At 47.7% G+C, this 142,650-nt stretch overlaps 3 protein-coding genes across 4 annotated transcripts; 2 read left to right on the forward strand and 1 right to left on the reverse strand.

Annotated features, from left to right (window-relative positions):
* Window positions 1-1,691: 1,691 nt before the first annotated feature.
* On the reverse strand, window positions 1,692-20,070 carry SCNN1D (sodium channel epithelial 1 delta subunit). The gene is made up of 13 exons (XM_029579226.1): window positions 19,872-20,070; window positions 15,910-16,238; window positions 13,945-14,206; window positions 11,797-11,987; window positions 9,946-10,049; window positions 9,403-9,563; window positions 8,753-8,851; window positions 7,786-7,903; window positions 6,948-7,026; window positions 6,388-6,445; window positions 5,554-5,612; window positions 4,167-4,242; window positions 1,692-3,563 (listed from the first exon to the last, which is right to left on the reverse strand). Exons 2-13 carry the CDS (start codon window positions 16,218-16,220, stop codon window positions 3,213-3,215), a joined length of 1,869 nt encoding a protein of 622 aa, XP_029435086.1. The 5' UTR covers window positions 16,221-16,238; window positions 19,872-20,070; the 3' UTR covers window positions 1,692-3,212.
* An 8,337-nt stretch (window positions 20,071-28,407) lies between these two features.
* UBE2J2 (ubiquitin conjugating enzyme E2 J2) lies at window positions 28,408-45,254 on the forward strand. 2 transcript variants are annotated; one of them, XM_029578418.1, is made up of 7 exons: window positions 28,408-28,645; window positions 30,419-30,549; window positions 31,610-31,650; window positions 32,620-32,722; window positions 33,135-33,273; window positions 34,180-34,260; window positions 41,862-45,254. In XM_029578418.1, exons 2-7 carry the CDS (start codon window positions 30,419-30,421, stop codon window positions 42,144-42,146), a joined length of 780 nt encoding a protein of 259 aa, XP_029434278.1. In that variant the 5' UTR covers window positions 28,408-28,645; the 3' UTR covers window positions 42,147-45,254. The 2 variants fall into 2 exon arrangements, with proteins under 2 accessions (XP_029434278.1, XP_029434279.1); XM_029578419.1 differs by lacking the exon at window positions 28,408-28,645 and adding an exon at window positions 31,296-31,416 and having other exon boundaries at window positions 30,417-30,549.
* Window positions 45,255-51,796: 6,542 nt separating this feature from the next.
* Window positions 51,797-72,578, forward strand: C1QTNF12 (C1q and TNF related 12). Its single transcript, XM_029578685.1, has 8 exons — window positions 51,797-52,482; window positions 61,852-61,971; window positions 62,998-63,109; window positions 64,880-65,049; window positions 66,267-66,375; window positions 67,638-67,728; window positions 70,510-70,588; window positions 70,668-72,578. Exons 1-8 carry the CDS (start codon window positions 52,318-52,320, stop codon window positions 70,764-70,766), a joined length of 945 nt encoding a protein of 314 aa, XP_029434545.1. The 5' UTR covers window positions 51,797-52,317; the 3' UTR covers window positions 70,767-72,578.
* Window positions 72,579-142,650: the final 70,072 nt, after the last annotated feature.

The raw sequence follows: 142,650 nt of genomic DNA on the forward strand, positions 1-142,650 counted from the left end.
ACATTTGTTTCCTAAAGGCTTGGGATGGGCCACACTCAAAAGCAGGCCCTAGCCCCTCCTCAGTCAGACGCCCACAGGGCCTGCAGTCTGGCTACTTCTCCTAAGTGACAGATCACAACTTCAGAACATGGATTGATCGTTTTTAGGGGAAAAGGCCAATTTTTAGTCACTCTTCCAACAGTTGTGTTTTGGAGTGAAGTGTGATTCTCCTGTCGAGGTGATTAAGGGACACTTGAGACTGTCCCCAAGGTTTCATCCCTCCTGGGGGGATCCACTGCCTTCTCCTAATGTTATTTAATGCTTTGATATTAAAATAAGAAAACTGGGTGAGATCATGCCTCTTCTCCCCGGCACTGCCGATCCCTGCATGTGAATGTTCAGCCCATGCAGAAATCAGATTGGGTGCAGGCCCTCTGCCGTGTCTGGCACATTCACCTTCAATGCATGAGCTGCCAGCATTGGACAAGGGTAAACAAAATAAAGACAGAGGCATTTCTCAGCATCACAGCAGTCAATGGAGGTGCCTTCCCAGGAAGGGCTCCCGAAACACACGTGTAAAGTTCTTCACTAGAGTAAGAACATAAGAACCTGCCATGCTGGGTCAGACCGAGGGTTCATCAAGCCCAGCATCCTGTTTCCAACAGAGGCCAATCCAGGCCACAAGAACCTGGCAATTACCCAAACACTAAGAAGAACCCATGCTACTGATGCAATTAATAGCAGTGGCTATTCCCTAAGTCAACTTGATTAATAGCCATTAATGGACTTCTCCTCCAAGAACTTATCCAATCCTTTTTTAAACCCAGCTACACTAACTGCACTAACCACATCCTCTGGCAACAAATTCCAGAGCTTAATTGTGCGTTGAGTGAAAAAGAATTTTCTCTAATTAGTCTTAAATGTGCCCCATGCTAACTTCATGGAGTGCCCCCTAGTCCTTCTATTATCTGAAAGTGTAAATAACCGATTCACATCTACTCGTTCAAGACCTCTCATGATCTTAAAGAGTGTGTGTGAAATTTCAAAAGAGCGCAAAGGATTAGGAGCCTCGGTTCTGAAAGTAAGGACCTCTAAGGCTCCAGGTCATAGGGAGAGGTTTTGTCCAGTCCTGCTTTTCACGTCACCTTTTCCATATTTTCATTGCCCAGTTTTGGAGGACACAAGGTAAAGGCAAGCAAATGTTAAAAGCCGAGCTCCCCCACTAACGGTCAGTAAATGGTTACCTGGTGCCTGCCTAATGCATGGGGTCATCTGCAAGCAGTAAGGGAGACTTCTGCTCCCTGCCCCCTCAGCACATCTGGCCCACTGCATCTTAAGCATCAAAATTACCATCTTCTGCGTGAAAATAAAAGCTAACACAGTTTTATTGGACTAAATACCTTTGTGAGCAGCTTATGAGAGCTGTGATTTCGTCATGGGGTCGAGGCAGGATGACCTAAGGATGATGTTACCTGCATTCCCTTAAGCTCTCCCTTGGCTTTCTCGCCCATTATCAGATATAGGTCCCTTCAGCTGCACAGTGTAACTGCCCCTTCCCTTTACTCGCTGACTGACCCAGCGTCACCGCGCTCCTTCTTCAGGAGCTGATGAAGAGGGGGACGCCCTTCAAAGCCCATCACAGATGTACAGAGTCAGCCCAATAAAGAGCTCTCACCTACAGCTCCTCTGTGGCCCTTTAATTCCACATTTTACAAAGATGACACTGGGGAGGAGTCTGGGAAGCAGAGCAGAGCTGCAGGGTTATCTGAAGATACGGGGAAGAGGGCGAGCCACAAACTCTAAGCTGACCTGACAACCTCATCATGACCGGGACCTAAGCGTCCATTCGCCAATCAGAATATTTATTTTCATTTATTTTCCCGGTTTTATATACCGTCAATTAGATAAAATCCATCGCACAACGGTTTACACAATATTCAAAAATCAATAAAAGTCCATATAAAAGAGAAAGAATACAATAAATACATAATAAAAATACACTGTAATTACAATATTACTTCATAAAAAATGTTTGGAAATAATAGAAATGTGTAATATAAAACAGAAATAAATGTAAAAATACTCACATGCATTACTTAAAACTAAAATAAAAAATTAAATAGATGAGAGTACGATTAAAAATGAATTCATATTAACTCTGCTATTCATTTGTTGCTGGCTTTGTTCTTGCTCGCTGTTGTGCGTTATGTTGTGAAAAAGCCATGTTTTAAGGTCTTTTTTAAAATCTGGTATATTTTGTTGGAGTCTTAGCTTTTCAGGTAATTCTCTCGTGCGTCAGACGTGCTGTTTGTATCCCTGGGATAGTGAGCAGGGCCTTATTACTAGATCGCAAGTCTCTTTGTGGAGTGTGTAATCTAATTGAGGCATTGAGCTGTATAAAGCTGCCACACATTGAAATAGGAGTTCAATTACATAAAGGGCTTATTCAGTAAATGAAAGCTCATCTGAAGTCTCCAGGGGATTCTTAGGTGCTGAGTAGTCTGTGATTTGTCTCCCACTCCGTGTCCTTGAAAGCTCAGGCGATACCGTGTTGTATCTCTGAAAACTAAGAGATCCATAAAACCAGAATTTGCCCCAGGATAATCCATGCTCAGGTTAGTTCTCATGATCCCTGCTCACCCAGAGAGGAGGACAGGGCGCTGTAAGTGATGCAATGTTAGCAGAGAGTACATCTGCTCATAAATATCTCCCAGGTATTTAAAATTAGGTTCTGGTTAACTTTTAACTCCACTAAAAGAACACAAAACTCTGTGGACCAATCCAGCAGTTTCAGGGAATGTCTGGCCCATTCCAGTTCAGCAAATGGCAATCAAAGGCATTTTATAGGGACTGGAGAGCATTCAAGCCCTCTCTGACATAAGGTATATATCTCTGCTAAATGCAATTTAACAAAAGTACACTACTGTGAGCCCTGAAAAGAGATGCAACAAAGTACTTCCCACAGCTGAAGAGCTGAAGAAAGAGGACCAGGATGAGAACTACGACACCTCCTCTCAAGGGAGAGCTGAACACATTCTGTACCCACAGGACAGTTTGCAGGAGCCCAAGAAAAACAGCTTATTAAACTGCCTTCTCACACAGTGCCCACTGCATTCCCAGGCTCCTGAAAGCAAGTCCGCAGGAAACGTCATCAGAGCATGAAATCCAGAGGCATCAGTGAGCTTCTTCCCATCTCATGTCTGAAAGCTTTCGGGGGTCTGTAAAGCCGTCCATTAGCTGCACTTCTCTCTCTGTGACGTGATGTCCAGGCCGATCCTCCTGCCGGATGCAGGGCTTGGTGCTAGCTCATAGTTCCTGCTCAGCTCTTTTGCATGCTTTATCCCATCCCAGGTCTGGCTGGTTCTCCGGCTGCTGGCTGCTGAGTCCTCCAGACTTCCACTCATTGTCCTGACAGCGCTCGGCTCCTCTATGTCCACTCTGGGAGTCTGAAACCGTCTGTAGGTGAAGGTGAGCAGCAGGATAATGCAGTCCAAGAGCAGCTCGCCGAGTTCAACCACCGACAGCACTGAGCTGCCAAACCACCAGCTCCACTGGTTCCCCATATTGGACAGCATCATACTGACCTATAGCAGGGACAGAGGAATACCAGGTCAGCAAGGTGCATCTCCATGTCCGTACCTTATATATTACCCCAAAGCCTTCTGAACTCTGCGGGAATCACCTGACTGGCTAATGGAGACCAGTATCATCCAGTTATTGTCCGCACTGGGCCATTCTTATTCTAATCACTTAATAATTGCTAAAATGAACGTAGCGACTGCATAAGAGCTGCAAGGATTATTTAACTTTAAGGCCCTGGCAATTTAATCAGGCCTTTCCTACAGGCTGATAGGTTTCAGAGCTGGCTTCTTCTCTGCATTTTGTTGATTTTATAATGGATTATTTATTAGTCACCCCATTGATTTTACTCCAGTAACAACAGTCATTGCTATTGTGTCCTTCTGTATTATTTTATTTGCATTTATTATTGTGAAGTGCTTTGATATAAAATGGAAAGGCAGTGTATTAAGATTAATAAACTAAACTAAAGGTCTCAGTGCGTGCCCAGAAATCTCCATGCTGCCTGGTCTTCCTGACATGTAGGACTGGCGATCATGCTAAGCATGTTACCTGTACCATGTGTTACTCTGTCTGCCCTAACAAGTAGAAACATTACAGGGACTTACTGAAATGTCAGGGTTCTCATCGATCGTTCGATAGCTGAGCTCCTGGTAGTACACATTGATCTTGGATACATCTTTCCTGGGAAGGGAAAAATGACAGAGAATTAACAGAGGGTGTACTCAGGAGAGGGGGGTAGCCTCTCCACCAGCCTCGAGCCTCGCTGCTTGGCTTCTCTCAGTGAGCTAACAAGGCCTTCAGATACCTGGGCCTGATCCATCCCTTGCAAACGTTTTCTAAAGTGGTGAGGAAGAGGTTTCAGAAATTGTGCCGGAGATCTGCAGATTTTGCTGGAGGTGTCAATGCTCTCAGATCCTGACAATACCAGGGACGCCATTAAAATGCAGACAGCAGAGGCTGAAGATGCTGACGCAGGGTCTGTACGAGGGCATTAAGCACCCTGGGGGAGCCATCGGTCTTATGCCTCACCCCCCAAGATCTTCATAAATAGACCCAGCAATTGTGATGATCCCCATCGTCCCTCCCAGAACACATAATTGGACATCACATAAAAAATAAAGCCGTGGTGGAAATACTCAGTGTGGACCCAAAGAAGTGAAGAGAAAGTGGTGGAAAGCTGCTGGCTCTGTGAGTGGCTGTGCTTGCTGTGACTGCTGCCCCCCACTCCCAGACGCTGATGTCCTAGGCCATCGCCTCGTCTGCCTGCTGGTTACGGCCAGCCCTGTACTGAAGGGTTAGGGGCTACTCGTCCCATTCCACGTCTTTATTCTGCCAAGACTCCAGAATGAAAATCTTCTGGCCACTGCTCCCCCAGCCCCGAGGAGCGTCCCTCCTATGAACCCCCCACCTCTTCCTTGATGGTTCTGATTGACCTGTCTCATCCCACAAGGTCAATGAGAGTCAAAAGCAAAATCGCAGGAATTCTGGGGAAATCACTGAAAGTTTGCTTGAGCGTGAGATAATAAAAGTTTGTGGTAAGCTTAAATGATTTTCAGTCAAATTGTAATTAACTACCTGGAACCCGAAAGGGGACATTAGACCAGAAACTATGATGCAAAAAGCTGCCTCAGCCCCAGGCATCCATGCAGAAAAATGGCTCGCATGTGATGCATCAAGGAATGCAGCTTACGAAAGAAAGGGCCTCGTTCCCCGAGGTGACCATCCTGAAGCTGGAGGTGCACGGAGCCCATTCTCTAAGCCAGTGGTTCCCAGCCCGGTCCTGGGGGCCCCTGAGCCAGTCATGGTCTCAGGACGTGCACAATGCATGGGAGAACATTTGCATGCACTGCCTCCATAGCATGCACACTTTCTCTCGTGCACATTCATTGTGGACGTCCTGAGAGCATGACTGGCTCGGGGGGGGTCCCCAGGACAGGGCTGGGAACCACTGCTCTAAGCCACGCCCAGGACCCTGCTCCCTACCCGACTCACCTGGTATTGTTGATTGCTTTGTATCCTTGGCTCTTAGCCACAGGCGGAAGACCCCACCACTGCAAGAGAAGGAAAGCTTTCTGTCAAAAGCCTTGCCAGGACCCAAAGCCAGGTTCCATCCCCTCCCCTCCACCCCCCATACAGGATGAGCACTGGAGATGGGAGAGGAGGCTGCATTCGCTTATTGCATTCATTCCCCTGAGATGTCTTTCGAATGAGGGCTGGGCACTTCTGCTGGAAGTGGCACCCACAGGAACCCCATTCCCCGACTCTGGAGGAAGGGAAAAGGACTCCACTTCCTGTCTGATGCCTCCCTTCACACCTCACTGCCCCTGCAGAAATCAGATCTCACTATTCATTGTATCTCTGCCTAAATCAATCTTTCCAGTTCCAGATTTTCTGCCGTCTTTGAAGTCATAAAACTTTGGCAGAATCAGAGCTTGCCTTATCTGAGGTGACCCTCTCGGTTTAGGACAGACGCTCCCCTTTCCATATCATTTACCTTCTCAGGCCTTACAGGCATCGCCCTGCTTAATATGAGGTTGCGCTGAGCAGTAACAACTCTTTCACAGCGGGAAGGGAGCGGGTCGTGAGGAAACTCCGCTGGAGTGACGCTCTCCTGACCCCTCAGGGAGCGGGGACAAGCCCGGCCGTCGGGGCCCCCACCAGCGCACGTTGGGCCTGGATTCGGAAGAGCACGTTCACAGCGCCACCTCTTCCAGGACAAATTATCCCCCGCACCCCACTGCTCTCCAAACGTAAGGCGCCTGCATTGGTATCGTGGCAATCCCGATCCCTGCTGCTTCTCCTGCAGCGCTGACAGAGCCGTCTTACCTCCATCACAGAGGAAGAATATTTTGCAGTCCCCACAGTCAGCTTGTACCAGTTTTCCCTGCCAAGACACAAGGGGGGGGGGGGGGGGGGTTATTGCATTGCGGTCGGCACAGCCATTCAGGTGAAGGAGCGCAGTGGGCAGCGCTTCCCTGTGTGATCTGGGTTAGCAGCAGGAAGAACAGGGTCACCTTGCTGCCCCTTGCCCATCCATCTGCCCTGCTCCCTCTTCCTGGCACTTCCCGTTAATGGGGCTCCTGGGAGCAGCTTCCCTTTTCTCAGGGCCGGTGCTTCCCTTGCACTAACCAGGCAGTCACCTAGGGTGCCAACATTGCAGGGCTAGCAAACTGCAGGCAGCGTGTGCTGGGGAGGAGGGGGGGCACCGGGCCTGACCCTTCCAGGCAGGGACTTATTCTTTTGCATCCTCGATTCTTCTCCCTCGGTGAACCCTAATAATGAGGTAAGGCAGCCTGAGAGCTTGAGCACTGGCACTTAGGGGATTCCACAATTAGGCAAAACACTGCGAGCGGACTCAATGCCCCAGGGCACGGAGATGGACTTACTGGCAGGGATTCTGACACTTGCGCAAGCAGCTGAAACTTTGATCCATCAGACTCTGAAACAGCCTGTAGTAGCAGTGCCCTGTGAAAAGAGTAATCAGGAAATAAGAAAACAGCTTTTCAGCTAATCTAGCGCACACCTAGCATTAACTGCTTCCTTCACCTCCTCGCTCTCAATCCAGAAGCACCCGATCCTCCGGGACCCCTGGACATTTCAGTCCATTTATTCACCCCCAATACAGTGTCCAGGGCCGATTCTGCTTTCCAACCCACATAATGTCTCGAGTTACTGAGCCTGTGTCTCCCCAGCAGCAGAGAATGTGACCCAGTGCTTTGCACTGTGGGACGCACTGGAAACAGGGTCTGCTGACTGCAGGGGCTGCTGATTTGGCTGTGGGCTGGGGAGAGCCATAGTCTTCTGACAAGTGGTCTAATTGTTACAATTTGTCCTGAGCCACAAATGGAGAAACTAGCGGATAAAATAAGTGTCTGGCTTCCAGTTGCTCAGGGACAGAAATCAGGACTGGACAGTAATTGGTACTGAGGGTCTGTTACTGCCTAGGCATATGGCAGGCGCCCTCTGGTGGTGGAAAGGGGAATTTATTCTCTGTCTTATCCTGTCCTTGGTAACTGGGGGTGCAATGCACTTTCCTTCTCAGGGGCTGCCGCTCAGAGAAGGAGGCAGCCTGCAGGGTTGGCTGCGGGTTTTCTTCTGCCCTAGGCAGAGAAAATATTTGATAGCCACCCACAGCCTTGGCCTTCTGACTTAGCTCAGAGGCCACCCAGGCCTCCTGCCCTGCCCTGCGCCGGGTCAGAGGGCGTTGGAGGGTGAGCTCCTTACCCCAGCCTGGATGCTTGTTGTAATCGCAGTACTCTGCTCCTGGAGGCAGAGGGTACACGTAGTGGGCACATCCACACTGCCCAACCATTTTGTCCTGGAAGCAGGAATTTAGACAGGCCTGTAACAAAGAACAAGGGGCAAGGTCACGGTGACGGCTTTCGTGTGACTATAAATGTCTGACAGCAGCCAGGGATGTCCCCTGACTGCATCACCCTGAGATGCCCCTGATTAGAGAGCCTTGACCACTATCTGAAATCACAGCTCCATAACTTGGTTATTCTTTTTACTGGGTCCTTTAATTGCCATGCGGTAGGATCATAGATATTAATAAAATAAAATAAAATAAAACAAGGTCATAGATACAATAAAACAAGGATCATAGATATTAATGTTAGCAACTTACTGAGTGACTCAATAGAAACATAGAAATAACAGCAGAAAAAGGACCAAATGGTCCATCCAGCCTGCCCAGCAAGCTTATGGTAGCACCAGCTGCTCCATACAGGTCTCCCCCATAATGGTAGCACCAGGGAGTGGCATCTGCCGTGACGTACAAGTCACCCCCATACTTAGTTTCCCAAGATGTCAAAGTCAGGACCCTTGTTGTTTGCTGTCTGAGTCCAATTCCCCATTACCTCTTCCCAGTGAAGCAGAGAGCAGTGATGGAGTTGTATCACAAGATTAAGGCTTATTGGTTAAGGACAGTAACCACCACACCAGCAAGTTACCCCCATGCTTATCTGTTTTCCCAGACCGTAAAATTCAATGTCCTTGTTGGTTACAGATTGAATCTAATTCCCCTTTTCCCACTGCCGTTAAAGCAGAGAGCAGTGATGGAGTTGCATGAACAGTAGGAAGGCTTATTGGTTAAGGACAGCTCTGCCACCCTTATGTCCTCCCTGTGCCTGGGCCTTTCCTGGCAGAGAAAGGGTTTTGCAGATGGCTGTGCAGGACGCCTAGCGCTCACCTGTCGAGAGTACGATGTGTTGTACAGGAGTGCAACCCCCACGTCACTTCCAGTGGTGGTGCAGTGCCCATAGCTTCCTCCTAGGCGGTTTATCTGATCCTGAGAGAAGAGGAACATCCTTAGCATCATGCCAGCGAGACACAACTGTGCGAATGCTACAGATGGAGTATGCATCTGAGGTGTGCTACAGAAAATTATGTCTGCTATTATGTCTTGAAGGTTTTCCTAGTTCATATATTTCAGTTAAGTGATGCAGGTTTTAAAACTTCGATCTAACCGTAAGGTGCAAGCATGAACTCGGGATGCTCTCCCTTTTGTGCCTTATGGCTGAGACTGGGAACTTGCACGAAATAGTGGGGGGTTAATGTCCTGCCATCCAACCCCCTGGGGAAATGAAGATGTAATAATCATTGCCAAAGTGTGTGAGTGTGTGTGTATATGTGTGTGTGTGTATGTGTATATGTGTATATATGTGTGTGTGTGTGTGTGTGTATGTGTATATGTGTGTGTGTGTGTGTATGTGTGTGTATGTGTCTCTGTGTGTGTGTGTGTGTGTGTATGTGTGTATGTGTGTGCGTGTGTATGTGTGTGTATGTGTGTGTGTGTGAGAGAACGCTGGACCTATGGGTGGTTTAGAGGTGAATACACACCTGTCTGATCCCAATCGAAGTCTCTCTTCCTGCGTTGGCATACAGCGCCTCCTGCTCCATAAAAAATGGCTGGTTAGGGTTGTGGATCATCACGCGGACACTTGCGGTGCTTAGCAGCTGAGGTGTGTAGTTCTGCTCTGCTTTCACAATCAGGGACAGGCCTGCAAGGAAGCAGAAAATCTCAGACCCAGGGCCGGATTTAAAATGTTGACGCTCATAGGCAAAACTAGAGGCTGAGGGCAGGGGTCCCCCTGACTATTGGAAAAGCAGAGAAAAGGGAGGTGGGCCAGAATGGCACCACGGTGTCTCTTTGAAGTGGCAGAAGTATGTGGGAGAAGGCCCCTGCCTCAATCCTGCAGTGACGCTGCTCCTCGGGGGAGGGATTACGTAAGGAAGCGGGCGGAGCAAAGGCTAGGATAAGCTCAGAGGATCTTTGGAGGCGGGACATGAGGGTAACACCAGAGGTCAGGGAGGGGAAATGGGCAGGGGAGAGGGAGAGGGAGCTGCAGGTCTGTATCTTCTCCTCCTCTCTCAGGAACTCACCATATTGTACCCCGGGTTTCGTTGCTGTCCAGAAGCTTCCTTTCCCCTCACTATTAAATGTGTAGCATCTTCCGTAGACTGAGTGATGAAACTCAAGGTATTCACTGGAAGACAAAGAAGAGAAAGACCGTTAACATCCAGGAAGCACAAAGCCCTCTTTCCAAGGCCTGGAAGAGTAGTGCTAGGGGCAGCGGCCCCTCTCTGCCATGGGCGTCGCCTACAGCCTGAAGGGAGCACAGGGCCTTTCTCAGCCTGACCTGGAGTGCAGGCTCTCTACATCCCTCGCCTGACCCAGAGTGCAGGCTCTCTACGTCCCTCGCCTGACCCAGAGTGCAGGCTCTCTACGTCCCTCGCCTGACCCAGAGTGCAGGCTCTCTACGTCCCTCGCCTGACCCGGAGTGCAGGCTCTCTACATCCCTCGCATCTTCCTGTGCTCAAAACCGACCCCAGGGGCTCAGATGCAACTAAGGCCAAAGGCAAGATTTCAGCTTCAGGTGTAAGAAGAGTTTGTCCAAGGATTTCACCTCCTGCAAGCTCTAGATGGGGCAAAAGATCCACAGAAAAGTCTTGTCAGGTAGAAACGTCTATAAAGAGCCAGCTGAAGGATTTGCACCTGGCTCTTAAAGACATCGTGCTCAGGACGTTCTCTTCCTGAAGTCGCCAGCAATCATCGTTTGGCCACAAGCAATTACATCCTTGGGTCAAAAGACGCATCACTTCAGAACCAGGGCTACGAGGCCTAAATCTGGCTCTGACCTCTAGGGGTCTTTTCTGCAAAACCTACGGGGGGGATCTTTGTTAAAACAAAAAAAACCATCAAAATCTCTGTCTCTCTCCTGTAAATAAACAAAGACATCTTTTTAAATAAAGCCGTAAACATGGACTTCCTAGGGAAGCTGAACCGTGAGGAGAGCCATAGTCTGCGCCCAGCTGCAACCCTGCCCAGCGCATGCAGCTCCCTGGACTGGGACAAACTGGCAGCCCAGATTCAAAAGGGGATCCCGACTCCTTAAACTGCATCTCACATCCCACTCACTGCTCGGCTGAGCTGCTCCCATGACCGGACGCTGCTCCGGCACCAGCCCGGACTTTCTTGGGTTCCCAGCATCAGGTCTGGATGGACTGAGGGTGCAAGGGGACCTGCCACCTCTCACCTCCTAAGGCAAAGCGATTATCTCGGCGACAGACGGGGCACACGAGCAGGAAACGCACAGCCAGTTTGGCAAGCTTGTGAATTAGATGCAGTCTCTTCAGTACAGGATGTTCTAGCTTCGCTATGCTTCATCAATAAACCCAAACCTGTCTTTTTATGGCTGACTTGTTTACAGAGTCCTTTTGGCCTGGTGCTGAACTGCAGATTATGAGAGTGATTAGGTCCTGGGCTCCCAGGGATAGCTGAGAATTTGCATCTCTTCCCCTAGGGTGCTCGTGCAGCCTGCCTTTGGAAGGACACTTGGGCATTTAGGTTAGTACGACTGGCCAGCACGGTTCCTTCAGTCCAGCCCACCTCGGTGACATGGCCTCCCTCTCCAGCCTCTGCGCTGAGTGCTGGATTGCAGGACCCGAAAGCTTGCAAGCAGGTGGGTGGGAGCAGGTGGGCACAGGGCATGGCTGGCGTGCTGCGGCAGAGGAAAGAGTACATGGGGATATGCCAGGTTTTCCCTCTGGGACTCACAGGAAAAACATTGCTTCAGAATCCGACACCAAGCCCATCCTTAAATTTGTAAATACTGTGCTGGGAGTTTGGCTTCTCGCCCACCCCCAGCCTGCCTGGGACCTCCACTCTCACTGCTGCTGGGGCTTAAGCCTGGAGAGGAGTCGAGCTGGAGGATCCGGCTGAAATGCCCTTACCTTCTCTGGCAGCCTTTCCCGTTGTATTTGCAGCTGTAGATGAAGCTGTCCACCCGCTCGTTGCTGGTGATGTTCAGGATGACGGGTATCCGAGACATGATGTTCAGATAGTGATACATGTACCACTTGCTCAGAGCGTCCACCCCGGACCAGTAGGACAAGTAGAAGCAGTCCGCACCTGTGCCATTGCACTGGGAGGAAACCAAGCCCATCGCATTTTATTTTTTTTATTTTAGACATATGCTGTATATATTTACCTTTTATTCTGAGCAGAAGTTGAGTTGTAATCTAAGGGAGTCATTTACTAAAGGTTTTCTCCCATCTACAGGAAAAACACTTACTAAACACAGTCCTAGGTGTGCACCTGAGGCAATGGAGCGGCAGCGGGATTTGAACTCCGGCTTCCCTGGTTCTCAGCCTGCTGCTCCGGCCACCGGGCTACATTTCCACAGGCAAGGAGGCACTCACGGCACAAAATGATGCTCCGGGCAAGGGCTGCTTTTGCTGGCCCCTTCCCTTTCAGGAATCAGTAAGCCATCATCTCCCAGCTCCAGATTTCTTTGCCGTGTGGGTGATGCCAGAGAGAGAGAGAGAGAGAGAGAGGAGGTCTCAGTGCAGGACAGTGTCCCGTCTTGTGAGGGACCCAGGCATTCAGGACCATCAGAGGAGGTGGGCAAGAAAGGCCACTGCCCAGGGCACTGAGCCAGGAGGCACCGCGCCACCCTGTGGTCTGGGAACAAATGAGCCTGAAAGGGAAGGAAGCACCCAAAGCAACCCTTGCCCAGAGCTCCGTTTTGCCCGATGACTGCGCTGCAGGTGGTCTGCAGATTCTGTCCTTCCATGCTTTGTGCAATCCAGAAAACCTGGCTGGGATGTGGCCCTGGAGGACAGAGCTCAGGGACCCCCTGGATTCTGTATCCAGGTGACTCCAGCCCTCCCGGGACATTGCATTCATTCAGTTTATATTCTGCATTTCCACCATCGTGCACAGTGCGGATTACAATAAATAGAACATATGCATAGTCATTGTGGAAGTCCTGAAAACTCAACTGGAGGACAGATAAAGAAACAGATAAAGCAAAAATATCCAGTTCAGACTTACTGCTAAAGCTCAGAATAACAGGGGGAGGGGGAGAAAACGTAACTGTACCCCTGGCACAAAAGTATAAACCCAGACCCTTCCATCTGCTACAACAGAGGGACTTTAGGTTCCAATCACAGCAACGTGAAGCAAATACCAGCACCACAGCGGTGTCTAAATCTTCAGGTCCTCGGTGCCACATTATAAGAGCCCCCCTCACATCCCAAAAATCTGGAGAGCTAGCGTGAAAAGGCAAGAAGTGGGGTTCCTTTTGCCTGTTTGTATCTTGTTTTCCTGCTGCATTGGACTGGGGAAATCAGAGATACACTTTACCCTTGCTACGTCGGCTCTGGAATAGCTTTGCACAAGCTACTATGGTCAAGACCTGGGCGCGGTGCCTTACTTTAAGGAGGAAAGTAGAAAAGCTTTCAACAGCAAGGTAGAACTCGTCATATCTGGTTGAGGGAAAGCATCTAGATAGGAACGTAGAAGTCTGCCCTGTTACCAAGAAACTGTAATCTTTAAAGCTGTGTTTCAGTATGACCAGCCCAGTCTAACGTCAACTATGTTGAAATGCTCAGGCATGGGGTCAGCAATATCGCACAGTGAGGTACGATAGCCACACATAAGGATAACCTTTTGTGAGATTATTTCTCCATAGGTCCAAGGAGGGTTCTAGCTGGTCTACGCCTAGAACCAAGGGGGAAGCCCTAGCAGAGAGAAGTGGAAAATGCCCAATATTAAACAGCTCCCAGTGCCCCCACATATAGGACAAGAGGGTGGGCGTAATGTGGCACATGCAAAACCTCAGCAAGGGTAAAGTTAATTTAGAATGAAAGGAAGGGGGCATCGCAGGATGGCTGATAAGTCTCTGGAGTGCTCTAGAACCAATGTGCATGGCGACATTCAAGGAAGGGGCTGAAGGAGAGGTCTTCACTGCTACAACCAGGAATGACCATAGCAAACAGCAAGGGGATCGCTGACACTCTACAGAAGCCTCCTGGTGATAGGGAAATGCCCTTCTTCGGTCTGGGTTACTGGGAGAGGACTGGATGAAATCTACTTACCAACTGAAAACCCACTTTGGAGCTCTTCATACCAGGGGGAGCTGGCCCTGAGTCGTCATCCTTCAATTTCACCAGCTGGATTTTCAGGTCCAGGTGGAAGCTGGCATTGAATTCCCTGTGGCCCCCTTCTAGCAGGTCTTCCAGTTCGGTGACACGCCGGTCAGCCCTAAGACCTCCAGAGGAGTTGTAGCCATAGAGTGAAAAGAGAGTTTCTTGTGTCATCCGGTCCAGTTGGTCCAGGTCCTCCTTGACCAGATCAAACCTAGGAAGAGGTGGAAAAGATTCATTGTATCATCCCATAAAGGGATGGGATTACCCATGGAGCACTAAGTGGGTGCTTTTCACTTGCTAAAGTGCTTGTGTACTTTTGTAACCACAGACCAACAAAATTACCCACAGTCCTTTCACCTGCAATATCTGTGGGGCAAATATGCTGGGGAAAATAATCTATGCATGTGCTCTCCCTCCGCACCTGGAATCGTCCCTTCTTGCTGTGCTTAGATTGAGGGGTGAGAAGCACAATCTTCACCCTGCTGGGGGATGTAAGTAAGGGTTCCAGTTACATCCTCAAGATGCACAATGATGAAGCTAAAAGGCAGCTGTCCCCTCTCCCAATGGGAAGCATGAAACACGCTCTGCCTAAGCACAAGCATTTATTTCCCTGTTCCATCATCAAATGTTGGACTCAGGGCCAGCTCCCCCTGCTATGAAGCGCTCCAAAGTAGATTCCATCCAGTCCCCTCCCAGTAACCCAGACCGAAGAAGGGCATTTCCCTATCACAAGGAGGCTTCTCTAGAGTGTCAGCGATATTCTCATGTGCAAAGCAAGGGTAAAGCCAGAACTGCAAGGTTAACATGGGTGGGAGCTGTGCTAGCACTGGACCCGCCCCATCCCTTCTGCCATCCTATGTGGGTCTTCACAACACTGGCCACATCACCCTTTTAATTCCTACCAATAGTCTGTATCTCCTGTCTCCTCACTGCCTCCCTGGCCTGTCTCTGCTTTTTCTCATTCTCTCTCTGTGCTTAATGCAAGGATTAGTCTCTAAGGCTGCCCAAGAGCAAATATGTAAATAAGCTTCCACCCAGCACAGGCAAAGGGGTTGAGAGGAGGAGGACTAGAAATAATAATCTGCCAAAAGTGAAGCAAGACTTTGATGGCCTCAGACTTGTCCATCCCTAACCCAAGTTAGCCTCCTTAAAGACACCGAAGATCATGGACTGGCAGTGATTTCAGTGCCTTCAGGCCCACTAACTGCTGCACCTTTAAGGAGCTGACTCCGATGGGACCTGACCCTGCTGCTAGGGATGGGAAGGGGCCTGAGCCAAAAGTATAGAGGTGCAGGGTCCCTCCCCTCATGCATGGGGGAGAATCTGATTGGTTCATGCAGCCAGTATGATGTCACTAGTGACATCACAGTCAGCAGGAGCTCCGGCACGCTCTGACGCTGGAAGGCAATTTACAGGCAGATGGAACTTTTAGGAACCCCATAATAAACCAACAATTCCTGGGGGCCGCGTTAAGTATACTAATTAAATACTGAACAATACACTAAAGGAGTAGTTTGCTTTTCAGGAAATGATGCTAGGCTGTAGGTAGCTTTCATTGATTTATTCTTCATCTTTCTGTGGCTACAGTTTATGGAAAAATCGAACAAACAAGGTGCACTAGGATATTTGATGAGGGACCCAAGCTCTCTTAGTGTATTGTTAGTCTCCATATCACCCGTCCCTGTGTATCTCCATTATGAATTAATAGGAACCCAGAGGCACCAGCAAGGAAAGCTGAATGAATTTAAAGTGACCCCCCCGCCCCTGCCACTCTGGAAATGGTGCCAATGTCCTGGAACACAGATCACAGGCCCCATGTCTGAAGGAAACTGCTTACTGCAAACAAACCCCAATCAATTCAACCAAGTCAACGTTGCTGAAAAGCTGACATGTGCTTTGAACATTTCTTGTCACCTGTAAGGGTCCATATTGCAGATGGTAACAGCTGGGAATGCCTTGGGATTGGATTGCACGCTGATGGACACGCTGACCGGGTAGCTCCAGTATTGGCCTGTCAGGAGCCCAAACTGCCAGTACAACAAGCCCAGGCTGGCCAGGAAGAGCACAGTCCAGAAGGCCGTTTTCATCCTGTTCCTGCTGGAGCACACCAGGCGGATGGTCCCGTGGATGGTGGTGTTGTTACAGAAGAACTGGAACAAGTCCTGCAAGGAGTCGAACCACTCAATCAGGCCTTCTTCTTTCTCGCCCGGCGCCTTTGGGTCCATCGTGTAAGTCTGCCTGTGCTGTACAGAAGAAACAAACATCACCAAGCTGACCTGAAGCTTGGCCGCTCTAGTGGTGCCAGTTCTGCTGGGGCTCAGCTTTCCTCTGCCCTCTGCTCGGGTTTCCGGGTCTTGGCTACGATTTTACATTATCGCTGCTTCCCCTCTCTCTTGGTTGCCCTCTGTCATGCGCTCCCCTACTAAAGTATTTAATTTGCCTGCAGAACCTTTGAGTCCATGACAACAAATGAACAATTTTGCTTTTCCTGTTTGCCTTTTATGAAAAATAAGAACCACATTACCAAATACATAGGGGCCTATGTACTAAAAGGATTTCCCAATTTGTGTCTATAGGAAAAAGCTTAGTATAGCTGGACCTATAAACGCAGGGAAATATTTTAAATACAAAAAGGGTAACAGAGAGAGCCAGCCGGCTATGTAAAATGTATCTGGCTAATTTACAGGGGATATTCAGAGGCAGGGGAAGCCACCAGGAAAGGATCAAAGTTAAAATAATCCAGAGGAGGAGATGAGGGATGAGGAAAGCCCTGGTGAATGCTCTCGGTCTAGTTTGATCCTCTTCATGGCTGAGCCGGTCAGGGTGACCCTGAGTGACAGGGCACACACCATCCCCTCCATTTACTTCTATTACTTTGACTTGCAGCCCGCTGCATCGTAAAAAAATAATCCCAGCAGGGCACAGCAAGACGATTTACAATAATCAGCTAATACTTCCAAATCCTATGTAAAGCCAGCATCTCCATACTCCTAATCTTCCAAAGCAGCGGGTTATACCCAGGAGTAAGCACAGGAGCGGGTTATGCCTAGGAGTAAGCACAGGAGCGGGTTATACCCAGGAGTAAGCACAGGAGTAAGCACAGGAGCGGGTTATACCCAGGAGTAAGCACAGGAGTAAGCACAGGAGTAAGCACAGGAGCGGGTTATACCCAGGAGAAAGCACAGGAGCGGGTTATACCCAGGAGTAAGCACAGGAGTAAGCACAGGAGCGGGTTATACCCAGGAGTAAGCACAGGAGTAAGCACAGGAGTAAGCACAGGAGCGGGTTATACCCAGGAGAAAGCACAGGAGCGGGTTATACCCAGGAGTAAGCACAGGAGTAAGCACAGGAGCGGGTTATACCCAGGAGTAAGCACAGGAGTAAGCACAGGAGTAAGCACAGGAGCGGGTTATACCCAGGAGAAAGCACAGGAGCGGGTTATACCCAGGAGAAAGCACAGGAGCGGGTTATACCCAGGAGTAAGCACAGGAGTAAGCACAGGAGCGGGTTATACCCAGGAGAAAGCACAGGAGTGGGTTATACCCAGGAGTAAGCACAGGAGTAAGCACAGGAGCGGGTTATACCCAGGAGTAAGCACAGGAGTAAGCACAGAAGCGGGTTATACCCAGGAGTAAGCACAGGAGTAAGCACAGGAGTAAGCACAGGAGCGGGTTATACCCAGGAGAAAGCACAGGAGCGGGTTATACCCAGGAGTAAGCACAGGAGTAAGCACAGGAGCGGGTTATACCCAGGAGTAAGCACAGGAGTAAGCACAGGAGTAAGCACAGAAGCGGGTTATACCCAGGAGAAAGCACAGGAGCGGGTTATACCCAGGAGTAAGCACAGGAGTAAGCACAGGAGTAAGCACAGAAGCAGGTTATACCCAGGAGTAAGCACAGGAGTAAGCACAGGAGTAAGCACAGAAGCGGGTTATACCCAGGAGAAAGCACAGGAGTGGGTTATACCCAGGAGTAAGCACAGGAGCGGGTTATGCCTAGGAATAAGCACAGGAGTAAGCACAGGAGCGGGTTATACCCAGGAGTAAGCACAGGAGTAAGCACAGGAGCGGGTTATACCCAGGAGAAAGCACAGGAGCGGGTTATACCCAGGAGTAAGCACAGGAGCGGGTTATGCCTAGGAGTAAGCACAGGAGTAAGCACAGGAGCGGGTTATACCCAGGAGTAAGCACAGGAGTAAGCACAGGAGAAAGCACAGGAGCGAGTTATACCCAGGAGTAAGCACAGGAGTAAGCACAGGAGCGGGTTATACCCAGGACTAAGCACAGGAGTAAGCACAGGAGCGGGTTATACCCAGGAGTAAGCACAGGAGTAAGCACAGGAGCGGGTTATAAACAGGAGTAAGCACAGGAGTAAGCACAGGAGCGGGTTATACCCAGGAGTAAGCACAGGAGTAAGCACAGAAGCGGGTTATACCCAGGAGTAAGCACAGGAGTAAGCACAGGAGTAAGCACAGAAGCGGGTTATACCCAGGAGTAAGCACAGGAGTGGGTTATACCCAGGAGAAGCACAGGAGTAAGCACAGGAGTAAGCACAGGAGCGGGTTATACCCAGGAGTAAGCAAACAGGGAAGGGGGGAGGTCAGAAATCCGAGGGAAAAGATGCGGGCGAGATGATGAGGGACGTATGCGCCTGATAGGGGGCACGTGCTGGAGATGCGGGAGATATAAGAGGTGGGAGAGATGCGGGAGTGGAGGAGATGCGGAAGATATGTGAAGGAGATAGGAGAGATACATGAGTGCATGCGGGGATATGCGGGAGAAGCAGGTGACACAGGAGATGCAGGAGATATAAGAGGTGGAGGAGATAGGAGAGATACAGGAGATGCAAAGATATGCGGGAGAAGCAGGAGATGCGGGAGATATGAGAAGTGGGAGAGAGAGGGGGAGGGAGAGAGGAGAGATGCGGGAGGTGGAAGAGAGGGGAGAGGTGCGGGAGGGGGAGAGATTCGGGATGTGGAAGAGAGGGGAGAGGTGCGGGAGGGGGAGAGATGCGGGATGTGGAAGAGAGGGGAGAGATGCGGGAGGTGTGAGAGATGCGGGAGGTGGAAGAGAGGGGAGAGATGCGGGAGGTGTGAGAGATGCAGGAGGTGGAAGAGAGGGGAGAAATGCGGGAGATATAAGAGGTGGGAGGGAGAGAGGGGCGATGCGGGAGGTGGAAGAGAGGGAGAGATGCGGGAGGTGGAAGAGAGGGGGGAGAGATGCGGGAGGTGGGAGAGATGCGGGAGGTGGGAGAGAGGGGGGAGAGATGCGGGAGGTGTGAGAGATGCGGGAGGTGGGAGAGAGAGGGGAGAGATGCGGGAGGTGGGAGAGATGCGGGAGGTGGGAGAGAGGGGGAGAGATGCGGGTGGTGTGAGAGATGCGGGAGGTGGGAGAGAGAGGGGAGAGATGCGGGAGGTGGAAGAGAGGGGAGAGATGCGGGAGGTGGGAGAGAGGGGGGAGAGATGCGGGAGGTGGAAGAGAGAGGGGAGAGATGCGGGAGCAATCACTCCCCCCTCCCCCCCGTCAGTGGAAGCCGCTTAGTAGGAGCGAACAATGCTGGTCACTAATTTCCCCGTCAGCCCTGGACATGATGAGCGGTCACTACAGGCAGTGGTCACTTTGGGGTTCCTTCCTCCCACAGAGTTCAAACCCATCCCTCAGGGATCTGCAGGCGGCTTTTCCCTCCCTTGTAAACTTCTCTCACCTACACTTGCATTTCTCAAATTTTATCAATCAAGTGATTCATTGATTTATTTTAATGGCTTTTTTTGCAGTAAGGGTTCCAAATGTGCTGAACCCCCTTTTGCTGTAATTCTGCCCTACAAAGACAAGTCCCCCGTTCCCCCCCCTTGAGGCTCTCCTCAGGGACCCCTCTTACCTGGCTGGAAGCTTTAATCCCTTTGTGCTCTTGGAAGTTGCAGGTCTCGCTCTCCTTGCCTGCCCTTTCTCCCGCCCTGGTCTTCTTCTTCTCCGAGGTCTGCACAGTCTCCCCTTCTACTCCAGATGCAAAGCTTGTATCCTCCCAGCCCTGGATCCGGGTTTGGGCTTTTGATCTCTGGATGTTGCAGACTGCGCTGCTTCTCTAATGGAAAGGTCAGTGAAACCCCCGAAGCATTAATCTGGCCAGCACCAAGTCCCCGTCTGCATCTTTGCCCTGAGTGGTTGCAAAAGCCACAGTGGTGTGCAGTACTGCACATGTCCTTTATATGCAAACAGAAGCTGGATGCAGTTCAAGAGATAAAGAGGTCATGATATCTGGGAAGGGGCAGAGGGCTGTCACTCACATTCACAAGCAGCACTGTCACCTGGAAAAAAGCTGAACAGCTTCCCAAAGAAATGGTAATTAGCAGCCTGGCTCAGAAAGCACTGAGAGTGCCCTGTGTCCCTTCCCGCAATTAAACCTCACTATTCACCCACCTTTGACACTTTACATCGGGATCCGTTCCTCTTCAGACCTGCTAGCTTTAAATGTTAATGGAGTATAGGATTAAAGCTTCTTGGAAAAGATGTACCACACCTACTTATACCACTGGCTTTTTTTTTTTTTTAAAGCCTCATTCCCTGCCATTCTACTCAATTATTCCCCACTATAATGGACCCAGTTCATTTTTTCCCCAGTCATGCCCTGCCCCCTCTTCCCAGTAACCCAAAGCTTCCAATCTGCTTTTCATTTCCATTGCATGTCTTATTTGTCCATCTTGACTAGACTGTAAGCTCCAAGGAGTAGGGACTGTCTCTGTACAGTGCTGCGTACATCTGGTATTTATTTATTTGAGTGTTTTATATACCATCATTCCATGTGAGAATCACTAGATCACAACGGTGTACAGGTTTAACACTCACAGACAAAAGATGACTTACAAAGGCAGGCTTACTTACAGGTAAATGAATTTTATTATTTATGTACTTAAATTATGTGAACCGGTATGATGCCCCACGAATATCAGTATATAAATCTAAATAAATAAATAAGGGTGTACTTCACAGACAGACATACGAGAGGTGCATTTATAATCGTTATAGGGGGGTGAGAGTATGGGGTAATGTGCAGGGCATAGTTGGTTATCAGAGAGAGGGGGAATTGCTTATAGCAGTCAGAGAGTAGGCATTATTGAATAGCCAAGTTTTCAGTTTTTTCTTAAATTCCTTAATGTCGGTTGTTATTCGAAGATTCTCTGGCATTGAGTTCCATAGAATTGGCCCTGCAGTTGATATCGCTCTGTCTCTCGTTTGTGTTAGATGAGATACAAATGATTAATATTTATAATAATAATAATCATAATAATATATGTGCATGTGGGCTTGCACTAAACATCTGGTTAAAATATTTAAAACGAGTATAAAAAAATAGATTAAGATTTCACAAACTACCGAGGTGATGTTATTAACGTGCCGCGGTATATAAAAAATCACTAAATAAATAAATAAATAAAATAGTCAATATTCCTTAAAAGTGGACAAAAGAGCTGGTGAATATGGTCCATGAACCCAAGAGAAAAATCCAGGGAGATGGGTTGCCCAGTGGCCACCTGATCTGGCAGAGGTGGAACTGTCAGGCAGAAAGACATGTCCTGTAGTGTCTCAGGGAAGGATCTAGGCTCTTGCCAGCACTCAGTAACTAATACAGGACAAGATTCAGCAATGTGGATATTGGCAACCTATTTTTCAAGCATCTCTGAATTTCAAGAATGTGCCAGATTTTAACAATTCTTTCCTGTTGCAAAATCTGCAGGACTCCCACAGGAACCTGGATTTCATTTCCTGTTTTCAGCAGAGGGAGTGAGGAATACCATTATTCTAATTTACAGGTGGATCAGGTGAGGTTTGCAGTCATTGTCCAAAGCCAGAATTAGAACTTCCTAACCCCTAGCCTTGCGCTCCAACCATTAGGCCGCACTAGTTCCCCATGGAGAGGATATGAGTGGAACGAGATGGAAGGAGAACGTATTTATAGAACAGTCACTGGCCACGGGTGAAGAGAAAGGCACATGAGCAGCCTATTCCATTCTCAGAAGGACAGCGGCACGAAGAGGCTCTGCCACCACTCATTGCATAGCATAGGGTCAGTCATGCTGCTTCCCTGTGCTTATCAGTGCAGCTGAGACTCTTCTCTTGTGTGAGTCTTCCTGCAGAGCTCTAACTTGATAGGGTGCCCTATAAATAATAAGGAGCATGCTGGGAATAAAGAAGTCCCTATAAGTCTTTCCCTAGGAAAGAATCTGAAAGCAGATGTTCTTATAACTGGGGACTTGACTTTTCAGAATATTTTGTGATGGAAGTGTGTGGGCCTGATATAGCAGCTCATGGCGAGACATAAAATCTTGATTAAGATGGAGGGGATCTGCCTCACGTGCACAGCCTCCCATCCTAACTGCACCCAAAGCACTGGACAAGCAGTGGCCTTTATTGGCGTGCACTCTAGATTATTTCCCTGACTGGCTCTGGCCACGCTCAGCTCTGCTCGTTCATCCCATCTCAATCGGCTTCATCCTCTTTTACAAAAGGCATTCGAAATTAAAAACAAGAATTATCATCTCACGTGCCAAGAATACTTAGCAATGACGTAAGTAAAAAATGAGCCTTAATCGACTGCGCTAAACGCTTGCTGGAAAAGAAAGATTTGTAGATGGTTTTTTTAAAAGGTTCGTGACTTTCAATCAGCTGAATATTTTCTGGAGAGTGTTCTGAAAAGTGGGACCTGCCGGTGAAAGTGCCCTCCCTTTAGCCTCACAGTTTCAGGGAAGGGATCTCCAATGTCCCTCGACTACTAGTGTACGGTGCACGACGGTCAATAATGCACTAGAGAGGCATAAAGGTGCCTGATTATTCCAAGCTTTGTGCACAATAGTGACAGTGAAGGGACTTCAGCACTGGAGTTATGGAATTACGTAGCCGAGCCCAGGCTGCCACATTGTGCTCCACCTGCCAAGCCCCGAGTGCATTAGCAGGGAGACCCACAAAAACCATAAGGAAAAAAAAGGTCCTCCCCGTACAACCCCCAGTCTTTAGGAGACGTGAGCCCCAGTCTCTCCTGCCCTGTCTCATCTCATGCCCTGTCTCCTCTCATGCCCTGTCTCCTCTCATGCCCTGTCTCATCTCCTGCCCTGTCTCATCTCCTGCCCTGTCTCCTCTCATGCCCTGTCTCCTCTCCTGCAATTGTAGGAGATGGTGCCAGTTGACCCAAGGCTGCTGCCAGTATGGATAATTACCATACAATTGCCTCGGGTTAGCAGCTGCCTTTTCATATAGGACATCACATCTGTAATGACAGCCTGGGGCTGTCCAGTTCCACTTTCTACAATTACATCAGTGGGGTAAGAGGTGGGCCAGGGGCGATGTGGGGAGCACCTGTGGTGGGGAGAGGAGCGGCTGGGCCTGACATGGTTTGTTTTATTTACAAAAACAAACCAAAACATAAAATGCCTTTGAGCGCTCCTAAAAATGTACATATGCAGCCCAAAACCCTCTTCCCTATGTTCTTCACCTAACCTCTGAACCTCCTCCCCCCACCATCTCAAGCAAGCCCAAAATCCACTGCAATACATTTGTGACTAATTACCAAGAGCAACGTTCCTTCACCGGGTCCGTGCAGAATGAGCTACGCTCTGGTACGCATGAACCTGTCATTTATATCCGGGCAATGACCTCCGTAGCTCATCCTGACAAAAGGGGCTGAACCTGCACAGCCTTTAGAAACACTCCGACTAATTTGTATTATTATCCAGTTTAACCTGCCCTAAATTTGCTATTTACTTAAATCAGCATAATTAAATACATGAAAGAATGAATTGGCATTTGCAACATGCAGGCTTATCTCTCTAGGCCAAATGTGCCCATTGACTAAGCTCGCTTAGTATTGTAAAGCATCACAGAGCAAGCAGCAAGGCATGCATTGCAACACCCTGCCAAGTCATGACACCAGCATTTAGGAAATTCCTAGGAGTAACTGGGATGTTGTAGCTTCTCGGAGGAAGTGAGAATTCTTGGTCCTTCTGCTGGTCCCATGAAACAAACAGAAAGAAAGCTGAGGAGCCATCGGGCACCAGGCGCTTTGCTACACTGAGCTCTCAGTTTGGTGGAGCTGGAGAGGGAGCCTAAGCACTCGCCCTGTGTTGTGGCTGCATTTGGATCCTAGGAGGATACGGCTGATGTCACATAGCTTGGGCACTCCCAGTTAGTTCTGCATTCGAAAATGTTTAAGGGGTAGCAATACACTGTTATCTGAAACTAGTAAAAGTTCCCATATTTTCTTTCCATTTTCTTATTAAGCAACATTTAGTGGGAAAAATCTGTGTTCTGATGGAAGCAGGGCTGAACCCAGGTTAACCTAAAAGGCTGATCCAGTCCTGGTTTTGCCCCATCACGTATGAATTTCTAATTCATATTGTCCCGATGATTTCCATACGAATATCTCTGAGGTGGTGAGAAATCCCCAAACGCTGCTTCCAGTCTGTCGGGCGGAGATCTTCCTGATGGAAATCATTTTAGAATGAGTTCCTTGTGGGTATTCAGAGGGATGCAGGGCCTATTGGTTGTACTCATGGCAGCAGCTGCCTTAACAGGCCTTGGCCACATTTTCCTTAAGGTTGCCTGTCTCTTTTCCCATCTCCATCCCCCTCTTCCTTTCAGCTGCCTCTGATTATTGCTGCACAACCATTTGACAATTGAGGCTCAAACAGTGCCCTCTTTCTTATCTGGTTCTCAAACGGGTTTTCCCCATTCCGTGAAAGAAAAATTCTGAAAACATCATATTGCACTGGACTTCGTACGGACATCTCAGCCAGCTGTGTAGAGTGTATGGAGACCCCAGGCCTGACAGGCTGTCAGGATGCGGATCTTTGCGCACAGAAACCATGTTGGTTAAGAAGCGCTGCACGCAGTGTCGGGCCTTTTGGTTCATCTCAGTGCCGGCTCACCAAAGTGACTCCATGGTCAAAGAAGCTCCGCGGCACTTCAGAAAGATAAGTTGTTTTTTTGCATTTTAAAAAACTATACACTCAGGCGCTCACTCTAGATGTCAATTTTTTGATATGGTGAATGGTCAGGGCCCTACCACAATATGATGTTTTAGCCCTTAACTAAAACTATATCATTCAGCAGTTATTAGAGTGGATTTCTATTTGTCAGTATATGCACTTTCTATTCTAGAGGTTTTACTTTATCTACTATTGTTACCTTAGGGTGTACTTATATCTCGACAAACATTGTTCCTTAATTATTTTAATTAAAGATCAAATACAATAAAAAGTATTTGCTCATGGGATGCAAAAACTGAAAATTCCTACGTTTCATGGAGTTACAAATGTGTTTATGCACGTAAAATGGTTTTGATCATTACCCACTGTCTGTGTGTGTAAAAGTACAGGCATTGATACCCACCGGAGGAACTGTGTGCACTGGAGAAAGTCCACGTGCGATATTTCAGCCTTTGAGGAAAGATACATGCCTGGGCGTGGGGGAAGTTGGCTGAGAGAATACACACATTCGTGTCTTTAAAAAGCGAGTGAATGGCATTTCTCTTAGCTTCTAACTGGACCTGTCTTTGCTTCTTTTACTCACTTTTACATTAGTTTAATGTCAGAGTTCAACGTGGACTGCAGTACAAATATAGGATGGAGGCCTGATTCTGACTGATTTAGCAACCTCCAGTTGTTAAGACCCTCACAGGACCCTGCAGGTTTCCTTTGCTAATACAATGCATGAACTTTGACTAGAAACCAGAAAAAGAGCAGCTTCTAAGGACTTGTTTTTCAAAACAAGTAGAAAACCAGAGAAGTCACAGGGCTTGATTCCCTGTAGTTTGCAATACCAAAATAAGAAATATTCAAAGATCTGGTAGCATATGAGATTTCAAGACTACAGAGGCCCTTTCCTCAGGTACAAGAGATTATTTAGTGACATCCTATTCCCTCCCACCAGAACTTAACCATGTTCTTATTTTTCATGGAATTAATTCTCACAGTATTTAGCCTTGTAACCTGCCAAGAATTCACAGTGTTCTGACCTTATCGCTGGCTTCCAAAACAAATAGATATCTACATATGTACGCATAACGTATGTTGTTCATGTGATTGACAGTCTGTGCTTCTCACTCTGTGGTCGTTTGTTTCTGATAAGGCCATTCAGTGTAGAACAAAGATTGCGGCTCAGCCAGCTCCCTTTACTCACAGAAATCTAGAAGCTGACGACATATAAGCACCTCAAGTTCCATGTAGCCTGCCCGGCTCCTTTCCTGCCCCAGCAGATCCTCTGTCAGATGGGACTGAGAAACAGTTTCATCACTTCAGTGCAATGGGTTTGGAAGCTTTTTTCCTCCTTGTGAGAGAAAGGGCTGTAGGCCCAGGCTTTGCTCCTGGGTTATGAATTATGTATTATAATTTTGAATTGCTGTTGCTTGAATGTTTATATCATATTTTATATTCATTGTATTGAGGGAGGACCCCTCTATGAGAGACAAGGGTTGGTAAAAGTTAGGAAAGAGAATATTTATGGGTTATCCTGTGTTAATTCTAATCATTTTATAGTAGTTTTGCTTTATATTGCATTTTACCATTTTGTAAGCCACTTGGAGTCAAAGTAATAAAGTAACCTAGGAAATTATGTCAGATAAAAGGGCAAAATGGCCTATCTAGTTTGCCCAGAAAGGCATTAGGATTGTAACTGTGGCTCCATGCAGGTCACCCCCTTGCCTTCTGTTTAGAGTTAACTGATGCTCCCGTTCAGTAAAGTTACCACAGGAGTCCTGTTCTGAAAAAAGTAAGGGGTACAAATATTTATTATCATTCGATATTCCATTATTTTCCTAAAGGTAGGCCAGAGACAAATTACGTAAAGTAACAGGGCCTTGAATACATAAATAATAGATACATATAAACATGAGGTAAAAGGGTACATTAGTTAGCAATAAGAAAGTGGGTAGAATGGGTATAAATTGCATATAATTAAGAAGTAAGTTAAACACCAGCGGTGTGAGACATAATCGAAATACTTAGTCTGTTTCCTCCCGTATAAACAACTCAGACCACAGAATGGCTTCAGTACCTGCTCTTCATTCATCCAGTGCACCCACTCTCCCGACAATCACCCAGGCCACTCTCCAGGGCGTGCGATTCTGTATGCAAATGAGGGCCTGCGCTAATAAGGAGGCACTAGGGACACTACGGCGTCTCTAACGCCTCCTTATTGGCAGAAGCAGCTGCTGTCAGCGGGTTTGACAGCCGACGCTCAATTTTACCGACGTTGGTTGTCAAACCAGCTGACAGCCACAGGTTTGGAAAACGGATGCTGGCAAAATTGAGCATCTGTTTTCCAACCCGCGGGCTGCGGGCAGATTTTTTTTTTTTTTTTTTGGGGGGGGCAGGAGTTAATTTCTGAGAGTAAAATGTGCGGCTTGGCTGCACATTTTACTTTCTGTATTGCGCGAGACTAACTAATAGGTTCATCAACATATATTTCATGTTGAGGGCGCTATTAGTTTCGGGAAGGTTGGATGCGCGTTTTCCACGCGCTATTATTACCCCTTATACAGTAAGGGGTAATAATAGCGCGTTGGAAAACGGATGCTCAATTTTGCCAGCGTCCGTTTTCCAAACCTGTGGTTGTCAGCGGGTTCGACAACCGACATTGGTAAAATTGAGCGTCGGCTGTCAAACCCACTGACAGCCGCTGCTTCTGCCAATAAGGAGACGCTAGAGACGCCGTAGTGTCCCTAGCGCCTCCTTATTAGCGTTGGCCCTCATTTGCATACAGAATTGCACGCCCTGGAGAATGGCCTGGGTGCGGGTCGGGAGAGCGGGTGCTCGCCTCGGAGCACCGGCTCTCCCGCGCATTTTACTGAATTGGCCCGATTATTTGTTGGCCAACCAAGGAACATCTCTTAATTAACTCTGTGGTGTCTAGAAATATGAAGTAAAGTGGAGTCTTAGAAAAGACCTGGCTTGGCCACTGTTGGACACAGGATGCTGGGCTTGAAGGACCCTTGGTCTAACCCAGTATGGCAAGCCTTATGTTCTTAATAGATGTCTGGATTTTATGGTTGGATATTTTATGAGGCATGGGGAGGTTTCTCTTTTCTGTTGCTGCACTGCATACAGTGCTTGTGGTGGTACCAATGTTTAAAGCTTGGGACACTGGAGGTTTTCACAACGGAAAGGGGCCCCAGACAGAGCCTGAGAGGGACAGAAAGTGTTTCCATTGTATTTTGGGTACCGGGGGAGAGAATAAACAATACAAATTAAGCCTTGAAAGAAAACAAAACCGATCCAGGAGAGGGCAGCACAGCAACTACTCGCACTGGTAGAGAAAGAACGAGGGAGGGCGGAAATAGCACAAGGGATCACGTGACAACGCCGCGCGCTCCGGCTCATGGTCTCTGCTACCCCGGAAGTGGATAGTAAACCGGAAGTAGATACCTCTCCATTTTCCTTTCCCCGCCCTCCGCTAGCCGCCATATTGAATACCGAGGGTCCTGTGAAGAGGGGAATTCCGTGCCCACAGGGAGCCGTCCCCCTGGCCCGGAGCCCCGCAGGACCAGCACGTAGCCCCGGTCCGAAACGAGCCGCTGCAGGCCCCGCTCACCCCGGTGGGAGACGGAGCGAGCCGAGCAGGGGAAGGAGCGGCCCAGCGGTGACCCGGAGACCGACCCCGAGAGAGGTAACCGGAAAGAGTCCCGGCAGGGTCTGCGAGCCGCAGCCCTCGGAGCCCTTCCTTCTCTGCCCCCCCCCCCCCCCGGGGACCGGCCTCTTTCCTTCGTCCCCCGTCGCTGCCCGTGCTGTAGGAACCGACGGGGCTCGGCTTCCCCTTGCCAGAGGCTGAAGGGCTGCGGTGGGATGGGGGCAGCGCTCTCCGTGTGACTGTCGGGGCGCCGCAGGGCCCAGAGCTCCCCCCGGGAGGACGGAGGCGAGGGCGGGGTAGCCTACGTTCACTCCTCCTCTCTCTCTCTTGATCAGAAAGTAAAGGTCTAGAGGAGCGGGTGAGAACTACAGGATCCCCATCCTTTTTAGAGCCTGGAGCATCTCCAGTCAGGTGAATTGCGACCCTGGGAGAGGCAGCAGGCGATAATGAGGGACCCGCCCCCCCCCCCTTTTTTTTTTTAAATGAACATGAGGTTGTTCTGATGCTGTTTTTCGCTATATTGAGGGCTCTAATATCGCTTAAGATTTTTTTTTTTAATGAAAGGATCTGCGACTTTGCTTTATCCAACTGGCAGTGAAGCCCAGGGTTGAAGTAGGCAACTACGGTCTACTCTTGGGCGATTGACAAATGGACTAAACAATTAAACAGATCTGGTTTTTAGGCATTTTGGCTATTATCCCAAATGTATGCAGTACATTTGCTGATAAATAGTCAGTGTGGCTTATATGGAAAATCAGATCTGTTTGACGTGAAGACTGGACTTGTGTGGCGCTGTCCTAGTGGTTTCTGTCCCTGTTATAATAATCAGGCTGTTCTGTGGAGGACCATGACCTGGAATAACTGTGGCCACGTGGAGCAAGCACTCGGTTCTGCTAATGTAAATAAAGTATAGTCCATGTTTAGCCCAATAAAATGCAGCCCTTTGCCCTACCATAACATCTACTGACATTTATTTTATTAGGTCATGTAATCTTTTAAAATGTTTAATATAATTTCACAATTTAAATCAAAACGTTTGATAAACAGTAATATAGGAAATCTAAACAATAGAAGTAAATATCACATTAGATGCTGCAAAACTAACCCAAAAAAGGAGAGAAGGGTCCCGGGAAACAAAATTATAGAATAGATAAAAAATCTAGCAGCATATTTCATATTATTGAATGCCATTTTCATTTGCAGACCTTCTCTGGGTTTAAACACTGATGGTAACTTGTCACTTGATTGTGCTATTTCTGCACAATAGCTGTAAAGCATTGGTGTGGAAGAATAGCCTAGTGGCTACAGTAGCAGGTCAAAATCCAGGGAAGTCCGGTTTCAAATCCCACTGATGCTCCCTGTGACTTTGGATAAGTGACTTCACCTTCCACTGACTGAAGCAGAAACTTAAGGACCTATGTACTAAAGGTTTTCTCTCATTTTGTGTCTATAGGAAAAATGCTTAGTAAATCTGGCCTTTAGATTGTAAGCCCTCTGTGGACTTGATTTACCCTACAGTATCTGAATGTAATTTGCCTTGGTTTACCAATGATAAGGTGTGAACTAAATACAAATTGTAGTACAGCTTCAGATTGATTGCCTTGCTTTTGAAAATGTGCTGAAGTGCCTTAAGATGAAGAACACATTCAGGGATGGCAGGAAGAGGGAAGAGCCAGCCCCACCCACTACTCTTGCAGCACATTTTGTCCCTTTAAACTGGAGGAGCAGAGCTCAGGGTTGGTCAGTGAGAGTTGGGTAAGCAGTGGGACCACTGAGGTTGCAGCTCTAAATGTCTATTCATGTTTTAACTAGATGAGCAGCAACAGTAATAAGAGAGCACCAACAACAGCAACACAGAGATTAAAACAAGACTACCTGCGAATTAAGAAGGATCCTGTACCATATATATGTGCTGAACCTCTTCCCTCAAATATCCTTGAATGGTAAGCACAGTGCATGCTGTTCTTCAGTTTCACCGCTGACCACCTGCAATTTCATAAGAAAGGGATTATTCAGAAACTGGGAAACTGTTGTTTGTTTTTCATCTTATGATATTACAAGTTATCCTCTAGCTGCTCTCATTATTTTTCTAGTGTTTTGAAAACCATTTTAGCACTGGTTAGACTGGAGTTGCAGCCCATTTTACTCTTCACTGAGAGTACAAAGAAGCAAGTTATGGACTGGTGTATTACATCACCGGTACAGTAGCCCTGATACTGGAGGCAGGTGCAAGGGCTTCCTGGCTGTATTCTGCTGATTGAATATTCTTGCTGGTTTTTACATCATAATGTGCTGTAAGAAGTTTCCAGCCACTGAAGTCCTTGAAATGCTTTTGGCAGTATCTGGCAAGTTCACTGTCACATGTCTTCTGCATGGTGGTTTTCTGACACTAATGCTTCAAGTTCTGTCCACTGTGTAGCTGGTAGATGTCAAGAAAATAACTCTGTATTGCTAATCTAAAACAGGTTTTTTGGGAAACACATAACATTTTTACGTGTTTTTCTCATTGTGTTAGCCTTCTTGATAGTGGGTTTTGTTGCCAGTACGTTTTCCATCTCCAGCTGAAGTTGTTGGCTGATTATCAGGCTAGTGATGAAGCCTGCTTTTACTGACAGTATTGCATAGCCAAGCTCATTGCTTTCCCATTGTGGGCTCATCTTGTTGCTCCTTTTTCTGTCACCCTTTGCAGGTGCTGATACCTTTTCTTGCACCAGCATAAGAATTTATCTCAACATATGATGTACATGAGCTTTGAGATCACATCTGAAGAAGGGACCTGTGAGCTCTGGAAAACTTATGAACATCTTTGTGTAATCTCAGTTTGGTTCAATTAAGGGGTATCACAGCCTGCAGAGAATTCAGTTACTAATACAGCAGGAGCTTTCACCAGAGAGTGTGAAATCTGTCTTCATGCAGACAGGAGAACTATGAGCATGCACAGCAGCTTTTGAGGAGATTCTTTAATGCAGTTCATGCGATGATTGACACTTTTTTTTCTTTCAGGCATTATGTTGTACGAGGCCCTGAAACAACTCCTTATGAAGGTAAAGATTACCTTATAGGAAATTGTTCTGATTGTATTCACTTAATTTTACAGCAAGTGGAAAACATTTAGATTTTTATTACGGATCAGCTTGCCTGAATGGGTATATTGTCAGTAAATGGATTCTATCTCAAATATATTTCAATAGTACCTTATTCCTTTATTACATTTATTCCCAAACCTTTTCATTCAGAATTTTTTGCAGAATAAAATCATAGGATTCACCACAAAATAATCAGCACTGGGCATCCAGCAATGCATGCCTGAGTGAAAAGCATAATTGCATCCTAGGCTACTGAAAACTACTGGAGAAGTTTGTTGCTATAACCTGTGAAAATAAAAAATTAGTAATTTTCAAAGACTTCCTCCATGCTGCATCAGTTTTTCCTGAAAAGACTTGTGATGACTCTCTCCCATCTAGCACACAAGTTTTGTTTAAAAATTAATTTGTCCAGATGTCTGTCCGTGAAAGAACAGTGTTTTCACTGGCTACAAGGTGAAGGAATTTGAGCCAGCTTAAGTACATAAGAAATTGCCAAGCTGGGTCAGACCAAGGGTCCATCAAGCCCAGCATCTTGTTTCCAACAGAGGCCAAACCAGGCCACAAGAACCTGGCAATTACCCAAACACCAAGAAGATCCCATGCTACTGATGCAATTAATAGCAGTGGCTATTCCCTAACTAAACTTGATTAATAAGCTATCCGAAATGAATATTGCAAGAAATAAATCTGCAAACACTAGGCCTCTGGTTTATGCAAATTTATCTCATGCATATTAATTATGGATACTTTTAAAACCGGACTGGGTCAGACTAGGTTGGGGAGTTGCTATACTAAGACCCATCCACCCATGTAGTCATATCAAAGCTTAGCTTTATGGTTAGTGTGGATTAAAGTCCTGGAGAATTTCTTTAGTTTGTCTCTCTCTCTTGGGACACATTTTCATCTCTTCATATTTCTGTGTTACAGGTGGTTATTATCACGGAAAACTAAATTTCCCCCGCGAGTTCCCTTTTAAACCACCCAGCATTTACATGATCACCCCTAATGGAAGATTTAAGTGTAACACTAGGTAAGGATATGCTTGTTTTTCTAATCTAGACTTTAGCAGTCAGGATTAGCTTTGTCAACTCGGCCAGAATTACTAGAACTAGCCTGTACAAGATTCTTCATCGTCTCCCTAATTAATGTTGTAAAATCTCACACTAAACAAGATTTGATGCACCCTGTTCCTAGTATGCTGTTGGGGTGTGTAGCTGGTCAATCTGTAGAAGTAGAGTGTTGTTCCTGGAAATAGTTTGAAGTTAATAAAATATTTATTCCAAATTAAAACCCATTTGTTTTTACTATGCATTGCTTGAGTTTGATGCCCTGATTCAGTACCTTAAGGTATTATTAGCATGTTCAGTAAAATCTCTGAGTATTTGGGTGCTTTCCAGATAACCAATTATGTTTCTTAATTTCTTCTTTCTCCTTTTTCCCAGATTATGCCTTTCCATCACAGATTTCCACCCTGACACATGGAATCCAGCCTGGTCTGTTTCCACGATTCTGACAGGTCTGCTCAGTTTTATGGTGGAGAAGGGGCCTACGCTTGGCAGCATAGAGACATCTGATTTCACAGTAAGCGCTTACAAAAACTACTGTACAAAAGACATTGCTTTTAAAAAAGATGTACCTTCATTTGAGCCTATATCTTAAACAGAATATTTAAAGACTTAAATCATGGAATGCTACAGAAAAGCAGAGAAGTTTTGGGGGGTGTAAAATGGAAGGCAGACACCTTGCTCTATGTTTGAATAGCACAGGTGGCCTCGGGTTAGGCTTGAACTGCTGCTGCTCTTCTCTTTTCTCGTGAAGCAGGCCATGGGGGGCTCTCTAATGCACTGATTTTGCAGCACTGCAGAGTGACCAGTGGTACCGATCACCTCTGCAGAGCAGTATAATTCCTGCGGCATGTGCGTACGTCCGAGAGGCTGTGCTGCATCTTGCCTCTATACCTGTTACTGTCTGCAGACAGCAGCTGACAGTAGAAGCCTAGTCACAAGGCGGCATTGGTTGTTAATAGCATCTGGTAATATGGACCCTCTATTTTTTCCCTTTAAAAAGAAAAGTGAATGGAGGCCCAGAGAACAGTTAAGTATTAATCCGAAGGTTTGGGGGTTACTTCTATTTAATCATATTTATATTCTGCCACTTCCATATCATGTACAGGGTGACTTACAAATGTAACATTCATAATGTAAAAAGAATAAAACATTACTTCTGTATTTTTTAGAGTCGCCATGTGCTTGGCTGTGCTGTTGCCTGTAAATGTTAATAGACCTCCTCCCCACCATGTGAAAGTTATGCCTGGGCCAAAACTGGTCCCACCATATTATATGGAGTGATCTTGTCTCTGTGGAAGCATAATACTCATATTTAATGAAATTCAGAGCTTTAAGAATTTGTGGCTTTCACTTGCATTTTCTCGTTTTTAATGTTTTACTTTTCTCTACTTCATATTGTCTGTCTCGTTTGTCTCACCAGAAGAGACAGTTGGCAGCACAGAGTTTAGCCTTCAATTTGAAAGACAAAGTTTTCTGTGAGCTGTTTCCAGAAGTAGTGGAGGTAAGTGGTTCCTTTCTATGAACACCTTTGAATTGCTGCAGACGACAAACAAAGTTAGGAATGATCAGAAAAGGAAAACGGAAAATATCATTGCCTCTGTATTGATCAATAGTGCAACCGCATCTTGAGTATTGTGTGCAGTTCTGGTCATCCCCATCTCAACAACTTAGCAGAACTAGAAAAGGTGCAGAGGAGGGCAACAATGAGAGGCTGAGCAGGCTAGGGCTCTTCAGCTTGGAAAAGAGACAGATGAGCGGGACAGGTAAATAGGGGGCAGTTACTAAAACAAGGGAACACTCTGTAAAACTAACCGCCTGCAGGTTTAACTCAAATCATAGAAGGCCAGACATTCAGCTGGCAGATAGCTGAATAAGTAAGACTTAAGTTCAGTGGCAGTAGATAGCCAGACAAGTCACTTATCTGGCTTTTTTTTAACTGGAGAATTTTGTGGTTGGGGTAGTGCTACTTAGCCGGATATTGATATGTAGCTGGATAAGTTGTCCATCTAAGTTGGACCTGCTCAATAGCAGATCTAAACTTAAGACTGATGTAACTTATCCAGCTAAGTTGCAATATATATGCAGGCATTTGGCAGCATAGCCTTGTAACTTAGCTGGCTAGGATTTGATTATTGACCCCAGAAAGTATCTCTTCACTCGATGCTCAATCGACCAAGACACTTTATTATCCAGGTAGACTAAAGAAAGCCATTGCTAACGCTGAGAATAAGAATCAAGAAATAGATTTACTTTTTGGGATTTGCTGGGAACTTCCAGGCAACCTGGACTGGCCACTGTTGGAGGCAGGATGCAGGGCTCGATGGACCTTGGTCTGACTCAGGGTGGCACTTGCAGTCTCAGAAGATCAAATACTAATTGTGTTTATTATCAAAGCTAGAACTAAGCCTTAAAGTCTGTTGAAAGGACAGGAACCTCTCATCAGTGCAAGGCCAACCCCTCCTCTTTTTTTTGTTTTTAAATTCTCCTAGTAGTACCTTCCTGGGATTGATTCTGGTCTCTGCTACCCCAGGGCCCTTTGGCTCAGTAGGTCCAGCTTTGTTTAGGGTGCTGTTTTCTTGCGTTTTGTGTGGCCCTGGGTATATTTTATGAAGCCCTCTTATATAAGGGTGTGGGTGCTTGCCATCAAGCTCCAGCTGAAACAGCTCTGATCTTGGGTAATGACATGGTGATGCAGAGCTTTATGCTTTCGGAAGGCCATGCTGTGAAAAATTCCTCAGTTTACTTGACCAAACTACTCACCCACACTTTGCCACACCCTAAATCTTTTCTCTTACACAGCAGTGCTGCACATTCCAGTGACGCAGCCCTTGAGCCACAAACCAGTCAGGTTGTCGGGATAGCCAAAATGAAAATGTATGTGATCTGTTTGAATATAGTGGAGGCAGTGCATGCAGATAGATTTCATGCACATTCTTTGTGGAAGCTTAAAAATAATAAAAAAAAAAAAATTACACAGCTGGGTTGTAATCCTCAAGGATGGTTTGGGGACCCCCCCTTTCTAGAGCAGTGCTTTCCAAATAATCACTGCCTTGCGCCTACGTCTCTTCTGTCTTGGCTCTGGGCTTGATTTTGGTAGCCTGCATGCTGTAAACCAGTATTTTAGGAAAGCACCAGTACATCCAGTTAACCTGTCCCAGCTGCCAGCCTCAGAGCATGATTGCTTGTTTCCCTGTACGTACCCGGATCAGTCCAGACTCCTGGGTGTTGCCTCCCTGCCAGCAGATGGAGACAGAGAGTCTCACTGACACTGTACATAACCCAGTGTGCCACCCGCAGTTCCTCAGTATTTCTCTGTCTCCAGCAGTTTCCTGTATGTACCCGGATCAGTCCAGACTCCTGGGTGTTGCCTCCCTGCCAGCAGATGGAGACAGAGAGTCTCACTGACACTGTACATAACCCAGTGTGCCACCCGCAGTCCCTCAGTATTTCTCTCTCTCCAGCAGTTCCCTGTATGTACCCGGATCAGTCCAGACTCCTGGGTGTTGCCTCCCTGCCAGCAGATGGAGACAGAGAGTCTCACTGACACTGTACATAACCCAGTGTGCCACCCGCAGTCCCTCAGTATTTCTCTCTCTCCAGCAGTTCCCTGTATGTATCCGGATCAGTCCAGACTCCTGGGTGTTGCCTCCCTGCCAGCAGATGGAGACAGAGAGTCTCACTGACACTGTACATAACCCAGTGTGCCACTCGCAGTCCCTCAGTATTTCTCTCTCTCCAGCAGTTCCCTGTATGTATCCGGATCAGTCCAGACTCCTGGGTGTTGCCTCCCTGCCAGCAGATGGAGACAGAGAGTCTCACTGACACTGTACATAACCCAGTGTGCCACCCGCAGTCCCTCAGAATTTCTCTCTCTCCAACAGATGATGCAAACCTGCAGTTCTGAAACCGAGACAATTTTTGTTTTTTCCTTACGAACTGGGGTTGTTTTTTTTTTAAATTCTGAATCCTGTTGGATTCTCCCTGTCCAGTTGAGGCGGGCTGGGGGTTGGTGACCCTTGTGTGGGCCTGGCCAGTGGGGTGTAAATCTGGTGGTCCAGATCCCTCCCCTTTGTGAGGCCACTTAGTGACTAGAGGCTGTAGGTACCTTTTTTTTGTCTGAGACAGCCTATATAATTTTTTATGTGGTAGGCTCTATCTCAGGTGATGGTACTTTATATTAAAGTTTGGGAAAAATAAAAAGCAGCAGTGTTTGTCCTGGCTGAGCGGCAACCTTCCTCCTCTCTCTTAGTAGTGCGGTAGGTTTGGTTACTTTTTTATTTTTCTGCCGGTCTCTTTTCTGTGCTCATTGGCAGTGGGCACTGATGGGCTGGGGGTCAGCCTGCCGTGCGTGAGGCACAGCTCATTCGCGACTCAGCCGACTCTGTCTCTGTGCCATGTGTACTGAGAGGAGGGGGGCCCTCTGACCATTTGCCTGCCATGAAACAGCGTCTGGGATCCTCCGCTAACACCTCGGCATCGCTTCCCGATCAGTGCAGGAATGGTGGCCATCTTGGATTTATATTCGGCCGTTCCCGTGCTATCGAGGAGGGGAGGGAGCTCCTCCTCACTTGTCACTGGCCCGTTCCGTCTCCGCCCACGATCAGGGAGACTGTGGTGGCTCTGAGGATACTGTCCTGCCGCCCCTTAGTTCCTTGCCAGAGATGGCTGGAACTTTCAGACCTTTCTCTGCTGACTTTGTGCTGCTGCTGTTGCACGATGCTTATCTGGCCAAGCAGCAGGCAGCTTCTGCAACCAGGGAGCACGTTCTTTACCAGCCCAGCCAGCGGGTGGCATATTCCTGACTCAATAGGGTTCCTCTAGCACAGGGCCCAATCGGGTCTCCCTTTGGCTGGTCAAGGAGGGGGTAACTCGGATGATTCGGTCGAGGCTCCTGTAGTGTCGGAGGAGTCTCAGATGCTGGGGGTTCCAGTGGACCCGGGAGACCTGGTCTCTGGAGAGCCGGGTCCAGGGGATGCTCTTGTCAGTCCTGCTGCCTGAGGGCGATGACCCAAAGATGGTGCGTCTTTTTCAGAAAGAAGAGCTCAACGCCTTACTGCCGCTGGCTTTTCAGGTGCCTGGGGGTTAAAATCCCGCAGGTGGACTCTGGTTTGGATGGAGCAGATCTGGTCGTTGATGGGATAAGGGGTCCTCCCACGGCTTTTCCAAATCATAAGTCAGTACAGAAACTAGTAGAAGTGGAATGGCCCCTCCCAATTCTGGTTTAAAGGTGAGCAGAGCCATGGCGCATCTTTATCCGTTACACGAACAGACATTGGAACCTTTTGCTCTTCTAAGGTTCCTTGCTAATGTCTTGGCCGTTACGAAAAGGACTATCCCCGTGGAAGGTTCTGCAGTGGTGAAAGATGTTCAAGATCGTAAGTTAGAGGTCCATCTCAAAAGGATTTTCGAGGTCTCAGCCCTGGGCTTGCGTGCAGCTATTAGTACTAGTTTTATGCAAAGAACATGTCTCCAATGGGTACAACAGTCCCAAGAGAACCTCCCCACCTCCAGCGAGGAGGCAGACAGGGCCGAGACAATTGAAGCGGCAGTGGCTTATGGAGCGGATGCTTTATAATTTGGTTCGTACCTAGTCTTACATTATGGCGCCTGCGGTTTCTACCAGAAGGTTGCTCTGGCTGCGAAATTGGGTGGTGGATGTTTCCTCCAAGGCGTATTTGAGTTTGCTACCCTTTAAAGGTCGTCTTTTATTTGGCGAAGATCTGGAACAATTGATGCAGTCTCTTGGGGACAATAAAATCCTCAGATTACCAGAGGAAAAGCCTAAGGGCAAATTATATTTTTCAGTCACGTTCACAGTTTTGGCTTGATAGGGAGGTCTCCGCTATCCAGACCCGTGTCTGGCCTCCAAAGGCAGTTCTCCTTTTGGGGCCAGTCCAGAGGCTAGTTCTTTCAAAGGGGCTTGAAGGCCTTTCCACAGAGCCGCTGTGGGGGTTACTTCTGGTGTTAAATCCCCGCAGTGAGGCGAGGCTGGTCCACTCCGTCTTTCCCACTATAGGAGGTCACCTAGCGATGTTTTACGAGGAGTGGACCAGTATCAATCAGGATCAATGGGTTCTCAATGACGGTTGCGTGTTAGAATTTGCTTGTCCCTTCCGTGATTTGTTCCTAATCTCCCCGTGCTGGCTCATTAGAGAAACGTGTAGCAGACTGAGATACGTTAAATCGCCTACGTCTCCTAGTGGTGGTGGTTCTGGTTCCCCACAAGGAGCTTTGCAAGGGACGGTATTCCATTTACTTTGTGGTCCCAAAGAAGGAGGGGACTTTTTGTCCAATTTAAGATCTGAAAAAGGTGAAAGCTGCACTCATCCCGCATTCAGAATGGTAACCATGAGGTCCATGATGGCGGCAATTCACAAAGGGGAGTTTCTGGCCTCCCTGGATTTGATGAAGGCCTATCTGCACATCCCCATTCATCAAGCCTTGCAGCTTTTTCTGCATTTTATGCTTCTCGGGAAGCATTTTCAGTTTCAGGCCCGCCCTTTCGTGTTAGCCACAGCACCACGCATCTTCACCAAGGTGGTGTGGTAGTGGTGGCACTCCGGAGGGAGAGGATTCTGGTGCATCCCTCTCTGGATGACTGGCTTATCAGGGTGAAGTCTGAGGTACTTTGTTGCCAGTTGGTTCAAAGGGTTCTCAATCTACTACAGTTGCTTGGTTGGGTGGTAAATGTAGCAAAGAGTCGTCTGGCACCAACGCAGTTCCTGGAGTAACTGGGGGCTCAATTTGACACCATAGTCAGGGTTGCTAGTCCAGGAAAGAGTCTGTTTGGTCTTTCAACCAACTAGAGACCAGAGCGGTCCACTTGGCCTTGCAGGAATTTCTTCCATTGGTGAGAGGCCGGTCGGTGACAGTTCTCTCTGACAATGGTGGCTTCTATCAATCGTCAGGACAGAACCAAGAGTCAAGGCCTAGCCCGGGAGGCACAGAAGTTGATTCATTGGGCAGAACACCTGGAGCATATAAAGGCCTCCCACATTGCCGGGGTCGATAACGTTCAAGCAGACTTGAGTCTGATGGTATTAAATCCAGGCACGTGTGAGTTGCCGGAGTCGGTGATGCGTCTCATTTGTGAACGCTGGGGCTTCCCTCGTGTAGACCTAATGGCATCTCATTGGAATGCCAAGCACCTTGGTTTTTCATTTGGAGGCGAGAGCACGGAGTGGAGGGGGTCGATACCCTGGAACTTGGCTGAGAGAAGTACTCTTGTTTTTCCTCCCTGGCTGCTCGTGGGAAAGGTGTTGTGTCACATAGAAAAACTTCAGGGAGAAGTGATCTTGGTGGCAGGGAGTGGCAACCGCGTCCGTGGTTTGCGGATTTGATTAATTTGACTGTAGTCGGACCGATTTTGCTTGGGTCATCTGAAGGGACTTCTCTGGCAGGGACCCATATTTTCCGATCAGGCTGCTTGCTTTTGAGAGGTGACTGTTAAGACGTATGTGTTATCCAGAGGGGGTTATTGCAAGCCAGGAGAAAGTCTACTAATCTTTCATATGTATAGGTCTGGAAGGTTTTCGAATTCTGGTGCATTGCCAACGAAGTTTGCCGTCTCAGGTCATCAGTCGCTGACACTTTATCTTTTCTGCAGGAGGGTTTCGCCAATGGATTGGCTCTTAGCTCTCTTAACCTGAAGTCATAACTTGTACTTTATCTTCGTGGCTAGATTGATGGGGAATCTATTTTGGCACATCCGGATGTCCTTTGCTTTCTGCGAGGGGTGAAGAATTTGTCCTTCCTGGAATCTTAATCTGGGGCTTGTGAGGCTCCTTTGGAACCACTCCGGAGTGACTCTAAAGATGGTTTTTCTGGTGGTCATATGTTCTGCTAGAAGGATTTCTGAATTACAGGCGTCATGTCAAGATCCATTCCTTCAGATTTCGCAGTCAGGAGTCTGTTTGAGAACCGTCCCTTCCTTTTACCAAAAGTGGTTTCCGGGTTCCATGTGAATCAGACTGTAGAACTTCTGGCTTTTCCCGGGCTGGAGCCCTCTACTCCGCATGCGAGAGAACTCAGGTTGTTAGATGTCAGAAGAGCTTTGTTGATTTACCTCAAGGTAACGACGCTTTAGGAGGTCAGATCACCTGTGGAGCGGTCTGAAGAGGGGCTTGTCAGACTTCTAAGGCTACTATTGTTTGTTGGCTTAAGGAGGCTTTTGGTTCCGCTTACAGTATCGTGGTCGTCCGGTTCCGGAAGGATTTCGTGCATTCTCAGATGGCCTCATGGGTGGAGGTTCAACTCGTTTCCCCACTGGAGATTTGCAGAGCAGCGACTTGGAAGTCGCTACATACTTTTGCTAGACACTATCATCTGGATGTGGGAGATACGGGTTCCCCATCTTTTGGTGAAGGTGTTCTGCGAGCAGGACTCTCCAGGTCCCATCCTGAGTGGGGAGCTTTGGTGCATCCCAGGAGTCTGGACTGAGCCAGGTATCTACAGAGAAAGGAAAATGTGGTTCTTACCTGCTAATTTTTGTCCTACTAGTACCACTGATCAGTCCAGAACCTGCCCAGTCTGTTGAGGGGGGGGGAGAGTTGTCTGCTCATTCAGGGTTTTTGTTTGTTTTATTTTTTTTAAAGCAGAAAATATTTTAATGTTCTCTAATCTTTTAGAAGTTGAGATGTTTTTCAATTTTGTGGTGTTTGACTTAGATATAGATAAATATTGAGGGACTGCAGGTGGCACCTCAGGTTATGTGGCAGTGTCAGTGAAACTTTCTCTGTCTCCATCTGCTGGAAGGGAGGCAAAACCCAGGAGTCTGGACTTATCTGTGGTACTACAGGAATGAAAATTAGCAGGTAAGAACCAATTTTCCTATTTTACTGTTCCAGTTGTCAAGTATTCCACCCTTTCACTTGCTCTACAGAAGAATTAAGTAGCCCCATGCTGTAGCTCCTGAGGTCTATCACATTCTGAATTTGCATTTTATATATTTTATTTTAAAATAGATATGATAATTGGGGCTAATGAACTATTGCAGAGGCATCTTAAGTACTAGGTTTCCGTTTGGGGAAGAAAAATCTAGTTCACTTTCCATTGATTCTTAAGTAAAGTCATTGTGCTGTTTTTTTCACATCCCCTCTATAGGAGATCAAACAAAAGCAAAGAGCACAAGAAGAAATCAACAACAGACCTCAAACTCTTCCCCTTCCAGATGTGGTGCCTGACACAGAGGCCCACCATGGCCAGAATGGTGTGGTACTGCTCAATGGGCACATACCGCTAGCAGCAGCCAATCACCCGGGCCTCCAGCAGGCCAATCGCAACCATGGACTCTTAGGAGGGGCTCTAGCGAACTTGTTTGTCATAGTCGGATTTGCAGCCTTTGCCTACACTGTCAAGTACGTGCTGAGAAGCATAGCACAAGAATGAGAAGCATCCACAGGCAAATTCCCAGCAAAAATCAGAGACCAAAATTAGCTTTAGTTACAAGAAAGGAAAACCGGAGAAGCAAACAGGACTCTCTGCTCTGGGGTTCTGACCGGTCTGTGCTGCTTTGGTGCAGCATTTAAATATTGGCTGGCTCGTGAGTTAATTTTTAAGGGTAAAAATGTTTAATTGAGAGAGTAGGCAACCAGTTTGGGTTTTGGTAGGGAGCAGGTAAGCATCCTTTCCAGGCACCCGTGGTAAACAATCTGCAATAGTCGGGAGAATGACATGCAAGATGTGACATGGAATTCCCCACCCGAGGCATTTAAGCTTCCCCTTCTGGTGGGAGGGGTGGAGAGGAGCACTTAACGTTTTAAGTAAACAAACTTTTACAAAAAAAAAAGATCAGGAAGTTTTTAAAATACAAAACTTGAAGAATCATTATCCAGATATTTTGCATAAATTTTACTTAGAAAGATGTCTTGCTTTGCATTGACTTGGCCAGGTGAAGGTGCTGAGTAAAGGTGAGATCCCTTGGAGCTGGGAGTCCTGCCCTGCCTTTGTATGTGCTTCAAGCAGCGCTTCTCCTGTAAGCACACGGCTTGCTCGTATCCACACTTGTCGTTCCTTGTTGAAGAAGCCAGCAGTGTGTTTCTGGGGTTTGTTTATTCTGGCTAATGGGGGATATCTGCCCAACGTGCAGTCCAGTGTTGTGGTACCTGGGTGATAAGTCTCCACTCAAACCTCTGTCTGCAACAAACTGAGACGGAGACAGGAGTCCTTCTCTGCACCGTGATCGTCAGAGCACTGCCAAAGACAGTAACGAAGCATGGGCCAAATTCACCTGTCTCTGCTTGTGTGCCATTGGGTTGAACTGAGACTCTGCATCCCCAAGGCCAGTCTTGTGTGAAGGACCAGCAAACTGACCCCTGCGTATGAGAGGCGACAGGGTCTCATCATTTGTGCTTGTTGAAAAGTGACTTACTGTCTGTAGTTCATGTGGGGCACCTGTCAGCCGTGAACGTTTTGGTGGCAGCTGACAGTTGCCAGTGGTGGTTGATGCCAGCACGTCATGTCTCTGGATTTTTTTGTTTCTTTTAAATAAATTCCATAGTCCTACACTAGAATAATAAATTCATTTCCGCTCAGATGGAGATGGTTGTGAGTGGGGCAAACGTGCTGTTCTGTTGCCTGACCACAGTGTGTCACTGTTGTACAGCTTGCTGCAATAATAATAATTAAACAAAGACTGGTGTGTTTGTCCAACCTGGAATCTGTCAGGATATTGTGGTTTGATTTCAAAGTGCAGAATGTGATTTTGGCATAGAGGGAATCCCGAGGTGGAGAGAAAAGTAGTAAATCCCCCCTCTGTCTCTGTCAGTGTCTGAGCAGACAGTTGATGGCTTGGACCAGAATGCATCTGCCTCTGGCGTTTGCAGTAAATGTTGTACCCTTTGACATTACATGGATGGCTCTTGTTTTATGTTTGATCTGCTCAAACTGTGCTTCTCAAAACAGCCAGAGAGCTTAATTTTCTCTTGGAAGATGAGGGTCTGCCTGCTTGCCCTCAGACATGAGCAGGCCTGGTCAGACTGAATAGCCTCCTGCAAAAAATAAGAGCAGAGTCTGCACAGGGGCCGGGTTGCAGCCGCTCTCGCACGTGGCTGCCGTGGTACTTGGGCAGAGGTCTTGTGCCTCTTATAGTCTTAGGAATTGTATTTGTGCCGCTGCCCCCCTAAAACCAAAAACATGACTAGCATGTTGATTTCCTCCCTCCCTCACTGAGATTGTCCTTCTGGAACTGGTAGGACTTAGAGTAGAAGTGAACTGTAGACCCATGCATAAAACCACTAGCTAGAAGCTGTATCTTCATTTGTGTACTCATTGTCTGTGGGCACAGTTTGGTGCAGAAATGGTTCTGTGACTCAGCCATGAGTCCTGGGTGTGGTTCTCTAGCGTAGGCAAACCCTTTCCATTGCATTATAGAAGAGTCTTAGCCAGGGAAGGTATTCATTCCGGTATGTGACACAGTAGGACTAGCTGCTGCTTCCATTTTTTTTTGTCTGCATCGTGCTAAGCCAGTGCTGGTTTTACCCTGCTGGCTCTATGGCGTTCCCTAAGAAAAGCAGGGCTTGCATGCAGGGCGTAAACCAGAACTGGATCATCCTGGCAGGGAAGCATGGAGCCCGTACAACTCCCGCAGCTCTCCTCCTTTTTTTTTTCTTTCATGTCTGATCCTTAATAACAGGCTTGCATGCACAGCGATGTGCAACAGGCTGCTGAGATGTTCCACGCTTGAGCTCGCTCAGGTTGGGGGTCATTCTGGAAGGATACAGGAATTCACCGAAGGGTGTGGCATTCCAACCCGTCATGAGGCGCAGGCAATCACGATGAAATTGTAAGATCCTGTTTCACCTCGGCTACCTCCTAGCATGTGCGTCTCTAACCATCACTTACCCTGGTCCTTTTTCAGTTGGGTCAAATTATTTTGTTTTTCCTTAGGATTTTGCTTTTTCTCACAAATTCAGCTGCAAGCTGCCAAAAGTCATTTTGGGGGTTTTTTTGTAATGTGGGTAAACTTGCAGTGAGTTGGATGCCAAAAGGGTTGAAATGCTTTTGCACAGGTTATGAAGAAAACCAATTTCCTCCTCACTCTTGTGACTTAACTTTCAGTTGAAAACATTTCTTCTCAAGTTCTACTGCATTTGCTATTTACTGTTTGAAAGTATCCTTGAGGGCACGCTACCACCGATAGCCCTTAAAGCGGATGCATTTGGTGCCTATGTCCAATCGACTTAAATCAGAACATTTTATATTACAGTGATGGGTTGTGGCAAAGCCTTTGACAGGCCTGCATCCCCCCCCTTATTAAGGATTCTGGATTTATAATGCCGCTATTCATTAAAATTCCCAGAGCCGTAATGCTGGGGAGAGAACCCTGCTCGGACCTCATGCATGTAGGAATGTAATAGTGAATAGCAGCGCACTTATTACTGTACATGTATTTATCCTTTGGTTTATGTCTGTAAACATTTTTGTTTTTGATGGAGTTTCACACATTCCCTTGCTCTCTAATACGAAAGAAATAAAATACAGCAACTGGAATCTTCAGCTTGTGCTTTGAGGTTTTTGGCCACATCCTTTTGTGTCTGAATTGGCCGTGAGCTGTCCAGAATCTTTGGTGCTGTGGATTAGGCAAGCTGAGCTGCCTCCTCCGATGTTAAACATAATCAGTATTGGCTGGGAAGGATGCGAGAAAATGTATTTATAAACTTTTTGTTTGTTTTTAATGTAGATTGCTCTTTAATTTGTGAGGAGTACCAGCTTTCTCCTCTGCTCTCTGGAAAGAGGGCCTGAGATTGTACATTTGTTTTGCTTGAAAATGGTTATGTTTTGTGTCTTTGAAAACAGTTATGACATTTATAGGGGGTCAGCTGGTTGGTGGGATGGATTTGACAGCAGAGACTGGGCAGGAGGAAGGGGCTCGCAGCTAAGCCTGAATTGGATGGCAGCAGTGCTCCAAGAAGTGCCGTCTCTACAGTCTCCTAGCCAGAGCAGCTTATGAGGCCTTTTTCTCCAGCTTCCTCCAGGGTGTGACTCATGGACAGTGAGTGATATTTCTGTTTTCTATCAGTAACCAGGGTGCATTAGCCATGATGTGTAGGTGATGTCATCCAATGGCACCAAAGGAGTTCGGCTCTACTGAGCATGTGTGGGAATTCCAATGTTCAGATTGCCTCATGTACCACCTCACACTTTTTTTTTGTCTTGGCACAGCGTGGACATGTAGTCCTGAATTTTTCTTCATATGTTTAGTAAATTCTTATGATTGTTTTTATTCAACGTTACCTTACTGTCTCCAGCAGCACCCTGCACAGCACTTTTCAGGGTTACTGAAAAATATAGATATATAAAGTACTTGTCTTCTCAAAAAGAAAGTCATTATTGCTTGGTGGGTACTTTTATTGTTGCCTGGGACTGGACCATGACCATGCCAACTTTTGTAATTGTAGCAGGGTATCCCAAAGTACTCAATGCACCAGTGCTTATAAAATGCAGGAACTGTGTAAATCTTTTAGAAGTCGCAGTCTTATCTGCCTCTCTGGAAAGAGGAGGAGCAGCTCCACAACAATTGCCCCTTGGGCTGGAGTAGGTTAGGCCACTCTGCCTCAAAGAAACAGTAGTGGCAACGAGCACAGAGTAAGTACCGAGCCTCCTTGTCCACTCCAAAGCATTGAGCATCGTCACCCAGCCCATCGAGGCAGGGAACAGTGGGGCTCTTGACTTAATCCCTGATGCACTTAAAGCACAGTAAGCTGCTGCTCTTAAAGCCTAAGGCATTGGTATAGCCAAAACGTGCATGAAACTATGGCCAGAATAAAAGTTGCATCTTTATTGTGTAAAAACAAACAAACTGCAAAACAGAAAAAAGAAGTAGAAATAAAATCTAAAAAAAAAAAGAGCAAGAGTGCCAAGAAGTTGGCAAGTTCCTATACTGAGGGGATGAGCTAGCACTGCCTCTAATTTAAAATGGGTTAAAAGGAAAAAAAAATGTTTTTGGGTAACCAAAATGAGGCCCCACCCTTCCCAAAGCGCTGCCCCCTTCCTGCTCTTTATGGGAAGGCAGAGTTCGAGGTTGGCGCTGGCCACAGGGAGCCGCTGTAGTACTGGCCCAGACTGGAGAGCATTGGGGAATGACTTCATGTAATAAATGAGGGAAGATAAAGAGCAATGTGATCAGGGGTGCAACTGCTTCCACCTTCCTGCAGGTTACCCCCTGGCTTAAGGTTGTAACTGCCGCTCCGTGCAGGTAACCCACATTGAAGAAAAGTTACCGCAGGTCACTATCCTCGTGCCACTAGGGTCCTCTGTGTTTATCCCATGCCCTTTTGAAGTCCATCACCACCTCCTCTGGGAGGACCTTCCAGGCATCCATGAAAAAATATGTGCTGACATTCCTAGCATGAGCCCTGGCTCTCCAGCTTCCTTTCCACTGGAAAAGGTTTGGCTGATGTATGTTTAATATGTCAGGTATCTGAAAGTCTGTCTCCCCCTCCTTTCCTCTAGTGTATACATGTTTAGGTCCTCGGGTCTCGCAGTACAGACCCCCCACACCCTTTCAGCTGCTTTTATTCTCTCCCTGTTCTAGAGGTACGGGCTCCAGTGGTGCTTCAGATGAGGCCTCACCAATGACCCAGCAGGACCATTACCCCTTCCTTTTTCCTGCTGGTTATGCTCTACATAGCCTAGTGTCCAGCTGCTCCTATTCTCACTGCCTTGTCACACTACTTTGCTAACTTCAGATCATAAGGCACTGTGCTCATCAATCTCTCAAACGCACCCCCGCCCTCTCCCAGTCGTGTACCGCTCGTCTGGATTTCTGCAGGACTCTGCTTTTTGGCATTGAATCTTAACTGCTAAGCATTTAACCACACCTCAAGCTTTCTTCCATCACTTCTCATTTTCTCTGCTTCCGGCATTAATATAAAGCTCGTGGCTAGCCCCTGAAGCCTCTCCTCGCCTCTCTTCTGCCCCACCTAGTGCTACTTACCCACTCGTGCTTGTTCTCCCTATACCCTATGGACGAAAACAAGCCAAACCTATAATACCGCCATGTTTTTCAGGGCTTTGATGTAACTGTGGTTCACAATATGGATTATTTGTGCTATCTAATTAGCATTCAATTCAGTATAAGAGAACCACCCCTTATCGTGGGCCTGTCTCCCGGGAAAGGCTTGAAGCTGGATGTAGGACAGGGAAACTCACCCTGACCATGAGCCCAATAGCAGGCCCAACCACTGCATGCAACAGCGAAGCAGAGGCAGGCAGGAGACCAGATGTGCCCTCTACTCTCCTGCAGGATTTTCACACTAATCCCTGCTGCTAGAGGCTGAAATTGAAGCAGGCACATCTATAGTTGTGTGGTGCCCCTGCACCTATAACCAGTTTGTTTGACTGCAACTCCTACTGTTCACATGTGAAGCACAGCTACGGTTTTGGTGTGCACTAAATGAGCTTGGGGGATCTGTGAGCTTCTAATCAAGGAACATGCAATGGAAGTCTGAGAAGGACCTCATGTTCTGTACCCAGTCTGCTCTAGCGCTCTCATGCCGCCCATCCTTAACCTCGCTCACTGTATTGGACTATCTCACTCTTCCCATCACTGCCCTCACGCTGCAGTGGAGTCTCCCTCACTCCTCTCATCCCGGACCTCGTGCTCTGCAGTGGAGTCTCCCTCACTCCTCTCATCCTGGACCTCGCGCTCTGCAGTGGAGTCTCCCTCACTCCTCTCATCCCGGACCTCGCGCTCTGCAGTGGAGTCTCCCTCACTCCTCTCAGCCCTGACCTCACACACTGAGTCTCCCTCACTCTTCTCATGACTAACCTCAAGCACTGCAGTGGAGTCTCCCTCACTCTCATGACTGACCTCATGCTCTGCAGTGGAGTCTCCCTCACTCCTCTCCCTGACCTCACACACTGAGTCTCCCTCACTCCTCTCATGACTGACCTCAAGCACTGCAGTGGAGTCTCCCTCACTCCTCCCATCCCTGACACATACTGAGTCTCCCTCACTCCTCTCATGACTGACCTTATGCTCTGTAGTGGAGTCTCCCTCACTTCTCTCATCCCTGACCTCACACACTGAGTCTCCCTCACTCCTCTCATGACTGACCTTACGCTCTGTAGTGGAGCCTCCTTCACTTCTCTCATCCCTGACCTCACACGCTGAGTCTCCCTCACTCCTCTCATGAGTGACCTTACGCTCTGTAGTGGAGCCTCCCTCACTTCTCTCATCCCTGACCTCACATGCTGAGTCTCCCTCACTCCTCTCATGACTGAGCTCATGCTCTGCAGTGGAGTCTCCCTCACTCCTCATCCCTGACCTCAAGCACTGCAGTGGAGTCTCCCTCACTCTCATGACTGAGCTCATGCTCTGCAGTGGAGTCTCCCTCACTCCTCTGATCCCTGACCTCACACACTGAGTCTCCCTCACTCCTCTCATGACTGACCTCAAGCACTGCAGTGGAGTCTCCCTCACTCCTCCCATCCCTGACACATACTGAGTCTCCCTCACTCCTCTCATGACTGACCTTATGCTCTGTAGTGGAGTCTCCCTCACTTCTCTCATCCCTGACCTCACATGCTGAGTCTCCCTCACTCCTCTCATGACTGACCTTATGCTCTGTAGTGGAGTCTCCCTCACTTCTCTCATCCCTGACCTCACATACTGAGTCTCCCTCACTCCTCTCATGACTGACCTTATGCTCTGTAGTGGAGTCTCCCTCACTTCTCTCATCCCTGACCTCACACACTGAGTCTCCCTCACTCCTCTCATGACTGACCTTACGCTCTGTAGTGGAGCCTCCTTCACTTCTCTCATCCCTGACCTCACACGCTGAGTCTCCCTCACTCCTCTCATGAGTGACCTTACGCTCTGTAGTGGAGCCTCCCTCACTTCTCTCATCCCTGACCTCACATGCTGAGTCTCCCTCACTCCTCTCATGACTGAGCTCATGCTCTGCAGTGGAGTCTCCCTCACTCCTCATCCCTGACCTCAAGCACTGCAGTGGAGTCTCCCTCACTCTCATGACTGAGCTCATGCTCTGCAGTGGAGTCTCCCTCACTCCTCTGATCCCTGACCTCACACACTGAGTCTCCCTCACTCCTCTCATGACTGACCTTACGCTCTGTAGTGGAGCCTCCTTCACTTCTCTCATCCCTGACCTCACACGCTGAGTCTCCCTCACTCCTCTCATGAGTGACCTTACGCTCTGTAGTGGAGCCTCCCTCACTTCTCTCATCCCTGACCTCACATGCTGAGTCTCCCTCACTCCTCTCATGACTGAGCTCATGCTCTGCAGTGGAGTCTCCCTCACTCCTCATCCCTGACCTCAAGCACTGCAGTGGAGTCTCCCTCACTCTCATGACTGAGCTCATGCTCTGCAGTGGAGTCTCCCTCACTCCTCTGATCCCTGACCTCACACACTGAGTCTCCCTCACTCCTCTCATGACTGACCTCAAGCACTGCAGTGGAGTCTCCCTCACTCCTCCCATCCCTGACACATACTGAGTCTCCCTCACTCCTCTCATGACTGACCTTATGCTCTGTAGTGGAGTCTCCCTCACTTCTCTCATCCCTGACCTCACATGCTGAGTCTCCCTCACTCCTCTCATGACTGACCTTATGCTCTGTAGTGGAGTCTCCCTCACTTCTCTCATCCCTGACCTCACATACTGAGTCTCCCTCACTCCTCTCATGACTGACCTTATGCTCTGTAGTGGAGTCTCCCTCACTTCTCTCATCCCTGACCTCACACACTGAGTCTCCCTCACTCCTCTCATGACTGACCTTACGCTCTGTAGTGGAGCCTCCTTCACTTCTCTCATCCCTGACCTCACACGCTGAGTCTCCCTCACTCCTCTCATGAGTGACCTTACGCTCTGTAGTGGAGCCTCCCTCACTTCTCTCATCCCTGACCTCACATGCTGAGTCTCCCTCACTCCTCTCATGACTGAGCTCATGCTCTGCAGTGGAGTCTCCCTCACTCCTCATCCCTGACCTCAAGCACTGCAGTGGAGTCTCCCTCACTCTCATGACTGAGCTCATGCTCTGCAGTGGAGTCTCCCTCACTCCTCTGATCCCTGACCTCACACACTGAGTCTCCCTCACTCCTCTCATGACTGACCTCAAGCACTGCAGTGGAGTCTCCCTCACTCCTCCCATCCCTGACCTCACATACTGAGTCTCCCTCACTCCTCTCATGACTGACCTTAGGCTCTGTAGTGGAGCCTCCCTCACTTCTCTCATCCCTGACCTCACATGCTGAGTCTCCCTCACTCCTCTCATGACTGACATTATGCTCTGCAGTGGAGTCTCCCTCACTCCTCTCATCCCTGACCTCATGCACTGCAGTGGAGTCTCCCTCACGCCTCCCATCATTGAAATCAAATGCATCACCCCCTAGACCAGAGTTTGCAAAAGGCAGAAGCCCTGCCTGAAATGGATCTTGACATAGGATGATGGCAGCCTCAGCGAGCCCCAGGCTCCTGAGTTTTTCACCGAAAGTCCATAGTGGAGCTGGAGGTCTGTCTTCAGCTCCACTATAGTTGGAGTGGGAGTCTGGGCATCGGTGAGCGCCAACCCTGCCCAAGACTGCCGACGACGTCCAGAAAGCAGTAACGAAAAGCTGTTTTAGGCTCCGAGAAGGCAAATGTTTGCCACGGTCTGCGGATCTGTCAGTGCTGTTTAGCTGCTGTATGACAGATCGTCCTATTAATGTGTCAGCGAGTGTACTTTTAGCAAATTCATAGCTTGTCTGCAGCTAACCTGAAAAGGGGGCGCCAAAGAAAGTTAAATGCTATTAACAAATAAAGCCTGCCACATAGTTTGGCTGGAATGTGGACGATGTGCGGTTAACTCTTCCCTTGCTGCTCTCGCAGTCTTCAATGGCCGCTGATTTTGTACCTGTCTGTATGGGGGGGGGGGGGGAGATAGAGAAAGGGGGTCACCCCCCCCCCCCCCCCCCGTGTCTCGGGCCCAAACTCCAGCGTCCCAGACCGCCGAGCTGCGACCCTGGGGGTCTGCGGGGAGAGAGCCAGGCAGTCACTCAGCAGCCTCCTGGTCCGGCCCCCTTTTCCTCCGCTTTGATGGAAAGCGATCATTTATTTTGGGGAGGGAGAAGCCCGGCTGAGCTGCGAGTGCCAGCCTGAAAGCAGCTCCTGCGGTCCCAGCAGCGGCTGCAGCTGCCGGGCTCGTCCCCGGTCTTCAGAAAGCCAGGCTCACGTCAAGGGGGGGGGGGCAGCCCCCGCCGCTGGAGGAGTCTCGCAGTCAGCGCTGCTCGCCTCGGAACTCGGGGGGGCGGTGCCGCTCTGCAGAGGTAGGCGCTGTGCGGTTCATCATCAGCCAGCGCCGGCCATGGCAGGGAGCAGGCAGCAGCCGGCACCGGGGCACTGATGGGGGGCTGCACCATCACCTCCGGGGCCCTTGCCCTCAGCCCCCATTAAGCGTTTGGGGGCTGCACCGGGACCTCTTCTGCCTGCCCTCAGCCTCTGCCCCTGTTTGGTTTTTTTTTGTTTGGTTTTATTTCCCCCCCTGTTCCCAGCAGATCCAGGGTCCGTGCCCTTCTCCTTGGAGGATTTCTTGCCCTCGCTTGAATCGTCTTCGTCGAGCAACATGAGAGGTTGGATTTTGGCCGTCGTGGCCACGGTGCTGTGCCAGCAGCTCGCCCTGTTCCGAGTGATGGCAGCAAAGAAGGAGCGGAGGAAGGGGAAGGAGCCCAGCCCGTACCCGGAGCCCCTGAACGCGACCCTGTCCAACAGCGAGGAGATGCAGGCAGAGGTAGGTGAGGAGCAGCCCAGCTCCCTGGGCGCGCCCAGAGGGGAACCTGTCACAGCCACTGCTTCCCGATGGGCTACTTAGTTTTGCGCGTTTAAATGAATGAAGACCGTGGCAGGCGTGCACCTTCACTGCTAGGCTAGGGTATGTCCCATCCAGATCGGGTTCATGGATAACAGCAGGTGTGTCCGCCTATATGGAAACATGCTTGATGTATGGCTTTACACGTTACCTTTGTATTGATGTCTTGGCGATTATTATTTATTGGCACACACCTGCGATATAAACTTAAAGCTGATCCATATGCACGGGGGCTGGGCAGAAGGGCGCACTTTGTCTTGGCCCTCAGCCCCATGAAGTCTTCTCTTTCTGCCACAACCTTGCTGGGAGTCCCTTGCCAGGGGACTGGGGGCAGCACAGCATCCTATACTCATTCTCTGGCTCCCTCTGGATGCCTCTAACCTGTATCCCATGCCTTCTACAGTGCTGTGAGCGCTCATAGCACTGGGAAAATAATCGTCCCTTTTTTTTTTTTTTTCCTGAAGGTATGTGCACAGTAAATATGTATTGTGGAAAAGGGGATAACTGTTTGATCATGACAGGTCAGAGCTTGCAGTGATGCTGCGCTTTCACAAAGGTAAAGGTTCACAATTAACACCAGCTAGAAGGACGGAAATGTTTGCCATCTGAGAAAACTCCCAGCCCAGTGGAAGGAATGCTTTCTGAAGGCTCCAGTCAGAAAGGGGTTTCTTACACTTTGTTTATAGCAAATAAACCGTGAGAACTCAGCCCTAAATTCTGAGGGATGAAATCAGAGCAGCTAAGGGGAATTTCAACATCAAATGGGAGTCAAGGTGTGCACTGAGTAAGTTTACAGGTCCAGGGCATTGCAGTCTGTTCAATATCTTTGTGAGTGACCTGGCGGAAAGGACAGAAGGTAAAGTTTGTCTATTTGTGGATGATACTAAGATCTGCACAGAGTGGACACGCCTGAAGGAATAGAGAGAATGAGACGGGATTTAAGAAAGCTGGAAGAGTGGTCGAAGACTTGGCAGCTGGGATTCAATGCCAAGAAGTGCAGGGTCCTGCATCTGGGGTGCGGTGATGGGGGGTGAAAGACTGATGTGCACGGACCCAGAGAGAGACCTTGGGGTGATAGTGTCAGATGATCTGAAGACGGTGAAGCAATGTGACAAGGCGATAGCTAAAGCCAGAAGAATGCTGGGCTGCACAGAGAGAGGAATAACCAGCGGAAAGAGGAGGTGATAATCCCCTTGTACAGGGCCTTGGTGAGGCCTCACCTGAGCACTGCACTCACTACTGGACCCCGTATCTTAAAAAGGACAGAGACAGGATGGAGGTGGCCCATAGAAGGGAGACCAAAATGGTGTGGGGTCAGCATTGGAAGACTTATGAGGAGAGGCTGAAGGACCTGAATATGTATAACCCTGGAGGAGAGGAGGTGCAGGGGAGATAGGATGCAGACCTTCAGAGACCTGAAAGGTTTAATGAGGCACGATCCTCGAACCTTTTCCAATGGAAATAAAACAATAGGACTAGGGGTCATGAAATGAAACTCCAGGGAGGACGACTCAGAACCAACATTGGGAAATATTTCTTCATGGAGAGGATAGTGGATGCCTGCAATGCTCTTTCAAAGGACCACGTAGAAGAAGAAAGCAGCGAATTCAAAGGGACAAGGGATAAACACTGTGGATCCCTAAAGGCTGCAGGATGGAAATGAGTGCATGGGGGTAACTTGCTGGTGCGGCGGTTACTGCCCTTAATAGAAGATATGGGATTACAACCCTTAACCATTAAACCTTGATACAACTCCATCATTGCTCTGGATTCAGGTAACAATCAACCAGGGCCCTGACTCTTATGGCAAGGGGGTAGCCTACGCAGCACAGCAGATGCTACCATGGGAGGCGGCTGGGCAGACTGGATGGACCATTTTGGTCCTTTTCTGCCATCGTTACTATGTTATATGTTATTAGGGAGGGAAGGCTTTAGGACTTGGAATGGCATGTGTCACAAGACGAGGACAGACAGCTATCCCTGTGCCTAAACTGTGCAGTCAAGGCTTGTGAGGGGAAAGGGGCCGATCCTGCGATCTGGGACCCCAAGTCCCACCTCAGACCCCCAGAGACAGTGATAAAACTGCTGCTGCTTGCCTGAGCAGAGACCTTCCAGCCTGCCCACCAGGAGCACTGAGAAGCCTACAAGGAAAGAATAAAAGAGGGAGAGTTCCTGTAACACCCTCCCAGCTCCCAGCGAAGACAATGCAAGTCATTGCACAGGTGAATGACAAAGCAGCCCTTTGTGTTTTAAGCTCCTGCTGTTCCTCTAGGCTGCCAGGACCGAGGGCAGAAGAAGGCACAGCGCAGCATGAATCCAAGTCAGGCTGGCATGGCCATTAATGCAGAGAGCACATGTTCTCCTGCTCGTCACCAGTCCATCCGTCACTCTGCTCGTTAGAAACCACAGCGGCGTTCCGAGAAGTTAGCTGACGCCTTACACCAATGTGAAACTGGAAGAGCTGGGCAGGGCGCTATCTTTCGGGGAAAGAAATAGGTCCATCCTCAAATGCGGGATGGGGGAACCGTGGGACACATCAAGCAGGAGGAGGAAAAGGCGCCAGAATTTAGTACCAGCAGGTAGCCCCGGGTGACACAATTCAGCTTGCATCGGGCTCTTCTAGCAGGGCTGAAAGCGCCGCAGCAGTGAGTCCGTTCGGTTTCTCTGTCTGGCATTCACCAATTAAGCACAAACGTGGGGGTTGGAGGAAGGAAAGGGGGAGAAGGTGGAACATTAGGCTGGTACCCCTCCCTATTAAAAATGAGCTTGCTCCAATAAGGTGACATATTGGATGAGCTTTGAAAAACTGCAGAAAATCCACCTAGAAGCCTGGCTTCCTTCCTTCCTTCCTTGCCTGTAGTAACAGAGCGATGGGATCTCCGGTACCTGACAGAGCTCCTCAAGGTGTGACACCCGATGCTTGGCTCAGGAAGCCCTGCTCTGTGCCCATGGGCAGCCTTAGCGCCTGGCTCTCAGGGCCTCAGGCTGAATCCTTCCTTTCACCGGCACGGCAGCTGCTCAGGGCTTCCCGCCTCTGGGAATTCCCAGTAAAGAACAGATTGGAAGACACTGCTAGGACAAGGCAAGGCCTGGGATCTTACATGACCTCCTTTCTTTGATGTGAGATATTCAGGAACACAATGGCCTTATAAGGAGGGGAGACTGTCAGGCGAGAGGGCAGCACTGAGCCTCCAGACGGGGTTTTACAGATTCTATTCCCATATATTGTGGCCTATTAAATGGATAAAATCAGGCAACTTCTAGTCAGGGCAGAATAAGCTAAAGACCGTAAGGCTCTGAGAAAGCTGGTCATAGAGGTGTTAGGCTAGGCCTGTAAGAAGGTGGCAACCAGAGCCTGTCTGCTGACCGTTAATTCTACATTTTCAAGTGGATTAATACAGCAACCCCTGTCCCCAACCGATTGCAAGTGACTGAGGGCAGGAGTCCAGAGGAATTCTACTCCTTCCCCCGTTAGCTGGGAGCCTTCCCTGTCTCTGCTTCTCGGGTACCTTGACCTCTCTCCTTTGCCTTCCTGCTTCTACCAGTGAAACGATTCTCCATTTAGAAAAGGGGGGATGGAGAGAGCTGCGGATTCAGATACCAGACGGAGGGATCACATAAAGATATTGATGTGTACGCCCATCAAGGAGAAAAAAAATGCTTATTGTGTATATCATAACCACAGGAGTCAGAGTGAGCGTTGCTTACGGTTTATGGTTTGCCACTACAAATGTTCTTCCAGTACCACAAACACTAACATTTAACATCTCATCAGCTTCTTTACTTAGGCTCAGTTGTGGTGCAGATGAGAGCTGCTCAGCAGAGGAGAGCCAGAAAGCCCAGCTGGGGGTCGGAAGCACATCCCCGCACCCCTACAGCACGTCTGCTCCCTTGGAAGTGGTCAGAGAAGAAGCCCTGCTGCGGACGTGTCCAGGCAGAATGACCCACAGCAGACCTGGGTTTTCAGGCTGCAGGGATGACCCCAGCCAGCTCTGGAATAAGTCGTGGAGGAACGTTTGCAGCAGCCCCAGGGCCAGTGTTAACAGCGGAGAGACATCCAGGCATGTTTGGAGGAAGGGGGATACAAAAAGAGAGAGAAAATAGGGTAAAAAAACAAACAAAAAAAAAGTGAAATTATAAAAAAAAAATTCAAAGCACAGATACCTTGCAAAACAGATGTTAGTCCGGAAAGAGAGGCAGCTGAGGGGGCAGGGGTTTGACAGCTAAAATACATTCCAGGCCAGAGACCCCCTTTCCCCCACTCCAGGAAGCAGATAGCAGAAAGGATTGTGAAATGCTTTTCACCCCCTGGCAATCGTGGCCAGCGCCCCCCTGCGGTGGCTCGGTATCTCCCGCAGATCCTCTGCGGCTCCGTGATGGATGCTCGCCATGTGACTCATTGGTGACTGGCGTGAGCCAGGACATGACAGAACAGGCTGCGTTTCCCCCTCTGAAATGTTCTTGCATTTATTGCACAATCGACACAAAAGTGATGGAATAACTCTGGAACGACATGGAACAAATGTTGACTGGAGGGGGAATTCATCAGTTGTTTTGATTTCCTAAATCCATTGTCAGCCGCTCAGATGTCATTGTCTGAGAAGCACTATTTCCCCCCCTGTGACCCATTGCCCCCTCACCTGCTGAGGGCTGGAAGGCAGCCTCCGTCGACAATGTCCGCCCGTGCCACTCAGGCCGGCGTGGAACAGGACGCCAGGTCGCCTGCACTGCAGCGTGTAGCACTATGTGCTAGCTCCTCTCCCCTCAGACCCTCTTCTGCACATAGCAGAGCCCCATCCAGCAGCGAGGCGGGAAGAGAAGTCGAATTTTTAACCCGATCATGGAGAAGGTCTGCGGGAAAAGGATTTATGAGAGAGACAGCAAAGCCTTGGCTTCCTGCAGCTTTCCCCGGGCATGCAGGACATTTTCTGGGAAATATAACCTGAGGCTGGACAGACATCCTGGTGAGGGGGGGGGGGGGCATTTTATCTTTCAGCAGGGATCAGAGGGGAAAGAGACTTATAAAGTCAAGAAAAGGCCAGTCCTCCTGAGAAGGGGGTCATGAAAATGCGCGCTGGGTTTATAAAGTGATCCTTGGTAGAGGGAGAAATGCTGTTTCTGAAGCTCAGACCTTTTTGGATGTGATGATGAGCACTACAGCGCAGAAATGGAGGGAGAGAGAAAAACTGTGGACGAGGGCAGTCAAAGTAAACACAGGGGCCTCTCCCACCCAGCTCTTTCCACATTGCGCAGTACCTGAGCTGGCAGGAGCAGCCAAGACAAATAAAGGCGTCGAGGAGCCTCTCGCTCGGCATTGCTCACGCATGCCATAGTAATTAAATAATCGCACCCCTCAGACAGAATCTTTCTTTCAGCTGTCACTCAAGGGAGCCAGGCGGGCGTCGGGCTTGTCTGTGCCGTCCTGGGTACCACCGCTGTCTGCCTGTCCTGGCTACCATTCCTGCTCCGGCTCATGGCGTCTTTGCCCGCCTGCTGTCAGTGATTCTTGCCTTCATTGCCTTGTCTTGGCTACCATCAGGGCCAGGCGTCCACCGTGGGTGCCGTGTCTTCTTGCTCCCTGCAGGCGATCAGAGCGTTTTCCACCAGTGCTGCAGTGACAGAACTAACCAGCAGCCGGGTCTGTCTGGCAGGCTGCACGAACAGCAGTAACCAGAAGTCCCTAGCAGAAATGCAGGCGATCCCAGTGCAGCGCATGAGGCCTGCCGGCAAGCCAGGTGTTTGGGCAACGGCCCAGTAGGACTGGTGGCTACTTAGATTATTGCAAAGCCTTGAGGTTAGACATGGAACGGGAGGTGTGCGGGGGGTGAACTGAGGAAGGGATCTCACATGCTCGTCCACCCAAGATGATGAAGGAGGAAGGACGGTGACAACAGAAATAATCCTGATATCCTATGGCCAGTGGCTCTGTGGCTGGCAGCTAGGATATACCCTGAGCAGTGTGGGCAGCAGTAACTGCAAAAGGTTTTTTGGGTTGGTTGTTTGGTTTTTTTTGCCATCTATGTTATTTTCTTAGTTGATTACCACATTACTGTGCTGTGTTACTATTTTACTATGTTGTGGAAGGAGTTGCAAGATTTCCCGTTCACCACATTACCTATTACCCCGTATCTTCTCTCGTTCTTCTATAACAGTGAGGCCAAACCTGCATTTGCCTGCCAGGAATGTTCTCACTGACTATATTAGGGGTGTAAAACCCTGGTCCTCGAATGCCATGCACATTTGGTTTTCCAGGTAACCTAAGCTATGCAAAGGAGCCTGGTTCTCAGATCAAACCGATTTATTTTATATTTGATTTGTTTACCCAGATTTACTATTCTGCCTTTTCCCAAGATGGTCTCAAAGTGGATTACAATCAAAGTTAAAACAATGATGAGACCGCACCTTGTATATTGTGTACAATTCTGGTCGCCACACCTTCAAAATGATATAGTTGTACTGGAGAAGGTACAGAAAAGGGCAACCAAAATGATAAAGGGGATGGAATAGCTCCCCTATGAGGAAAGGCTGAAGAGGTTAGGGCTGTTCAGCTTGGAGAAGAGACGACTGAGGGGGGATATGATAGAGGTCTTTAAGATCATGAGAGGTCTAGAACGGGTAGATGTGAATCGGTTATTTACTCTTTCGGATAATAGAAGGACTAGGGGGCACTCCATGAAGTTAGCATGGGGCACATTTAAAACTAATCGGAGAAAGTTCTTTTTCACTCAACGCACAATTAAACTCTGGAATTTGTTGCCAGAGGATGTGGTTAGTGCAGTTAGTGTAGCTGGGTTCAAAAAAGGTTTGGATAAGTTCTTGGAGGAGAAGTCCATTACCTGCTATTCATCAAGTTTACTTAGGGAATAGCCACTGCTATTAATTGCATCAGTAGCATGGGATCTTCTTAGTGTTTGGGTAATTGCCAGGTTCTTGTGGCCTGGTTTGGCCTCTGTTGGAAACAGGATGCTGGGCTTGATGGACCCTTGGTCTGACCCAGTATGGCAGCTTCTTATGTTCTTACACTTACAGTTACAATTTTCAAATGGAATAAAGAAATTGGAATTGGAAGGTGAGGCATTTGTACAAATGAAGTTGAGAAGTGCGGTAGATTTGTGAACGATTCTGGGTTGTAGCAGTACAGACAGTTAAGGAGGTGAGGGAGATTGAAAGCAGTCATCCAGGTACCAGAAATACGTACAGTGGATAATCAGGGATCTATTTAGTGGATGGGAAGCAAGAATACAGAGCCAGATGGAAAAGTAGGGATGCGTTTACAATAAGACATGAACCCAATTCAGAGGATGTAAGAATCCCGAGTACAAAAGCTTAAGGTTCTGCTCATCAGGTCACAGAGGCAAAAGTCTCTGCCAAGGAATTCAGGGGACGGCTTAGATTCTGGAAAATAAGCTGAAGTGTCTTGAGGCATAGCGTCGTGGTAGCTCATCCCAGATTTTGGGACATAGCAGCTGAAAGCCCAAAGTCTTTATAGCTGCTGAATAGTCATTGACTGAGGCCCTGGGGGAGCAGGAGCAGCACCTCTCAGAGACGCTTCATCAAGGCTTTGCTTTACAGCTCTTAGCATGAATTTATTAATGCTCTGATGGCCTCCAGTAGTTCGGTTGCCTTTCAGTGTTCCTCACCAGAGCAGATCTCCTTGCTGGGAAGTGCAGGGTACTAGTTTAAAAAAAAAAGGCAATAAATAGACAGTAAGCAATGCCTTAGACTGGACAATGCGAGTAAGTAGAATGAACAGCGCTGATTCACAGTTCCATATGTCCCAGATGTGGCTGGCGTTCTATTCCTCCCTTCCTGGGGTCCTCCCTCTCAGCCGCTGAGTGATTGACCCAGTCTTGTCAGGAGAGATGTGAGCATGACAGCTCTGTCTTTGACACTAATTACTTAATTACAACGGAATGCCGAGTAAATGATGGGGAAAATGGGTAAGATTACCTGCATTTTGGCCTGAGTGGTGAAGACAGCACCAGGTCCTGGAAGACTGACAGCAGCTACGGGCAGAGGAAGGACCGGGGATGGAAAGAAGCTGAGAGTGAAATAGATTGAGACTGGTTAGAGAGATGCAGAATGTTTGCGGTTCCTTTTCTTAATTCACTGCGATGCCAAACGTCCCTGCCTGACCTATTCTCTAAGGCCGAAGCCCATCCTGGCCATGACACGCTGTAAGAAACCCACAAAGGCCAGACCCGCAGGGCTGCTTCAAGCCAGGCTCCACCTCAAATGCTTAAAACATGTGCACAAAAGAGAAGGACCCAATCCAGGACCCCTCCGCCATATGTTCCAGCCGAATGTGGTGCTTTCTTCGTACGTCCGCCACATTTCGGTGCTGTCGGTGCAGCATGGGCCTCATCCAATCCATCCCAAATGTGGAAGGTCACCCTGGCTCAGCACTGAGTGATGGAGGCTGCCCATGCAGCGCCTGGCCCCAGTGCCCCCTCCTAAAGCCAGTCCTTCACCCCGAAACCCAGCGCTCTGTTTTCTTACCATTTACTCTTTGTATTGTTTTAAGTGCAATTGACTTTTTCTTTCACAGACATCCTGCCGGGCCCCTCTTAAATCCACTTCAGCATTAACTGGCTTCCTGTTTGAAGTGTGACAGTGTGGGTTCTTCACCCACACCTTCGTCTGCCTAATGGGGACACCCTGCTTCTAGACACATACGACACCCAACAAAGAGCTTGCTGGACTTTCAGGATTTGATTCATTCTTACCGGCACTTCCTCCAATGACAAGTCTGGATTCTAGGCCCTAACTCTAATCATTCTGAGTTTTGTGTAACTAAACCCTTCACGTGTGCTTCCTTCCTAGAGGACAGAGCACATTGAGGCTGTTGCGTGTGATGGGCTGCGTCGGTGGCCTCTCTAGATGCAGTGCAGACATGCAGAGGAGCAAGTGAATAGTTCTTTCAGGCTTGGCCAGGAAGAGAACTGCACCCTTACAGAAACAAATTACCCTTCGGACAAACATTTCCTGACCTCTGGGTTGAGTGATGCTATGAAATGCATTTTTTTTGTTTATGCAGAAGGATTAATCCTTTTCATTTGCTAACATTCATTATATCAGCCTGACCCCAGTGGGATTGGGTGGCAGGGGGTTAAGCCCTCATGTTGTACAGGTTCTTAGTCTCAGCCAAGAAGCTCAAAGATCAGACGCTGTGCTTGGATCTTAGGCATAAGGCTGAGAGGCAATCTCTGTGCTTCCTGCAGAATTTAAGCTGATCGCAGACCTTTGCTGTGGGCCAATCCACTTCTAACATTATAATATTTCTGTTCGCAGCTTTCAGAAGCTCCAGATCCAGAAATAACGGACCCTCGGAAAACATGGATTAGTTTTGTCCATCGACCTGATGATAGCAACAATTCAAAAAAGAAATGCAAAGGGAAAGACAAGAGATTAGTAAGTCAGTGCAGGAAGCTGCCAGCAGTTGAGAATGAAGTGTCTAGGAAGCCTACAGTTTGACTTTCTTTACTGGAGTTATCAATTGGTACAAATGTTATCTCCTGCAATGATACAATGGTAGCATTGACCACAAGTATTATTTACTCTGTACTGAATATTGATCCTGTGTATATTGATTATGTATATTGATTATTAACCATGGATATTGTTGATTAAGGGTGTCCTTGACTTGGGGTAGTGATTAACTCTGGTAACTGATTTGGTAAGCATAAGCAATGTGGCTTACCAAATGTATTATTTTCCAAATGTAAAACATAGTTACATGCTTGGTTAGGTTGAAAGACCCGAGGTTCTGCTGGTTCAATCTTATTCTGTTTAAATGTCAGAGAGAACCATAAGCTTCCCTCTGATGACCTGCGGTTCAGACTTGTGGTGTAGAACTCTAGTGATATCTTCTATGGGACCGACCTAAAATGTGCTGCAATCCAGGATCTTTTGAGACCTCATAGGTCCCTTTTTCAAACAGAGAGAGTTCTGGAATTCACTCTAAAGTTGAGAAGAAATTATTCCTGTTCAAGCACTCTTTCTGCATTGCAAGTCTGACCTGTAGAAGTCTTTGATCTGGATGCTCATCTGAACCTCAGAACAAACGCTAGAATCAGTCATATTTAGGTAGACTCAGGCCAAGAGGAAAAGGGGATTTGCTCACAATGTCTGTTGCATTATAGGGATTTGGGATTCGTTCTGGTTCCCAGTCTTGAGATTTGGGTCCAGAAGGGACGACATTCTCATGTCCTGTCCTGTCCTATAGCAGCACTTATAATATGCCATTAATGATAAATGTGTGCCACTAATGACCTTCATTGGTCTACAGACCACCCGATTCTCTCTACCTTGTATGGACTGATATGTCTAACATCTAATTAAGGGAGATAGCAGTGGATTGAGGGGTCAGAGGTCATGATGTCATGTAGACTGCCGACTGGATTTGATTCTTATGGTTTCTTTTGGCTGCTTTCTAAGCGTGGCCTTATAGGACCACCGGGACCCCCAGGTCCTCAAGGACCTCCAGGACCAGCTGGAGCAGAAGTCACTCAAGATGTCTTACTGCAGGAATTCAAAGAGATGTTAAAAGGTAAAGTATGAACACAGATTATAGAGGTTCAGAGAAGCCAAATCCTTTTTTTATGAAGCTAAACCACATTTTCCAGCTCAGCTAAACTTTGATCTAGAAAATGCTGTGAAATCATGCATGATGTCCCATTATGATGCTTTGCCTGCACTATCATCATGCGTCTTCCTGTTCGAGGCTAGATGTCTACAAGGGTCAGAGATCATAATACTATAGTTGTATCCTGCTGGGCTAGAACATTTATTCTAAGAAAATAACTCTGAATGGTTATGAAGCCTACATTGGCAAGGATTACAATGATAATAGTTGTCTTAATTATTTTTTAAAAAGCCTAAATGATGATAAAGATGTTCAACTGAAGGGTGATATCATTTGTATGTGTCATCTCTGCTTGCAAAGTATGATTACCCTTAAATGTAAACAAGCTTTATTTAAATGTTGGATTGATATTTCAATAATCTTTAGATTCATTTTGTTCTGTTTCCTGATCATGGTGTTCTACATTTTATGGTCATGGCTGAAGGCTTGTTTAATTCCTTCTTGATTGGCTGGTTTAAGGATTAAGATTGCACACTGTGTCATGTGATATCACCATTCAATCGACCATCTTTCTTGTCATGTAGGCATCTATGTAGGAAAAGCTTCTGGACCAGTATCACTGCAAAGAGTGGAAGATTAGAACTGGTAGTGAGCTGTCTCCTGCTGTGCAGTCCAGGAGAGCCTTGATTTCATATTTCTCATTTCCTCTCTTCTGCTCCTGATAGAATTATAGCAGTAGATGGTGGTGGCTTGGCTTGTGGCACGCCATGTTCTAGACCTGAGAAGCCCACTCACCATGAATCAAGAATCCGTGTCTGGGGGAAACCCAGCAACCTTCTGGAATAGAGGCAGCAGCTCTGCCTTTTGGTTAAGGAGTAGCCATTTTTTCTGAGTTGTAGTTCTCTCTCGTCTTTCATCACATCTCTTTACCTCCTGGCTGTCACAGGTCAATGGTGTGATTAAGAAATGGCCGATGATGAACTGGATAGATTCTGCTTGAGTACAAGAACAAGGTGTATTTCAGTAAGAAAATAAGAAGTGGCAGGCCAGGTCCATCAAGCCCAGCATCCTGCCTCTGACGGTGGCCAGGCCGGCTCACAAGTGCCCGTCACATCCCCGGTAGTTGATCTGTTTCTTGTGTCTCGCGCCCCGAGATAAGCCCCGGCTTTCCCAAGTCTGCCTGCCTAATAACTCTTCATGGCCTTCTCCTCCAGGAACTCGTCCCATCCTCTTTTAGACCCCGCTGTGCTCGTCTCCGTGACCTCCTCCTCTGACGGCAGATTCCATAGCGCGATTGTGCGCCGAGTTAAATCAAATATTTCCTATGATTTGCTTTAAATCTGCCGCTTGCTCGTTTCATGGAGTGACCCCTAGTCCTAGTGTTGTCTGAAAGGGTAAATAACAGTTCCCTAGTTACCTGTTCCACCCCACTCATGGTTTTATAAATTTCAATCTTTTCCCCTCTCAGTCGTCTCTGTTCCAAGCTAAAGAGCCCTAATCTGTTTAGCCTTTCTCCTCAGGGAGCATTTCCATCCCCTTTATCATTTTTGTCACCTCTCTCTGTACCTTTTCCATGTCTGCTATGTCTTTTATGTCTGCAAAATGCTTTGGATAAATCCTATATATGAACTTAACAATAATAATGATTCAAAAAAAGGCTGAACTGACTGAATACATGTGCAGAGGCTCCAAAGCAGGAGCCTATAGGTAATGGGGGATTTGTTTTGTGTTCAGAAGCCACCGAGCGACGTTCCTCAGAGCACCCCAGCGAGCTGCCCTCGCTGCTTCTGCCCTTGGATGACATCGTGCCGTACAGACGCGTGCAGGAGGCCTTCCACTGCAAGCTGAAGGGGCAGATCATTGTGGACAAGAAGACCCTGGTGGAGCTCCACAGCTTTCAGACGGTGAGGGAGCCCTGGGGGTGGGCAAAGCTGGGATGAGCAGCCTATGCCCAAAAACATTTAGCTTCCCACTGCTGGGGAAGGAAGCCAAGGCAGGAGCACATACAGAGCCAATCCCCCACAGCGGGGCTCTGGAAAGCCGAAATTACAGCACAGGGGAAGGGGCAGGCAGTGCAGAGCCCAGGGCAGTCACCCTGATTTGTGCACCCAAGGGATTTCAAAAGGCATCTCAGAGGCGCCCACAATGTGAGAGGTTTCTGCTCGCTGCTCCTGTTCACCGCTTCAGCCATGATTTGTGTCATCTTTCAAGCATTAGGGGGCGAAACCTGGTGTGGGATTGAAGGAGCACTCCCTGTTCCTACACCTCCCACTCTCTCCCATTGTCTCACAGGAGACATGAAGGGGCAAGATAATTTACTGCTGCCTTCAATGCTCTTCCTCCTCAACCAGTGGTTTTGGAATTAAGTTGCATCTTTGCTTAGTTTTAATTACTTTAATTGAGAGAAGAATTTCAGGAACTTCTCTGCATACCTGCTTACACTTTTTTTTGGGAGTTGTGTTTTCACATTGGAATTGATACGTAGTTAGCTGTAAATCTCTCTAAAGATTAGAGCAGGGATCCAGTGAATGGAGCAAGGGATGATTTCCACTGCTAAAGTCAGAGAAAAATCATCATCATAATAATAAAAAACCCTGGGTATTTTTTTTTCAATGTTTCAATGCTGCTGTAGGATGACTGTAGGAGGAAGCCTCATGCACTAATAGTCATTTAATCAAAAACAAAACCACTATGAGCCTGAGTCACGAAGCCTCTCCTCTCATTCTATGTGTGCACGAGATAAATTTACATATGTAAATTTATCTTGTGCATATTCATTGTGGATATCCTGAAAACCCAGCCTGCTTGTGGCTCTGGATGACCAGAGTTGGCCACACCTGCTCTAGTAGTTCCTTCCTGTTCATAGGCTCGCTGGCCAGCAGATTCCAGCTTGCCCTTGATTTTATATGGAGCCACCTGGTAATCCTTTGACTGAAGTCACTCCTTATCCAAACGAGAAGGGAGAAACACTCGTGCTGGCTCAGACCAATTGGCCATGGAGCCCAGCATCCTGGATCTGACAGTGGCCACTGGGGCCACAAGTGCCCAGCAGATCCCTCAAAGTAGGTCTCTGGTTTCTGTAGGGTTGCTTTTTAACGGAGTTCCTACTCTTTCTCCACAGCCTGTGGCAAAGGGCGCGTTCCTCCGAGGAACTGGTCTGAATCTTGCAACCGGGCGTTTCACTGCTCCAGTATCTGGGATCTACCAGTTCTCAGCAAACATCCATATTGGTGAGTGTCTCCTTCCATAACCATGGGAGCACGGAGAGCTGACCAGAAAGCTCCTGGGATTTCCAAGTTTCTTATAATGCTTGCAGTTGTTGGATGAAAGCTGCAGTGCCAGACAGAAGTAGAGATGTTACCTCAAAAATCTTTAAAAACAAACTCCTTTTAAAAAAAATATCAAAAGTTATCATGTTGTAGCTCAGGGGTGGACAATTTGGGTCCTTGAGGGCCACAGGATATGCATTAAATAGATTTGCATACAATTGTGGCCATGTGCATGAAAATCTCTTTCCTGCATATTCATTTGGGGTGTCCTGAAGATCTGAATGGTTTATGGCCCTCCAAGACCAGAGCTGCTCAGCACTGCTGATTGTAGTCTCTTTAATACATTCCAGGAGGAAGGTAGGGCCTCAGCCGGGTGTCTGCTGCATCTTAGTGCTGCACTGTGACAGTCTCAGCTGCGCTCACTGCTTAACCCGCTGTCGGATGCGCGTTTTCGACGCACGTTCACTACCCCTTATACAATAAGGGATTTAGCTGTCAAAAACGCACGTCCAACCCCCCTCCCAAAACTAATAACGCTCATCACGTGCAAATGCGTGTTGATGAGGCTATTAGTCATTCGCCTGGGATACCGAAAACAAATGTGTGGCCAATCCGCACATTTTATGCTCAGAAATTAGCGCCTGCCCAAGTCAGTGCACAGAAAAGCAGAAAATACCCTCCCTACACAGCCACGGCTTAGGGAAATGGACGCGCCTAAAACTGAGCTTCCGTTTTCCAAACCCGCTGACAGCCCCCCCTCATTTGCATTGTGTATCACCTGCCCAGGAGAGGGGACTGTGTGCACTTTCTGAGAGCGGGCACCCAAACGCATGCACTTTTTGTACTGTATCGGCCTCTAAGAGTCTTGAGATGGATGCCGATGATCCCCTATAACTTCTTATTAACGGGTATTAAAGCAGTGCTTTTGGACTTCCGACAGCTCTGGTTTCAGGACAGCCACACTTAATGTGCATTAGATAGATCTGCACACGCTTGCTTCAAGAACCAGATTCAATTCTATATTTTGGTTACCCTGAAAACCTGACCTGTATGAGTGCCAGGATCACTGAAGGCAAGGAGCTGTGCTAATTACTGGCATTTAATTAGGAAAGCGTTAAATGACTGTGAAACTCTTCCTCAGGAGAGAGACACAACAATACTGCTGTGAATGTGGTTGGCAGGGGGTCGGTTTTATGTCTTTATCCATTTTTCTTCTCTCTAAGACCACAGTGAGCTGAAGAGTAAGGGGCAGCTTCGAATGCGCGACAACGTGCGTGTGCTAATCTGCATCGAGTCCCTCTGTCACCGCTACACGTAAGCACATCACCATCTCTAAATAACCCAGGCTGGTGCACATGGCCTCTCTGTGGCTGGGAACTCAGTGCAGGGTCTGAGCCATGAGCTGAGATGCTCTCTACTTGGCCTTTTGGCTGAGACTGAGAACCTGTACGATATGCTTGCTTGTTTGGTTATTTATTTATTTACTTACTAAAATTAAATTAAAACATTCTTCCTGTAACGTGTTAAAAAGATGCACATTAAAAACATGTCCTTCTTCATCATGCTTCTAAAACAAAATTTCCCCATTCCTATCTCCCACCCTTTTACCATAAAATCCAACCCTTCAATCTGTACGACAAAATTTAGAACATAAAAATAAAACTGCTCCTCCCCAATTCCTTCCTTCTTTCCCACAAAAATATACCCTGCCTCCCTGACCACACTGGGAACATGATGTTATAATAACCATTGCTCTAGCTGGAGGATGATACCTCCAGCAAGTAACATCCTGACTCCTCGCCGTGGCTCACTATGCTCCTGGGCAGATACAGTCTCTCTGTGACCCTCCTCCGTGGCTCACTATGCTCCTGGGCAGATACAGTCTCTCTGTGACCCTCCTCCGTGGCTCACTATGCTCCTGGGCAGATACAGTCTCTCTGTGACTCTCCTCTGTGGCTCACTATGCTCCTGGGCAGATACAGTCTCTCTGTGACTCTCCTCTGTGGCTCACTATGCTCCTGGGCAGATACAGTCTCTCTGTGACTCTCCTCTGTGGCTCACTATGCTCCTGGGCAGATACAGTCTCTCTGTGACTCTCCTCTGTGGCTCACTATGCTCCTGGGCAGATACAGTCTCTCTGTGACCCTCCTCCGTGGCTCATTATGCTCCTGGGCAGATACAGTCTCTCTGTGACTCTCCTCCGTGGCTCACTATGCTCCTGGGCAGATACAGTCTCTCTGTGACCCTCCTCTGTGGCTCACTATGCTGCTGGGCAGATACTTTCTCTCTGTGACCCTCCTCCATGGCTCCATTGTTGCCACTAATATGGTCATTACAGCTTTTTTCTTTTATTACATCATGTATATACCACAATATTGTTGGCTTTAAACAATATATATATTGTTAGTTGATCTTTTTTTCTGCATACTAAATGAGTATGAGTCTGAGAAATACAAAACTAAATATTAACAACGACAACAATTTTTAATGTTTGCAATAGGTGGATTCAGTATTAAAGCTGGGAATAGATAAGCAGTCAGGAGGTCAAGCTTCCATCTCCAGAGGTGGCTGCATTGTATATATGAGGATACCTTTTTATTGGACTAACAATAATTTCTTGACTAACATTTGGGAGCTAACATTCTCTTCCCTGAGTTTATTCCAATTACTTCTCCTATTCTGGTTCTCCCAAAAAGTAGTGTTAAGTGTGTGTGTGTGTGAAGGTGTGTGTGTGTGTGTGAGAGTATGTATGTGTATGTTTGTGCTTGTATATGTGTGTATGTGTGAGAGAGAGTGTATATAAGAAAGTGAGTGTGTGAGTTCATGTGTATGTGAGAGGAGTGTGAGTGCATGTATATGTGTGAACACATGTTTGTGAGAGAGAATATGTATGTGAAGGAGTGTGTGTATGTGTGAGAGAGAGTGTATATAAGAAAGTGAGTATGAGTGTATGTGTGAGTACATGTGTATGTGAGAGCAGTGTGAGTGCATGTTTGTGAGAGAGAATGGGAATGTGTGTGTATGTGTAACACAGAGTGTATATAAGAAAGTGAGTATGAGTGTGTGTGTGTGAGTACATGTGTACGTGAGGGGAGTGTGAGTGCACATATGTGTGTGAGCACATGTGTGTGAGAATGGGAATATGTGTGTGTGTGTGAGACAGAGTGTATATAAGAAAGTATGAGTGTGTGTGTGAGTTCATGTGTACTTGAGGGGAGTGTGAGTGCACGTATATGTGTGAGCACATGTGTGTGAGAATGGGAATGTGTGTGTGTGTGTATACATTTTACTAGCTGGGCTGCTGATTCACTCTGGGATTTGGGGATTTATTAGACTTAAGGAGAGGGCACGACATGCCTGCCCCAGGGCAGCATCTTCAAAGATGTTATTTTGAGACTTGCAGGCGCTGGGCCAGTGTCATTTAATACCTCTTAGAGGGGGAGAGATGGAGGGCTGGTGCCAGAAGTACCACAAGAAGGATCTGAACAAATAAAGAGCGAGACCTCTGAAACCTGAACAACGTTTCTATTGAGATGCTGAACGTTTCAGTCCTAAAACCACTTGGCGCTTTTCTTCAGGGATCTTTATCTTTCTTTATTTCAGTTTCTTGCTTCTGAGCGTTCACCTCTTTCTCTCTCCTGTTTCTCCTTCACTTCTGTCTCCCTCTCACGTCTGCTCCTGTGCCTTCTGAATTGTTCCTCAGCTGGGTAAGAAAATCACCAGGAGCAAAGGGGGTTTACTCTCCAGCACAAAGGACTCCCAGCACCAACATATTTATTACCTTCATTAATAAACCACCAATCTGATCAAAGGCTTAGGGCAGAATACAAAACTAGCCACTCTCTCTCTTACTTCAATGTGCATGGGCAGAGCTGTGTGTGTGGGGGGTCTCAGTACTGGAATAGCAGGGGGTGCTGCAGGGCAGGAGTGAGGAGCATTGGCAGAGCTGTGTGTGGGGGTCTCAGTACTGGAATAGCAGGGGGTGTTGCAGGGCAGGAGTGAGGTGCATTGGTACCTGTGTTTGAAAACTCCTTGTTACCTGAGCTGTAGATATGTGCTTATCTAATATTTATGTTTTATTCTGTTACCTTTTAGGTCTCTGGAGGTGATCACAGGCTTGGAAAGCAACAGTAAAATATTCACAGTCTATGTGCATGGACTGCTGCAGTTACAGGTAAATATAATGATTATAGACTTAGCGATCACAGTCTGTAGCGTACATCTGAATGCCCTGCCTGTCTCTGCATTCCTAGGCTGGCCAATACACCTCCATATTTGTGGACAACAGCGCAGGAGCAGCAGTCTCGGTTCAGAATGGCTCGGATTTCATGGGCATGCTCATGGGGGTGTAGGAGAGGGACCAGGGAAGACAGCGATGAAGGCTCCAGTTGAAGAAAACTTTGCTTGAGGATCACTTCGGTTTGTCAAGAGGATTCTCCATGCACCCAAGAGAGGCAGCTCCTTTGGAAATCTCTAAGCTGCTATCACAAGACCTACCTTAGATCAGCGAAAGAAATAAGTGAAAAGAAAGCTCCTGCAGATTATTTACAATCCAAAGATTGCCAAACCTTCCCCACCCGTGCACCTCGCTTTGGCATGGGATGTTATAAAGAGAGGGAACTTAGCTGCTTCTGCAAGCCAAGTGAGAGACCTCGTAGATGGGAAATGTGAATTTTGGATCCGCTGTGGAGAACCCTGACGTGAGGCTCTGCCTATGACTGAGCTTGGAACAGGCCAGTAATGGTCCCTATCAGTTATGGGCTTCATCTGAATTCTAATGAGCAAAGCTGCCTCAAACATTGCAAGACTCGGACCGTGGACCATGGGCCAGTGAAGGTGGCCGTGATAGCAAAGCTGCTTGGCATGGTCCCAACAGAGTGTGCCGGGTGTGGGGAGAGGAGGGCCGCAGTCTGGCCTGGACTTTCTGTTCAGTGGAACCTTTGGCCTCGTTGTGCATCCTCTGCCGAGCTTCGATAGGAAGTGAAGCCACGTGCAATCTCCAAGCAGCGTGAGTGGGGCAAGGACTGGCTGCTCTGAGTGCTAAGCTTTCTGGGACTCGTAGTCCTTTGCAGGTCCCAGCACGCCTTGAGAGGGGAGCTCTGCCGAACCCGCGCGTTGACCAAATGTGTGCGAGAGGGGAGTGTAAGGCAAAACCCATGGTGATAAAACAGGAAATGTGAGAAAGTGGATTAAAAGCAGGGCACTTCCTGCCAGGCTGGCACTGAAGCTCCTGAATGGCAGCATCTCCAGCAGGTGCTGTGCAAGCTTGCAGCTGGTCACGCAGCATGCTTTAAGGGTGGGCATGGCCAACTCCGGTCCTCAGGAGCCACAAACAGGCCAGACTTTCAGGATCTCCGCCATGATTATGCTCGAGAGAAATCTGCACGCACTGCCTCCGTTGTATGCAACTCTATCTCGTGGATAATCACGGCGGAGTTTCTGAAAAACCTGGCCTGTTTTTGGCTTGTGAGGGCCGGAGTTGGCCACCCCTGAATTAGGGATTTTACCCTGCCTTCTTCAGCCTCAGTTCTAAAGTGCATCTGTTGAGTAGTGCTCTAGTAAGGATAAGGAGGAGCAGAAGTAGTAGTAGTAAAGCATTCTGGGATTTGTAGTCCATATTCGGTTATGACAAAAGAACTACAAGCTCCACAAGGCAGCTATGACTAAGGCAGGACTTCCCAAAGCTGTGCTAGAGACCCCAGAGCCAGTCGGATTCCCAGGAAATCCGCAGTGAATCTGCCCGAGAGACATTTGACGCCCATTGGATGTAAATACGTCTGCAGTGCACGCGCATTGATTGTGGAGTGCCCGGCCGGCTGCGGGGGGCACCAGGACTGCAGTAAGATGAGCAGGCAGCCAGTTTCGGGTTTGTACTTTCTTTTCCTCTTATCGCTCTTCCGCAGGCATAAAAAGCAGGACTGGCTCCGCCTGTCCCCAGGACCTGGAGGTGCCAGCAGCAGCCGCCGCCGCCGCCGCCTCCCGGGCAGAGTTGGCCCGTGTAACCCCACATATACTCCTAGACACAGAAGACACTACGCATGAAGCCTCAGCTTACCCGATGTGCATTATAAGTATGAATTGCAGCAAAGTCTCAGTATTCTTGGCAAATATGAACAGAAATATTTATTTTGTTGTAGACGTATTAAAAAAGAAAGTTGCTCTGAGTGGTTTTCTCTCCTTGCACTAAGGCAGGCTGGGGAGCGGTTTCGCTTTACTGTGGGCAGAAGCCTGCACCATCGGTCGGTGCCTTCACCGGGTCCAGACCCTGCAGCAGGGGTGAGGCGGGCTCTGCCCCTTTAAAGATGCTAATCTAATCTGTCTGGGGCCCTCCAATAAAATCCGAGGCCCCTGCCTTTCGCATACACTGGAGCCCACGCCTGTTTGCAACCTGTGTCTCCCGCATATTCGCCCTGGGGTCCTCGGGATAGGCCTTGTTTCACTCTGACCGCAATAGTACGAGATGCAAGGGGCGCCAGAGTAATCCGCAGCTCTCCCGAGGCTGAATGCAAGAGAAGCGGCTCAGGAGTGCAGCCCCGCCCCCGCGGAGAGGGCAGGGGGCCCGGGCAGGACCGGACCAATCGGGGCCCGGGCAGGCAGGCCGGGCACGTGCGGCAGCGCGAGCCTCACTTCCCTTGCTTTGCCCGCAGCTGCACAGTGGCTGCCGTCGCCTCTGCATGGCCTGCAGTTTTGTTTGTTGCCCCGCCGTGGGGCTGCTCCCCTGGCCTTCCCTCGCAGACGCACCAGCCCCGCCTCTCTCTGCTGCGGCTGAAGCTCGTCCCTGCTCTCCTACCCATCCTGCATCAGCCACCACCAATGTAAGTAGGGTGTGTTTTCTATAAATTTAGAGGGGGATAGGAGAAGAGAGAGAGACTGTGAGTGTGCAAGGGAGCGTGTGTGTGTGGATGTGTCACTGTGTGCAAAGGAGCATGCATGCGTGTGTGTGTGTGTGTGAGGGAGGAGAAAGTTTGAGCACACCCCCACACCCACTGATCCAGACTTGCAGGGTGACTGGAAAGTATAGAAATCAGGAGATTTTTTAATTGGTTTTATTTATTGGGTGTTATCTGATGTGTCTGCAGCTTTAAAGTCTTGTGGTTTCCAGTTCAGTTGTGGTCTGCACGCTTCTCTTTATGATCCTCTTTATTATCTGTTTGCTGAGGGTCTGTCTGTGCTCTGCGTGTGGGACGGAGGTGAGATATTCTGTTAGCATGCAGTTTCTGTGTAGGGATCTATAGCAGCTTAGCTTGGTCTGTTTTCCAAATGGGAGGTGTATTGGTGTTTTAGGGCCTGGTGTAATATTTGTAGCATTGCCTTTTCATAGGTAGTATTGTCACATTTTAAATGCTGGCTGTTAGTGCTGTTTTGGTATTGATGTTTAATATATTTTAATTGTAATTCAGTTTATCTAAGGCTTTCTGAGAGCCTAACGTGTTACAATAGGCTTAATGCAATATGGGATCCAAGTGTCTTATTTTTGTTTGCAGGGTTTTCTGGTTGGCGCTACAGAGGTGCATGTAAATATAATGTAAAAACTGTTATACATGCATAATTTGTAAGTGTGTATGGGGAGGGGCTACCAGGCTGTAAGGTTCACCTATGGCACCTGAGAGCCTTGCACCAGCCCTGACTGCACTGGCTCCAGGTGGGAATGCAAGATTCTGCAGCTGTGCTGCTTTGGGTCCTGTAGCTTTCCCCAGTTTTGGCCAGGGATTCATTTTTCTTGTTCTTTTTAAGCCCTGGAGGAAAAGCCATGGATCATATCTGGTCTCCCCTTTCCCTCCCCTAGAGTAGAGGGGCAGGGCAGAGCCTGTTCCACAAAAGCAGAAGAGACTGTAGCACACAGTCAGTGTACAGTCAGAGAAAGGAAGTGTCCGTGCAGGGTGGGGGAGGCGTCTGTCAGCTGCCTGTGGAACCAGTGAGTCTCCTGGAGTGGGAATTCCAAGAAGGGGTGGCGGGTGTAGATGGGAGAGGGAGAGGGCTTCTGCAGGCCTGAGAAATGTTTTTACATCATGATGTGGCGGTAGTGAAGCAGGGGGCCACTCATTGTGTGAGCATCTGAGCAGCAGCACAACCATGGAATGTGTGTGTGTGGGGGGAGTCTCTTTCTCTCTGACACAGAAAGACACCCACACACGCACTTTCTCTGACACACCCTTATACTGAGAGCGAGAGTGTGTGTGCGGAACTCTGTGTCAGAGAGACTCACACCCACACATACTCTCTCAGACACAGACATACGGACCGATGCAATACGCACTGGTTAACCTGGGGTTGCACTTGTGATCTGGTTGTGCGACCACAACCCCTTATGCAATAAGGGGATTACCATGTCCAAAACGTTCACCCAAAGCTAATAGCGCTCATCACATGTAAATCCAAGTTGATGAGGCTATTAGCTATTATCTCCTGATGCACACATTTTTACCCTCAGAAATTAACGCACCCGTTTTCTGCGTGCCGATATTTCATTGGCCTGACAGTGAGTGTCTGAGAGAGTCTGGGCAGGCGTTTGTGTCTGAGAGACTATGTGTGTGTTTGAAACTGGCTGGCAGGTTACTTGGCCACTGGCTGAAGAGCTGATTGGTTGGCAAGAGACTTTAATATCAGAGCAGGAATTCAAGATGTGTGTGTGTGTGTGTGTGTGAACAAACTTTGCACATGGTTTGCTAAGGCTTTTCTCCCATTCTGTGCCTATAGAAAGCTTATAGGCACATCCATCTCTCCCGAGTGGATGTGTCAGTGAAAAGGACCAATTGGAAACAGCCCTGCTGGGGGCAGGGAGGGAGCTCTGGCCAGCCACATCTCCTGGGCACCCGACGCAGGGCTCTAGGGTCACATAAATTATCCATCGTACTTCCCTCTTAGCGCAGTAGCTCATTTGCCTATTGCATCGACCGTCCAGGAGAGGTGGATGTGCCTATAAGCTTTCTATAGGCACAGAATGGGAGAAAAGCCTTAGCAAACCATGTGCAAAGTTTGTTAGTTAAATGTTGCTGTATGCTATTTACAGATTAAACTGAACTAGGTTTATGTGCAGCTGGGCAGAACTGGCTGGGATTTTCAAGTCCGTATACAGAGGTGTGCAGGCCCTGGCTTATTCCTGAGAAAGGACAGGCCTTGATCCCTGTTTAACTATTCCAATGCAGCTCTTGCAAGGATGGGAGAAGCAGAGTCAGTGTGCTATTAAACGCTGGGATTTACTGTCAGAGAGCAGGGTGAAGGCCTGCAGCACAGCTGCCTGTGGAGACCTTTCTGAAGCACAGGTCTATTAGCAATTATTAGCCAGATAGACGAGTTCTTGCTTCTCAGAGCGGGCAATAGGGAATGGATCTGCTGAGCTCTTCCAAGTGACCTGGACTGGCCACTCTCAGAGACGGGGTGCTGGGCTCAATGGACCTTTCGTCTGACCTAGCACTCATCCTTTCACTCATCCTTTCACTCATCCCTTCCTCACCACGTGATGCTTTAGCTGAACAGTTCATTTCGATTTTATAATTTCTTAATCACAGAGATTAAAACATATTGTCCTGAGGCTCAACAGCAATGCAGCACATCTCCAAATCTCCAAATACATTTTTAATAGTTACGTACCAGTGCTGGAACGTTTGATAACGCTGAATGGGCCATGCATAGACCGTATTTTGGGAAAATTGTTACCTAAGGAAAGGAAGTGTTGTCATGTGTTGCTCAAATCTTTTCTGCTGGTGACATAGTTGGGAGTTTCGAGGAATTCTGGAGATGGTGCTGTCATGATCGGTGGAACTTTCTTCTGTGGTCGGGGAGAGAGAGGAAGATGCTGGACAGGGGGCAGAGAGAAGGGGAGGATGCAGGGCTTGGCAGAGAGGGAGAGGCAGATGCTGTAGTAGAGCTGTAAGGGGAAGGCAGGAAGACCTTTGCACTGATCCAGGGGCTCTGCATTGCAGTGTGGAGGAAGGGATTAAGGATGTGCATATTCATTTTGGCAGGTGCTATTTCAAAGCAACGCACACTAAACGAAGCAGAGCATACTAAATTTTGAAAGAGGGCACGCTACAATGGAACAACACGGATGATAAAATAAGTGTGTTTTTTTTCTCCATGCACATCCCTATGGGGGACGCTGTGGAGTACGGGAGGGAGAATCCGAGTCATCACTCAAGTGTGACCCCTACTGGTGGGGTTTAGGTCTCATAATTGCAGGGTGAGAAACCACGGCTGCGCCCAGCGAGACGGGAGGGAAAATCCCCGGGTAGTTCTGAATGAAGGCTGGCAGTGCCCCATAGCCCCCCACCCCCAAACTCAGGGGACATCAAGAGGGAAGATAGAAAGATATTAAGGAGCTCGTTCCCACCCAAAAAATCTCTCTCTCGCGCTCTCCAGGTCCCTGGCGCTTTAAAGCTTCCTGGGAAATGTTAAAAGGAATCTGTGAACATCCAGGCATAGGTTGGGGGGAGGGGATGCTGTTATCTGTTCATTTTCATTTTATTCTCTGTTTGGCTGGTGCTAACGCCTAACTATTGACTAAACAGACAAATCTAATCCCACGGTTTGGCAAGAGCAGCTTTTAGAGTGAGACTGGAATGAGGAGCCGCGCGCTCAGAACTGCACGCTGAATGTTTTCGCTTTCCTGCTAATCCTTGCTCATTAAATAAACACCCACGGGCTGATGCCAGAAACTGTGCCCAACCTAGGGCACGCGCCAGACAAACACCCGGTGCAAGACAGGGATCGGCGCGTCCAAGGCGCACGTCCAAACCAGCCTAGGGCACGCGCCAGACAAACACCCGGTGCAAGACAGGGATCGGCGCGTCCAAGGCGCATGTCCAAACCAGCCTAGGGCACGCGCCAGACAAACACCCGGCGCAATGCAGGGATCGGCGCGTCCAAGGCGCACGCCCAAACCAGCCTAGGGCACGCGCCAGACAAACACCCGGTGCAAGACAGGGATCGGCGCGTCCAAGGCGCACGTCCAAACCAGGCTAGGGCACGCGCCAGACAAACACCCGGCGCAATGCAGGGATCGGCGCGTCCAAGGCGCACGTCCAAACCAGCCTAGGGCACGCGCCAGACAAACACCCGGCGCAATGCAGGGATCGGCGCGTCCAAGGCGCACGTCCAAACCAGCCTAGGGCACGCGCCAGACAAACAACCCGGCGCCATGCAGGGATCGGCGCGTCCAAGGCGCACGTCCAAACCAGCCTAGGGCACGCGCCAGACAAACACCCGGCGCAATGCAGGGATCGGCGCGTCCAAGGCGCGCGTCCAAACCAGCCTAGGGCACGCGCCAGACAAAACACCCGGCGCAATGCAGGGATCGGCGCGTCCAAGGCGCACGTCCAAACCAGCCTAGGGCACGCGCCAGACAAACACCCGGCGCAATGCAGGGATCGGCGCGTCCAAGGCTCACGTCCAAACCAGCCTAGGGCACGCGCCAGACAAACACCCGGCGCCATGCAGGGATCGGCGCGTCCAAGGCGCACGTCCAAACCAGCCTAGGGCACGCGCCAGACAAACACCCGGCGCAATGCAGGGATCGGCGCGTCCAAGGCTCACGTCCAAACCAGGCTAGGGCACGCGCCAGACAAACACCCGGCGCAATGCAGGGATCGGCGCGTCCAAGGCGCACGTCCAAACCAGCCTAGGGCACGCGCCAGACAAACACCCGGCGCAATGCAGGGATCGGCGCGTCCAAGGCGCACGTCCAAACCAGCCTAGGGCACGCGCCAGACAAACACTCGGCGCCATGCAGGGATCGGCGCGTCCAAGGCGCACGTCCAAACCAGCCTAGGGCACGCGCCAGACAAACACCCGGCGCAATGCAGGGATCGGCGCGTCCAAGGCGCACGTCCAAACCAGCCTAGGGCACGCGCCAGACAAACACCCGGCGCAATGCAGGGATCGGCGCGTCCAAGGCGCACGTCCAAACCAGCCTAGGGCACGCGCCAGACAAACACCCGGCGCAATGCAGGGATCGGCGCGTCCAAGGCGCACGTCCAAACCAGCCTAGGGCACGCGCCAGACAAACACCCGGCGCAAGACAGGGATCGGCGCGTCCAAGGCGCACGTCCAAACCAGCCTAGGGCACGCGCCAGACAAACACCCGGCGCAATGCAGGGATCGGCGCGTCCAAGGCGCACGTCCAAACCAGCCTAGGGCACGCGCCAGACAAACACCCGGCGCAAGACAGGGATCGGCGCGTCCAAGGCGCACGTCCAAACCAGCCTAGGGCACGCGCCAGACAAACACCCGGCGCAATGCAGGGATCGGCGCGTCCAAGGCGCACGTCCAAACCAGCCTAGGGCACGCGCCAGACAAACACCCGGCGCAATGCAGGGATCGGGGCGTCCAAGGCGCACGTCCAAACCAGCCTAGGGCACGCGCCAGACAAACACCCGGCGCAATGCAGGGATCGGCGCGTCCAAGGCGCACGTCCAAACCAGCGCGCAGCCGACGGCGCTCATCGCATGCACGCGAGGCTATTGGCTCTTACCCCCAGATGCAAAACATCGCCCCGCGCCCGGAGCCGGCGTCAAAGCGCTCAGCCAAAAAAACACAAAAAAATGCTGCTGCTTCTTAGCATCTTCGCCACACTGAGATCTAATTATTAAAAAGTGAAAGGCTCGATGAAGGAAAGAAATTTGGGGGGAGGGCTCCAGGCCGTGTAAATGACCTGCGGCGGGACAAAGCGCAGGCTGGCACTGACCCCGCACACCTGCATCTCTTGGGCGCCCGACGCTGCTTTCGAGTGCTCAGGGGGCGCGCAGTCTATCCCTAGCGCGGCAGCTCATCAGGATACTGCGCCGGCTGCCCGGGAGAGGTGGAGGTCGCGCGATGGAACACGCTTGCACGTTTTTTTACTCGCGGGCTATTGCACCGGCCTTCTGGACTTTAGCAGGTCCTCGGCTCCGGAAGGAGATGCTTGTGGGCCTCCCTTTCCTACCTGCCCGCCCTCCTCAAGCCGCTGGTCGGGAGCAGCTCCAGCAAAAGAGGAGGCCAGTGGTGCACTGAGGCCTCTGCCCCAGCGCCATCTTCGTGCGCGTGATGTCCCCGCCGGCTGCGTGCTTTATTTGCAAAGCTCGTGCTAATGTGCCTGACGTTACTCAATGAAAGGAGCACAACACGCAGGCAGAGTGTCTCTGGCTCCTTTTCTCTTTGCCTCCTTTCGCCTTCGGCACTGGCGGGAGCAGAGACCGTGCGAGGGTACTGGGCGCCCTAGGCGAGTCCTCTGCCTCGCACTAGGCCCCGGCTCCTACCGCGTTCGCGCCCGCCGAGTGTGTGTTTCTCTGGGCGCCGCTCGCGGCCCGCCGAGCCTCTGCTCCTCCGCCGCGAGCGGGGATAGGCTTCTCTCGCGGCCCCCACATGGCTGCTCCTCGGCGCCCGCCTAGTTTGCCTGATAGGATGGGCAGGCGACTTCTCCGCTCTCTGGTTCTCCATCCGTAAGAGGCTGGTGAATAGAGGCAGGCAGCCTCACAGCTTAGGCGGGCGTACCAGGGAGGAGGAGGAGGAGATACAGGGCGAGCTACGTCCACCTGTGCTGCTGCTGCTGCCCAGGGCTGTCCTGGAAGCTGTGTGGCCATGAATGGCTCTGCTGCGGCTACTGGGCCCAGTGAACACCTAAGGTCAGCCCTGCTGGCAGCACTGGCCACCTCGGGCACCTCCGGCTTCGTGTCCTTGTGGGCCAGGTTGAGATCCTTCGGGTGAGATGGTTGGGAGGGTCTCCAGTAATGGAACCAAACGTGGGATCTGCTCTCGGGGGAAACCCTTTTTATTATATGGGCCAAACGTCCGTGCAGGTGGGACGAGCCCCTGCAACGTGCGTCTCACCCAGCTCCCAGCTGTTTCCAGCTTAGAGCTCGAGGGTGAGTGGATCCCACAGACTGCAGATTTCTCCCCTTGAGATTCGCTCTTCGGATTCCGGGTTCTGTAAGCCCCGCTGCTCCAGACTGACTCCACGCGCACTTATAGTGGATTAGCAGCTAATTGACTTCTTCACTTGTCACAGGCACAGAAGAGGTAAACTCCCTTCTTCATGTGCTGCTCTTAAGCCTTCCACAAGTTGCTCATTTGTCTTATAAAATTCTGTTATGAATAGAGGGCAAGGTTATAAATCACCCAGTCAGAGTGCCGAGCTTCTGCTGCCATCAGCCTTCTGTATTTGCAAACATTTTTATGGCTGAATTGCCAAGGAATCAGGTTAGGGGAGAAATTATTCAGTTCCTCCCCCAGCCGACCTCCATCACACACACACACACACACACACACACACACACACTTTCTATGCTTATGAGCGTCTGAAGAAGGGGCTTGTGTGTGGTCTGGACGGCTCACGTACGTCAACATCACCTTTGGCTACATTTTATGCTGGTCGGTCTGCAAGGAATAAATCCACCCCCACACAGCATTGGCTCACAAGGCGTCACCAGTTCAGCCAGTTCGCAGGCAGCTGGGTCCCGATGGGCCGCGGTTGTGTGCATTTCACGCTGCGGCTGCGGCTCTGGTCGGGCTGGAGCACTATGGTTTGGGCAGCTTTTCTTTGTTAGCTTTCTAGACTCATTACACAGAGGACCATAATCAAGGAACCAGCTCAGCTGACAGAGATGTCATTTGGCAAGTTCTGTCTAAATAGATTTCTGCTTCTATAAAAAAAAAAAGAGAGAGGATCATTTTCAGCACATGAATGTGCTCAGTTTTATGCCTGTATTTTATAAATTCCTCTGTGTCCCTGCCCCCAGAGTGCATGGTTCACTACACGTACATCTTTTAATGCAGGGATTCACCTGTTTTATAAAAGTGCACACACATATTTCATATCCAGATTAATTGTAAGCTGTGCATGTATTTACTGGTGACCATTTTATCAAATATTCATGAAATCACCAGTTCACCCTGACCCCCGCCACTCAAACCAGACCTCCCAAGCCAAAACTGCAGACAGAAGGCAGGCGCCATTAAATTTCCCCAGCTCCGTTGGCAGGTGTAAAACTGCGCACGATTCTGTAATGCACGCACATTTAGCAACCTGGTCATATTTGTAAATCCCGCCCCAGGCACGGTGCTGCTAGAGCAAAATATTACTTGCATTCATTCCCGCTACCTGCGCATGTCACTAAGCCTGTCCAGCAATCCTCACCTTTCCGTTCTCTAATCTGATTTCAGCATTTTGACAGAAAACCAGGAGCAGACTGGTAACTGAGGGCTGGTAATAGTACAGCATTTTATTAGTGTCTCGCCAGCATCACAAATCGTGTTTAAGTACCTAGATAGGTACAAATGTCTGAGCTCGGCAATAGCTTTCTGATTTTTACACAAAAGCATCCAAGTTTCACAAGCAGAGGGCTGAGCTAGAGAAAGCTTCTTATCAGGGATTCTCACACTCCAGCAATAACTGAAATATTTAGCTTATTTTAATAAGCCCTACTGTTAATATCAGCAGGGCACACAGTGAGGCGCTGAGCTAAGTATAGCTCTCAGTTTTGTCAGACAAGAAGACTCTGTGTGTCAGTGAAAGCTAAACAAAGCCTGTCTGATGATCTTCTTCCAATGCCATGAGGGGAGAAGTAGTGTGTTTGGGACCCCCCCCCCCCGAGTGCCTTGGGTGCAGTGGAATGTGTTTGGGGGGGTCTCTGTCTTGGGTGCAGTGGAATGTGTTTGGGGGGGTCTCTGTCTTGGGGGCAGTGGAATGTGTTTGGGGGGGGGTCTCGGAGAGCCTTGGGTGCAGTGGAATGTGTTTGGGGGGGGTCTCGGAGAGCCTTGGGTGCAGTGGAATGTGTTTGGGGGGGATCTCGGAGAGCCTTGGGTGCAGTGGAATGTGTTTGGGGGGTCCTCAGAGAGCCTTGGGTGCAGTGGAATGTGTTTGGGGGGGGTCTCGGAGAGCCTTGGGTGCAGTGGAATGTGTTTGGGGGGGGGTCTCGGAGAGCCTTGGGTGCAGTGGAATGTGTTTGGGGGGGGTCTCGGAGAGCCTTGGGTGCAGTGGAATGTGTTTGGGGGGGGGTCTCGGAGAGCCTTGGGTGCAGTGGAATGTGTTTGGGGGGGGTCTCGGAGAGCCTTGGGTGCAGTGGAATGTGTTTGGGGGGGGTCTCGGAGAGCCTTGGGGGCAGTGGAATGTGTTTGGGGGGGGGTCTCGGAGAGCCTTGGGTGCAGTGGAATGTGTTTGGGGGGAGGGGTCTCGGAGAGGCCTTGGGGGCAGTGGAATGTGTTTGGGGGGGGGGTCTCGGAGAGCCTTGGGGTGCAGTGGAATGTGTTTGGGGGGAGGGGTCTCGGAGAGCCTTGGGTGCAGTGGAATGTGTTTGGGGGGGGGTGTCTCAGAGAGCCTTGGGGGCAGTGGAATGTGTTTCGGGGGTCTCAGAGAGCCTTGGGTGCAGTGGAATGTGTTTCTGGGGTCTCAGATTGTCATGGGTGCAGTGGAAAGTGGTTGGTTCATGTCAGATCTTCTCTGAATATGGAAAGCGTTTATGCAACCTCCTAGAAGTTCCTGCTCTTTCCTTTCTTGAGATTTTTTTATTTTAGCAGATGACAATACAGAGAAAAGGAGAGAAAGAACAGTGATATTTATTTATTTAAAAACTTTTCTATACCGTCGCTAAGTTATATACCATCGCAACGGTTTACAAATATCCCCACCCCCCCTCTAGAAGGGAGCAAAGTGACCCCATGACACACTGGGTCCCAACCTTTTATCTGTTGGGACGCACTGAACACGTGACCATCATGGGGATAAATGTAAACATACACTCTGCATCCACAGGAATCCCACGACCCCCAATAATAGGTGCATTGCAGAACTAGGATATTTACCCAAACAACTCACCATACAAAAAAGATATTTTGATACTGGTATCATTTCAGTATAAAACCCCCCCCCCCCTCTCTCTACTACCAGGCACATTGTAAAATACAAAACCTGAAAAAAATGCTCAGCACATGTAGAGCAAACCTGCCATACCAACTCTGAGGACTCAAACAGCAATAGCCCTAGCAGTGAAAAGGCAGCCGTGCACCCCCAATGCATGTCCTATTGAGAAACTGATACAAATGCCTATATGCTAATAAAATACCTCACCTTGGTTACACACTCGAACAGGCCTTTACCAAATATAGAATAAAAAATTACAAATATGGAGAGCAGAACTGGAATTAAAACGCCAAAAGGCAACTCTGCATGCAGTGCAAAACTGGAGAAATAGAAACAGAAATACATTTCCTCCTACACTAAGTAAAAGTACAAAGCTAGAAGAAATGCACATTCCCAAAACTGATATATCATGGATTTTGCAACCTGTCTCTCCCCCTCTATGCTCCCATCAGCCCTCATTTCTCCCAAATATTCCATTTCAGTCATCCCCTCACACATCCCTCTCCAGCATTCCCAACCCCCAAATCCTCTTCTCTGTGCTCCCTCTCTCTCCTACTCAACTTCTCCGTATCTCCTTCCTCCCCCTCCCTGTTCAACTACCCTGTTTCTCACCCCTTCCCCTTCCTCTTCCCACCCCTATTAGGAAAGGCTAAAGAGGTTAGGGCTGTTCAGCTTGGAGATGAGACGGCTGAGGGGGGATATGATAGAGGTGTTTAAGATCATGAGAGGTCTAGAACGGGTAGATGTGAATCGGTTATTTACTCTTTCGGATAATAGAAAGACTAGGGGGCATTCCATGAAGTTAGCATGGGGCACATTTAAGACTAATCGGAGAAAGTTCTTTTTCACTCCACGCACAATGAAACTCTATTCAATATCTTTGTGAATGACATTGCAGAAGGGATATAAGGTAAAGTTTGTCTTTTTTGCGGATGATACCAAGATCTGCAACAGGGTGGACACACCTGAAGGAGTGGAGAGAATGAGACGAGATTTAAGGAAGCTTGAACAATGGTCAAAGATATGGCAGCTGGGTTTCAATGCCAAGAAGTGCAGAGTCAGGCATCTGGGGTGCGGTGGATCCAAAAGAGCTGTGTGTGATGGGGGGTGAAAGACTGATGTGCACGGACCCAGAAAGGGACCTTGGGGTGATAGAGTTTGGAGATCTGAAGGCGGTGAAGCAATGTGACAAGGAGATAGCTAAAGCCAGAAGAATGCAGGGCTGCACAGAGAGAGGAATAACCAGCGGAAAGAGGAGGTGATAATCTCCTTGTACAGGGCCTTGGTGAGGCCTCACCTGGAGTACTGGGTTTAGTTCTGGAGACCGCATCTCAAAAAGGGACAGAGATAGGATGGAGGCAGTCCAGAGAAGGGAGACCAAAATGGTGGGGGGGTCTCCATCCAATGACTTATGAGGAGAGGCTGAAGGACCTGAATATGTATAACCCTGCAGGAGGGGAGGAGCAGGGGAGATAGGATGCAGACCTTTAGAGATCTGAAAGGTTTGAATGATGCTCAATTGACAAACCTTCTCCGCTGGGAAGAAATCAGTAGAACTAGGGATCACGAAATGAAACTCCAAGGAGGACGACTCAGAACAAATGTCTGCAACACACTGAGCCGGTGATTTCAATGTATTATCCACTATGACACCTACATCTCTTTCCCGGGTGGTAACTGCCAGTAGGAAAAGGGTTGAAGGTTGAGATAAATGATGTAGGGGTGGGAGAGAAGGGAAGTGGTGTTGGGTTAGGTAGTAAGGTAGTAGGTATGGGTGGTGCATGTGTATCTCTGTCCATGTGTCTATAATGATGTAGGGGTGGGAGAGAAGGGAAGTGGTGTTGGGTTAGGCAGTAAGGTAGTAGGTATGGGTGGTGCATGTGTATCTCTGTCCATGTGTCTATAATGATGTAGGGGTAGGAGAGAAGGGAAGTGGTGTTGGGTTAGGGGGTAATGTAGTAGGTATGGGTGGTGCATGTGTATCTCTGTCCATGTGTCTATTATGATGTTGGGGTGGGAGAGAAGGGAAGTGGTGTTGGGTTAGGGGGTAAGGTAGTAGGGATGGGTGGTGCATGTGTATCTCTGTCCATGTGTCTATTATGATGTAGGGGTGGGAGAGAAGGGAAGTGGTGTTGGGTTAGGCAGTAGGGATGGGTGGTGCATGTGTATCTCTCTCCATGTGTCTATAATGATGTAGGGGTGGGAGAGAAGGGAAGTGGTGTTGGGTTAGGCAGTAAGGTAGTAGGGATGGGTGGTGCATGTGTCTATAATATGCATGCATGGGCCTCCGTGTCCTCCCACCTGCCTGAATGAGGAATTCCACTCCATAACCATCCAATCTAATTAAGAAAAGAAGCTTAACGAGTGTGAGTATTTACCCCGTGAGGCACTTTGCAGAGAAGGTACCCTGTGTGCCAGGGACAAGGCTCTGTGATCTGCCCCCGCAAGGAAACGGAGCCCAGGAAGAGGAACAGTAGGCGGGGGAGGTTTGAAGACGAGCAGTAAGGGGACCTTGCAGTGCTGCTTTAAAAACAAAACGTTTGAATCTTTTTCGGACAGAGCATGACAGCCTGTCCCATCCCACTCCAGCCCCAAGAATAGCACCTGCTGCTTTAATTCTCCTTTCCTCTGGTGACATCAAACCTTAGCGTCCTCCTGTCAGCGTTCAGCCGTCCCACGTTTGTGATTACAGCCACCACCCCAGCAGATGCCGATCTCCTAACGTGGCCCGGTTTCCAGTTAATCTTCGCACTGGTGTTTGGTTTAAAGCTACTTCCTTGGGTCTCCACGGTGCAAGTTCCCACTCTTATCCCAGCCAGGAACCAATGCCTGTCCTCCTTAAAAACTAAAGCTAAATAAACTACAAGTCTGCACAGAGACCTTTTCCAGTGCCAGTTCCCTCCTTCCCCATCCCAGCCAAGCCTGCCTTTGCTAAACATCTCATACAGATGTTCCGTTTTGTAATAACAAGCCCTGTGCGCCAAGCTCTTCTCTGTCGCAGCAAAGATCTCTGGTGCTGGGATTTGAAGGGGAGGAAGCAATGGCTGGCACGGGCACAGTTATCCACCTCTGGAGAGGAGGATGGCCATGCCTGATGCCAGGAAAGGAAGAATGTCATCACCTTGATTGCGCACTCACAATTGCACAGAAAGAGACAAAGCTGCAGGATAGGACGTCAGGATGTAAACTGTTTCCTACTGATAGGGTAGTTAGTGGATGCCTGGGATGTCCCCCAACAGAGCTGATAATAAACAGCACAGGACCCTCCCTCCCTGTGTATAACGCGTTTTTCCCTAGACACAAAATGTAAGAAAACCTTTAATACATGGAGCCCACGGTGACAGAATCCACAGGGCAGAGGCGGAGAGAGACAGCCTGATGACCAGAGAGTGATACTTACTGGCTAGTACACGGGGTCCTTACCTGCCAATAACGACTGTGCTACTACATTAGGGGAAAGAGACCTGCCCAGCGTCCTTACAGAGCCTGATATCCGCCATCTCTCCTCCTGCCAGTCCCGTGCCGCTGCCGGGGTCCTTACGGAGTCCGATATCCGCCATCTCTCCTCCTGCCTGCCCCGTGCCGCTGCCGGGGTCCTTACGGAGCCCGATATCCGCCATCTCTCCTTCTGCCTGCCCCGTGCCGCTGCCGGGGTCCTTACGGAGCCCGATATCCGCCATCTCTCCTTCTGCCTGCCCCGTGCCGCTGCCGGGGTCCTTACGGAGCCCGATATCCGCCATCTCTCCTCCTGCCTGCCCCGTGCTGCTGCCAGGGTCCTTACGGAGCCTGATATCCGCCATCTCTCCTCCTGCCTGCCCCGTGCTGCTGCCAGGGGACTCTGTGCATGGAGTCAGATCTGCAGATCTTCCCTGCCCTGGGTTAGCTGATGTTCCCTGGCTGCTCCGAGTCACTGCGTGGTGCTGATGCAGAAGTTACTTTACGCTGATAGAAGCTGCGTGCTGGTGGAGAAGATAAGGTTTTATGTGCCTGTAAACGCTTTAGGATCTGTCGGCATTTTTTGGTTGCTTTAAATTGCAAACTACACATGAATGCACATTTACCTACGCTGGGCACTTTATGCAATCGCTTCCTCTGCTGAGTGTTGGGGGGGAGGTTGAAATATTTTTAGAAAAAGAGTTAAGGCTGGGTATTTTAATGAAGCTTTTAAGATTATTTTGGCAGTTTATTTATAGGTCATTGTGTTTGTTGTAATTTTGCATACGTTATCTGATTGTTATTATGGGATCCACACTGCACATAATTAATGGAAGACGATAGATAAAGATTTCTCTTCCATCCTGCTAGGGCTCTGATTTCTGCTGCTGGCTGTGGCTCTCTCACAGGCTTCATCCATCAGATCTGCTGGGCGTGGGCACTGCGTGTGGCATTTCCTGAATGCGTGTCCTCTGCCAGTAGACCCGAAACACACAGGGCACTTTATCTGTCTGCCATGAGCCTATTTTAACAGGTTGAGTGCCAGGGTGCTCCTGTATATGATCTGAACCTTATTTGGGGATAAACACCAGTTCACTAGTGCATTTTGCATAAGATTCTCAAGCTTCTGATTTGTAAGTACAAATCTTTCTTTGTAACAAAGTTTCTCTTGTTTCACAAATTGCAGTTACTGAATATGTTTTCCTCATTTATTTAGGATTGCCACTTTTCTCCCTGCTCCCTTCAGCTTCCAGATCAGTGGGGGCTGCTGCACCATAAACCCTTCACTGACAGCTACCTGAAGATTTCCCCCTATTTATAAAATCCCATCCCCTGCCCACCTGTCTAGACCTGCCATCACTGTAACAATCCTGGGCCAGGAGCTACAGACTGCAACTACCTCCAAAACCTACTCCATGGACACCATCAGTCTGAACAGTAGGTGTCACTGTTGAGCATTGACTGGGATTCCCTTCCACTCAGGAGCTATGAATGAATGCTGCCTCTGTAGTATTCCCAATCCACGGAGCAGAAACCAAGTTCAGGAATCAACTCCAACTCTCTGGCATGGCAGCACACAATTCTTAAGTGATTGGCTAAAGTCGTTCATTATATAAGCTCTGCCAGTGCACCTTACTCCTACCATGTAGCACCCCTGCTATTTCAGTAGAGACCCTCATACCCGGCTCTGCCAGTGCACCTTACTCCTACCATGTAGCACCCCTGCTATTTCAGTAGAGACCCTCATACCCGGCTCTGCCAATGCACCTTATTCCTACCACGTAGCACCCCTGCGATTTCAGTAGAGACCCTGCCAGTGCACCTTATTCCTACCACGTAGCACCCCTGCTATTTCAGTAGAGACCCTCATACCCGGCTCTGCCAGTGAATCTTACTCCTACCATGTAGCACCCCTGCTATTTCAGTAGAGACCCTCATACCCGGCTCTGCCAGTGCACCTTACTCCTACCATGTAGCACCCCTGCTTATTTCAGTAGAGACCCTCATACCCGTCTCTGCCAGTGCACCTTACTCCTACCATGTAGCACCCCTGCTTATTTCAGTAGAGACCCTCATACCCGGCTCTGCCAGTGCACCTTACTCCTACCATGTAGCACCCCTGCTATTTCAGTAGAGACCCTCATACCCGGCTCTGCCAATGCACCTTATTCCTACCACGTAGCACCCCTGCTATTTCAATAGAGACCCTGCCAGTGCACCTTATTCCTACCATGTAGCACCCCTGCTATTTCAATAGAGACCCTGCCAGTGCACCTTATTCCTACCACGTAGCACCCCTGCGATTTCAGTAGAGACCCTGCCAGTGCACCTTATTCCTACCATGTAGCACCCCTGCTATTTCAGTAGAGACCCTCACACCCGGCTCTGCCAGTGCACCTTGTTCCTACCACGTAGCACCCCTGCTATTTCAATAGAGACCCTGCCAGTGCACCTTATTCCTACCACGTAGCACCCCTGCTATTTCAGTAGAGACCCTGCCAGTGCACCTTATTCCTACCACGTAGCACCCCTGCTATTTCAGTAGAGACCCTCACACCCAGCTCTGCCAGGGCACCTTCCTATGGCACCGCCTGCTATGTGATTAATGCTGTGCAATTAGCAGATATCACTGGATATCGCCTGTTTTAAGCTTCACTGGTTCCTGTGTCACTACACTGCAGATATTATTTGGATTTAGTTCAGATATTTCCCTGTTTCAGTGTGCACCTGAGGCAGTGGAGGGTGAAATGATCTGCCCACGGCGTGGCTCCCCTGGTTTGCAGCCCTCTGCTCTGCCCTAACCACACTCTTTATGTGCACTTCATAGAGTAAGAAATGTTTCAAATGTGACCGCACATCTGTAAAGTCTTTTGTATTGGAAGGCACGTGGGACGTTTGGGTGAGGAGGGAGAGGACCATGTTCTCACAGCAGGAATTCTTCTTCCTGACTTAGCGATCATGAAACATCTTGAGACAGCAAATAGCGCAATGACAGTACCGCCAGTACTGGGCTTTGTGTGCAGAGAAGAGGAAATCTCGGGGGCTCAGCCAGGGGCTCCTTTCCTGCTTTTTCCAATGCAATTCTCTTCAAGTTTTTCTCAGCCACATTCCTGGGTGACAAGGTGAGACGAGATTCCAGTTCTGAAAATCCCGGGGAGGGGTGTTTTTTGGTTTGATTTAAAGATGCTACTGACAAGTTACAGCAAGCAAGGGAGATTCACACGTGCAGTGGAAGGCCTGAACCCACGTCCGGCTGAGAAAGGGAACAGTGACAAAGTTCTGAGGGCAGGCTTGGTTGGAACTCGAGCCTTTTGTTTTGCAATAAGGGGTGGGTTTTTGTTTTGTTTTTTTTGAGGTCTTGGTTCTGTTTTGCTTGGGTGTCCAGACACAGCAAACAAGGAGCCTGCTGGAGAGTCCCTGGCAAGGCAAGGCAGGAGAGACTTTGTCTGCCACCAGAAGAAGCCACGTCTGGTGCAAGCTAAAAGAAGTGATCTGCTGGATTCTCTCCCTTGATTTTTCAGAAAGTAGAAGCAGCATCTTGTCCGCATGCCAAAGAGAGAGCTTTTTTTTTTTTTTTTAAGTTGACCCAGTGGCTCAGTGGCACTGTTTAGAAAGTTCAGTTCCCAATTGGTCTACTGGTGCTGGGGATGCTGAAGGCTGACACCTGGTGGCCGGGTTCAGAATCCGTGATCGCAGGGTTCAAGGCCCCCAGCCCAGGCCTGTCACTGCAATCGCCAGACCTGGCCGATACATTGCTTTGGCTGAATAGAGGAAAAGATCCCCAGGTAGCTGTGACTGAAAGTCATGGGACCAGGATCCCAGCCTTGGTTCCAGTTGAGTTGGAAGCACAGAGCAGGAAGAAAATGCTGTATCAAAGAAAACGAGAACCATTAAAGTTGCCGAGAGATGATGCCTCTACTAGACTGCCAGATTCAAGCATCAAGGACTTTGAAACTCCCTTTCTGAGGCTGTATGTTGCATGCATAGATTGTGCATATAGAGCCATTGCATTTCATTCGCATTATGTGGTGCAGCGATCTGGTAACTGTATTGGTCCTGGGCAGAAGTAACATCTTCATAGGTTGTGATGCTTCATTGGAAGAAGGGACTTGGGTGCTCTAGAAATCTCATGCACATCATTTTCTGTTGGTCCATGGACTGGTTGTTGAAGGGAATATGAAGATGCCAGGGTTCCAACTGAGAGCTAGTCCACATAGCTCAGAGCTTTGAGCCATGTCAAAGAAGATGCAAATTATTGGTCATTAGGAATTAAGAGAATGGGCCATTGATAGCTGGAAGATGTTTTCATGCTTTTCACTGCTTAGACTTATAGCTCATGATGTCCTACCAGCAGAGTTTCTACCTTGTTTGACCAGTACATGGAGCCTGTTTGGTCCATGGACTGTATCTGTGCATATGGATGACTGATATCCTGGCTGTGGCCTTTGGAGTTGCGTAGTATCCTTATCCGATGTTCTGTTAGTTGGGTGCATATCCACTGCAGCCCTCATCCTAGGCTGCTTCTCTAACAGTAAGAGTGATCGTGAGCCTTGACCTTAACCCCCAAGACTCTGGGCAGTGCAAGCAGCCCTGGACCCTGCCTGTCCTGTGCTGTGCTGTGCTTTTCTCCTGGCTACAGCAGCACAGAGCCCGGAATGTAAATTGGCTGCAGAGAAGAATGTGGTTTCCAGTGCTAATTCTTACTTGATACCATCTGTCTGGCACCTTAGATGCAAATGCTTTTCTCGGTGATCTGGGGGCCCGTAGGTAGGACAGACCCCTGGCACACCTTGCTTTATCTGCCTTGTCTTGTGAAGTAGCAGTGTAATGTCCTTCGGCATCACCACAATAATGTGCGTCCATGCCTCGTGCCTCTTTACCTGGAAGCCACAGGTGTACCGTGCAACATTTGCAAAGCTTTTAATACTCACTCTAATAATTAAACGTGTTACCATTCATATTCTTGCCATTTTATAGGAAGCTCCTTCCTCTGTTTGCCACTGCATCATAACGCCTTGGATTTGATTGTGATGTCAGAAAAGATAAATTGCATCTCATCCTTATCCCATTCCTGGCCATGGCAACGTACACTCTGTGCTGCTCCCTCGTGCTGAGCCTTCACTCCTAAGTTGGCTGAGGGCTTTGCCAAAGCAAAATTCTCTCGCCCATGGAAGGCAGCGGCGTTGTTGCCATTTTGAAACTGCGTAAGTTGTACAGCATTCCAAAGAACTACCCTCTCATTTTCTCCTGTCGGCTCCTTTTAAAACTAATGGAGCTACTAATAGAAAACAGCATAGAGCCACAGATCAAGCAGGCACTTCCAAAAGAGTAGGCTGTTCTCAGAGAAACCCAGGTTCTGGCTGGAAATGTACCTCCAGCCAGCCTTTGCATCCATTCAAAAGTGCACTGCTGTATTTATTGACCTCTTCTCAGCTTACAACGCTGCCTGTGCCAGGGAGCACAGTGTTCCCCACTCTTAGTGCCAAGGTTGTAGTATTCCTCCCTCCCCCAGGTTGGCTGTGTGGCTTCCGCCTTCCAGACTGGAGCAGGCTGGTCTTCTACTGGCCAGCTCGGGGTGCAAGCCCGCGGTGAGAGAAATGTATGAAAGAAGTCTGAAGGTGCACAGCTCACCCAGTGTGTGTCCTCACACCCGACTTGGTACCTACCTGTGGCAATGGCCCTGCCCATGATCTGCTCCTAAAGCTGCTTCTGTTTTTGTTACTGGGCAGACAAAACTCTACCAGCACCCCTGAAAATGGCAGTGCACAAGGAGCAGTCTTGGTTCCTGCACTTTTCAACCTCCAATAAACCTTGGGCATGAAGCCTGCATATGCTAGCGACATGGCTCTCCTCCACCACAAGAAGTCTTTTTTTTCAGGATTCACAACAGTCTCTAGAGAGAGGCATTAAGGCTCTGCAGATTTATTGCCCTCTGTGGCGGCTCCAATTTAACGCTCAGGAGACCATTGCTCAGTCTTCCACTCGTTCACTGTCAGACTGGCTGGAATTCCTCGGCCATTGTCCAGTACCCCGATCTATTCAGGGGTAAAATGAGAGAAAACGCTCACCTTCCATCATCTCATTGAGAGCACGGCTGGAAAGGTAGCAGCCCGGATCAACCTGCTGCAGAGAGTCTGCAGCCACGGCCTTTCTGCACACTCCTGTTGCGTGCTGTGCGTCTGCCTGGGGCAGATGTGCACACTGATCCCAGGTGCATACCCTGTATTTCTGACTTCTGCCCTTCGGATGCATGGCGCACGTTTGTGATTTATGCATTTTATCTGGCTTTTCATCATCATGCGACAGCACGTAAAGCCTGCTAATAATCCAGCTCACCCTCTCCACGATGAAATCCTTCAGTTACTGCCAGCACAACACCATTCTTCATGGATCGACTTGGGCTTTTGAGTAAAGCAATTAGCAGGGCGAAAGAGCCACCCCTCTGGCAGGCTGTATGAAATGCTGCCTGCCTATCCCTTTTACCCCTTCAGGCTTCATACGAGTTCAAAAAGGTTTGTTGAGGGCAAATTCCTTCTCCATTTAGGCCCATCTAAAGCCAGGCCGAGGTCCTCTTCTGACCCATGACCACAGGGAAGCTTACATCTGCCGCTCTAATAAAGATGCTGGCATCTTACCTGTCCTTTCCAAAGACTCTCTCTCTGACTGTTACCAACTGCTTCCATTATTTTTTAAATATCTGTCTGATCCAGTCCCGGTTTTTATGTCAGGGCACACCTGGAATTTAGTTCTACTTTTCTTAGAGGATTCAGAACTCTAAGTCCCAGCATGCACTGGGAGCAAAACCAGGACTGACTCAACCTATTGTGAAAAAAAAATGGAGCCAATTGGCAACCCAAGTCCATGGCTGGGAAAGGAAAGGAAAGCAGCAGCATGAGACCTCTGCCTGTCTGATCTCAGGCAAACTCCCTTAATTCAAGATGAGGATGCTCTGGGGGCTGTTTGAGATCTTGAATGTGCAAACAAGGGATTTTTCTTTTGAACTCCTTTGTGGGAGAACTGGCACAGGAGGAGTCTACATTGAGAAGCAACAACAACAAAAAAAAAAAATTTATGTTCTGTAATTTCCAAGTTACTTAAGAAATTCAACGCATGATTACCCCAAAGCTGCATGGTAGGAAAATTCAACAATGCCAGAAATGCGATCCACGCTCCCGTACAACAGTGACCGAAAATAATGCAGCAGGAGCTCTGGCTACAGGCGGCTTTCTCCTAGCATCACAATCACTATCTAATGCCCAGAAATATTTCACTTTCTCTGCCAGCTTTTTTTATTAGTTGTATCATTCCAGTGTGTCTGCTTCAAAGATTTATAATATATATGTGCAAGACCTTACACTTATTATACAGCAGGAGCCCAATCCCTGTCCTTATTATACAGCAGGAGCCTCTGGAAGCCCAGTCCCTCCCTCTTTTATACAGCAGGAGCCCCTGGAAGCCAAGTCCTTGTCCTTATTATACAGCAGGAGCCCCCAGGAGCCCAGTCAGTCTCCTTATTATTCAGCAGGAGCCCAGTCCCTGTCCTTATTATACAGCAGGAGTCCCTGGGAGTCCAGTCCCTTCTCTTATTATACAGCAGGAACCCAGTCCTTGTCCTTATTATACAGCAGGAGCCCCCGGGAGCCCAGTCCCTCCCTCTTTTATACAGCAGGAGCCCAATCCCTGTCCTTATTATACAGCAGGAGTTCCCGGGAGCCCAGTCTCTCCCTCTTTTATACAGCAGGAGCCCCCGGAAGCCAAGTCCTTGTCCTTATTATACAGCAGGAGCCCCCGGGAGCCCAGTCCGTCTCCTTATTATACAGCGGGAGCCCAGTCCCTTCTCTTATTATACAGCAGATGCCCCCGGGAGCCCAGTCCCTGTCCTTGTTATACAGCAGGAGCCCAGTTCCTGTCCTTATTATACAGCAGGCATCCCTGGGAGCCCAGTCCTCTTATTATACAGCAGGTGCCCCCGGGAGCCCAGTCCCTGTCCTTATTATACAGCAGGAGCCCCCGGGAGTCCAGTCCCTTCTCTTATTATACAGCAGGAGCCCCCGGGAGCCCAGTCCCTTCTCTTATTATACAGCAGGAGCCCCCGGGAGCCCAGTCCCTGTCCTTGTTATACAGCAGGAGCCCCCGGGAGCCCAGTCCCTTCTCTTATTATACAGCAGGAGCCCCCGGGAGCCCAGTCCCTTCTCTTATTATACAGCAGGAGCCCCCGGGAGCCCAGTCCCTTCTCTTATTATACAGCAGGTGCCCCCGGGAGCCCAGTCCCTGTCCTTATTATACAGCAGGTGCCCCCGGGAGCCCAGTCCCTGTCCTTATTATACAGCAGGAGCCCCCGGGAGCCCAGTCCCTTCTCTTATTATACAGCAGGTGCCCCCGGGAGCCCAGTCCCTGTCCTTATTATACAGCAGGTGCCCCCGGGAGCCCAGTCCCTGTCCTTATTATACAGCAGGTGCCCCCGGGAGTCCAGTCCCTTCTCTTATTATACAGCAGGAGCCCCCGGGAGCCCAGTCCCTTCTCTTATTATACAGCAGGAGCCCCCGGGAGCCCAGTCCCTTCTCTTATTATACAGCAGGAGCCCCCGGGAGCCCAGTCCCTTCTCTTATTATACAGCAGGTGCCCCCGGGAGCCCAGTCCCTTCTCTTATTATACAGCAGGTGCCCCCGGGAGCCCAGTCCCTGTCCTTATTATACAGCAGGAGCCCCCGGGAGCCCAGTCCCTTCTCTTATTATACAGCAGGAGCCCCCGGGAGCCCAGTCCCTTCTCTTATTATACAGCAGGTGCCCCCGGGAGCCCAGTCCCTGTCCTTATTATACAGCAGGAGCCCCCGGGAGCCCAGTCCCTTCTCTTATTATACAGCAGGAGCCCCCGGGAGCCCAGTCCCTGTCCTTATTATACAGCAGATGCCCCCGGGAGCCCAGTCCCTTCTCTTATTATACAGCAGGTGCCCCCGGGAGCCCAGTCCCTTCTCTTATTATACAGCAGGTGCCCCCGGGAGCCCAGTCCCTGTCCTTATTATACAGCAGGTGCCCCCGGGAGCCCAGTCCCTTCTCTTATTATACAGCAGGTGCCCCCGGGAGCCCAGTCCCTTCTCTTATTATACAGCAGGTGCCCCCGGGAGCCCAGTCCCTTCTCTTATTATACAGCAGGTGCCCCCGGGAGCCCAGTCCCTTCTCTTATTATACAGCAGGTGCCCCCGGGAGCCCAGTCCCTGTCCTTATTATACAGCAGGAGCCCCCGGGAGCCCAGTCCCTGTCCTTATTATACAGCAGATGCCCCCGGGAGCCCAGTCCCTGTCCTTATTATACAGCAGGTGCCCCCGGGAGCCCAGTCCCTGTCCTTATTATACAGCAGATGCCCCCGGGAGCCCAGTCCCTTCTCTTATTATACAGCAGATGCCCCCGGGAGCCCAGTCCCTTCTCTTATTATACAGCAGATGCCCCCGGGAGCCCAGTCCCTGTCCTTGTTATACAGCAGGAGCCCAGTTCCTAAATGCATACATTAGGAATTCTGGGATGTAACTTCCTGAACTTATTAGAAAAAGAAAAGTGTCCCAGGATTTTCTTAGTTTGGTCTTGGGAAGATTGATAAAAGAATAATGGAACTGTCATTGTGTTTACTCCTGTAGGAAATCTCTGTAACCTGGCTTTGCTTTGCTCTGTCTTTTAACAAGCACAGGGTCCGATTTACTAAGTTCTTCTCCCATTTTGTGTTTATGGGGCGATTGCTTAGGAACTGGAGCGCAGGATTTGATGTTGCTCTCCTCCTCTTATCGCTGACGCATGCCTTAGGCGTACGAGGACTCGGGGATGTGGACAGAAGCAGTGAGCTCTGGAGAGTCCATATCTTAATCCTGGAGCCAGGAATCTGGGCTTGATACAAAGGCAGATGAAGTAATATCAAAGGAATGTTTTAATTAAGCTGCATGCACTGCCTCCCCCCCTTTCTTCTCAGCCCTGTAGGAAGCCTAATTAAAGTGAAATAGCAGCCAGAAATGTAAAGGGCACTATACAGCCGAACTGGTCCGAACCTGGACCCCCCGGTACGCTCTGGCTGATAACTGAGTGCAGCAATGCTGTGCGATCCCTGGAAATCGGTGACGTTAGGAGGCCGCATGTGATGTGCACGTTTACGGGCCTCAGGGGACAGAGGAATATTAAAGAGTAAATGAGGCCATTTTCCTGGATGCTGATCTGCAGCGATTAAAGCCACGCAGCTGAATGCCAGGGGCCTGGCTGCCCCACCGCAACCCGTGACCCTCGGGTGTGAAAGTGCAAGCTGAAGGTCACCTGGAAGGGCCCCCGTGCAGTTGGGGAGCACCACGTCCCCTGATGGGGGCGCGAGCAGGGGCCCCAGGAGAGCCCCCTCGCCCGTGACGTCATCCGAGCCCGCCTCTCTGCCAGCCCCTGGCGCCTCTGCCCGGGCTGATTGCAGAGACAGATAAGATGAGCTACCCTGCTGCAGACCGTCCGAATTCCTTGAAGGGATTTCAGGATAGGTCATGGCAGTAAAGGACCCATCATGAAACCAGATCATTGTATTCCCACAGAGGAGGGTAAAAGAAGCACAGATATCACGGTCCAGGGGTACTAACTTTTCTTGCTATTGTGCAATTAAATTGCACTTATTGCTTCCATTTTTGGATGGCAAGTGATTGCAGTTTGACTCCGTCATTGCATTGGAAGTGTATTTGCTTGTCATGCCCGATTACACTTGGAAAAGGGTGCAAGAGACCGGGAATGGCAGAGCTCAATTCAGTGATCTCGGTTAATGCAGCTGTCCTATCGTTGATGAAACATAAGAAGTGCCATACTGGGTCCCATCAAATTCAGGATACTGCTTCTAACAACCAACCTAGGTCCCAGGTACCTGGCAGGATCCCAAGGGGTCGATAGATTCCAAGCTTATCTCTGGGATAAGCAGTGGTTTTCCTCATGTCTACGTCTACCTGATTGATAACGGTTTATGGACTTTTCTCCAGCAACCTCTCCAAACCTTTTTTAAACCCAGCTATGTTAACGGTCTTTAGCACATCCTCTGGCAATGAGTTCCAGAACTTAATTGAACATTGAATGAAAATATATTTTCTTCTATTTGTCTTTTGTATTTATCACCTAGTAACTGCATGGAGCATCCCCTCGTCTTTGCATGTTTTGAAAGAATAACCAATTTGCTTTTTTAGCCATTCCATTAATTTTAGAGACCTCTATCACATCTCCCCCCAGCCGTCTCTTCTCCAAGCTATAAACTCTTCAGCCTTTCCTCATAGGGGAGGCGTTCCGTGCCTTTTATCATTTTGCCTTTCTCTGTACCTTTTCTAGTTGCATTATATCTTTTTAGAGAATTGCTCGGCACACTCAAGGTGCAGTCACCCCATGGAGGGACACAGAGACATTATCAATTCTCTGTTTTAGTCTCCATACCACAGAAACATGAAGGCAGAAAAAGACCGTACGACCCATCCACACAGACTATTTGTCTTTACAATCCCTACCTCGCTCTTAAAGATCTCCAGTGTGTATCCCATGCTTTCTTGAATTCGGATACTGTTCTTGTTGCCACCATCTCCATGGTGATGCTGCTCCATGCATCCACCTCTCTCTTTGTAAATAAATATTTCCTTAGATTAATCCTGAGTCTTCCTCCTTTTGCCCTCATCCTTGACTGCTCGTTCTGTTGAAAAAGGTCTGCCTCAGTGCATGGAAACCTTGGAAGTTTTTAAATGTCTCTTATCCTGTCTCTTCTTTCCTCTAGGGCAGTGGTTTCCAGCCAGTCGGGTTTTCAGGATATCCATAATGAATATGCATGAGATAAATTAGCATTCGAGAGAGGCAGTGCATACAAATTTATGTCATGCATATTTATTGTGGATATCCAAAAAACCTGACTGGCTGGGGGGTCTCCCAGGACAGATTTGGGAACCTCTGCTCTAGGTGTACATGTTCAGATCTTTAAGTCTGTCCCCATATGTTTCAGAACAAAGACCTCCGACCATTTTAGTAGCCACTCTCTGGATTGACTCTGGATTGAAGGTGGGGTCTCCAGAACCAGTGAGGTCTCAGCAGGAACCTATACAGGGGCCACATCACCTTATCCTTTCCTAATCCTTCTGCCTTTACTGCATCGTCCATGGTCATGCCCAGATCCTTTTTCTGAGTGGTGCCACCTAACCTAACATCGCGTAATTAACAGTTTAGATTATTCTTCCCTGCATGCATCACTTTGCACTTGTCCAGATTAAATTTAATCTGTCATTTGGATGCCCAGTGTCCCATTCTTGTAAGGTAGTCCTGCAATGTCTCATAATCCGCTTGTGATTTACAACTCAGAATAATTTAGTATCGTTTGCAAATTGGATCACTTCACTCATTGTTCCCTTTTCCAGATCATTTATAAATATATTGAAAACCATCAGTCCCAATACAGATCCCTGGGTTGCCTTCTTCCATTCACAAAAACTGACCATGTTGTCCTACTCTCTTCTTCCTGTTTTTTTAAATTCTCTTGAGTGACCAGATTAACTAGACTAGCAATGTCCTGAGATCAAAGTGTAGAAGACATGCATTGAGTGCAACGACATCCCCTCCCCTGCCTAGAGAGCTTGGCTATTGGAGATCCTCCATTGTGCTTTAACAATGCTCCTTCCTGTGCATCTTCCCCCTGGATTACAGCCTGTCCTGCTTAGTCCGAATGGTGGAAGACTCTTATAACAGAGAGACTGTCATGGTGTATCTTGAGCTATCTAATGTCCTAGTGCAGGGATAGGCAACGCCAGCCCTTAAGTGCCACATGAGGGTTGGGGTTTTCAGGATGTTCACAATGAATATGTATGAGAGGCATTGCATGCAATGGTGGTAGTCCATGCAACTATATTCATGAATATTCAGTGTGGATATCTTGACAACCTGAGCAGCACTCAAGGCGTGGAGTTGCCTACTCCTGTACCAGTGATTAGAGCTAGTCTTCCAGGGTCCATTCATACCCTGTATTCTGCACCTCAGATTGGCCAGGGATGGAAGCTGTACTACAGCCATGAATTTATATCATGAATATTCAGTGTGGATATCCTGAACACAAGGCCTGTTTGTGGCTCTTGAAGACTGGAATTGACCATCCCTGCTCTAGTAAAGTAACAGTCATAGCTATGGTTACCAGATGGCTGCAGGTCACCAGGAACCTGCTGAGCTACCCCTACTATTGTCCCGTTGTATTTGTGGACCTATAGTTCTGCTTTTCCTTTACTCCAGGCTGGATTATTGCTAGAGTACTGGCTCAGAACGTGGTGCGATCCCTACTGAATTGTCAACATCTCTTTCTGTAGCACCTATTGGTCCCTGGAGTTTTCCCTTCTTAGAGGTAATTGGACCTAGAAACAGTACTACAGGTGCTCTGCTTGTTTGCTGCTGCTGTTACTGTACAGATTGAAAGCGCCTCTCTCCCTCGGGTGTCTGGATGGCAATGGGGAGGTAGAGTGAGGAGAGGTGGTGATAATGTAACCTGACCCGCTGCTCTCTTTCTGCACCAGCCACGAGCTGGATAAGTCTCCATGCAGGATCTCAGCAGCATTAATCAGTCTTTGCAGGCAAAGACCTGGAGCAAAAGGGCACAATAAACTGAAGGAGGCACTGGAGAGGAACCTGCTGTATTCCTGGTGTCCGCAAGCACGGGATGGGAAGAGCTGAAGCGCGCAGGCTATCTGTGTCTGCCTGCCTGATTTATACAGAGCCCAGCGTGGTGGGAGTCACAGGGGCAGGGGGGTCACGCAGTCACATACCTCGTCTGCTCGTTCATCACAAGCAGAGGATCCGCCACCTGGGGGGAAGCAGCTCAGGAATGGAAAGTACCCAGCTCTCTGGGCAGGAATGCGCTAGATTATCGGCTCAGCCTGCTAGGGAAAGATTACTTTCCAAATATTATTTGCTTTTATGTTTAAATCTGTTTATTAAAGAATATTTACAAAACAGTCACTGGATGTGGTCCTGCTTGGTTCTGACAGACCACATCAGTAGTAAAGAAAAGCACTTTTAAGGGTTTTACCAAAACACCCCCAAACCCACCCACAGCCGCATCAGTGTGCAGAGCAAGGGTAAGAACAGGAAAGCCCTGATGAAGAGAAAAGGAAACTCGTGCAAGCTCAGTCAGAGCCAGACTACGTGCTCGGACCGGTAAGAGTCCAAATCCAGGCAAAAAAAACTCTGTTTTCCACTTAAGCGTAGTCTGCCAGGCTTGCATCCTCTCCATTGCACGAGGATTGCGAAGTAGGATCCTGCAGAAGATCTGACCTGGGGGCCCTTTCCTTTAACCTAAGTGAAGATGTGCAAAGACGGTTTTGCTTCTCGTGATCATTGTGCATTAGGAACAGAAGAAAGCTGCTCGGGCCTGCCTGATCGCTGGCTGAAGAACCTTTCCTTTTCTCGTCCCTGCTTCCTCCTGGTTCTCCTGCTCTCTTTGCACACAGAGTGGGCACGGTTTGAGCGGATCAAGCCAGCGCGTGAGAGCAGACGGTGGGTACTGGGTTCAGCCAGGGCCTTCTAGAAGTTCTTTGTAGCTGAGGAGGGGTAGGAATGATGGAAGGAGAGCAGGAAAGGCTGGGACAGAGCAAAGCCTCAGCACTTCCTGACAGGGATGCCAGAGCCCGCTCAGCCCATGGCATTCCCAGGCCCGCTGACCCAATAAGCCTTTTCCATAGGCACAGTGGGAAGACCTGCTACTCTTCATCAGTCCCTCTCTTTCCCCTTGCTGTATAAACAGCCGGGACACACCAAAGGCGCCATTTGACCCAGGTTAGGCCCTAAGCCCAGCACTTTCTGCTCGGTTGCCTAGGACGGAGCCAGGAGATTCCCTCCCATTCTCTGGCTGTCAGACCAGGTACTAATCAAAAGGCCTTATCTGTAACACAGGAGACACTGGGCTCCAGGCATTTCCTGATGAGAGCGCTCATGTGTGTAATGTGGCTTCAGGTTTGCACCACCGGCCTCCTGCCTTCTTGGCCCTGCTTCAACAATCTTACACTTTGCCTGCAAATACCATTCGCAACCCATCCCACACACACACACACACACACACACACACACACACACACACACACACACACATTCGTGCATACACGGTCCCCACAAAAACATACACAAATAGCAAGAAATCCAACACACCAAGGCGCACACATCCTCACGTACACCAAATCCAGGTCCCAAAAGACTGAAGGAAAAGCTTTGTCAGCCTTTTATCGAGGGTTGGGTAGTCTAATCCCTCTCATCACTGGTCTCGCTCATTCCTCACCTGACTGATTTAATGCCCTGCAGTGGAGTCTCTCAGGTAGCCCCGCCATGAGGGGGAGAGAGAGAAGACCTAGGCACGTGTTGTGTTTATGGCAATTCTTCAGGTTTAAAAGTTAATAATCTTGGGAATAGCAGTGGCAGCTGAATGCGCTGCTTCAGTATAACACAGAGCATCTCCAATAATCACACCTGTTAGCTTGATTTTGTTTTTTTTTTCATTTTTCATGAATTGGGAATAGTACAGAATATTATATTTCTGATAAAACAATCAAGTATTCTCAGTAGCAGAGTAAGAAGTGCTCTAATGATAAATTTTGCAGAGGAGCAGGGATATAAATCTCTCTCTCTCGTGTAATCTGTGGTGATCTTTTTGCAAGCAACTCTGAGAAATGCATATTTGTGTTGCTTTTTTGGAACATTTTGCTGCTGCCTGATTCTGGTGGCTGGGGCTTTGAATTGCATCCCAGGCGGTGTCATTACAGAACAAGTGACTTTCTGTGCATAAATGCCCGTGTATTGTGTAAGGGCGGGCTTTCCTGTTACCTGCATGCACTGAGCCAGGGCTGGCTCTAGGGTAACTGCTGCCCTGTGGAAATCCCCTCCATGCTCAGCATCCTCCTCTGTCTTTCTCGGTTCCTCCTCCCACCAAGCTGCCTGCTGCTCAAGTCCACTCCTAAAGGCTGCTTCATTTCGGCTTTGGTGGCAGCTTCCATGTAAGCTGTGACGCTTCCTTAGCTCAATGGCTCTAGCAGTTGCTGCTTCAGTTTGGTTTCCTCGTGCAAGCTATGAGCTTGGGCCGCTTCCGCTCTGCCTGCTGCACGTGTCTCCTGCCGCCTTCAGGAGGTGCCTGCGCCCGCCCGGCGCCTGCACTACAATTCTGGACCCGTTGGATTGGCAGCTGGAACTTGCAGGAGGGAAGGCTGCCAAAGGGCACCCATGGGGAAGAAGGAGGAGGGGTCGCTGACCGGGCAGTACCCTGTCAGGCCACGCACCCCAAAAGTCAGCACTGGCTAGAACAGTATGCCTGCTTTTTGGTGCTGAGAAAGGCATTTGTGTAGCCTGAGAGAGATTACATAGTAAATGAGGGCAGACAAGGACCAGATGGCACATCCAATCTGCCCAGCAATGTGATCAGGGGTGCAACTGCTTCCACCTTCGTGCAGGTTACCCCCTGGCTTAAGGTTGTAACTGCCGCTCCGTGCATGTTACCACCTCAACTTCTTGTTCAAGGTTGTAACTGCCGCTCCGTGCAGGTAACCCACATTGAAGAAAAGTTACCGCATGTCACCTCTGGGCTCCGTTTCTGTCCTCGTGCCACTAGGGTCCTCTGTGTTTATCCCATGCCCTTTTGAAGTCCTTCACCACCTCCTCTGGGAGGACCTTCCAGGCATCCATGAAAAAATATGTGCTGACATTCCTAGCGTGAGCCCTGGCTCTACAGCTTCCTTTCCACTGGAAAAGGTTTGTCTCTTGTGCATCTTTCCTAGTTTTCCAAGTATGAAACATGCACCAGTCTGTATCATGTCCTCCCCGCCCTCTGTCCCTGTCTCTCTCCTCATTCATCTTATAGTATCATTGCAGAGCATTCATTTGTGAAAAGGGAAAACACCAAACAAATAATAGCCGTGGACTCCTATGGGGCTGCACAGATGTGGGAAAGGTGATTGCATTTCCAGATATGGCAGACTAATTCGTTTTAGTCTTCAGGAACGCACAGCAGCAAAGTCTCCATCTTGAAAAAGAACAGGGAAGTCCAGGAACAGGAATGTGGCACCACCAAAAGTTTTAATCATTACATTCAACTAAGCAGCCTCTCCGCCTGTTGCACCCTGACTTTCAGGGCAATCTCTTCACTGGTTTATCTGTTGAAACAAGGTCACAGACAGACAGACAGACTCAGTCTCATCTCTGCTTCTAGAGTGTTTTTTTTTTTACTTTGTAAAAGAAGGCCACTGACTGAGGAATCCTAGTGACATCTATTGGTCAGCGGCAGTACTGCAACCCCTGACCAAGGGATTCCACGCATCCAACCAGGCCCTTCCCAGACAGGATCTCCCTCCCAGCAAATCACTCCTTAACCTTCCGAAGGGATCATCGCTACCCAAATGTCTTCTTGTTTTTAAACTGCAGTAATGATACGACAAATTGCTTGTGCTGTTTCCAAACCTATAATACCGTAAATAGACATCAGGTGCTCAGATTTCAATACAAACTAATAAAGCCTTATGCAGTCCACTTCCTGCCCCTGGGATAAGCAGCCTGGAATCTGTCTGGCCCTCACGATCCTGCCAGGTACTTGTAGCCTGGATTGGCCACTGTTGGATCAGGCAGCTGCCCTGTGGAAACCCCCTCCATGTGTTACCTCAGCATCCTCCTCTGTCTTTCTCGAGGATGAAGGACCCTCGCTCTGACCCAGTATGGCAAGTTCTTATGTTCTTATTTCTATCTATATCTATATGAGGATCCCTAAAATATCCTATAAGGTGGCGCAGCACCGAGCATGTCCTTGGAGACCGGGAGCCTCTGTCGCAGGGGAACTAGGGGAGTCCGTCCCTGACTTCAGTGCACCCTGATTGTGTGCAAATGGTGATGCACGAACGGAGGAGTGCAATGCAGTCGTGTTAGTAGTGAAGATGACCTCCGTGTCTCCTTTTCTCTCTCCCCTTCATGTTCTGCACCACAGACGGATGTAAACATGATGCACGAATTCCACTCATTGTAATCTCCTCAGTGCAGACAATGCCAAAGCAAATGGAAGCTGTTTTTCATTTTCAGCAACGCCCCCACCCCCAAATCCTCAAATCCCCAAACCCTTGTAAATGTAAAGTCTGATTCTGTGGGAAGACGTCAGTCTAAGGGCCTCTAATTACAGCCTTAATCTGACTAGAGAAGAAAAGGGCCTGCCTCCTTCCAACTTAAAGGCACTGGGGCAGAGGTGCAGCCACCTCCAGGGCGGGGGTCAGGACAGGTTTGACGCAGCCCGTTTGAGGAGAAAGGAGGCAGGGCAGAGATTAAAAGAAAAAAAAAAAAAAAGAGGAAGAAAGGTCCCAGCGTTGCAAGCTGGGCTGAGCAGTGGGGAGGAGGCAGGGGCACTGGGGCAGTGGGGCATGGGGAAGGAGTGTTGCCTCACATTTGTGCAGGGGCAGCAGGTTTCACCCAATTCCAAGAAGAATCAGGATCCAGGACTGAGCAAGGGATCTGGGAAGTGCAGGTTCACTATTGCTCAGTTACTTTTCTCCTTCTTCCTTCTCCCTCCTGAGGATCGCATGCAATGTCCTTGCTCTACAGTCAGCGGCTTGGCCATGCACCCAAAACGTGGCTGCACCCAGGTTTCTGAAGGGCTGAGAACCCAATAAAAAGGGGATGTGTGAAATCCCGATTCTTTAGACTTTTCAGCATTAGTCATGTGGCTGACTATCCTAAGATCTCAGAGAACGTTTCAGACACTTAACCCGGTGGTTTCCAGCCCAGTCTTGGAGACTCCCCTATCTGCTCGGCTTTTCAAGATAGAGCCAGTTGTGGGCAAGTGAGAGATTTGCCTCCAATATATGCAAATCTTTCTATATTCACTGTGGCTATCCCGACTGCTTAGCTGAGCCCGCGGGACTGGGTTGGGAAACATGATTGACATCACTGCTGTGTTATAACTGATTTGCCTTATTTATTTTATTTATTTAAAGTACTTATAGCCCACCTAAAATAACACAATCATGCTAAGCAGGCTACAGTAAACATAAAAACCTAATTAAAAACAAAACATACAAAATAACAGACCTACAAATAGTCTCCCTTTCAAAGCAATCCAACTCTCTTAAAATATTCTACTTACTGTTACATAAGTCTCCTAATGCCTAGATCTCTTTCCTGGGTGGTAGTTCCTAATATGGAACCTAACATCGTGTAACTACAGCAAGGGTTATTTTTCCCTATATGCATCACCTTGCACTTGTCCACATTAAATTTCATCTGCCATTTGGATGCCCAATCTTCCAGTCTTGCAAGGTCCTCCTGTAATGTATCACAGTCCGCTTGTGATTTAACTACTTTGAATAATTTTGTATCATCCGTAAATTTGATAACCTCACTCGTCGTATTCCTTTCCAGATCATTTATAAATATATTGAAAAGCACCGGTCTAAGTACAGATCCCTGAGGCACTCCACTGTTTACCCTTTTCCACTGAGAAAATTGCCCATTTAATCCTACTCTCTGTTTCCTGTCTTTTAACCAGTTTGTAATCCACGAAAGGGCATCGCCACCTATCCCATGACTTTTTAGTTTTCTGAGAAGCATCTCATGCGGGACTTTGTCAAACGCCTTCTGAAAATCCAAGTATACTACATCTACCAGTTCACCTTTATCCACATGTTTGTTAACCCCTTCAAAAAAAATGAAGCAGATTTGGTAGGTAAGACTTCCCTTGGGTAAATCCATGTTGACTGTGTCCCATTAAGTCATGTCTTTCTATATGCTCTACGATTTTGATCTTGAGAATAGTTTCCACTATTTTTCCCGGCACTGAAATCAGGCTCACTGCTCTATAGTTACCCGGATCACCCCTGGAGCCCTTTTTAAATATTGGGGTTACATGGGCCACTCTCCAGTCTTCAGGTACAATGGATGATTTTAATGATAGGTTACAAATTTTAACTAATATATCCCTTTAATAATTTTTTTCAAGATTTTAAGCATTCTTTCCCAGTGTGGTGATTAGAAGAACCTAACAGGTTTAAGGCCAGTGACAAGCCAACACTAGAGACTGTGAGGTAGCTTATAGGTCAATGTAGAAAACAATGCTTAAGGAAGCACCTTACATAATTGGCATAGAACTCTCTTAGATTTTTATCTGTGTAGTGCTCATTGACTGTGCACAATTATTTAAGAAAGAGGAACGTCTAACTGTAGCAACATTGAGAAATTGTTCATTTTTATTTGTGTTATATACCTCTGTTCTATAGTCAATCACAATGGTTCAAATCTTAGGGACCAATTAGTTTTTCAGACTCCACTCCGAGAATCCCATCTATTGAGGAAGGATCACATAGAGCATGTGGGAATTGCTCTGTCTGCCAGGTCATGATGAATGTCTCTTCACTCTTTTTTCCAATATTTAATGAGACAGTTTTTTTAAAAGCTTCAACGACCTGTACGACATCTGGAGTGGTGTACATAATTCAATGTCCCTGCGATAAATTTTATGTGCGCCTGCTAAGAACCAGATTGATTGAACATCGTTCTTCTTTCGCTAACAACCGCATTAATGCTCCATTGGTTAAGCCACTGTAATGATTTCTCACGTTTTTGATGATTTGCGTGTGTGTGTTTTAGAACACATACGCCCCTGCTGGCGCGGGGGAGATCTAAATCTGCAATTCCTTCGTTCCGAACAACGATGGATACATCGCTTTCATACTGTACACCCTCATGGATTACGTGCTAGTTTGGATTTGCAGTTCTTCCTTCGAAGATCTTGGAATCATCACGAGAAGACGTCATGCCTGACATGGACTATCCCCATTGGCTTCGTGACTTAGCAGTCCGCTTGATTTAAACAGAAGTCTCTGTTCAGCTTTGAAAATAAGCGGGAGACATTTTGGTCCCAAGTAAGGATTCAGCATTGACGTTCACCAAGAAAGCCAAGTACCACAATACATTTCTAATTTGTGTGTGTTTTCCTTTCTATGTAAGGTTGGTCCTCAGTTCAGCTTTATCATAATGGAGACATTCTTGTCCCCCGTCGAAGATGCATAAGATAGGCTCCTGCCGAAGCTTCACAGCGAAACCTCGGCCGTTGTTGAGCCCTTTGAGTTAGATGTGTGTTTGAACCGTACATCAGATACCATCGTTTCCAATTTACTTGCACAAAAAGCACCGCAAATGATTGAGAAGACCGAGCGATCTCACTTGCCATAGGAGATACGCTGTCCATTGCGAAAACTATACATAAATAATTCATACAACATACATATATTTTTATTTTTTAAAAAAAGCAAGAGAAAAAAATATAGTAAATCGTTTAGAAATATTTATCCAGCCGTTCATTAGCTTATGGGTGGGCAACACCTTTGAGCAACTCTTATTGATTTCCCTTTTTTGTGATATTGGTTACAAAATAAGCTAACATAATGGCAAGTTACATAAAACCAGGAGATACAAATCAATAACTTCAATAAAAGCAAGCAGTGCAAAGGTAAAAAACATTATGAAATCAGAGGTAAAAAAATCAATTTCAATTAGGATAAAAAAGTAAAAATAATAAAAAAAAAAAATAAAAAGTAGGCCTCACTCAATAGTCCAGTTTCTTAAACACCGTGCCAGCCAGTGGAAGAACTGCTTATTTTAAACAGTTTAAAAGGCCAGGTCTTAAATACAGAAAAGTCTTTTTTCAGCCCATAATCCTTTGTAGAAACCAATAACGTTTCTGGCAGTGATGCGGCTGAAATCCATATTGATTACGACGTAAAACATTGTGCTCTTGTAAAAAATCATTCGGTTATACAGAACCTGCCTCTTCTAAGAGTTTTCCTAATGATAAAAGGTTTGATAAACTTCCCTTTCTTCTTTATAGGGCGCATCACTGATCTTTTTAAAATATCAGGCACAATACCTTCTTTAAGTGAAAAAGTAATCAAATCAGAAGCCACGTCTCTAAATGAATCTCCCTATTGAGCAGGGATCCAAAGCACAAAATGAAGACTTTAACTGAAATAATTTTCAATCTCAGTTCTTGATCTTCCACTGACAGAACCTCCACTCGGGCTCGTTGCTCTGACTTCTGTGGGAAGAAATTGAAGACTTCCTGACCGGGGGCTGTAAAAACGAACTTACCAGTGGAAATAATTGATGGGGGTGTATTGAGTAGGCTAAATGTGGTTATTAATGTGGTTAATGAATATACATGAGATTTATTTGCATGCAAATATTTCTCATACATATTCATTAGGGATATCCTGAAAACCTAGGGGGGCAAAAGGACTGGTTTGAGCACCCCTGCTATATACAGACAATAAATGCTCTAAACTACCCAGGAAGTCAGACTGTAAACACGGTGACTGCTGAGATGAAAAGTGAGCGTTGCAGTGTCAGGAATTTGACTCATCTCTGCTGATGATGAGCCGCGTTACTGATGTATCTCTGTCTCTCTCCATGGCATTTGCCTTCACTTGGTTTTCCTGGGTAGCAAATTATTATTATTGTTGCAGACTATGCACTGGACATACACAGGCCAAGATTATGCACATAAACATACTTCCCAGGACGGTACACTGTACAAGAACATAAGAACATGCCCTACTGGGTCAGACCAAGGGTCCATCAAGCCCAGCATCCTGTTTCCAACAGAGGCCAATCCAGGCCACAAGAACCTGGCAAGTACCCAAAAACTAAGTCTATTCCATGTAACCGTTGCTAGTAATAGCAGTGGCTATTTTCTAAGTCAACTTAATAGCAGTTTATGGACTTCTCTGGGAGTATTTGCTACTCCTGAAAACTAACTGAGCAGTAAACGTTTTTTGCCCCTTACCTATGGCTTAACCTCCCCAGAAAATCCAGAGAAATGCAATGGTTGCACGGCACGCCATCCCCATGGCGCCAAGTGATCAGCACCGGAGATCTGAGCTGTCCTGTTACAGACTGTAAAGTTACAAGACTAGAGGCAGCAAATACTCCCGCTCCCCCTCCCCCACACACCCCCACCATCCCCCAAAAGTAGTGATCATAATCAGCAATGATTAGGCCTTTCTCGTTAATCCCAGCGGAATGTCTGAGTCCCCAGCAGGCTTCCTGATCTCAATCTCCCTGCCCCAGTGTTTCCTATCTGCCTTGAGCTGAAGGCAGCAGCCTGTGCTGTTTGGAGAAGGCTGACAGGTTTTTCTGATCTCACTGCAGCGAGCTATTAACAGGAGAAAATAATGGGCACAGCCACGATCAGCACTCAGCCAAAAGAGTTCACAGTTCATGTAAAGGCTTAAGGCTGGGAATGGAACTCGGAGCTGGAATACGTGCAGACAATCTCTCAATTACAAAATGTAATAGAGGCTCATACACATCTTCAGCAGAATCTGTTCTTCAGGCCGAAGAACAGATTCAGGAGGGTCCGCCCAGGCCTGGATTTGACGGTGGGCAACACTAGGTCTGTGCCTAGGGCAGCGCAACTCTGGAGGCAGCAGACAGACTGAAGATTTACTGCGTCTGAGCGGAGCTCGGTCTCACTCACCAGAGTACAGCCCTCTGCTTCCTGATCTGCTCCCTCCCCTCCCAGGGGCCCGATGCAATAAGATGTGCCCTGAAAACCTTTCCTAGTGCGCACGCAGCCTCGCCACCTGGGCGCTCGATGCAATATTTAAATGAGAAGGGCGCACTAATGGAGAATTGAGCATCCGTACCACTCAATAGCTTATTGCATCGGGCGCTCGATACAAGCGTCCGTTTTCATTCCGCTTCTTTTTTTGTTATAATTCACTTCAACAAGCTCAGCAGAATATTAGGCGCCCCTTGCTATGGACGTCCAAATCGTGTGGCAAAAAGACAAGTGTCTTTTTCTCAATGAAGTGAAAACATACAATTATTTTTCTCCACTGAAAGCAGTAAATTAAGTGTCACAATGATACTAAGGTGGAAGGCACACTTACCACAACACCGAGGGGTAGGTTTTAAAAACAAATGACCACTGTACCGGCCGCCTCCAGCCCCTTGAGGGTTACGCGCGGCCGGGCCCCTTTTAAGATGCGTGTGGCGTGCGTAACCCCTGTTCTTGACGCGGGCCGGGAGAACCTGTTTTTTTGTTTAATGCTTTTCATGAGCTCCTGCCTGCGAGCTGACTTTACTCCACCTCCGAGGCTGGAGTTAAATTTCCCGCATTAAAAAGCGTGCTTTGGGCGCCCAGCGCTTTACTGCGTCGGGGGTAATAGTTAATGTCCTCGTCTACATGCAGTTAACATCTTGACGGGTGCAATGGGGGTCGTCTTTGCTAGGGGCGCGTTTCGGAAGCGCTGATCTCCTTGCCGCATGTGGCGCTGGTCTAGCCACATCCGAGCGAGTGTAAGCCCCCGGCTGGGCGCGCTGTACTGCATCAGCGAGCGTGCGGGGGAGGGGGTGAGAAGGGATCACCTGCGAGAGAGGGGAATGGGGGAGGGAAGCAGTGCTTTGGGTGTGGGAGAGAAGGAATGGGTGCTGACAGGTTAGAAAGAGGGCAGGACCCCAGCCCCCTCCCCACTGCAATTCACATCCTCTCTCCCTCAGATCCATGCACCCCCTGTATGTCTTATGCCACCAGTAGCTCCAAAACGAGTGAGTGCTGCCTGACCCAGCAATGCCTTATAAATGACCTTAAGACAGAGATGAGCAGCTCTGGACAGATCCCTGGTTAAATGAATATTTCTGGATCTCCATCAGTGTCTGCCTTACGTTCCAAGAAACCTTCCCCCCTTCCACTGTAACTCATACCTTTGCATAAGCTTACGCTTTTCCTAAGAAATAACTGTTTTTGAGTAAACAATCGTATCTACCTCCATATAAGGTTAGGCTTTTAGCACTGGAGGTTATATAAATATATAAACCCGCCCTCCTCGCTGCCAGGCCTAGGAAACGCTGCCTCTTCCTTACAACCTAACCCAGAAATGCACCCCAGTCCCTCCTACCTCCTCCATCCCAGGTCTTCTCTCCCTCTCCCTGATCTCCCCCCCATCTCTGGTCCTCTCTCCTTCTCATCCCCTTCCTGGCCCCCCTCCCTTTCCTCACCCAGTAAAAGGAAAATAACGGATACAGACACAAGTAAGGTTTATAACGAAGCAGAATAGACGCTGCTGCGTTTGTTGGCAGTGCTGGTGCTGTTGTTCAGAACCAGGCCACTTTCTGTACTCCCAGCTGGGTTTGGGTTTTCTTTTAAAGTGATTCACTTCCCTCAAAGCCGCCCCTTACTGCAGTCTGAGCTCTCCCTTCATTGCAGCGACCGGGTTTAGGATTTTCCTGCCCTCCCCTAGGCACCGAGGGTCCCGGTTTCAGGGGTGCATTCTGTGAGATAAATTAGAAACCCTATGACGTGCATTGACAAAGACTTGCATGAGGTTCTTGTGTCAGGACCGGAGACTCTTCCTTTCATCTGAGCTTGTTCCGGCCTCATCTCATTCATCGTCATCCAACCTGCACTCTTCAATCTGTTTGGCTTCATCAGCAGAGAGAGAAACAAACCTAATAAGGTTACTAAAATAATCAGATGGTGGCTTAGAGCAGCGAGCTGGGAGTCCGGGTTCCAGTCTTGGCTCTGGCTCAGGGCTGTCTGGGTGACCCTGCAGTGGGCAGGTAAAGACGGCAGGTGGCTTAACTTTGATGTCACAGGGTTTATTGCTTTTGCACTAGGAGATTACTGAGGGGGGGAGTTTAATATCTTTTAGTGCCTTATTTAGTGATTGTAATGAATTTTGTATTTTTCGTTTTAGGACCTTACCTTGCTGTGAGCTTGGATGTGGCAGTGATTCAGAAGCGTACATTATAAATAAGTGTGAAATAAATCTCAGTCTGTACGAGGTGCCCATTGTGAGAGTTTTCTAGGGGAGCAGGAGGGTAAAGAGCATGCATTAGTGTGGACAGTTCTGCAATCCAAGCCGACTTTCACTTCTGTCCGTCTGTAGCCAGCGAGTGTGGGTGGGCAAAACTGGCTCGGATTCACCGTCACTTTTCATGAAAAGATCCCTGTGAATGGAAAAACAAGAGCTGCACTCTGGCTTATTTCCATGAGATGTCACCCGTCCTCTACAAATATGCAAATGTTGATCCAGTCACCTACATTCATGGCTTAGAAACATTTTTGGCAGAAAATTCTTTCCTTTCTTTTGACAAATAAATAAAAAATAATCACAAACTATGTTAAAATAAAACCCAAGATTCAGAAGCCCTGAATATCAGGAAAATTGGTCCTAGAATTGAAATGTGTGCCTCCGCGAGCTCCTCCATTTTTGGCTAAATTATTCTCGCCTTACGAGCCTCTTGTTTCTTTGCGGGTGCAAGCCAGCGTTTTGTACAGATTCCCTCGTTAGGGCAGGCCCGTTTACAAAACACTGGTCTTTGTGCCACCTCCGTGATGGGCAATGCTCTGCCCTCAGTATTGCGCTCTTGTTCGGATCTTGTTGTCTGTTTCAGGAAGCTTTTGGAATTACAATGTTAATTTTATCATTTTACTTTAGAGCAAGAAATTATTGTTAGCTAGTTGTTTTTATTTGTTTTATTTGTCTCTAGTGTTTTTTTCTTTTTATTATTATGAATCTATCATTGTAATCTGCCCTGTACAGTTTTTCTGCTATGGGCGGAATATAAGTTTTTTATAAATAAATAAGACTGAATAAACCCCATTTTGCAACAGTTTTTGAATAATTCTGAATAATTTTACATGTTGTTAGCTTTATTACAATATATACAAGCTTCCTTAATCCCTTTCTCAATATGTGGTGTCATTCTCCTAATGTCACCAATATCTGGAATTAGGTGGAGAAAGCAAAATAAGGATGTGATGTGACCATGAAAAAAAAAAAAGCAAGCAGCCCGATCTGATTACTACTACGCTGTCTCATTTAAATATGGTGGAAAGGGCAATACTCAGTGATTGGAAGATTAATAAATATACGCATGGCCTGTTAAGAAATCTTGTACAAGTGTGCAAGATCCCAAAAGTTGGTTTGTAATGGGAGCAGGCGTGATTTCCACAAAGGCTAGGGCAGTGATCCTCAGCAGGCAAAATGGGACAGCCCTCTAAAAGCGGTTTTTGCAGGGGAAACCTCCACTGGTGTTTACAACTAAGTCCAGCTTGCCAACATTTGTCTGAGGTGTTAATTGATAGAATGAAAGAAGAGGCTTTGTTCAGTCCAGTTTTAATTGTTAAAATAGCTCCACATGGCTCCCCAGTCCTCAAGCAGGAGGAAATGCATCCATATGCAAGCAGTCCTGAAGATGAATAAACAGCGCATAGATATCTGGGTGAATGGTGCCTGGGGATGGAGTAGTAGAGGGGTGGGCCACTCCAGTCCTCGGGCGTCACAGGCAGTTGTATACCTGAGATAAATGTGTGTATGCTGAGTCTGCATGATGTGCACGTTTCTCTCATGCATATTCCTTGTACAAATCCTGAAAACGCAGCCGAGAGCAAGGTCCCCAGCCCTGACATCGAGGTACAAAGCGAGCTGTAAAGAAGTGACATAAAATGAGAACTTCTCTTCTTAGGTGTTTAAAATTCATGCATTTAGATATTTATGTTCTAAGCGTCAGTGAATTTTGGAGGCATCCTCCGCGCTCTCATTTTGTCATCGGCAGAGCCCGAGGGAAGAGGAGGCCTGGCAGCTGAGAGTGCAGAGGACGGCCCTGCTTTTCTGCGCTTTATTCGATAGTAAGTGGATTTGTTATGCACTGGGGGGCTTTACCTGTGCTTATAAACAGAAGCTTTGCAGACAATCTCGGGGCCAGGGTTTGTCCTGGTGATTTCACAAAAAGGCCACATTTTTGAGCAGCACAATTGAGTATGAGTGGAGCTCGGTGCTCCCTTTCTCAGCCTACAACAGGCAGTAAAGCTTTAAGCCGCTGTATAAATGAAGTCGCCCTGAAAGGAATGTAAGGGGAACCTGAAATAATTCCCACAAAGCTGGAGGCATTGCCGTGCCAGCTCAGTTCCTCAGGGCCTGGGCATAACTGAGTATTTATAATGGGACCATAGCTGCTTTGCCGGCCATTAAGAGCCAGTGTAAGTCTCAAACACATGTGCACATGTGCATGTGTACAGGTATCTATGCCAATACTTTATAAACTGTGTGATGGGAGCTGCAAAGGTTTTTATAAATTGCTGTGAAAGCGTGTCCGTGTGTGTTCTCAGTATATTAGTAATGCAGGAAAAGACCTGCGTTCTCTACCCATCTTATAAAAGTGTGTGCACACACTTCATGTGCATAATAATCATGCAGGCAAGTATTGTATGAAGAATGACTGACTTTTGCATGTACTTGAGGCCACCACTTCACCCACACCTCCCAAGCAAAACCTGGAAAATGTCAAGTGCACGTAGTGGTGAAGAGCATGCAGACGTATCTGTATGTACTGCTTGCAGCTTGTGCCTGAACTTCCAAACTGCCCCTGTATCCCACGCATACACGCGATGTTTCCAAAATAGTATAGACATGTACACATGCTACTTACCCGTGTGTGCACTGATTTTACATGGATGGCAAAGCTCTGGCACTTCACCCTGAGTCTGCTCATAGCGGAGGAGCAGAAGTTAGGACCCCGGTTGGCTGGGGGATTTGAAGAGCGGCACCCCTTAGAAACACCTGTGGCTGGCTCGGATTATAATACCCCCCATGTCTCAAAGCATGCACTAAAAACTGTTTGTTTGTAGACAGCATCTAAAATGTTCTCTAAAAATCCTTTAAACTGAACAAAAAATACTTCTGAAAACGTATTAGAGAAATTAGTCATAATCCCAAAAAGCTTTCTAAAATTGCAAAGAAATTCAACTGTCCCTAGAGCCTCTGCCACGAATGTTCCTGGGCCATCCACTAATACTGAATGTAACGATTATTAATTCTAAAATTTCTAAACTTACCAAAACCTTCGCTTCAGTGCCTGTTTGGTACTCTCTCGTGTCAGGATGCAGACTCTTCCTGGAGTTCATTTCACAGATCATCTCTATCAATGAGATTACACAGATCATCTCAAGACTGAATCCATCATATTGCTCTTTAAATCCCTGCAATATACCTGTTTCAAAAGCTGTCAAGGATGCCATCGCACCTTCCATGATTGTTCTTGTTAACCTATCATTAACGCAAGAAGAAAGCCTCAGTGAGACCTCTCCTTAAATAAAACCAAAACCCGGTAGTGTGACCTGTCGGACCTTAACAGTTATAGGCCGAACTCTTCACTGTCATTTCTGGCTAAATTGATTGAGATGTTGACACAACTTACTGATTTCATTGAGGAGAAACAGGGCCTTGACGCCAGATCGGGATTAGGAAATCAGTAAGCTGTGACTTGCTAATCCTCTCGCTTTTAGATACTCTCTGGAGAGGCTTAGATGGGACCAATAGCTACATTGCAGTGTCATCAGCATTTGACAGGGTGGACCATGCCATTCTTCTATATTGTCTGAGAGAATAGGACATAACTGGCTCTGTTCTGCTCTGGTTTCAATCTTTTCTCTCTCAACGTACACAGCGCGTACAGATTGGTAATAAATGGTATAACATCAATCAGCCTGGGCCTAGCCCCATTATGTAAAATTCTGGCTAACGTCTGCGAGGGGTATAAACTCTACCAGAGTCTTCTACGTCTTCTTCCATTGTGGCCTGAAACAGCTGAACTAGTTATCAACTACTCAGAAATGGCTTTTTTAATAAACTGGCCTTGAATTTTACAAAAATCCAGACCGCACACTAAAATTCAGCCTACATCTGCCACAATAGGGAATATCACACTTATTGATGGACCCCTTTCTTTCATTCCATCCTCACGAAAGCGGTGTTAAAATCCGGCTTTTACAAGTTGCAAACTTTCTGCCGTCTGAAAAAGCTCCTTTCGGACTGTTGTAGAGGCATCCATCTATGTGGGCCTTTCGGCAGTGTCACTAAAACCACTGCGGTTCTTGCTTAATTCGGCTGCTCGATTAATTTCAGGAAGTAAATGCCGAGATCGTATTTCACCAGCCCCGATTGATCTCCATTGATGACCTATTGGTGAACGCATCCTGTAGAAGGTTTGGTACTCTCCACGGCGCAATGTCTATGGTCCCTCCTGCCAATCAGGACTCTTGCATTGCATGTACCATCTGTGCAGCCTGCCTGGCTTGCGGTTACAAGAGATTTTGCTTTTTCAATGGCGGCCCCCATTTTCTGGAACTCTCTTCCTGAAGCCACGCGGACAGCACGAAAGCATTTAAGACCTTGCTTAAAAGGTTTGTGTTTAAACAGGCTTATTCTTATCTTCTAGCATTCGATGGAGCATACAAGATGTTACATTAAGTTTTGTTGCAATGTGCATATTTTATGATTGTTTTGTCTGTACATTGCTTACCGCCCATGTGTAAATGACAGATACATTTTAAGTAAAGAGAGAGATTAGTGTTCCTTGCATTTGTACTGGATTCCTCCCGTGATGATCGGTCACTATTTGGCTGAATTGTATTGCAGGACATGTGCTTTTTTTTCACCATAATATGTGAGTCTCTTTCTGAGTGAGGACAACTGGTCACCCGAACTCAGGAAGCCCCAGCTAATGGTGGTTCCTTTAAACACCCTTGCCTGTGCGTGCAGAGCTGGAGAGGTTTTGGAATAAGATGGAGTTATCCCCATGGGAACATCTCGACCCTGTAATCTTGTAACTGAGGAGATGGAGCCTACACTTAGGGAGTGCTGGAAACGTTCAAGGTCATTGACCGCTTGGCTCGGCATGAAACACCTCATTCCACTTTCAGCGGAAGTAAATTGTATCTGGAATAATACTGGGTTTTATGGGTGGTGTTTTTTTTGCTAATAGCTCCAGGGAAGGAAGAAGGGTTGAGTTATGCCCAGGGATGGATAATAGCCCAGGAATCTGTGGCATTATTGTCGCCAGAGAAACCTGAGGAGACCAACATTTTCTGACTCTGAGCCATGTGGAGATATTATTACAGCACATAAAATGAGTGCTGCAACCTCTTAAAAGAAAAGTAGCCCTAACCACAGTGCATACAGAGGGGCTCCCTCAATGTGTGCTCATATCGCAAACAGAGTCAGATGAAAAGCAGAACTGCAAGCTTCAAACTAAATAACTAAGTGTTAATCATTTCTGTAACTCGCCTTGACTCGTGCCCATCATCCCTGAGTGAGCAGCTGGAAGCTGTGTGTACTAATACCATTACTTCTGTTCAGAGGATTGGGCGTCCAAATGGCAGATGAAATTTAATGTGGACAAATGCAAGGTGTTGCATATAGGGAAAAATAACCCATGCTATAATTACACAATGTTGGGTTCCATATTAGGTGCTACAACCCAAGAAAGAGATCTAGGCGTCATAGTGGATAACACATTGAAATCGTCGGCTCAGTGTGCTGCAGCAGTCAAAAAAGCAAACAATGTTGGGAATTATTAGGAAGGGAATGGTGAATAAAACAGAAAATGTCATAATGCCTCTGTATCGCTCCAAGGTGAGACCCCACCTTGAATACTATGTACAATTCTGGTCGCCGCATCTCAAAAAAGATATAATTGTGATGGAGAAGGTACAGAGAAGGGCGACCAAAATGATAAAGGGGATGGAACAGCTCCCCTATGAGGAAAGGCTGAAGAGGTTAGGGCTGTTGAGCTTGGAGGAGAGACGACTAAGGGGGTTATGATAGAGATGTTTAAGATCATGAGAGGTCTAGAATGGGTAAATGTGAATCGGTTATTTACACTTTCAAATAATAGAAAGACTAGGGGGCACTCCATGAAGTTAGAAGTGGCACATTTAAAACAAATTGAAGAAAATTATTTTTCACTCAGCGCATAGTTAAGCTCTGGAATTCATTACCAGAGGATGTGGTTACAGCAGTTAGTGTAACTGTGTTTAAAAAAGGTTTGGATAAGTTCCTAGAGGAAAAATCTATAAACTGCTATTAATCAGTAAGGAATAGTAGCTTGTGATCTATCTAATGTTTGGGTATTTGCCAGGTACTTGTGACTTGGATTGGCCACTGTTGGAAACAGGATGCTGGACTTGATGGACCCTTGGTCTGACCCAGTATGGCATTTTCTTATGTTCTTATGTTCAGAATGTGTCTCTCTGTAAGGCTCTTCCCCAGACGCCTTCAAGCATGCACTTGTTAAGCCAGTACTGCAGAAGTGGACAACTGTAGACCAGCGGCAAATCCACCTTTCTTTTTTAATCAGTGGAGCGAGCAGTTCAGGCCAAACTTGAGCAATTTGCTTTTTAGGGGCCTGCCAGGCAGTTTTAGGGATGGATACAGCCTTAATAAATATGAAAGATGATCTGAGGCTGGGGAGAATTTTTGTTTTGATTTTATTGGATTTGTCTGTGAACTTTGACACCACTGACCACAAAATTCTGCAAGGCAATGTCCGAGCCATCGGTGTTGGGGGGGGGGGGGGGGCGGTCAGGAGGCCAACTGGTTTCTGTGATATGGAAGGGGGCTGGATTGCCATCCATTCCACATAATATTTATTGCACCCAGTTATGGCTCTTTCAGCTGCAGTGCTGTGCTGGGAACCTGCAGATTTATTGCCCCTTGATCTGTGCAGTTCGTTAATCTGGCAGAGGTCTTAGACTGGACGAAACATTGTCACTACTGGTTTTAGTAGTTAATAATCCAGTTCAGGCTGTTGTGCCTCATTTTAAGATACTTTTGGATGGGAATGTTACAGGCAAAATGCCTGGGAGTGGTTTTGGATGCTCACCTTAATTTTGAAAGCTGTGTTGTGTAGATCTGCTCTGCAGGGTCACCGAAACCATTTCTGTGGTCCCGCAGTTAGTGCTTACCCCATTGGGGTACTTCAGTTCCTGCAGCCGCTGGACTCATCTCCTGGGGTCATTGACCTCCAGCTTCCGCCAGGCCCCTAGGCATCTTTGGGGTACATTTAAAAGGATGTCCCAAGCAGAAATTGAAGGTTTTCTTTTGGTTCCAGGGCTCGGGCTTTTAGGGGTCTGGCTCTGGTTCTCGGGATCGCTGTATCAAACACTTTGCATGTGGAAAGACAATATTTTAACTTGAGGCAGCATCTGAAAACATTTACAGCCTCCTGTCAGTTAACGTTTTGGAATATCTCCATGGATGCTGCGGGAGGCTTGATAATAAAGATGTGGTGTATTTATTGTGTAATTCGCATTGCTGATTTATTGCTTTGCTTTTATTCTGCATGTATGATTTTAAACTTTCTACTTGTGTTGCATGATTTTATAAGTGGTTTATTCTCCATTATCTGGAGCAGGGGACATTGCAATTCCGAAGTTCTAATAAATAGATAATACTAAATGCACACAACACTATACAAGCATGTATAAGAGAGAGTTCCTGTCAAAGTAAGACAAATAAGAGGTTTCAAGAACTTTAGCATAGGAAAATGGTTTGTTTTATGTATTTATTATTCACATTTGATTACCCACTTTCTTTATGTACCAGAGTGGATTACAAAAAACAATAAATTGGATAAAACTTTTCATGTTTCATGCGTATGTTTACGTGCAAGCTGCTGTGGGCCTAGGCATTAGTGGCCTATAAATGCCAGGATGTGGAAGAGCGAGGGTTTAAGATGTGTAAGGTGGGTCTTTGCTGGGAGCACGGCTCAGGAGATTTCTTCCAGGCATCCAATGCAGCAGCGGGGAAGGGGGGGGGAGCAATGATAGACGTGGAAGAACTGAGTTCAGCTGTGGGGAGCGTAGGGAGAGGTGAGAGGGAGAAGCTTCAGCAGATGAGAAGACGGTTCTCGTGTTGGAGGAATCCACTCTGAAGAGGCTCAGGAGCAGGTTGCAATAGGCCAAGCAGAAGACAAGAGAGCGGATACAGGTCCTGCTGGTGTGTTTAACAAGGAAGGGACAGATTTTGGTGATGTTGCCCAAACGTGTGTAGAGCAGGAGAGAGAGGAGGGACTGACTTATCCGCAGAGATACAAGACGGGGGAAAGATGGTAACTTCTCTCTTGGTCAAGTTAACTTTAAGGTAGCGGTGATTCACCTTGTTCAATGCAGAGTGCTCTTTAAATTATATTCTACAGTTTTAAAATTGTTTTGTAGAGATCTTTCTCATCTCTAGAACTGGTTTTTATGGAGCTGATGAAGGAGACCAGTGAAAGGAAGCAGAGGGACTCTGTTGCTCTTTGCAGGGTGTTAAGGTGCAGGACAGTAGCCGGGCGGACCTTGGATCCTCTGCTCCAGCACTGCTGTTAGTTCAGATGGGCCTGGCAGACCACGGCTAGCACCATTTTCACTGTCTTCCATACAAAATGGCACTGGCCAGACTCAGGCCAGCTCAGAAGCTTATTGGCAGAGAGGAGCTGACCCAGAAAAGTACAGGAAGAATCAGCCATTGCCGGGGATCAGTCCCGTCCCCTCCTCACTTAACATTCAAGACCTCTTCCCACTCTGTCCCTCTTAAGATTGATATCAGCAGAGGGTTGGGGTTTTTTTTAAGTAGTTGAACTATAAATATTTATGAAGCGTGTACAAATGCTCAGTAATTCCGGGTTGAAAGTTTGATGATTGGTGCCATTGTCCCTGTGTTATCCTGCCCACAGTATGTTCTCTCCTCGACATGCACCACACTCGCAGAATCTTCTGCAAGAAGCGTTCATAAAAAGTATAATCACGGCAAGGCAACTGGAAGTTTGGCTGATATTGAAAAGCTGTTTAGAGTCCTATCTTGGGTCATGAGCGTGTGGTAAAAGAATATCCCCAAAAAGTTTAAAAAAACGGTCATCTTTGTAGACCAAAAAGAAGTGGGACTCTTGCTCCTAAGCCTCCCTAATCCTCTTCTCTGTCTCTCCCCGCCCACCTGAATATGTCCCTAATTAATTGCAAACCAGCAAATGGAGCCCAGTCCTGAACTTTACCCCCGTCCTTTGCAAGACAAATGCTTTCAGCCCTGTGTCTGGAAGTGCCATGCGAGCTCTATCCAGTGCAGCTCGTGTTTGCTAATATTGATTTAAGATTAGGTTGCATTTTCCTGACTGTAAGGAAGATTAGGAGGTGCGCTTATTAGATTTAAGAGATGAATAGAAAGCCCCCGCCGATTACCTTAAAGATCCCCCGGCCCAGTCTGCTTTCTATTAAATATTCAAATAAGAGGCTTTGGATGGAAAAAGCAAGAATTTGTGGAGATGTGTCCGCTGGAAAAAAATGGAACTAGTTTGGACAGTGAAGCAATATCTGTGTTTCTGGAAAGCCCTTCAGCCACTGTTATCTGCTCTTCATCTTCTGGGATGGGACGATGTCGCTTCCCCATCCTGGGGGTGTACTATTATCTCATCACTCCTCTCCAGATGTTCAGCAAACACTGAGGATTTGCTAGTAGCTGTTTAAAGTGCTGCCATATTTCTTTTCTCGCTCTTGCTGAATTCAGACATTGATTTTTAAATTTTCTGTCTGTCTCTTAGCACCAAATTTTCAGCAGGATTTACTTAGCGGGACAAAGTGGATGGCCCCTGAGGCGTTCCCAGAACTGCTGATTTTTAGCACACAGCCGGCTCTCCCCAAGCTGCTAGAAGACCAGATTTTGGCCAGCTAGGGTTATGCCAATTTTCAGCTTCAGCCTGTCGTGGATGAAAATGTGCTTAACTTAGCCTTCCAAAATCTGACTAGCTAAGGAATTTGCTCATCAGGCTTTAGAAATCAGTCTCACATTATTGTTTATTTTCATATTTAAAAGGAAAGAGTTTTCAAAGCTGATTGGCATCTGTGGGGTGTGGCAACCAAGGCATTGAAAACAATGAGTGTCCCCGATTGCACTGTACCTTGTCCACCATCAGAAGATGATATAATATTTCAAATTCAGCTAAGAACATAAGAAGTGCCAAGCTGGGTCAGCCCAAGGTCCATTAAGCCCAGCACCCTGTCTCTGCCACTCCCAGTCACAAGTACTTGGCAGAACCCAGGGATATGCGCTGGCTTTCTCAAGTCTTCCGGACTAAGGATGTGCGTTATGGACTTTTCCTGCAGGAACTTGTCCAAACCTCTTTTAAACCCCGCTGTGCTCGTCACCTCGACCACGTCCTCTGGCAACAGATCCCACAGCCTGATTGTGCGCTGAGTGAAAAAGTGCTTTCTATGATCTGTTCTACATCTGCTGCTTTTTAGTTTCATGACATGGCCCCCCTTGTTTTAATATTATTTGAAAGGGTTCTACACCACTCAATGTTTTATAAACCTCAGCCAGCTCTTTTTCCCAGCCTGGAGAGCCCTAACCTGTGTGGCCTTTCTTCATTTTAGTCACCTTTCTCTGTACTCTTTCTAGTTTTGCTTTATCTTTTTTTAGATAGGATCTGTTTCAAGATTTTGAGTAGTCCTGATGCAGAGTCCTACGCTGGAACTCTTGAAATGATGTGCAGCTTCGGGTGATCAATATGTTCTTCTCTCGCTTCCAGATTAAAAGATAAGTTCTTTCTGTTTTGAATTTTGAAAGAACTAAATGTTATTTCCATAGAAAATTAAAAAACGTATAGGCAGAGACTTATGATGACAGTGTTTTCTCGCAGCTTTCCAACTGTTCAGGTGTAATTTAAGTCTTTATGAACATTAATAATAATTTTCTATCCTTAGTGCTGGGTTTTTGGGGGGTGTTTTGTCAATAGTTTTCAACTTTCAACCTATAGAACTGACTGTAGTGGTGCTTAGTTAGAATATAAGAACATTAGATATGCAATACTGGGTCAGACCAAGGGTTCATCAAGCCCAGCATCCTGTTTCCAACAGAGGCCAAATCAGGCCATAAGAACCTGGCAAGTACCCAAACACTAAGTCTATTCCATGTCACTGTTGCTAATAATAGCAGTGGCTATTTTCTAAGTCAACTTAATTAATAGCAGGTAATGGACTTCTCCTCCAAGAACTTATCCAATCCTTTTTTAAACACAGCTACACTAACTGCACTAACCACATCCTCTGGCAACAAATTCCAGAGTTTAATTGTGCGTTGAGTGAAAAAGAACTTTCTCCGATTAGTTTTAAATGTGCCCCATGCTAACTTCATGGAATGCTCCCTAGTCTTTCTACCTGGCAAGTACTCAAACATTAAGAAGATCCCATGCTACTGACGCCAGTAACAAGCAATGGCTATTCCCTATTGATTAATAGCAGTTAATGGACTTCTCCTTCAGGAACGTATCCAAACCTTTTTTAAACCCAGCTACACTAACTGCCGTAACCACATCCTCTGGCAATGAATTCCAGAGCTTAATTGTGCGTTGAGTGAAAAAGAACTTTCTCCGATTAGTCTTAAATGTGCTACTTGCTAATTTCAAGGAATGCCCCCTAGTCCTTCTATTATCCGAAAGAGTAAATAACCGATTCACATCTACCAGTTCTAGACCTCTCATGATTTTAAACACCTCTATCATATCCCCCCTCAGCCGTCTCTTCTCCAAGCTGAACAGCCCTAACCTCTTCAGCCTTTCCTCATAGGGGAGCTGTTCCATCCCCTTTATCATTTTGGTTGCCCTTCTCTGTACCTTCTCCATCACAATTATATCTTTTTTGAGATGCGGCGACCAGAATTGTACACAGTATTCAAGGTGCGGTCTCACCATGGAGCGATACAGAGGCATTATGACATTTTCCATTTTATTAACCATTCCCTTCCTAATAATTACTAAAATTCTGTTTGCTTTATTGACTGCTGCAGCACACTGAGCCAAAGATTTCTTTCCTGGGTGGTAGCTCCTAATATGGAACCTAACATTGTGTAATACAGCAAGGGTTATTTTTCCCTATATGCATCACCTTGCACTTGTCCACATTGGGCATTCATATGGCAGATGAAATATATATAATCTTCCAGTCTCTCCAAGTCCTCCTGCAATTCATCACAATCTGCTTGTGACTTAACTACTCTGAATAATTTGTCACCCGCAAATTTGATAACCTCACTTGTCGTATTCCTTTCCAGATCATTTATATATATATTGAAAAGCACCGGTCCAAGTACAGATCCCTGAGGCACTCCACTGTTTACCCTTTTCCACTGAGAAAATTGACCATTTAATCCTACTCTGTTTCCTGTCTTTTAACCAGGTTGTAATCCACGAAAGGACATCGCCACCTATCCCATTACTTTTTAGTTTTCTTAGAAGCCTCTCATGTGGGACTTTGTCAAATGCCTTCTGAAAATCCAAATACACTACATCTACCGGTTCACCCTTTGTCCACATGTTTATTCACCCCTTCATAAAAATGTAGGAGATTTGTGAAGCAAGATTTCCCTTGGTTAAATCCATGCTGGCTATGTCACATTAAACCATGTCTTTCTACATGCACTGTGATTTTGTTCTTTATAACAGTTTCCACGATTTTCCCTGGCAATGAATTCAGACTCACTAGTCAATAGTTTCCCGGATCACCCCTAGAGCCCTTTTTAAATATTGGAGTTACATTGGCCACCCTCCAGTCTTCAGATACAACGCATGATTTTAATGATAGGTTACAAATTTTAACTGATAGATCTGAAATTTCATTTTTGAGTTTCTTCAGTACCCTAGGATGCATACCATCCGGTCCAGGTGATTTGCTACTCTTTAGTTTGTCAGTCTGGCCTACTACATCTTCCAGGTTCACAGTGATTTCGTTCAGTTCGTCTGCCTCATCACCACTGAAAACCAACATCTTCATTAGAAAACATGGAAGCAAAGAATTAATTTAGTCTTTCTGCAATGGCCTTATCTTCCCTAAAAGCCCCTTTTACCCCTCACAGGTTTCTTGCTTCGGATATATTTTTTTTAATTTTATTAAGAGTTTTTGCCTCTACAGCCAACTTCATTTCAAATTCTCTCTTCGCCTGTCTTATCAATGTCTTACATTTAACTTGCCAATGCTATGCTTAATCCTATTTTCCTCTGTTGGATCCTTCTTCCAATTTTTGAAGGATTTTTTTTTTGGCTAAAATAGCCTTTTCACCTTCCCTTTTAACCATGCCGGTAATCATTTTGCCTTCCTTCCACCTTTCTTAATGTGTGGAATACATCTGGACTGTGCTTCTAAGATTATATTTTTAAACAATGTCCACGTCTGTTGTGTGTGCTTAACCTTTGTAGCTGCTTCTTTCAGTTTTTTTCTATTTTTCTCATTTTATCAAAGTTTTCCTTTTGAAAGTTTAGTGCTGGAGCCTTGGATTTACTTATTGTCCTCCTTAGTTCAAATTTGATCATATTCAGGCCGATTCAGTAAAGTCCGCTCTCCCGGCGCGTACACAAGCCTCTCGCCTGTGCGCACAATTCAGTATTTAAATGAGGCCCGACGGTAGAAATGGGCAAAAGGGGGCGCTAGGGACACTAGCGCGTCCCTAGCGCCTCCTTTTTGACAGGAGCGGCGGCTGTCAGCGGGTTTGACAGCCGCCGCTCAATTTTGCTGGCGTCGGTTCTCGAGCCCGCTGACAGCCACGGACTCGGAAACCAGACACCGGCAAAATTGAGCGTCCGGTTTTCGACCCGACAGCCGCCAGCCAACTTCAATTTTTTTTTTTTTACTTTATTTACCCTTCGGGACCTCCGACTTAATATCGCCATGATATTGAGGGCGCTATTAGGTTTGGCGGGTTGGACGCGCGTTTTCGGCCCCTTACTGAATAAGGGGTAAGGGAAAACGCGCGTCCAATGGCAGGTTAACAGAGCGCTCCGTTGGAGCGCTCTGTACTGTTTCGGCCTGATTGTGATCAGTATTCCCAAGCGGCCCCACCACCGTTACTTCTCTCACCAAATCGTGCGCTACTCAAAGAATCAGATCTAAAATTGCTCCCTCTCTCGTCGGTTCCTGAACCAATTGCTCTATAAAACTGTCATTTATTCCATCCAGGAACTTTAGCTCTCTAGCGTGTCGCGATGATCCATTGAAGTCTCCCATTATTACTGCACTACCAGTTTGGTTTGCATCCCTAATTTCTCTTAGCATTTCATCATCTGTCTCATCATTTTGGCCAAGTGGACGGGGGTATTCTCTGTCTTAAGAATCTGGACCTACAGTTAAAAAGATACTTCTGTCAGAGAAAATGGGAGTGAATCACACACAAGAGAAAACAACGACGACTGAAGGTTTAATGGTGTCGTCTTCCTGAAAGATTGAGGATTGCATTTGCAGATTTTAGTCCTGCTTTTCTTTGAAAATTTGAACCAAAACTACATAAATAAGTCCATAGTGTTTCTGTCCATTTGCTGAAGGTAAAGATTTTTGAAAGCACAAGTTGCAATGTCAGGATTATTGTGATGACTTTTAGAGGCTGAGAAAGTTTACAATTCATTTAAAAATACTTATTGCTGCAAATTATCCAATAAATCTTATTCTGGATGGATAACAGTGTTATTACAATACCCTGGGCGCCTAGAATTTATCACCAGCCAATCAAATCACTGCATTTCAAGGTTTGGTGCCCATCGTGTTTCGATCAGTGATGCAGATATATTCATTCAATCTGGGCACAGAGTGACCAGACATTTTGGGCTGCTCCTCTCTCCAGGTGCGCTGGCTTCTCACTGTTGCAGAGAGATTACGAGTTGCTGGCCTCCTCACCTGTTTGGTAAGGATTTGGTATGAGGAGGCAGATCTGGGAACAGTGCCCAGGCCCACAGCTGGTTCTCACTGAGGCTTCCATGAATATTTAGTGGGATGAGTGCTGGCTGCCGGCTGCTCAGAGAGTCTGATGGTGCCAGCTTTCCCTGATAAACGCAGCGGCACTCTGCTCCTTCCTCGGCATCATTCTAATCTTTCATCCGCTTCCTGATACGGAAAATTGTAATGTCCTAACCCTCACAGCTCACACACCTGCCAGCCTTACTCCAGTCCGTCAGGGGCGCACACTCGAAGCTTCTGCCCCAGTGTATGTGGACCATTGTCATAGGGTTGCAGCTTCAGCAGAACAGCACGAACCAAAATGTATTGGCATAATAGAAAGCAAAAGATACTCAGAGTACAGATGACTAGGAGCTAGCAAAGTCACAAAGTCTCTGCACTGCACAGTTATTGGAAGCACTTTGGTTTAACTTAATGTCTGCATTCCTGTTTAAGGTGCATAAAATAAGATTACAGGTGGCTGCAGGTCGTCTGGGATTCAAAGATAGCTGAGCAGGAAATTTATTCTTTGAAATTAAAAAAATATATATATCTACTGAATTCTGGAACCTCAGCTGTTATGACTTTATCTGTGAAAATGCTGCTTGTTTCCAGTGCAAGGGCATTACCTATGATTATGTTAGGGCTTAAAAAAGAGAAAGCACAAAGGTATTCTGCACAGAGTGGCAATTACAACTTAAACCAGTAAAAGTTTGTTTGCAAGGGGATAACCTGCCTGGAGTACAGATGCAGCCTAAAATAGCAGGGGTGCGGTAGACGTGATTGGGGGCAACCTGTACAGTGAGGTAGTTACAACTCCAAAAGAGCAGTGGTCAGAGCTCGGAGAAAGCTTGAGGAGCCTAACAGTGTACGATGACCTTGACTATGGACTTGGCCTTGCTTGGGACAGATATGAGAGGAGGGATGAGAGATTGGGTGGAGGACCCAAAGGGGGAGCTGGTATTGGGTTGCATTTGGGAATTTTATATGCACTTCTGTCAAAAGAGGATGAGGTTCAGCTGGGCAGCCCAGATGAGCCATTTTGGTCTTTCTCTGCATATGTACCCTCTGGCAGAGAGGAGGTGCAGGGGAGATGATGCAGACCTTCAGAGACCTGAAAGGTTTAATGATGCACGAACTTCGAATATTTTCCATCAGAAAGGAAACAGAAGAACCAGGGGTCACAAAATGAAACTCCAGGGAGGACGACTCAGAACCAATATCGGGAAATATTTCTTCACGGAGAGGGTGGTGGATGCCTGGAATGCCCTTCCAGAGGAGGGGGTGAAGATGAAAACGGTCAATGAATTCAGATCCCTAAAGGCTAGAGGTCGGAAATGAGAAAAGTGTGCATGGGGGTAACTTGCTGGTGCAGTGGTTACTACCCTTAGCAGAAGGCATGGAGATTACTGCCCTTAACCAATAAGCCTTGATGCTTTTAATGCAACTGCACTATTAAATATGAACCTGTTGAGTGAAAAGGACAAAAACATATTCACAAATTTCACTCAGCTTTACAGTGCACGTGACAAATTAAGGAAAGAGCTATTAGAAGTAGGCACCAGACTGCACTGTCGGCTTAGTGGCTCATGACAAAAAGTGCCAGGAGAGTTATAATCTGGGATCAGGCTCATCCTTCAAATCCCAGCTGTGTTTATGCAAATGATTGCTTCCTAGTAAAAGTGATTTGAGGTTTTTATTTTTAAGGTAATTTTATTATGCAAATAAAAGCCACCCAGTGGGGTTAAAACAAGAATTGGCCCACAGTGCAGTCCTTATGGGAATCCTTCCAACCTCCGACTGAGTTTTGGCAGCCCAGGAGGACATTTCGTGGTGGTTCTGAAGCGCTGCAGCGCCGGGTTATTGTTGGGACCGCACACTCAGGGATTATCTTTAAGAACAGCACCTTGGAGCTTTAACCCCTTTCAGGACCAGAAAACACAATACAATAGGCTCACTGACGAATATATTCGGGGTGGACTGGAAAGGGACTAAGGGTTAACAGCTCTCCACCAATTCTTGTTTTACCCCCAGTGGATAACTTTTTTATTTCCATAAAAAAAATGTCCTTAACCCCCCCTCCTCCGCTGTTGGGACCTCAAATCACTTTTGTTAGGAAGCAGGAGCCTGATCCCAGGTCTATGATCACAGCTCCATTGGCTACTAAGCCAATGGTGCGGCCTGGAGTCCACTTAGACGGCAGTGGGGAAAAGAGGAAAAGGATTCAGAGGCACAGGCCCCGACTCCTATGGTCTGATACGCGGATACAAGAGAAAAAGCACAGGACGGCTTCTACGGCCAAGTCCATAAGCAAAGCTCGTCAAGCAGCACCGTCTGAGTTTTCAGGAAGGTTGAGTTTTCAGGAAGGTTGAGTTTTCAGGAAGGTTGAGTTTTCAGGAAGGTTGCTCACCCGGGAAAAATGTTGCCTTAATAGATAAGGCTTGGGGGTAACCTGCACGGAGCGGCAGTTGCTACCCTGGGAAACTTGCTGGGCAGACTGGGGGGGGCCATTTTGTCTTTTTCTGCCATCAGTGCTACGTTACCCTTACTATGGCTGGCCTGGTGGGTGTATCTGCGATTTTACTTGGATTTCAGCAAAGCTTTTGCTACAGACCCACGGAGGAGGCTTGGGAATAAGATGAGTAACCAGGCAGCCCCCGCCCAGCCCGGTCGTCCACCCCGCAGTTACAGACAGACACAAGGAAAAGCCTCCGGCATCGCTGGGATGCAAATTGGCCGCAGCCGTTTATTAGATGATCCTAAGAGGGGAATCTAAACTTGGCGCCGAGTCCTATTACTATCCGCGGGGGGGCGAGAGGGGGGTTACTCTCCCTGCGAGTCCCCCATCCGGCGGCGGGGCCACGCAGCAGGCACCGCTGGGGCCCCTTGCAGATGTGACAGGGGCCCACTCCCCGTGCCCGACATGCGACCTCGACGGCCAGACGCCAAGAGGCATCCCCTGGACCCCACTCATCTTTATCCGCGCCTCCCTGCCTCATTACGCAGCATTCCTCGTTACATTAATGTGCCAGGACTCTGTCGCCACCGCCATCGGGATCCCATTGTGTGTGGGCCGAGGATAAACCCTCTGCCTGCAGAAACAGATCGTTCCCTATGTCGGATAAATGCACTCCGGCCGGAGCATACAATTCTGCGCCGTGCGCCTCTACCCACACAAGCCTCATGTGATGACCGCCATGGCGCTGCCGCGCCCTAGCTATCTGCCTGTAGAATTTGGCGAGGTATTCCCCCATCATCCCAGGGTATGATTTCTGGCCAGCATATGGCGGGACATGGCCATGCCACGCCACATCGCTGGGTGCAGGGTGATGACATCACCAAGGCAGGGGTGGCCACACCAGCAGTCGCGGTTTGTTTTTTTTTTTTTTCAGGTAGAAAAAATGTATAAAGGAACAGGAAAATGGATAAATGAACCAAGTGCCTACAGCGAGCAGCTGAGCATGAGGAGAATGTAAACACCTGAAGGTAACTGTTGGCATGTGAAGCGTCAGTGGATACTGAAGCAGATCTCTTTCTGGTGATTGTCCTGCATGTCCTTGTCAGACCTAATCCTACCCCAGGGAGGCTGCTTTTTTAAGCTAAGATTTGACTGTCCTGCTCAGCACGCAGCCAGTGCACCTCAAGTCCTGCCAAGTCCTATTTCAGAAGGATGTGGTTCCTTCTCCTCTCCTGTCAGGACCCAAACGCTGTGCTCTGACCCAGTTACTGTGCACTCTCTTTAGTTGGGGGTTATAAGAGGCAGTGTGGATTCCTTTTGCTTTTTCACTGTAGTGTTTACTACTAGTGTATTTGTTTTTTTATTCGGTTGCTAGCTGTTCTCATTTTGTTTGCTATGAAGGAAATCAATTTGCTGCCCAAATCTTTAATCCAAGTAACATATTGTCTCTCTGAGCCTTTTCAAAGTTTCTCAGGGGCCTAGTGTGGCAGCTTTCAGAAGCTACTCTGAGGGACATTTCGAAATATGTTTTGGAGGAAGTTTAAAGAGAAATGCTTCTTTGTAGGATTGAACTGGGTTTTACTGCTGTGGAGACGGTGCAGAGGGTGTCCACTGTTCTGTCTCTGCTGCTTCCTCTCTGTTTTCTTTGGATATCTGGTGATGCCATTCCAGAAAGAATATACAAACTGTTGAGATTAATTGGTTTAAGGCAGGCTATGATAATTGGACCGCTGTCGTTCAGCACAGTTGAGGTCCATATTCAGTGGGCCAGGGAATTGAAAAGTTACCCAGGTATTCAGCAGATCATACCAGAATAAGTGTGCCACTGAATATACCCAGATAATGTTACCCAGATATTCAGCAGGGCAGACCAGAATAAGTGTGCCACTGAATATACCCAGATAACGTTACCCAGGTATTCAGCAGATCATACCAGAATAAGTGTGCCACTGAATATATCCAGATAACGTTACCCAGGTATTCAGCAGATCATACCAGAATAAGTGTGCCACTGAATATACCCAGCTAACAATACCCAGATTCTCAGCAGGGCAGATCAGAATAAGTGTGCCACTGAATATATCCAGATAACGTTACCCAGGTATTCAGCAGATCATACCAGAATAAGTGTGCCACTGAATATATCCAGATAACGTTACCCAGGTATTCAGCAGATCATACCAGAATAAGTGTGCCACTGAATATACCCAGCTAACAATACCCAGATATTCAGCAGGGCAGACCAGAATAAGTGTGCCACTGAATATATCCAGATAACGTTACCCAGGTATTCAGCAGATCATACCAGAATAAGTGTGCCACTGAATATACCCAGCTAACAATACCCAGATATTCAGCAGGGCAGACCAGAATAAGTGTGCCACTGAATATACCCAGATAATGTTACCCAGATATTCAGCAGGGCAGATCAGAATAAGTGTGCCACTGAATATATCCAGATAACGTTACCCAGGTATTCAGCAGATCATACCAGAATAAGTGTGCCACTGAATATATCCAGATAACGTTACCCAGGTATTCAGCAGATCATACCAGAATAAGTGTGCCACTGAATATACCCAGCTAACAATACCCAGATATTCAGCAGGGCAGACCAGAATAAGTGTGCCACTGAATATATCCAGATAACGTTACCCAGGTATTCAGCAGATCATACCAGAATAAGTGTGCCACTGAATATACCCAGCTAACAATACCCAGATATTCAGCAGATCATACCAGAATAAGTGTGCCACTGAATATACCCAGCTAACAATACCCAGATATTCAGCAGGGCAGACCAGAATAAGTGTGCCACTGAATATATCCAGATAACGTTACCCAGATATTCAGCAGATCATACCAGAATAAGTGTGCCACTGAATATACCCAGCTAACAATACCCAGATTCTCAGCGGGGCAGATCAGAATAAGTGTGCCACTGAATATATCCAGATAACGTTACCCAGGTATTCAGCAGATCATACCAGAATAAGTGTGCCACTGAATATACCCAGCTAACAATACCCAGATATTCAGCAGATCATACCAGAATAAGTGTGCCACTGAATATACCCAGCTAACAATACCCAGATATTCAGCAGGGCAGACCAGAATAAGTGTGCCACTGAATATATCCAGATAACGTTACCCAGATATTCAGCAGATCATACCAGAATAAGTGTGCCACTGAATATACCCAGCTAACAATACCCAGATTCTCAGCGGGGCAGATCAGAATAAGTGTGCCACTGAATATATCCAGATAACGTTACCCAGGTATTCAGCAGATCATACCAGAATAAGTGTGCCACTGAATATACCCAGCTATTCAGCAGATCATACCAGAATAAGTGTGCCACTGAATATACCCAGCTAACAATACCCAGATATTCAGCAGGGCAGACCAGAATAAGTGTGCCACTGAATATATCCAGATAACGTTACCCAGGTATTCAGCAGATCATACCAGAATAAGTGTGCCACTGAATATATCCAGATAATGTTACCCAGATATTCAGCAGGGCAGACCAGAATAAGTGTGCCACTGAATATATCCAGATAACGTTACCCAGATATTCAGCAGGGCAGACCAGAATAAGTGTGCCACTGAATATATCCAGATAACGTTACCCAGGTATTCAGCAGATCATACCAGAATAAGTGTGCCACTGAATATATCCAGATAACGTTACCCAGATATTCAGCAGGGCAGACCAGAATAAGTGTGCCACTGAATATACCCAGATAATGTTACCCAGATATTCAGCAGGGTAGACCAGAATAAGTGTGCCACAGAATATACCCAGCTAACAATACCCAGATATTCAGCAGGGCAGACCAGAATAAGTGTGCCACAGAATATACCCTGGTAACGTTACCCAAGTAACTTTAGAACAGGTATTCTTCTGACCAGAGTTACCCAGCTAACCTTAACTGAGCAGCACTAAATACCAGCCCTTACCAGTGAAAGTTTAATTCAGCTCCCAGAACACCCTAGTGCCATCTCTGTTTACCCAGCTAAATTTTGTGTTGATAATGAGTTGTTAGCTGGGGAATGGGGGAAAATGTTTTCCCTAACTCCAAACGTTACTCAGACTGGTAATATTGAGTATTGTTGATTTTTGTCCAAGTGCATTGGTTCTGATCAAAGCTGGCTGAATTCTCCACTGTGAGTTTGCAAGCTTGCAGATGATGTCACATTTTGACCTGTCCTGCCCGTCCATCTTTTTGTCTGTGACCGCTTTCAGTGTAGTACTCTGGGGTGTGCTGTGTGGAGCCATCGTGCCTGGAAAGATGGCAACTGGAGCCCTGAGCGAATGCTCAGTCGCAGGCATCTGGCTAGCCTGGGAAAGTTGACACACGAGGGTGCTGTGCTGGGGCGGCCAGAGAGCCCTGAGGCTGCACTCTGCCACGCACGACTTGCCAATCCGGTGAAGCTGCCGCAAGAGAGCGATGTGGCAGAAGAAAGGCGTGCGTGGAGCCGCAGTCCCCGGGACAGTGTGGCTGGGAGAGGGAGAATGCCTCTGTACACCCCCCAGGAGTACAGCCTCGCCAGCTCTCGAGGGACAGCATCTGACTGCTTCCTCCTAGTGACCTGCCCTGGCCCCTTTTTGCAGACTGGATGTTGGCCTTGATGGACCTTCCTGCTCTGATCCAGCATGGCAAATCTTCTGTTTTTGTGGTTTTTGCAGTGACTCAGGTTGATGTTTCTTTATTTACATCATGACTGTGCAGGCTAACCTTCATCTTGCTAGTGCAGCTGGCAAAGTGAAGGAACAGATTTGTGAAAGAGAGAGTACGGGCACTGCTGTGATTCTCAGGGCTTTCTGCACTGTTTGTAGCCATTCAAAGCCTTCTATAGAACGTGAGTTTCTTTTACCGAGCACAGTGTGTGTCTCCTCCTGCTAATGGCCCTGCTGCAGCAGTTGTTGTGTTAGTCGGAAACTGGAAATGTAAAACTAGAGCAGCAGGGCCCAGTGGCGACACAGTTTTACATGGAGACTTCTGAAGTCTAGATTAAGATCTTCAAAAAATGTTTATGTTCTCAAGTAACAGCTCCGGTGCCACGAAGCTTTAGGCTATCAGCCTCCTGCGCTGGGTATCGTTCCAAGTTAGGCACCACGTGCAGAATGAAAGTCCTACTAATTTATGACTGCACACAGTGGGCATGTGGTCTCACTAAAAGGCTTATTTACTTCTGGACCGAGGGCGGAGACATGCAGGGCGAGTTTACATAACACTGTGACCGGAGAAGGTGAAAAAGGGCATCAGGTGACATTAAAGAAAAGGCTTCACAAGCTTCGGCACCATCCTACTGCATTCTGGGCCATGTGGCCTTGGAAAAAGAAGGCTCTGGCCTATAAGTACTACAGCCCAGGACATTAGTCCTTCTGTCTGTCCTAGAGAGAGGCTCCAACCTTTCCAGTACCCAGCAGAGGCCACCAGCGCGAGCCAAAGACTTTTCCCACTCTTCATTCAAGCACTCCCAGACCTGCATCACTTGGCCTCCATCACTGATTTCTTCTTAACTTTATCGCCAAAAATAAACACATGGGCAAGAGAAGGTGTGCGGGAGACCCAGTAGTTCATGGAGGGGAAGTGTGTGCAGGCTACTGATAGCCCTTCCAGTCATGGTGGATCTCTGAGAACAATGGGCATTGTCTTGCATTCTCCTGCTCGCAGCGCCAGTCTGCTCATAGAAAACCTTTTATAGACATAGAAATGGAAGCAGACTCGTTAGACAGCTTAATTTACTGTACACAAATGAGCATGCTTTAGGCTAATACTTAGTTGTTCAGGACTGGGATGGTCCTAACTTCTTTTTGGCTGTGAATTTTAAATGAAACTAAAACATCAAAATCTAGTGCCCTTTTATAAACTGGAATGTTTTAATCTGGTTTGGTCCAGGGGGATCGGCCTGAGGGCTTTTCCTTTGTTCTTATGGGGATTTTTATATCTCTGAATAATCACCATGATGGACTTAACTCGAACTCAGAGCTATCTTTTGCCCGATCAGGAGCGAATAACTCATTTTCACAGGCCATCTAGTGACTGTCGCAGAGCACACTGAGAGAATGCACTACACAGCCTGCTCTGTTTGGGGGTTAGACACACTTCAAATGTGCTTTAAAAATCAACCCGCAGGCTCTGCGGATAAAAGTACGGGTGAAACCCACAGCAGGAGGCATGGGGGAGGGGCAAAGGATTTATGCCTGTATCTCCATGCTCATGGATAAAGTTGATCGGGAGCAGTCAGCGCATGTCATTGAGGACATCTGCCAGTTTTCAAAGAAAATCCACTTTGTACATTTGGGCTGAGGTCTTGCAGGTGGAAAGTTACTCATAGACACGGGCTGTTATAAAATGAGCCTCATTATCGGGCCGATGCAATACAGTGCCTAGCACACAGCTTGATGAGCAGTCGGACACATGGTTTGGACACGCTAGATTTACTCTCAATGCAATAATGGGATTAGCACGTCCAAGCCAGCACAGAGCTAATAGCACTCATCACATGTAAATGATAAGTAGATGAAGCTATTAGCTATTACCCCAATGCAAAAAACTCACCATGCACCCAATGCATACGTTTTAACCTGCAAAAATTAATGCCAGCCCCAGAGCTGGCGTTGTCTCAACGCGCCCCAAATCTCAACAAAAAAAGCAAAAAAATGGCGCTTTTTTGTGGTTCCTCCTTAATATCATCGCCATACTAAGTAGGAGGAACCACAGAAATCAGCATCATGAAAGCAAAAATTCTTGACTGCAGTCGGATTAGGAAAATGGGTGCTCAATTTACAAGATCTGTTTTCCTAACCTGTGGCTGTGTGCAGGTTTTTCTAACCCACAAAGCCACATCTTCTGGGCGCTCGATGCCAAGGACATGCTAGGGATGCACAATTTATCCCTAATGTGTCCTTTCTAGCAGTGGTGTAGCTATGAGTGGGCCTGGGTGGGCAGTGGCCCACCCACTTTCCATTCAGGCCCACCCAAAACAAGGGAGAAAAAAATGAATAAGACCGCAGAGGAGTCTGTGTACACCGTGCCAGTAGGGGCCGAAGAATAGAAGAGTGGCGCTGCCAGCCGCCGGCGGAGACCAGGCCAGCAGGGGCCGAAGAAAAGAGGCGCTGCCAGCTGCTGCCGGAGACCAAGCTGGCGGGCCGAAGATGAGCTGTTCAGCTGGGGGCCTTTGATGTGAGTGTGTGTGTATTTGAGATCGGAAGGGTGCTTCTGTGTGTGGGTGGTGTGTATGTGAGAAAGGGAGGGTGCTTCTGTGTGTATGTATGTGAGAGTGGAATGGTGCTTCTGTGTGTGAGACATGGAAGGTGCTTCTGTGTGTGTATGTGAGAAAGGGAGGGTGTGTGTATGTGGTGTGTATGTGAGAAATGGAGGGTGCTTCTGTGTGTGTGTATGTGGTGTGTATGTGAGAAATGGAGGGTGCTTCTGTGTGTGTGTATGTGGTGTGTATGTGAGAGTGGAATGGTGCTTCTGTGTGAGACAGGGAAGGTGCTTCTGTGAGAGTGTAATGTGTATGTGAGACATGGAGGGTGCTTCTGTGTATGTGAAAAAGGAATTGTGATTGCTTGTGTGTGTGTGTATGTGAGAGCGGAATGGTGCTTCTGTGTGTGAGACAGGGAAGGTGCTTCTATGAGAGTGTAATGTGTATGTGATACAGGGAGGGTGCTTCTGTTTGTGTGTGGTGTATACGTGAGTCAGGGATGGTGCTTGTGTGTGTCAATGTGTGTGTGCGAAAGAGAGATGGAGCATGTTTTTGGCTGGCTGTGGCTGTGAGAGAGGGGACATGTGTGTGATTGAGCCTGTTTGTAAGTGAGATAGAACATGTGTGTGATTGAGAGTTTGTGTGTAAGTAAAATAGAGCATGTGTGTGATTGAAAGCCTATGTGTAAGTAAGACAGAGCGAGAGCATTATGTGATTGAGAGACACTGACCAGAGAGGTGACGTTTGTATGTGTGAGAAAGATTGATCAGGGAGATGACTGGTATGTGTGTGCTTGTGTGTGTGAGAGAGAGAGAGAGAGACTGGTTGGGGAGATGATTGGTGTGTGAGAGACAGAAACTGGTCCTGAGGGTGTTACTGGTGTGTGTGAGAGAGAGATTAGAGATTGGTTGTGGTCCCTAAGGAAGAGGACCGTGAGGACAGCTTCAGCAGCTACTGCTGCTTCTGGTGTGGCCTGCAAGGGAAAGGAGTAGGAGAACTGCTGGAGAGGGTAAGTAAAGGTGGCTTTTTAAGTTCATTTTTCTTGATTGACTACCATTTTAATTATTGGGTAGTATGTGATGTGTCTGCTGTTTTGAAATATTTTATTGGTGTTTGGTAAAGCTTTCAAAATTTGCATGAGTCTTTAATTATTGGATATTCTATTCATCAGCTGTTTTGAAATTATTTTATTAGTATGATTTTACTATTATGATTTATAAATCTTGATTTTGTTGATTGTTTCATGAGAAATGGTGATATTTTTGTTTTTCCATTGTTGCACTGTATAGAGTCTGGCATGATACATTTTACAGTTTAGTTTTTGCCTGCACATTTCTATTTATACTTTATGTGGCTTTATTCTGTATTTGGTGAGGGTTTGTGTTCTGCATGCAAAGACTGAGGTGAAGCATTCTTTTAGCATGTGGTTTCTCTGTAGGGATCTGTGGTAGCTTGGCCTGTTCTGTTTTCCTGATAGGAGGTTTATTGATATTTTAGATTCTGGTGTAATATTTGTGGTATTCTTTTTCATAGGTGGGGTTGTTATTCTTTGAGTGTTGGCAGATAGTACTGTGTTGATACGGGAGGACCATGCCGAAATATATCACAATAAGTATGATGCCATATGAATTCCAAGATGCAAAGTTTTCTTGTTGGCATCACAACAGTGCATGAAATTATCACAACAACGTGTATATTAATTTTACCTCAGAATGTCATTTTTCATGTAAAATATGTTATTAGTGCATAATTTAAAATTGTGTACAGGGAGGTGGGGGGAGGGGGCACAAGGCTGGACGCCTAATACCCTTGCACCAGCCCTGGGTGAGAGGAAATGAGTGTGAGGGGACAGAGCCACTTGAGATCTCTTTAAGTATAATTGAAATGCTTCCATAACTATATATAAGGTTTAGCACTGGTAGCTGCTTGAAGTCATTGAGTTTAAAATATTAAAAGTATAAGAGCTGTAGCAGATTATTTAGAAATCTATTGTCAGGTGCGTGTGTGGGAAAGTATTTATCAATAAGAATATGAATTCCATGGCTCAGACTTTGTTTAGTGCCCACCCATGTTAACCTTGGGCCCAGCCAAAAATTCATTTCTGGCTACGCCACTGCTTTCTAGCAAGGCAGCTCATTTTCCTATTGCCTTGAGCGCCCAGGAGAGGTGGATGGGCACACATTAGGAAAACAGGCGCTCAATGCAAGCATCCATTTTCTACACTATTTTATTGCATTGACCCGTAAGTCTTGGCTTTGATTCTTTCCATCTTTCTCACGGATGCCTCGCTCCAAGAATCTAGTGGGTGGCTGCAGCCGTGGACCACAGAAGATGTGTCACCTTTCTTGCCGAGCTAGCACAGGCTACCTCATGCTCTGGATGACTCTAGAGTTTATTTCAGCCTACAGAGGCAAGAAATGCTGCCTGCTTAGCTTAGTCTGTTCCATGATAGGAGTCTGTGATCTCCTGGAAGTGAGGACACAGAAGATGTTCATTAGGAAGATGGGACAGGATCGGAAAGCTCTGTATCCATCTTATCACCCACAAAAAGAGGATGACAATTCAACGAGAGAGAGAGCAGGGCAGAGGAAAGCTGGGGGCTCTTGGAGATTTCCTCTCCAAAGCTTGCACAATTGCACATCTCCTGTGAGGGTGCTTTCTCTGTAGCTGGGACCACCCTCTGGAATTCTTTTCCAATTGATATTCCACAATGTAACTCGCTAAAGAATTTTAGGAAACAAGTTAAAACTTTTTTTCTTTTTAATTTAGCTTATCTGTTTTAAGTTTTATGATTTATTTTGTCTGTTTTTATTATTATTTTATAATGATGATACCTGTTTTTTACATTTATTATTTTAGCTGTTATGTTTGCTATTTTTTATGATATAGAGCCTTATTTTATTTTTTTATTATTCGATTTTAAGTTTCTGATTATATATGTTATTCTATTCATCGCCTAGGCCTTCTGTGTTAGGTGATTCATAAATTTTAATAAATGTAAATGATTTGGGGTCTTATTTACTCCCATTCTGTCTCAGAATCAGCCTCTTAGTTGTGACTTTTCTCCCATGAATTACAGCAAGCGCCCAGAATTGTGCAAAGAATATTTGTAAATGAGCCCTATTCCATGATGCAGCCCCGGTGGAAAGCATGCATGCTTGATGTCTTAGAAATACAGAGGCTGCTTTCTCTCTGCCTCCCTATATTCTGAGATTGATAATCCTGCGTTCCATCAGAAATCTAAAATGACAAACCCCGGAGCAGGGACCACAGGACAACCAAAATAAGCCAGTTAACTTGATTTTTAGACCAAATGTATGCAAATAAATCCAATGAAAAGTTAGTGTGGATCTGCTGAAAACTAGACTGAAGAGTTGGAGCTGCCCTCAGATTCCCTGACCGTGGAGCTGTCTGGTAACGTTAGCACCAAGCCTCTGACTTCCTGTCCTAATTCGGTTGCCAAGTAGGAAAATCCAGTTTCCAGGCACCACCAGTTTTACGTAGGATGGCGCAGAGGTGTCTCGTCTCCTGGCTCAGGTGTGATTGGATTCCTTTCCTATAAACGGCAGACGTTCCAGGAGACCAGATTTCTGAGCTCACAGTCTGGCAACAGAAAACCAAGAGGGTTGGGTTCTTTTCCAGAACTGTGAAAGCAAATGAAGAGATGAGGAATGCGCTGCTCTGTCAGGGGGAAATGGCTTCATGTTGTCCTTAAAATAGTTTTCAGTTTCTTTGCTGAATACAGTAAGTGATCTCTCCGGGGAGACCCCAGCAAGGGACAAGCCCCTGCCCCACTCCCCGGCACACCACAATAAACAGGAGCAGCAAAATCCCTTGCAGAGCTGAAAAAGCATCTTCAGGCATTTGCCAACTGTGAGCAAGTCGAACAGTGCTGTGTGAAAAGTTTAGTTTTAAAAAGCAAATGTGTAAATTAACACTGAACTTAAATAGTAAAAATTACTGAGTACATGGCGTCTGAGGAAGGGACTTCAGCAATCCGAAAATCTTTCACCTTGCTCTTCTCCCAGTCATCCATCCCTGCCAGCGAAATCGAGAAAGATGCACAGTGAAAATGGGACATATCTGACCCCCGTGATAAGAGCGAAAGCTTCTCAGCGTCTCCCGGCTCAGCTCTGCTCCATTTACCGATGAGAATCCTCCGTTACTGCAAAGGACAGACCGGGCTCCTTATCGAGCTGATGTCGGGCAGAGAGAGGGAGAGAGCCGGGCTGTTCGTTCTGAAAGATGTTTGTGCAATCTTCTGGGGCTTCACCATCACAACGTTTTTCCATAAGGTGGTCCTGGGTGGCAACTCTTCTGCCCTCATTGGATCACACAGCACAGCAGGGAACTCCAGACACTAAACCAAGCTTCTGGCTTTGTAGCAGTGCCTCTGTTATACACCGTGAGAGGTTTGGGGCTTGCAACCTTACTTGCATAGGGGATGATTAATGGGAATCTGAGAAGCTTCCAGTTTCTGGGGTGAGGACTCATGATCATAATATTCAGTCCAGAACATCATTGATCCTGGGAGAGAAGCCGGGCATCCTTGGCATGATGAGGGGAGAAGTCTTTGACTAAATAAATAGCACTGAGGACTTGGACACACTTGACAGGCCTCATCAGAATTGTTAATGTGACTGTCTGCCCTGTTCTTCCAACCAGCAAAGGACCCCAGGCCTCAGATGTCTGCCTGACTTCATCCTTCCTTCGCAAATGCTAACCTTTCACATCTTTGGTGTTTCAGAAAAGTAATCCACACAGTCAAATAGGGAGAGCCCCAAAAGCAACATCAAAAAGCACTTCTTCATGTCAGGGTGGTGGATGCATGGAAAGGTCGCCATGAAGAGGGTGGAGATGACAATGGTGAAGGAATTCAAGAGAGCCCAGAGGACCCCTAGTGAGGAGGAGGAGAGGGGAAGGCTGGGTCTCTGGCATTGCACCAGGAGGGAGATGGGGCAGGCTGCAGGAGCCCCAGTGGTGGGGTCAGGGCTGGATGTTGCAGCTTTGCAAACAGTCCCCCTGTCCCTCCTTCAAGGGCAGGGGTGAGAAGGACGATACTGCAGGCCCTGGGGCAGGCAGCTGGTTACAATGCTCCAGAAACCAACCAGATCAGTACCTGCTGGTGCTGGCTGGGGGGACCTAAGAGGCTGAATATTTGGATTATTAGAAAGCTCGGACTAAATGTTGGATTACGTTGGGAGCTGGTGTGCTCATCTACTCGGGAGGCTAGAGAACCAAGCAGGAAGAAAGCAGAAATACCAACTGGATAGGGAGGAGTGGTTTTCTACGAGCAGTCGTGTGGACAGGAATACCCGGGAAGACTGGATGGGCCATTTGGGCTTTTTCTGCCATCACCTACTATGTTACTATCGTGGAAGAAGGAAGGAGGGGCAGCTGACAGGAGTCTGCTTACAAGTTTAGTTGTCCAAATTATTATTAGAGTGCAAGGGGGCAGATACGGGATAGCAGCTTAGTCTCTTTCCTCTTGTAGCTCTCCAAAGTGTTTAAAGGTGGGCGATGTTAATAGCAAGGAGATGGGGAAGGTGGGAGGGAGGTTATAGGGGTGCTGGAGGCTCTGGAGCTGTCCTAATGCAATGTCAGATCAAGCCATGTGCTCCGTCTGCACTGCAGGAACAAGAAATTAGAGCCCGGCAGAAGCATTTTCACTAAAGGATCTGCACTTTTTCCGAAGATGTGGAAGAATGAGGGGGCGAGGAAAGAAGATTCAGACTTTCCCAGGCGGTTTGATAAAGC

Source organism: Rhinatrema bivittatum, chromosome 15, assembly GCF_901001135.1.
Source record: "Rhinatrema bivittatum chromosome 15, aRhiBiv1.1, whole genome shotgun sequence".
NCBI classification, from domain to species: domain Eukaryota; kingdom Metazoa; phylum Chordata; class Amphibia; order Gymnophiona; family Rhinatrematidae; genus Rhinatrema; species Rhinatrema bivittatum.

Coding starts and splice junctions, on each gene's coding strand:
- SCNN1D (XM_029579226.1), bottom strand. CDS start 16,220: ATGGACCCAAAGGCGCCGGGCGAGAAAGAAGAAGGCCTGATTGAGTGG. Junction 11,988..13,944: donor CCAAAGTGGGTTTTCAGTTG/GTAAGTAGATTT, acceptor GTTTCCTCCCAG/TGCAATGGCACAGGTGCGGA. Junction 6,446..6,947: donor AAGTGTCAGAATCCCTGCCA/GTAAGTCCATCT, acceptor GTGTCTTGGCAG/GGAAAACTGGTACAAGCTGA.
- UBE2J2 (XM_029578418.1), top strand. CDS start 30,419: ATGAGCAGCAACAGTAATAAGAGAGCACCAACAACAGCAACACAGAGA. Junction 30,550..31,609: donor CCCTCAAATATCCTTGAATG/GTAAGCACAGTG, acceptor TTTTTCTTTCAG/GCATTATGTTGTACGAGGCC. Junction 33,274..34,179: donor TAGAGACATCTGATTTCACA/GTAAGCGCTTAC, acceptor TTGTCTCACCAG/AAGAGACAGTTGGCAGCACA.
- C1QTNF12 (XM_029578685.1), top strand. CDS start 52,318: ATGAGAGGTTGGATTTTGGCCGTCGTGGCCACGGTGCTGTGCCAGCAG. Junction 52,483..61,851: donor GCGAGGAGATGCAGGCAGAG/GTAGGTGAGGAG, acceptor TTCTGTTCGCAG/CTTTCAGAAGCTCCAGATCC. Junction 61,972..62,997: donor AAGGGAAAGACAAGAGATTA/GTAAGTCAGTGC, acceptor CTGCTTTCTAAG/CGTGGCCTTATAGGACCACC.